Source organism: Notechis scutatus, chromosome 3 (genome assembly GCF_049901735.1).
Source record: "Notechis scutatus isolate UNSWTSFEM ecotype Mainland chromosome 3, rNotScu1.2, whole genome shotgun sequence".
Classification (NCBI taxonomy): domain Eukaryota; kingdom Metazoa; phylum Chordata; class Lepidosauria; order Squamata; family Elapidae; genus Notechis; species Notechis scutatus.
The window spans coordinates 108,700,911-108,845,089 of record NC_142011.1 but is presented as its reverse complement, the minus strand read 5'-3'; the positions used below and the strand labels follow the sequence as shown (position 1 = coordinate 108,845,089).

Sequence of the window (144,179 nt, the reverse complement as noted above, 5' to 3'; positions counted from 1 at the left end):
GTGGCTTTCTTCTCTACGATGCTTGCATTCAGGCATACCTCTGACTTTCAAAATATAAAAGGATCAACATATTTTTTTCTAATCAATGGTTTTTCTTAGATAATAACCATATTCTTCAGTACAATTGTCTCTCTTGGACAAACAACAGAAAAATGTAAATGTAATTCCAGCTCTGTTAAACTATTAGAATTAACAGATGGATATTTGGCAATGAAAAATCAGAGACATTGTCCTTCATTTTTATTATGGACTATTTTCCACTTTAAAAAAGACCCAACATATCCCTCATCATTATCTACTATGCCCTTGAATATCAGCTATAAGGTATAAAAGACATCTACAAATAGCTATTAATATTGCTAAAATAGTTCAGTAGTAAACTAAATTTAAAGCTCGTATATACAGGTGTCTCTCATTTAGCGACCACAGTTGGGACTGGCAACTCAATCGTTAAAGTGAATCAGCAACTATGTTTAATGATCCTACTTCACCTTTGTTTTACAAACTTGCAAAGGTCCTCAAAATGAGGATTGGTTGTAAAGTTACTTTTTAGCACTGTTGTAATAGTGAATGATCACTAAATGAGGAATGACTGTATACATATTTATATCTGTTCATTTTAGCAGCTACAATATTTCAGTTTCTTACATGCCCATTGAGGTGCTTGTGAGATTTATTATATGTTTAGATATAAGAGTATTCTAAATGTTGAAAATCTGTTACAACCCCAAATTATATCTCTAAAACTACTAGGGTTACCAATAGATATATTCCAGCATACAGGAAATAACTCACATTTTAAACCTGTTTTTTTTTAATATTGTTTAGAATGATTGATAAGAGTTCAGCTGAAAATGTGGCTTGTTTCCTCTAGGTCTGAAGAACTCTTGGATCAAGATCAAATAACAGTTCAAGCAGTGTACTCAGGAGAAGAGGGTCAGTTAGACCCCCATATAAAGACAGACTTCTTCAAAAAATCTGAGGATGTGAACATACAGACTTCAAGCAGGTCTTTAGAAAATGCACAGCCACATCAATCTGATACATGTCCATTGGCAGTAAATGTTGAAGTAACTGCGGGAAATATTTCAGAAAGCTCCAAAGAACAACAGGTGCCTATAGAAGAGAATAATTCTTCTCTGAAGAGAAGCATTTCTCATGGATCAACTCATTCTTTGAAATCAGAAGAACCAGTGGGCAACACACAGGCAAATGTTCCCAAAATAAACAACAGACACACTGAAACAAAAGAACCACTGCTGGAAAGAGTAGACAGCAAGCAAAAAAAGGAGGGGTTTACAAGTAGTAGGTTACTAGAGGGATCAAAACCTGAAAAGCCCTTTAAACCTAAATCTGAAACTAGGTGGGGTCCAAGGCCAGGATATGGTAGAAGAGAGGAAGGTAGTGACAGACCAATGAGAAGATCTGGTCCCATCAAAAAGCCTATTCTTCGTGATATGAAAGAAGAGCGTGAACAAAGAGAGGAACGTGAACAGAAGAAAGAACGGGAGGGAGAAAGACTGACAAACGAGAGAGTCAACAAAATTGAGAAAAGGGATCAGATGCTCATTTCCAGGTTAGAACCAGAGAAAGCCACTACAGATGATAAGAAAACATTGCAAAACATATCACAAACTGCAGAGTGTACAGACAACTCCACAGAACCTATAATTACATCTACTGTTCAGCCTGTCACTGTACAGCAGGCAGCAGCAGTACTTCCTGTATCTCAGCCGCCAGCTACAGTCCAAACACTTCCACCTTCAGTTCCACAGCCAAACACTCCACAAACTGCAGTTGAGGCTCCACCACTTAGTGTACAAGAGTTACCAGTTCAACAACCTGCAAATGTGACGGAAGAAAAGCAGCCAGAAAAAATAATTAGCAAAGAACAAACCATAGAAAGACCTGGTATTGAAACCAGACCAGTAAAACGGGAGCCTGGAGCACCTCCCAGAACATACTGGAAAGAAAATAGGGACTGGTTTCCAGACCAAGGATACAGAGGAAGAGGACGTGGGGAATATTACTCTAGGGGGCGCAGCTATAGAGGTTCTTATGGAGGCAGGGGTCGAGGTGGCAGAGGTCACAATAGAGATTATCCACATTACCGAGATAATAAACCCAGAGTAGAACATGTTGCCTCTGGTCCTCTTAGGCAGAGGGAGGAGAGTGAAACCCGTAGTGAGAGCTCTGATTTTGAAGTAGTTCCAAAACGGCGAAGACAAAGAGGCTCAGAAACTGACTCTGACAGTGAAGTACACGAAAGTGCAAGTGATACTCTTCTGTCAGACAAAGACAGCTTAAGCAAAGGCAAACACCCAAAGAGAGAAGAAAGGGCAGATGTTAAAAAACCTTCAAAAGCCCTCCTATCTTTCAAACCTGAAAATAACATTCGTGGGGACCATAGAGTTGTTGATAAAACATATGTAAGAGAAGATGAAAATAAGACCAAACCAGGTTTTCTTCCTAAAGGAGAACCTTCTAGACGTGGCAGAGGGGGGATGTTTAGACGTGGTGGAAGGGATCCAGTTGGTCGCCCACCTCGACCATCTATTCTTAGGAGACCAGGATACAGAGAGAATCAGTGGAATCCAAGACAAACAGAAATCTCCAAGGCTGAAGATGGAGAACCGCAACGAAGACATGAACATTATGGCCCTATACAGTTGGATAAAAGACCTCCTGCAAAGTTTGAGAGGAAATTTGATCCTATAAGGGAACGACCACGAAGGCAAAGGCCTGCACGACCTCCCAGGCAAGACAAGCCACCACGTTTTAGGCGATTAAAAGAAAGAGAGGCGGCATCAAAAATAATTGAAGTCACAACTAGTTCATCATCAAGTGTGGCAGTGAGTAATGCTGTTAATGAGCAGCCAAGCACTACCTTGGAGGTTTCAGAAAGTAAGACACCTGACTTGTCCAATCAGAACTCTTCAGACCAGGCAAATGAAGAATGGGAAACTGCTTCAGAAAGTAGTGATTTCAATGAGAGACGCGAGAGGGATGAAAAAAGATTAGCAGACATCACAGCACAGGGAGCTGTTAAGACAGGAGAAAATACACTAATTCCTAAAAGAGAAATAGCTAAGAGAAGTTTTTCCAGTCAGAGACCTGGGGTTGATCGGCAGAATCGCCGTGGCAATAATGGCCCATCCAAATCTGGACGAAACTTTTCAGGGCCAAGAAATGAAAGGAGAAGTGGCCCTCCAATAAGACCTGGAAAAAGGGGGTAAGTATGTTTCCTAGAAAAACCTAATGTAGAAGGCTTCAAAAAAAAAAAAGCCAATTCTGTTATTTTACTTTGCTGGAATTTTAAATTTAGAATTAGAATTTTCTGCTGGCCAAGTGTGATTAGACACACAAGGAATTTGTCTCCAGTGCATAAGCTCTCATATCACTATCTCAATAGTGATAGATCATTATCATAATCATTGTAAAATACATTCATCGTAAAACATTCGATACAACACTTAGTGATAGTCATGGATACTGTAAACAACAAATCATAAGTAAACAATATAAATTGTAATATACAAGCAACAAAGATAATCATAAGATAAAGGTGATAGGTAATAGGGAAGATGAGAATGATGGTAATTCTACCTTTCTAGATAGTTTGACAGCGTTGTTGGGATTAGTTGTTTAGGAGAGTGATGGCATGGAGGAAAAAAGTCCTTGTGTTTAGTTGTTCTGATGTGCAGTGCCCTATAGAGTCGTTTTGAGGATAGAAGCAGGGGTGGGTTTCTACCGGTTCTGTCCACCTATGTAGAACCGGCAGCTCTGAAGAGCAGCAGACATAGAACTGGTTCTATGTCTACTGATGTTTTTGCCCACCCGTCCACTTGGGTTCTTACCTTTATTTCCTGATTTTTCAACTTCAGCTGCTGAACGAGGCACAGCTAAGAAAAGAGGGCTGTTTCAAAGGCTGCTTCTTGGCAAGCGTGCTAATGATGATTAACAGGCGTGGCTCACAGCAGGCAGGGAAGCTCCCCGTAAATCCCGAACCAGTAGTTAACCCTGTCATATCCCACCCCTGGGTAGAAGTTGAAACAGTTTATGTCCAGGATATGAGGGTTCCAGATATTTTCACAGCCCTCCTTCTGGCTTGTGCAGGATATAGGTCAGTGGACGGCAGGTTGGTAGTAGTTGTTTTTCTGCCGTTCTAATTATCCATTGAAGTCTGTGTTTGTCTTGTTTGGTTGCAGAGCCAAACCAGACAGTTATAGAGGTGCAGATGATAGACTCAATAATTACTCTGTAGAACTGTATCAGCAGCTTCTTGGGCAGCCTGAGCTTTCTGAGTTGGCACAGGAAGAACGTTCTTTGTTGTGCTTTTTTGATAACATATTTGATGTTTAAGTCTTGAGATGTTATAGAACCTAGATTTAATTAAATGATTTTAATTTTAAATTATTTTTTAAAAATAGTAGGTTAATGCTTCAAATTTTGATTCATAGGTATTTCAGAACATGAAGGAGCATGAATACAGCACTTGACTAACTCACTTTGCAGCCACATCTGTTTCCCAGGTTATGCGGTTGCAATGGAATTCTCAACACAGCAGCTGTACAACCTTGAGGACAGATATTGTCGCATCTGTTTAATGAGTTGTAGACATTCTGTGTTCACGTTTCAAGGCTTCTAGCTCTTTAAAAGAAACATGAATCCAAACTTGCACAGCTCTGAAAGTTATTTCCATTTAAAAGATAGGAATAGGGAAATTGTTGTTATAGGGCTGTGATGGCAAACCTATGGCACGCATACCACAGGTGGCACGCAGAGCCATTTGTGCGAGCATGTGAGCCCCAATCAAACTTACCTCACTGGGCATGCACGTGCCTCCCAGCTTATTTTTGGCCCGTTTGAGGCCTTTTTCGGCCTCCCAGAGGCCCAAGGGAAGCCTCTGCAGCCTTTGGAGGTCGAAAAACAGGCCTGTTTCGTCAGTTTCTGTATTTCTGGAAATACCGGAAGTGATGAAACAGGCCCATTTTTCAGCCTCCAAAGGCCGCAGAGGCTTCCCTTGAGCCTCTGGAAGGCCTCAAACAGGCCGAATTAAGCTGGGAAGCGCGCGCATGCCCAGTGCAGGTAAGGGGGCTTGGGGGGGCACGCACATTGTCTTCTGAGCATGCATGCAATTTTCAGCACAGGAGCCCAAAAAGGTTAGCCACCACTGTTATAGGGCATATTTCTAAGAGGGAGGGGAAATTGATAAGAGATAAATTTACTGCAGTTAAAGCCAGCATCATAAGGGTCAGAATAATCCTTTCTCTCTCAGTTTCTTTTCTTATAGTTTCTTGGAAGTTGACAGCTGAAAATGCCTGATAATATTTGATCTCTTGCATAGTTAGTCCTTAACTGATGATCATAATGGAGCCTGCCTATTACAGTTGGAAGTCACAATGGCTATTAAGTGAAGCAACCATGTGATTATCTCACTTATGATCCTCCATTTTTCTGTTCCTGATGTGGTTGTTAAAGCACAGGATGCAGGGGGCCTGGGGGAAGCCCTGGGAGACCTAGCACAGACCCTGCCCTAGGCCTCCCCTGCTCCCTGAGGTATCCCCTGTTTCACTTTCTGCCCCGATAGGTACCCACAGTCCTGTTTCCCATCCCACTGGGCCCCACAACTTCCTCTTCACCCCATGTCACTCATCTCACACCCTTCAAAGAGCTCCAGGGCTCGCATTAAGGAAGCAGAACAGGCTGTGCAATTCCTGGGCCACATGGCATGATCTCAGAAGTGTCTGCCATTTTCAGAGGATTGCACCAGGCATTATTTTTATTCAGAAATGATGAGCCTGTTCTGTTTTGCTAATGTTGAAAGCTCTTGCTAACAGATTCCTCTTTGGAACAGGTAGATATATTTAAATTTCATGCTATCATCACTTGAATTGCAGCCATAGGAAAACATTGGCTCAGGATAAAAGAGGCAGCCTGATATTTTAAATCAGACTAATTAAGCTTTCTCAGAATCCGTGAACTTTCAGGCTGAGTACATTCTTTGCAAAAAAAAAAAAACCTCATTTTTTTTAGAAGATGTTTTTTTCTGTCTATGCACTTTTTGTGCACCTTCATTTTGGCACACTTAGAGGCAAAATAATGGAACCAAAGAATCCCTTTGGTTAACTTTACCATATTTTCCACTTTAATAAGGACACAAAGAAATTACTTTCCCAAAATTAATAATTTTGGACAAAACCAAGACAGACATTTTGATCTTAGAGACCCATTTCACCTGGAAGTATGTTGGAATAAATTAATAAGAATCTGCCTGGGGTTTTGTTTGTTTTTTTAAAAGCACTGCCATTTGTTAACTTCTGCCATATTAAGGAGGTTTTTTTCAATTTTGTGTAAAACTGGTTACATAAATCTTTTGTGCATTTTTATGAAAAGACAAAGCCTATAAAACTGCATTATTTTTTATATCAGGTAAATGTAAGAAAGCACTGTAAGAAAGCACTGGCTTGAAATATTTTTTTAAAGTGAAAGGTTGTGCTAACCAAATTCAGTATTTAATCATTGTCATTCTGTATGTTTTAAGCTACAATCCATATATTTTGTGATCCATAGAATGGTTAAGGCACTACAGCATATTTTAATGGTGATTATGTATTGTAAACATGTATGAAAGATTTGTGTTTATACTGTGGCTATAATTCTAAACAGAACTAATTCAATTCAAAAATTGTTAGACAGGAAAATAGATGTTTTCATTTGCATGCTTTCCCCCTTTTTATGTTGTTGCTACACCTGTTTGGATTAATTGCACACAAAACATTTCTGAATAAAAAAATGCACAAATCTTAATTTGAAAAGTAAAATTTGTTGTCAAATAAGGACAGATATTCCTCTATAGTTGGAAGTCAATTCCTTCCTCCTTATCTCTCCACTCCAAAATCTTGGGCATGTGTTGAAAGAAACTTTTTGCATTTGTCAAGAAAGGACAAAATAGACTTACTGTAGTACAGGTACCGTAGTCCACCACTTATAATGACAATTGGACTTGGAATCTTGGTCATCGAGCAAAGCAGTTATTAAGTGAGACTCCATGTGACCTCTTCATGCAATGACTGCAATCCCAGCTCTCCCAGTTGTGGTCATTAAGTATAATGTGGGTTGTTAAGCAGGGCATTGGGTAGAGGGCCCGGATCTCCTGGACTTTGTGAGGTGGGAGAGAAATCCCTCGGTGTGCTGAAGGAACAGACCTCAGAACTAGCGAAAATGTTAATAAATGCCATTGTTTTTGGAGGCTCAAAATCCTGGTGTTCGCTAGCATTTTCACTAGATTTGAGGTCTGTTCCTCCAGGCTCCAATAGGCTTTCCTGTTCCTGTATGGGGGCGGGGAGGGGAAATCCCTTGGCATGCTGTGAACATACCTCAAATCCAGCATCACCTGTGCTTGTAACCTTCCCTGCTGTCTTCCCCATTGACTTTCTGGAGAAGCTGCCAGAGAAGACTCTAAATGGCATTCACTTGATCACAGGGCACTTGGCAACGTGTCATAAATGTGAATAGGTTACCAAGTGCCCAAATTGTGGCCATGTAATGGAAGAGGTGCAACATTTTACAGTGTCCCAAGCACCCATTCTGAGGCTGTTGTGACTGCATTAAGCAACCATAAGTTGAGGTCTACCTGTACGTAAAATGAGGCATGAGGAATTAAAATATGGACAATGTTCCATAATGTGCTAGATGCCGTTATTTCTTCCAATCCTGTGCTTTAACTAATTATTTATTATTGCTAAATTAATCGGTCCTGTTTCTTGTACAGACCATTTGAAGAACCGATCCCTGTTGTGATTAGCACTGAATCAGTAAGCAGCAATTTGCATCAGGAGGAAAACGGTAACAGTGCTGCTGTGTCAAAAGGTTCCAAAGATAGCAACAAGAAGCGGGAAGAGACCAAGTCTGGCCCAAAGAAACCCAAAGAGAAAGTGGATGCAATCTCTCAGTTTGATCTTAATAACTATGCAAGTATGTACTTGGAAAATCTCTGTAAGACACTTAAGATTCATAAATGCTCCATTCCTGGAGATTTTCAGGAAAAGATTGGATAGCCATTTATCCACAATCGTGTGAGAATTCTAGCACTTGGCAACGGGTTGGGCTAGAAGACTTCCAAGATACTTCCAATTCTTTGATTGTATGTAATGCTTTCTTCATGAAACATCAAGTGGAGTAGTTGTATTGGGGGAGGGGGGTCCTTTCCCCTGAATAAATTAAACATATGATAATGACCATTGCTTTAAATTGGTGCCTAGGTATAGGTCTGATTAAAATTTGGACTTCCTTTATAGGTGTTGTCATTATTGATGACCATCCTGAAGTAACTGTAATCGAAGATTCCCAATCCAGCTTGAACAATGATGGTTTTACTGAAGTAGTGTCAAAAAAACAGCAAAAACGTTTGCAAGATGAAGAACGTAGAAAAAAGGAAGAACAAACAGTGCAGGTTTGAGATCATGCATAGCATTATTGTTTCTTATAGAAAGAAGTATTGATTTGAATTATATCTGGTTACTGAGATAATTTCAGTTACACTCTGCACATTCTTTAGTCACTGCAAAATAATTGTGATTTACTCCATTTTGTGATGTCCTGTTCTATTTAGAATCTTACAGGAGAAGTTGATCTCATACTCTAAATGATTTATATAATGAATACATTTGATCACTTACTATCCCTCACCACATATTGGGTATTCTGTGGCTCTTCAGTTGTTGCTGAACTACAACTACTTGCATATATCTTACTATGATTCATATTCCTTGGAGTTGAAATTGAGAGACATCTAGAGTAAATGGTGCTCAGGCATCTATTCTACTTGAAATTAATGCCAACATTTCCCGGAACATTTTTCCTTGCAGGCCATAAGAATTACCATACTGGATCCAGTTGTGGGGCTAACTAGTTCAATATTCTGTTAAATCATCAACATGGTGTTTTTTAAATTATTTATTTGTATGCAATGCCTGAGTCCAGGTTATTCATCATTATCTGATAGATAGTTGATAAAATGGCCATGGCAAAAATCTTACACTTGTAGGAAGGAATATCTCATCAGTCTGCTTGTGCTATATAAATTCATCTAATCATTTTTTTAACCATCAGTCCAACATATTCCCTGAATTAATTCGATCATTTGGAAAACATTGTTTTGTCATTTAAGCATTTCAATTTCATCTTTCCCTAGTGGATCATCTCTCAACAGTATTTTCTTTCTCAGGTCTGGACCAAAAAGAATTCAAATGAAAAAGGAAGATGCACAAGTTCTAAGCTACCGCCCAGGTTTGCCAAAAAACAACAACAGGCAACTGCAGCGGCGGCGGCTGCAGCTGCTGCTCAACAAGGTCAGGCTCAACCACAAGTCCCATTGCAAGGTGTATCTCAGATTCCAAGTCCACAAACTTCAGTTCAGGCACAAACACCAGCAACTTGTGCATTGAACATCTGTACAGACTATGCAGGAACAAGCAAAACTCTGCAGAATGCAGCTTCCCATAATGCTGTAGGAACTGAATTTTGGGATAATAAAGTACCCCCTACAAGTGTCCTCAATGACATCTCTAAAAAATGTAAGCAGAGACCTTTTTTCCATCTAGCTACATATACAAGAAAAGAAAAATGTGTACTTTAAGGTGTTGAATTAACTTATCTCCCTGGGCTTTTCAATTTCTCTCAATATGAAAAATTGAGCCCTTCATATGATATTGTTATGTGTAAAAATTAGATCTTAAAAGCTAATTAGATCTTAAAAGCTGCATAGTTCAGCCACACACTCTTAAAATCTGTATCGTCTATTCCTTTTTTTTCTGACTCTTCCAAAGGTTACCGTATCTACCACTATATGTGAATATTGCCCAAAATACAATAGGAGCTGCTTTACTACTTTAACATGCTGTGTTTCTCCACTTTTTTCTGGATCAATTCCAGAAATTTTTGTTCTTCAGCTATACATTGTAGTAAGAAATTTGTTTTCCAAATGTCCTGAGCTCAACTGTATGGGAGGTAGCTTTAAACCACTTTTCAGAACTTTTGCTAATATGTTTTCCTTTCAAAAATTCTGATTTACTTTATTCTTGGAACTTTTAGTGGGGCCTATTAGTCCTCCACAGCCACCTTCTGTCAGTGCATGGAATAAGCCTTTGACATCATTTGGATCAGCTACTTCACCAGAGGTATGGAAATATATAGCTTGAATTTTGATTTAAAACTTGCCGTTGTGTGTGTGTGTGTGTGTGTGTGTGTGTGTGTGTGTTGTGTGTGTGTGTGTGTGTGTGTGTATATATATATATATATATAAAATATATATATATATATATATATATATAAATATATAAATATATATATATAAACTTGTATCTAAATAATATATTAGAAGCTATATTTTGGACATGTTTCAGTTTAAAAAAATGTTGTGTTGCATCCACTCTGTAATGGAATGGTTTCTTACCAATTTGCTATAGATGTATATGTACATATACATATACATCTCCAGTTACAACAAATTGGACACCTATAGTTTTGCTTTTTCTCTCTCTTTGGATACAACAAATCATTTGAAGAGAGATAGGCCCAGACAAATCCAGGCAGATATATCCATATAGAAAGGGATGGATATATGAAGTAGAAAACAGAAGGCTGTGTTTACTGAACAAAGTTCTATTGACATGAATAGGGAAAAAAACTCCTTGCAGACATATAGCTAGAAATATGTGGAAAGCACTCCTAGAGGACTTTAAAACAATCCCAGCCATTTTTTCAGCAAAGGATCTTGCATTCAAATCAGAGGAACTAACATGCTGAAAGGGTAAAAGCTTTCTCCCTGACAAAGAATCTGTGATTTCTGCTGAGAATACGAAGCCATTTCCTTGCTTTTTTTTTCTAGGATGCTTTTGTTCCTCATAATTAATTGAATAATGATTAGAGTTAACTGTTTCATTCACTTGTATAAAAGAAAAGTGACACAAAAGGTACCTGAAAGTATCTTTTCTAACACAAAGGTGTATGTTAAGACCTGATGGATACAGATTCATCTTGTTTCATTTTTTAATAATAATTTTAAATACACAAAATTCAGTTAGCTAGTTCTGTTACAGCATAATAAATCCTTCATAATACGTTAGAAGTGTACTAATACAGGGAGTCCTCCTACTTCCAACCATTCGTTTAGTGATTGTTCAAAGTTACAGCAGCACTGAAAAAACTGAACTATGACCAGTTTTCAAACTTAAGATTGTTGCAACATCCTTATGGTCATGTGTTCAAAATTTGGATGCTTGGCAATTGGCATGTATTTATGACAGTTTGCAGTATCCCAAAGTCATGTGATCAACTTTGGCTACCTTCTGACAAGCAAAGTCAAGGCTTGTTGGAAGTCAGATTCATTTAACAATCATTAGTAACTTAACTGTTAACTTGTTGAAAGACAGGTTGTACTATGGGACAAAATTCAACAAAAGTCAAAGACTATCTGTAATGGATAGTGTCAACTAATACAGTGCTCAGGGTTTCTCTTTAACAGTCTATTTTCTAACCTATTTTTAAAGCATCTAGAATGCATCTAGAAGCAAAATCCGATTAAGTGCTGATAGTCCTCAACCTACAACCACAGTTGAGTCCAAATTTTTCTTTTTTTTTTAAAGTTTTAAAAACAATTTTATTTACAAATTTAAAAACGTACAATTTCAAAAATACAGGAACAATAATATGTGAATAACACATAATTCTTTACATTTGTTATCGAATTTGGTAAGTCCTAAAAATCATTATTGGCTAGTACTAGTCACATCTTTACTCATTATCCTAAGCGCTAAATAATTCACAAGATACTCTATTTTCATGTTGGTTTATAACTACTCTTCTATTACGAATACATTCATGTTTTTTAACTAGTAAACAAAAAAATATTATAAATGGCTAATAATAATAGTAGTAACAGAGAAAAGAAGGTTTAAAACCATTAATTGTTTTTATATATTTAATATAATATAAACCGCTGAATATAATTTGTATCTTAGGTTCATTTACATGTTTCCCCTTTTATTGTCTACCCACTTATATCATTTATCCCATATCCGGTAGTAATCTGTATCCTCCTTCCCATTAATTTTAAGTGTAAGCCTCTCCAATTGGGCACACTTATATGTTTTCTGAATAGCAACCTGTATTGGTGGTACATTTGGGTTTTTCCAATATTGTGCTAGTGAAATACGTGCCGCAGTTAATAAATGAATGGTCAGATATTTTACTTTAGCGGGGTAGTCCCCTTTGATCATTCCCAACAAAAATAATTCCGGTTTCCACTCCAGCCCACACTCTATAATTTCTTCTATCCACGTTTTTATTTTTAACCAATATTTCTTTATCTCAGGACAAAATTTCCCTTTACATTTCCAACAGCAAGGATTGGCTGTCAGAAATATTTTGGCCAGTCTAGAGGGTGCCAGATGCCATCTGTACATCATTTTGTATAGATTCTCCTTGTGTGCTACTGATTTGGTTAGTGTCAGGTTTTTCTGCCAGATTTCTTCCCAGACATCCAGATCAATACTATAACCAAATTTTTTTTCCCAAGCTAACATGGGACCTTTCACAATTTTCTCGGCCATTTCATATTCTAGTAAATAATTATATAATTTGGAAATCAAACTTTTCTCAGGGTTTAAAAGTATTTTATCTAAATATGTGTCTTTTACCTCAATTCCATATTCCTTTACGTCTTTGTTGTATCTCAGCTTTATTTGAAAATATGACCAATTATCAATAACTATCTCTTGTGATTCTAGTTCCTGTTTCGTTTTAATTCTTCCCTCACTATCTAATATTTGGTAATATTTAAGTTTTTTACTAATGTCCATAGTATTTAAGTGAAACGTTGCCTCCATCGTTGAAAACCACCTCGGGATTTTAGTATAATGATTCTTTATATCAGTCCAAATTTTAATTAAAGACTTTCGGAATACATGTCTAGTAAAATATAGATTATTTTTACTATTCGGGTTCCATAAAAATGCATGCCAACCTCGCTGTAAATCATGTCACTCCAATTGTAAAATCCTAGTATTCCTTAAATCAATCCAATCTTTTATCCACACTAATGCCACTGCTCTATAACATATCTCCCAGACAGGTAGTCCGAATCTACCCCTGCATTTATTATCTTGTAAATAAGCTTTTTTTATCCTTGTTTTTTTCTTTGCCCAGATAAATTTCATCACAATTTTATCTAAATCTTTTTTCGTCCAGTAATATTGGAATTGTTTGAAACAAATATAATATTTTAGGTAGAACATTCATTTTGATTGTTGCTATTCTACCTAATAATGAAATTTGCATCTTATTCCAATTTTCCAAGTCCTTTTCAGTCTGTTTCAGTAATTTAGTATAATTACCCTCTCGCAGATTTAATGTTCTAGCTCTTAACCAAATTCCTAAATATTTAATTTTAATTTACAATTTGTAATCTTGTCTTTTCTTCCAGTTTTTTTTTTTTTTTTTACTATTTGTTATGTTTTTAACTAGCATTTTGGTTTTTTCCTTATTGATTTTTAATCCTGCTAATTTACCGAATTTATTTCATTTAGTAGAGCTGGTCCTGAGTCTATTGGATCTTCTATGACAAAAACCATATCATCTGCGAAGGCTTATAATTTATATTCTTGATTTTTTTATTTTAATTCCTTTAATTTCTTTATTTAATCTAATTCTGTCCAGCAAAGTTTCCAAAATTGTTATAAAAAGCAGAGCTGAAAGCGGACATCCCTGTCTGACCCCCTTCCTTATCTTCAATGATTTGGTAATTTCTCCATTTAATAATACATTGGCCTTTTGTGTGGCATAGATTGCCTTCAACATTTTTACAAAATTAGCTCCCAAATCCATCAGATTAATCTGCTTTTTCATAAAGTCCCAGTTTAAGTTATCAAAGGCCTTTTGTGCATCCAGGAAGACCAAGGTCACTTGGCTTCCTGGATGCTTTTCATAATATTCCAATATGTCTATTATTGTTCTTGTGTTATATCTGATCTGCCTCGTGGGAAGAAATCCATTTTGATCCGGGTAAAATTTATTACTGAGTATTTTCTTTAATCTTTCCGCCATTACCGCCATAAAAATTTTGTAATCTGAATTTAAAAGGGATATTAGTCTGTAATTCTTTGTTTGATTGGCATCTGTACCCTCTTTCGGAATCAATGTTATGTATGCTTCCTTCCAAGATTCTGGTATTTTGGCTTCCAGTAATACCCCATTGCAAACCTCTAATAGCATTATCTCTAGTATATCACCTATCTCTTTATATAGCTCATTTGGTAGCCCATCTGGGCCTGGCATTTTGTTTCTTTTTTGTTTTTGAATTGCCGCCTTTAGCTCATCTAAAGTTATTTCTTTATTCAGCATCTCTTTTTTATCCTCTGATATTGGATAGAGAGTTCCTTCTTTCAAATATTCTTCTATTTTATTTAAATCAACTACTCTTGTTTGTAAAGGTCTTCGAAGTACTCTCTTACAATTTCCTTTTTTTTCTCCTGATCTGTCTCTATTATTCCATTTTTATCCTGTAATTGATATATCGTTCTTTTCTGATTTTCTTTTCTTAATTTATATGCCAGCCACCTTCCAGGTTTATTTGCATGTTCGAAATAATTTTGTTTCCTCTTGATCTAAAATATTCATCTCATGTTTAACTAATGCTAGTTCATTTCTAATATGCTCGTCTCCCGGGGTTTCCATTTGCTTATTTTCCAATTTCTCTATTCTTTTTGTTAGGGCTTTTTGCTTTTCCTCTCTTTCTTTGTTTCTATTTGCTATATAAGCTATTGATATTCCCCTTAAGTATGCCTTCATTGTATAGGTTCTGCAATGAGGTATCCTGCTTTTTATTAAATTTTAAAAAACTAATCAATTCTTCCCTAACTTTTTGAATATATTCTTCTTTCAGTTCTTGGGAATTAAGTGTCCATCTACCTTTTTTTATAATGACTGTTTTTCCAAACTATCTGTATCGGGTTGTGATCTGCCCATGTGTTAGCCAAAATTTTTATGTCCTGAATCTCTTTGTATAGCTCGCTATTTACCCAGGCCATACCTATCCTGGACCATGATTTGTGTGGGCTGGAGTAGAAAGTGAACTATGATATTCCTGGGTTCCTTTTTCTCCACGCATCCACTAATTCTAATTCTTCGACTATCTCTATAAATTTCTTAGGCAATGTATTCCGTTTCTTATATTGTCTTTGTTCACAAGCATTATCTTGTCTATTATCTGTTATTGCATTATAGTCTCCTATAATATAAATTCTTGGGTTTCCAAATTCTATTATTTTTTCATATAAGCTTTTGTAAAATTCACTCTGGTTTTTGTTAGGGGCATATATCCCCACTAATGTCTTTTTATTTTGCATTACCACCTCTACCATTACTATTCTTCCCAATTCATCTTTATAAATCAATTCTGAGGCTATATCTTCTTTTATATATAATACTACGCCTCTTTTTTTCTTTTTCGCCAGTGTTGCATACATTTTCCCCAACTTTTTATTTAATAAGTACCCTTTATCTCTCTTCTTTATATGAACTTCTTGAATACATATTATATCCGCTTTTTGTTTTTCTAACTTAAAAAATATTCTTTTTCTCTTAGCTGGGTCATTTAACCCATTAATATTTATAGATATCAAATTCACTCCTTTATCCATTCCTTTCTTACTTCTATCCCTCGATATTTTTACCCGTCGTTTGACTTCTCGTCCTCACTCCTATTTCTTCTCTTCCCAACGTCTCATCTCCTTCCCTCTCCTTCTCCCTCCCCCTGTTTCTAGATTGTAGTTCTTCTTGGCTCGGAATTTCATGATCATCCCTGCTGCTCAGTTCTTCCTCTATTCCTCCGATTTGGTCAAAGAATTCTTGAGCTTTGGTTCGGTTATCTATTCTCACCCTTTTTTCCTTCCATATTGCTAGTATACCCTCTGGGGTAATCCATCTAAAAGATACATTTTTTTGTTTAAGTAATTCGTGAGAAATCGATAGTCTGTTTGCGAATTCTCCTCGGCACCTGTTTTAGAACAATCACTTCTCTATCTTTGTATTTTATTCCTTCATCTCTCATAACTCTATAAATTATATCCTTCACTCGCCTCCTTGCGAATCTAATATACACTTCTCTGGGGAGTCTATGCCATCTCGCGTAACTCGTGTACACACTGTATATGTCGTTCAGCTCATTTACCATCTCACCCCTATCTCTGTTCAAAAGCTCCGCCAACATCTCCGCCATCACCAACGGTAAGTTCTCTCCCCTCTCTTCCTCCACGGTCTGGAATCTAAGATAATAGGAGGCCTTGTCCATCTCAAGATGAGTCATGGTCTCATTGGTCTCTTTATTCTGCTCCTTAATTTGTTCCATGCCTTCCAACTTCTTTTCCGTTTGATTAGCTTGTTTTTCAATCGCTTTAATCTTCTCTTCGTTTATTTTAATCAATTCTTAGATCTGGCCTATCTTTCCATCCAAAATTTTTGACTTCAAGTCTCATTTCCCCTGACTCATTTTTTAATTCTTCTTTCATTATTTCTCTTTCTACTTTGCTTTCCATATGGTTTTGGACATCGATTCCTGCAATGTCAACATCATATTTTGGATAGTTAAGAATGTGGTTTGAACCAATTGTGTGCTGGTTTGGGCTGTGGATTTTTCTGGTGCCAACATCCCTTCAATCGTTTTTTTGGTCGATGTTGCTGTGGAGGTAGATGGTGTTACTGCTGGTGTCGGTTTTCTTCCTACTTTAGTAATGGTGGAAGATGTGCTGGTTATATCTTTAATAATTCTTCGTTGTTTCTCCACTATCTTAGCTATATTCTCCCAAGTCGTATTGCCTACTACCATCAACTTTATCTGTGTTTTACAATTCGATTTTCTCAATTCTCTAAGCTTTTATATTACTGTTTATCTGCTTGGTCTAATTTCTTAACACCGTTAGGCGAGGAGATTCTTATCAGTTACTTAACTATAGTTTCAAACTTTCCAGCCCACTTTACTCATTATTACTCTAATTGTTCACCTCACGTTCTATTAGTATTGTATCTAGTCTTAATGAATTCAATAAATCATCAATTCTTAAATCATCCAACAGGTCAAAAAAAATCATCCAACTATGTTTAAGTATATAACAAATGTTATAACCCCAATTGCTTCTTTAAATTAATTGCTATATTTCAGTTAATATTACCTTAAATATATAATAAGAATTTAAATTTCTGATTAATATTTTTATATATATATATATTTCAATAGTTCACAGTATTTAATATAAAGAGGGTAGGAGAAAGAGAGGGAAAGAACAATTAATTATCTCATCTTTATATTAATCAATATATTAAGATCATTAATCTATAGTCAATCAGATATATGTAAAGAGTGAAAGAAAAGAAAGATATAAAATATACTCCAAAGGGGTTAAATATCACTTACTTAAATTAAAACCTATTTCAAAATAACCAATCAATCTTGTTTTCTTATTAATTAAATATATACAGTAAGTAAATAGAAAATGAGATTATACCGTTCCAATCAATTTTAAAGGAGAAAAAGAGAACAAAACGAACACTCAATGAGAAGAGGATTTACAATCTCCTTTTTCCCAAGTGTTTCCTTAGTTATCCAGTTATATCCAGTAAGAACTTCAAGTCTCAATTCTCAGTTCTCAGTTCAGTCTAGTACCTCTGCCACTTTACTCTGCTCTCCCTGTCACAATGTCTGCCTCCACGAATTGCACTGTCACTCCTCTAATCACTTCCAAAGATTTCAAAGTTTCACAGTTCTTCTCCACAATAGAATACTCTACACGATATGTTCATGTGGCTGGAAATACAAAACTTTCCTCATCAATAGTCACTTTCCTTTTTAAAAGCAATTTTCTGCTTTATCCAGAGCTATGGGTAAACAGCTCAGTCTTGCTGCCACTTTCCCCCTTCCGCTCTGGCGTTTCACACACGTACCAATTACCTTTCAAGTTTATCCATTAATTATAATCCAACATCAATTTCCTTTCGGCCTCGTTCCCGGACTCCAAATTGGATCTCGTCTCTCCGCTTCCTTCTCAAAGTTGTTCCGTCACATCTTCGGGCCAACCTAACTGGCTGACTTCTTTTGCCTTTGCTTCGGGCTCCCTTCTTTACCTCCAGGATTGCAATTCCCACTTCGGCTCCAAGAATTCTTCCTCACTTGAGTGATCCCACCAGGATCTAACTTCACCTCAAACAGCTACCCATGAGCAAAAATCCGATGTAGGAGAGCGGATCAAGGTTCTTCTACCTCGTCATACCGCGACGTCACTGGAAGCCCCAGTCCAAATTTTTCATTGCTAAGCAAGCTGTTGTTAAATGAGTTGAGCCTTCTTTTTTGCTATGGTTGTTAAGTGAATCATTACAGTTGTTAAGTGAATCATGTAGTCATTAAACAAATCTGGCTTCTCCCATTGATTGACTGCTTGTCAAAAGCTCCCTAAAATGGGATTGCAAATAACAGTCCCAGGACCCTGGGAAGTTGCAACCACTGGACATACATGCCAGTTGCCAAGCACGCGTAACTTGATGCCGTGAGTGTGGCGATGCTGCAACAGTCATAAGTGTAAGAACTGGTCATGTCACTTTTTTTAGTACTTCTTGTAACTTTGGTAATTAAATGAACAGTTGTAAGTCAAGGACTACCTATATCTCCCCTTTAAATACTTTTTTAAAAAGAAAATGTGCTTCAAACCTACTGTTTACAACTATTTTTGGACAGTTGACATTGCTATAAAAATATATCTGCATCCCAGAGAGTAAACACTGTCTTATATTGGTTTTACTTATTCTTTTCCACAAGGGGCCTGTACTGGAAAATTATAATGCTTTAACTTGAACTATTTTTTAAATCATTTGTTTCAAATTTAAGCCAATTTGAAAACTGTACAAGGTTACATTAATAAACATACTACTCAATAGTATTACATTGTAATAGCATCTGTAAATTTGGAATTCTTATTTCTCCCTTCTCTGGATTGCTATAAACAATTTAACTTGTATCATTTTACTCTCATGTATAAAGTTGTTCAGTAATTCTACATACAACTCCTGTATAATTAGAAAGATACGATGGGTTTGAAATACTAAAAAATATGATAAAATAGATATTTTGATTGTGGTTATTTTCCCCAACCAGGATATTTTTTGTTGATTTCCATGATTTAACTTGTTAAAATTTAATGAAGTTGTTTTAGGTTATAACTTCTCCAAAATATTTAAATGCTACAATACAACACCAAAGTCTGCTTGAGTTATAATTTTTTTTAAAAGAATGATGCCTTTACTAGGGAACCCCTGCCGGACAGGAAAGTGGAATTGATTTGGGAATAGAAACAATTCAGTTTGGAGCTCCAGCCTCTAGTGGGAGTGATAGTGAAGTTGGGCCAGTTTCAGATAAGACCTCAGAGAAGCTTCTTGAACCAAAAGAACAAAGGCAGAAACAACCACGCGCAGGACCTATAAAAACACAAAAGGTGGGTGAAATTTTCCAATTCTCATCAATTAGAGAGACATCCTGAAACCATTTAAGCCTGCAAGAATTTTTAATAAAATATATAATAAAAGGCTCCATTTCTCATTGGATCTTGGGAAAGAGAAGTTAATGATGAAGTCATTGTAGTGGGGCGAAGGATTGTTGAATTCATACAGTATACAGGATGCCTAAACAGCCAGGACCCATCTTCTGCTACCTTGTTTTAATTTAATACAGGCTTCTCATGTCTAAAAGAATTATCTTCTGTCTTTAACAGAATTTTTACCAGAATTGGGTTTTAGTTGCTTTTTACTGACGTAATAGCCTTCCAAATTACAGATAACTGTCACAGAGGAATTTTACTGAATAAACAAACAGTGTAAGAATTTGGAAGTAGTTGGAACCTAGAATTGTAGATTATAGAACTATATGTCATCAGATCTGTCTTCTCTTCTTCCCATTCTGTTTTTTTATTATTAAAAATTATGTAGCTTTTTACAGTGCTCAGGATTTCACATTTCTGAATGTTTCTAATTTGGTTTGGGTTACTGAAAAACCGAAAACTGAAGAAAACTGAAAACTGAAGTTTCCTTAGAATCAAACAAAATCTGAATCTAATTTGACTTGGCATTTAGAAATCTGTCTGGTGAATTTTTCTACATATGATCTCCCCTCTTCCTTGATAGAACATAGGTAAAAGATAAATTCTCCTTTGAATGATGTTCAATTCCTGATAACTACATAATTATATTCAGGATTTTTTCTGCACTTCTCAATATAGTATGGAGCCTTCAGGTTTTCTGATATGCCAAATATTGAATCCCATCCTGCTTAATGTTTTGGAATCAAGGTAGTTAGGTATTATACAGATACAAATTTTGATAAGCCACAAAAACAACTCAGTGGTTACTGGATTGATTACTTCCATACCTTCTTCTGGAATTCAGCATATACAAATATTTACATTAAATATTGTTAATTATTTTTAGCTTCCAGATATGAATCCAGTAGAAAGCAAAGAATACAAGCCTGGCCCAATTGGGAAAGAGCGATCACTAAAGAACAAAAAAGTAAAGGAGGCACAACAAGGCGATTCTGAGATGCAAGAAAAGTCCAGTGCTAATACAGTCAGAAGCTCAGATCCTATTACTTCTAAAGAAAACAAATCAACTAATGAACTTAGTACAGAAATAGGAACAATGATATCAGTGTCAGCTGCAGAATTTGGAACAACTCAAAAAGTAAGAAAATAGAAGTGCTTATTTCTTCCTGCCCAAATTTTATCAAATACATTCTTTTATGGTGCTTTCTGAAGTGAGAGCATAAGAGAAGTGTAAGACTGTTTTGCTGTGGAAACAATATTGATGTTAGTTGCTTCTCATTTAAAAAAAAAAATAGTAGTTCTCAAATGACAACCATAATTGAGCCTGGCAATTACAGTCCTAAGTCACAGTCATAAAGCAGGTCACATGTGACCAACCGACTTGTTTTCTGATGGTTGTTAAGTTGCTGCAGCGGTTGTTAAGCGAACTTTCGATTCGCTGTGGATTAGTTTTTTGCTAGAAATCAGAAGTAAACACCAGTTTCTGGCAAAATTGTTGTAAATCCTGGTCACATGATCACTGCTGGTTGCAGATGGCCAGAAATGCAAAATGGTTGCTAAGTGCCCAAACTATGATCATAAGACGGGTGTGCATGTGTGATGTCAGAACTTTGAAACCAGGTTGTAAGTAGCTTTTAGGGGTTCTGTAAAAACTTCAAACGTTTGGTAAACTGGGCATAAATTGAAGACCTGCTGTAGTAAGATTTATTACTGCTATTTTCTACTGTTCTACTATTCCTGTAGTAGAAATATCTGTGTAGAAGAATGGATATTGGAGAATGTGTTGCGAGGATTTTGATTCAGTGAAACTAGAATTGCTAGAGCCTAACTCTATAGATGCTTATCCTTTCAGTTATTGGGATGTCCAATTTTTCAAAAGTCTCTTAATCATTTTTTATATTAGTAGTTAAATAACATATGCAGATTACTATAAGAGTCATAATAAATTGGGGCTGGTTTCGTGAAAGACCATTTTTCCATGGACCGGAGGGTGGGGAGAGGAGTGAACAACCCAGATCCCTCTCATGCGCAGTTTACACTAAGGTTGGTGCTCCTATGAGAATACCGTGCCTGATGAGCTGAGATGGAGCTGAGATGGGATGCTTGTGCTGGGGAGCGGCTGCAAATACAGATGAAGCTTCGCTCACTTGCCTGCCGCTCACCTGCAACTGTGTGGCCCAGTTCCTAACAGGCCATGGAGCAGTACTGCTTCATGGCCTGGTGGTTTTAGACCACTGACATAGGGGTATTAGTGTTTTCTATATTTTAAATGAATGGGAATGTTACATTTCCTGCTTAGTGGTTATATGAAATTTAAAATCACGTTTTAGCTTTTTTAAAATTATTGACAGGCTATAGCTCTTTTTATTTACTCTGTAAATGGTAATCAACAAAGGTTTACTTTTTTAAAAATACTGAATATGTAAAGTTAATAGTTAACATATTAAGACTAAACAGTTTTAAGTTAATCTAATAGGGAAATTCAGTTTATGAATTTGAAATTGACAAATTATTCTTTTCTGCTCAAAGTTCAAATCATATTTTTGAGGGAAGTTGCGTATATGACTTAGATAAACTGGTTGAACTTTTTTTACAGGAGTCTGTAACAGACTATACAACACCGTCTTCTCATTCGAGTACAGTGGCAACACACAGTTCAAAGATGGAGGAGGCTTTAGTTACAAATGTAGGTGTATTGTCTCATAGTATAATTCCTCTATTTAATTTTATTTTAAAATTAAATTATTTTACATTTTGGTTATACCTGAAGAAAAATATCATTAAATAAGCTACACTTCTCTTATCTGAGAATAAAATCATGGATTTTAAATAATATTAACATATATACTCCCAATTAAAATATCCTGAAAAACTTGTAAAAAGTGATTAGATATTGAAACGATATCTACAAGATAGATTATGTGCTCTTTGCATATTAAAGTAACATATGTAATACCATGCGGTAAGGAAATCTACACTTATTGGGTTATTAAAGGAATAATTAAGAAATTATACTCATTTGGGGTAATTACATAGTACACTCTTAAATCTGGCACATCCAAAACCAGTGATTTGTGTAAATAACAGATGGATGGATGTTCGGTTGAACACATAGTTATGCATATCCTAGAGCATGTATATACGTAGCCATCCCTTTCTGATTGTGCTGTGTCTCAAATCTTTTTTTCCCCCATGATGTTGGTATCAGTTGCAATAAGACCAATGTCTAGTTTTACATCTTCACACATCCAGCCAAAACGTATTTTCCCCCACTGATCTGACATCCTTGGATTTCATTATTCCAACTTTGCACATTCGAATACAGATGTACATTAGTATTGTTGGGGCAGCAGATTAAGGACTGATACTTAGTTCTGGTATCTTTTCCCAACAATATAGTGCTGGCTCACTCCTGTTCATTTTCCTCCTCAGATTTGTTAACACCTATGTCAAATTACACTCACTAAATATAGGAGGAGGACATTCTCCTTGACTCAGTTTGATGCCTTTCCTACTAAAGTCTTAGAAGGAAGACACAAAGATACCCCATTTGGGCTTAAGGTTTTACTTTTGTAATAAAGAACAAAGGCAATGGGAACTGTTAAACACATGTTATTATATCACATATTTTATACTGTCATGTGGATAGGTTAATAATGTCATTCCATTTCACCAAAATCTAGTACTGTATCAAACTGTAAACTGTGGTTATAAGAAAACAATTACTTACTTTAAAGGATCAAGGTAGCTATATTCCTCTTTTAAAAATGTTACCTATATGAACCATTTTATGATAATGATTATTATATTTTTATCTTGCCTTTTTAAATTATATTTAAAAATATAATTGCCTTTTAAAAATATATGCCAAGGTGGCAAACAAAGCTAATGCTCCTGCCTCCTATATTTCCCATAACATCTCTATGAGGTTGGTTGGGCTGAGAGAGAGTGCCTATCCCAAAGTCACACCCCAGCTGGCTGTCATGCCTAAGGGAAGCCTAGAACTCACCGTCTCTTGGTTTCCAGGCCAAAACCTTTGTCCTTATTCCAAATTCACTAGTTTATAATACTAAGGTGTATGTATGAAATAATGTATTCTTCATTTCTCTTTATCCCACTGTAATATCAGAGCAGTCTACATCCCACCTTTACTGTGAGCTCACCGCACAGCACCCCAATATGATTTTATGCTGGACCTAGACAAAACCTGGAGAAGCAGAGAATATTTGATTTTGATATACAAATAAACATAACTAATATTTCATACCTCCACTACATTGAACATTTACCACCCCTAATATTTTTATTGTCCACCACATAGAAGGACTTTCACAGTCAATCGTCTTAACATTGATACTGTTGGAAAGGTTTAATGGCATTCTTGCCATCTTTATTAAACGCGCACACACATGCACATAGGTGGCCATCTCACACAAAATGACTATGAGTAGCCTACAACAATTGATAAATCTGTTCAAAATCTGAAGTTGATATAATATCATGCATACTTCTGAAATGCTCAATTTCCAATCTTGGAGGGTAGAGTTAATTTCTCATCATAACCTAGCAGATTAATTTCATGTGGCAATAGTTGGGTATCTTTTAAATTATCAGGATTGAGAAGTTTCCAGAATGGTTGCCAAATTTTAATCATATAGCAAATGACAAAGAGAGGTTATTGAACCTGACTAAATATGCTTACTCTCAGGTAGAGTAAGTTTTCACTGAGTATTTATATTTTGTCAATTATCTTTTCGTCTAGGATTGTATGTTGCTTTTTTACTAGTTTTAAACTTGAATGTTCTAATTTGGATGAATTGTTTAGTCAGAGATTAATTATGAAATTAATTTTCTAAAACTCTGGGCAAAAGATAAAAATAATGTTTATGAGAGAGATACATGAAACTGAAAATGTTTCTAATCAAACTGTAATTCTGCAATATCTGTTATTACTGCTGTATTAGCAGATGGAGCAGGGGTTTTATTTAGCTGTCTAAATGACTCCTTCCTACTCTTCAGCTTTTACTCTTGTAAGGAAAAAGTTTGTAAAGTATACATGTTCTTTCTTTGAGGACTTTTAAAATGGGAGCAGCACAAAAAATAATAATTTATGGAAACAGATGCAGTGGGCTCTAAATGATCAGGTTTTATGAATATGGATTACAACCATTCTGAAAGCAAATACGTTTTTTAGTTAAGTTTCATATACTGATTTTCTATTAACATTTCCTTGCCATGTGGTATCTAATTATTTACTCTAATATATAAACAATTAAATACACAGTGAATATATTTATGAAATAATTATGAATGCAAAATAATCTTACATTTGAGAGAAAAGTTGCTAATTAAATAGTGATTTTTATCATGCCTGTTGTACTTAATGTTGCAAAGTGTCAAATGTTATCTGGCAGTTGAAAGTACTTTTTACTTTGCAATTCCATCTCTTAAACTTTGTATTTTGATATGAGGGGAGGGAGAACAGCATTACAATATTTCTTCAAGAATTTATTACGGATAAATTGTTTCTTATTAAATGTACCTCATGATATTCAGTATACTGTGTTCTGGTTTGTGAGAGTGTTTGTTGCTTTCCTTCTTTTCATAAGAATGTAAAGCTTTTAGTTGAATGACATCCAATCGGAACACCTTATAATTCTTGGATGCAGGTGTATTTGGTGTATTGAATTTTGGGCTTGGATTTCCTGATAATTATATGACTTAAACATTCATATACTTCTGTTGGTTAAACTAGCTTTATTCCATTCTTTGGCAGCATCATGTAAGGTGATGATTTTAGTGCACTGGAAATGATGAGGAATAAGAAGTTATTTTGTCTTGCCTTGTTTGGGATATCTAAAGGTGTCTAGTCAAGTTCAAATACTTCCCCTTAAGTTTTGAATCTAATTGAAAAAGTTTCAAGTAAAATCATGCTATATTTGCAACAGTTCTATGCTTTTGTTGCATTATAGAAGGAAATGTATCTCAAAGATACATATATCACTTCCATGTGAACCTTTTGAGGCTCAATCTGAAGGAAATTTATTTTCCTGATTTTTTTTAATTTTTTAAAAAATGGATAATATTCCAAGATCATAAATAATCAAATATTTTTTTCTATGTGTCAGATTCCCCTCCCCGCTTCTGAATGCTTCCCTGTCAAGTACTTAAGTGGAAGACTACCTAATTCAATTGCACTGCTTGAGCTCTTGCTTTTAATGGGGCTTTTGTCATAGACCCAGCTAGAATGTGATCTTTGTTGCCTACCTTTCAGGTGCCCCTGCCCCACACCCTTCCCCTCCCTAGGAGGGAGACTCTACAACAGAGCTCCAGCCTAACTCCAGTTTCTCCCGCTACCGTCGACCTCACCCTCAAGGTATGTACCATCCCCCTCTCAGGGTAATTTTCTTGCATGCCGGGGAAAGATTGATACTTTTGGTGTAGATTAGGGAGACCGCACACTTTTTTTTTTTTTTTTTGCTAAGTAACTAAAAAAAGAGTATTCATTGTATTCTTTTAACCCTGTTTGGTAACTAACACCAAGAAACTGCTATCTGCCATATATAATTGGATATAGATTGGAATATATAGTGAGATTTATCTATGATTTCTCTTTCCACAGAGAACATATAGAAAAGGTGTGTATAGCTAGTATTGCAGAGTTTTTTCTTCAAAATTAAATTTTTCTGATTTGTATTAATATTGCTAAACATAGCAATTTGATTGATATTGGTTTGCTGATCTAGGATGCATTAAATTGAGAAATGGACTGATTAATATTTGTCGACTTCTTTATAGTTACTGTTTTGGTAATTGTATTCTTTTGGTGATGATATGAGAGGTAGGAGATAGGCAAAATTCATACTGACAAGATTTATTTTGGGTTGGATACCAGTTCAACTTGCTATGAAGTAAGTGACAAGAATTATTTGGAGATTGCCATCAATTCTCTTCAAACAATAAGTATGCTAAAGTTCTCTCTCTTCTTCTTCCTCTCCACCTTTCCAATTGGGTTCCAATTAGAATCCTGAAAGGATTCTAATTAATATGGCTTCGAATTTTAATTTCAGAGGAGCAAAATTGTATTAGCAGGAGCAAGTTTAATAAGCTAAATACAGTATTAAGGAGGAGTCAGGAAAAAAAATCTTAGCAATCTTGATGAACAATATAGTTTTATATCAAAGAACCACTTTTTACAAACATAGTTTTCATCTTAAGCATATCTGGAGAATTCTAGCATTAAAACCAGAATTTCTGATTATTTACTAAACACAGGAGCTTTTTAATATTAATAATTTGATAGATAAACTGATTGCTTTTAATATGAGATACTGTAATTTTAGCTTTTATACAAGTACATCTCTATTTCCTTCTATCTTTCCTTTTTATCTATTCATCTGTCCATTCATCAGTGCATACTTAAGTCCAGATATAGATACATACATACATCTGTGTTTTTGCATAACTCATGTCAGTGAATTTTTTCTAAATTTAATATTCCTCCTGGAATTTTATTATTTCTTGAACATATTTTCTGTTAGCATACATGAGTATAACTTACTTTATATGTATGCATAGAGAAGTCATAAACAGAATTAAAAATGAAACTTTGAGGCTGAATACTTTCCTAAAATAATTATAAAACATATATGTCAGACACTGCACTGGACATGAGCTATTTTTAGAATATATTGTATGTATATAGTTTTACAAAAATACATCTCTCTGTGCTTAATCTTCTCTGTCTACATTAAAAAAATATTTAAGCATCTCTTTTTAACCTTTTCAAATATGATCTGTTCAAAGCATTGTTTTGACAAAGTAGTGTGCCTTTTTTCTAATAAGCATGTAGTGATTTAATGAGACAGTTTTCAAATTGTATTCTGTGGAATTATTATCATCCATGAGAGTCTGGGGACAAAAAAAAATTCAGTCAAATACAGCCAATTTCTTTCCTGTAGGAAGAGGCTAAGTACATAGGCACATACCATTGGTCATCCTTTAAGAGCTATATTATTATCAATATTGAATTCCTGGTTAATATCTTTATTCCATGTATCTCAATTTAAAAAGTTTACATAGGAATCTACTCCACCAAGGTGGCCTTTCTGTGCCTGGATAGTTCATACAAGGTAGTCCTCCACTTATAACCATTCAATTTAGTGACGGCTCAGAGTTACAATGACACTGAAAAAGTGACTTGTGACCATTTTTCACAAGCTTTCAACGGTTGCAGCTTCCACATGGTGATGTGATCAAAATTTGGACGCTTGGCAACTGGAATGTATTTATCACAGCTGCAGTGTCCCAAGGTCATATGATCACCTTTTGCAAACTTCAGTCAAGCAAAGTTAATAGGGAAGCCAGATTCACTTAACAATTGTGTTACTAACTTTAACAAATGCAGTGGTTCATTAAACAACTCTGACAAAAAGGTCATAAAGTGGGGTAAACTCACATAGAAACTGCCTTGCTTAGCAATAGAAATTTTGGGCTCAATTGTGGCTGTAAGATGAAGGCTACCTGTATTCAAGAAAAAGTGTTTTAATGAAGTCGTCTTCATGAGGTTGTCAGTAAATGCCTACATAAAATTGATTGTATTTTGAGAAAAACTACAATTTTGCTTATATGTTATCTTACACAGTGCAGTTGGGAACAGTTTCATCAATATATTATTGATATTAGACTGATTGTCAGGTCTGCCATCTTCAGCTTGGTGCCTTGCTGGCATCCCATCATCAAAGGCCAAGGAGGAGGAGACACGGGAGAACAAATGGGCAATAAATGTATGGGGTTGGGATGGGGGGATGACAGTTTGACAAAGACCAGAGAAGCACAAACCACTTTGTGCCAGCATTAAAGGCCATGCACTCTGAGAAAAGAACATGGACTACCCCAAATATCTTAGCGTTTCTCAAAACACCGATGTGGTTCTTCATTGGCTGAAGACGAACTGATCATGGAGGGAGGGCTGGAACGCAGCCAGCAGCCTTTAGTTAATAAACAAACAAACCCCCGATCACTTCATCCAAATGGAGTCAAGGGTCTTTCTTTTCTAAGGGACATGATGGGCAGGTTTGTCACTGATATTGCTGAAATTTGAATATCTATAAATTCATTGTGGTATCATAGTGATTAGCATTTGATATAATTTAACTGAAAGCTATAGCATTATGTTTTGACAGTGAAAAGTGATGAGGATCTACTCTATTCTTAAATTATGAAAGTCAAACATAATTTGAGGCAGAGCTTAGAGCCACATCACCTTTTCATTGATTTAATTATTGCAGAATGTATGTCTCAGTTTCCAGAGAAGTAATACAAGAAAGGAATGAATGATGTTAATATTATTGAACTATCAGATCTATAGGAGGTGATGCATTTTAGAAACAAAGATAGTTGACATACTTTATTTGCAATGCAGTAAGGGAGTTTGCTCTTCCCTGAAGATATGCTTAGAATAGTAGGGAGTTATCTAGAATAAATTGAAACAAAAATATAGAAATAAAGTGGTACCGGTTTTAAAATAAAGCCATTATTTTTTCCCCCAAAATAGATGGAATCTGCTCGCAAAGCATGGGAGAATTCACCAAACGTGGGAGAAAAGAGTTCACCTGTTACATCATCAGCATCTCCTGTTACTGGTGGTAATAGTAGTAGCAGTGGAGGTGGGAATAGCAGCAGTAGCAGTGGACCAACCAGTGGTACATACAGCTCTTTTTCAAGTGCATCCATGCCTCCCATTCCTGTAGCTTCTGTTACACCTACAACTTCATTGTCAGGTATTAATCTTTAGGAAATATGACTGAGAAATGTGACTGAATAACTTGCTATCTTTTTTAATAAATCTCTCTTTGTTTCTTGTTGTTTTATGTGTATTTCGTTGTATGTGTATACTGTGTATATACGTACAATGACAGTAAAGTATTATTATTTGGTTCAGTTCTGTCTAAAAAATGATGTGTGATATTTTAATTTGATTCTCTTTATTTTGTATCCTTTTAATTTGTTTATCTAAATTGTTAGAACTAAAAACTTTGAAATTCTTCTTTAACAAGGCTCTTGTGCATTTTTTATATTGATAATCAGTGAAAAATCTATTAACTATCATTAATTTTCACAAGTTATATAAAAGTTTTATACAATCAACTGTTGGAAAGAAAATTCTACTTGAATCAGACAAGAATATGATAGCATTTAAAATCCAATATATTCTGAGCAGTAGCTTTGATCTTGAACTGTATAATTTTAATTAGGTGTTCATCCAAACAAAGTTGCTTTGCAAACATATTGTTACATATTATATATTTTGAGTCCTTTAAATTTTAAGATCCTTTCCACAATAACAGCATCTCCGAACAATTTTAATCTATATTTCTAAACACAGAATATAGACTAGTGACTTTTCAATTTATGGTTCAGTTCTGTTCATCAATAAACTGCCAAATAATTTTGAAATCATTCCTCTAAAACATGGGTGTCAAACTCGGTCGTGTCATGTGACATATTGCGACATATGGTGATTTTTTTTTCCTTTGCGGAGCTGGGATGGGTGTGGCCTGCGCGTGACGCATCTGGCCCGTGGGCTGCCAGTTTGACACCCCTCCTCTAAAATAATTATTACTTGGTGTTTCTGAAAGAAAAAAAACAGCTTGCACTCCAGTCAAACACCAGATGCTTACAGCCATTGCCAGTGGTTCTTTTAAAGCTCTATAAAGTTTCTGTCGGGATTGAGTAGATGATGCAGACTGTCAGGATAATTCTTAAATTATAACAGTATATCAGAGTTTTTTTAGTAGTAGAAATAGATGGATGTGATAAAACATAATACAAGAGTATTAGAACACTTATAATTAATTCTGTTAAAATATTAATCTTTTCTAAATGTTAACATTCTGATTATAATAATGAATAATAGTAATTGCTCTGCCATTATGCCCACATGGTGCCAGGTTTATATCTTTTGAATGTGTGGCCCTAATGAACATAAGCTTAGGAACAAACAGTAACTCTCTTAAATCCCCAAACTTTTGGGCACCAGGGACCAGCTCTGTGGAGAAGGTTTTTCTGCAGACCAGAGGGGGGCGTGATTTTGTGTACTGCCTGTTTCTTGTGGATGGGGCTTCGCTTGTTTGCATGGCCCAGTTGCTGGCATGCCATGGACTGGGATTTGGGGACCTCTGTTTTAGAATGTTTAGGTAAACAAATCATTTTTTTGATCCAATATAATAATAGACATATAATCTGAGTCTACAATGAAAACATTTCTACTAATACAAGCTATTGGCAGATTTTTATCTAAAACAAGTGACCTGGTGCCTTTCTGTAACTTTACCATTTGTCATAGGAATTCATCTTACTTGGAGTGCTTTCAGTAATTCTAATTCTTTCTTTGGCCCACGTTGGCTATTAGAATTTGAAAGAGTTATGGACCATTTTTTAGTCATTTCTGTAAAGAACATTCTGATTTGCTGCTTTTTTATGAAGGAACAGATAATTCAGGCATACAAAGTAATGCACAGGTTTATCTGGTTTTTGGATAATCTTAAAACTAATTCTTAAATTCATTTTATAGGTTATTATACTGTATATTGCTAGTATATTGCCTGTTTTTAGGAAAATAATGAAAAATATCTTAAAGAGCTGCGATAGGTTGCTGTCATTTGAAATAAAAAATCATTTAGCAAACAGTATACCAAGTAAAACATATTGTTCTTTAATATATTTTCAAGGAAATTGTCATTGTTGAAGAATAGCTGCTATGTACAGTATGTTTCTGTCAGTTAGCTTTTATGCATATCATTAAGGTTTCACCATCATGCCATTTTATGTAGACAGTATCCTTGTACAATAATGTTCTGAAATTGAAAGAATATTTAATAAAATATTGCTGTAATGCAATTTGCATTAAGATTCATCTAACTAGGTTCAACAAGCTAAGGTGGATTAAACTTTTGATTATTATGCTGAAATATTTTGTCAGTAACTCTTGAATCTTGTTTTGCTTATTTCTGATCTTAGGAGCTGGAACATACACTACTTCCTCTCTAAGTACAAAATCCACTACAACCTCCGATCCACCCAACATCTGTAAAGTGAAGCCACAGCAATTACAAACAAGCAATTTAGCATCTGCTGGTCATTTTTCCCAGTTAAGCTGTATGCCATCCCTGATTGCCCAACAACAGCAAAGTCCACAAGTCTATGTGTCTCAATCAGCTGCAGGTAATGTGATAAATGTGTTCATTAAATTTAAGTTCAGCTCTTCTGGTATGCATTCTTACAAACTACAGTATTGTTTTCTCCCAGTCGTATAAACTTAATTTAGTATACAAGAGAATATAGGAAGTCCTCTGAAAGTTGGATGTTATTTTTTCTTCTTCATATTTTAATTTTAATCTTTTCTTGTGGTCCTGTAGCTCAAATTCCTGCATTCTATATGGATACAACTCACTTATTCAATACCCAACATGCCCGTTTGGCTCCTCCTTCACTTGCCCAGCAGCAAGGATTTCAACCAGGACTCTCACAGGTACATTTGGTGAGATTGGGAAACAAACAGTTTACAGATATATACAGGTTAAATTAAATCAATGTACCTTGAAATTTATCCAGCCTTGCTTTTTGTTATCACTCTCACAATAAAAAGTTAAGCTAGCATTGATGCTAGTTTGTTTTAATTACCCTAGTAAAGAAATTATAACATTCTAGGTGAAAATGAATAAGTGATAGGTGGAACTAAAATAGTGTATGGGGTGATAATAATCACCAACAAAAATATTACCTCGATACTATTGGAAAAAGAGCAGGAATTATCTTAGAAGCAGCTTGAGAATTGTGTTTATCACCTGCATGCAGACTTGATGGAAAATTTTGCATCTGATTTAAGAATTATGTGGAGGACTGGTTATTGATATTTAAATTTTAAAAAAATCTGCCAGATAAAGTTAATACCTGCATGTAATGAAATCTTGATTTTTATCAACAAATGATACAAATACAATAGGAATTTTGGATGTTGCACATGCTAAATTAAGCCTTCGCGATACTGAAATATTTTACATTATATCCAAAGATAACAGGAATTCCAATATGCAAGATTATTTTTGTGAATTGAACACTGGGATGTCTGAGACAGTTCAGAATTCTTATAAACCAAATCTAAGTCCTGCAATGAAATAGCTGGACTATTATTAGTTGAGGTGCCATGGATTAGTGCTACTGGGGCATATTAAAATGTCCAGTTCACTATTCAGTGTCTCTCAAATATCATTTTATTGTAAAACATTCACATAGTTTTTAAAATGGGAAGTAATATACAAATGTTATAAATTATTAAATTTACAGTTAAAGGATGTGAAACCATAAGGCTAGAGTAGACTTCTTTGTTGAGACACTGGAGAAACACCACAAGAATGAGTGGATTACCTGGGTGGATTTAGCTCAGGAGAGTTTCCTACATAGATATTTAAATTATTTCTCTTCCTTCCAGCCTACTTCAGTTCAGCAGATACCAATTCCGATATATGCTCCTCTTCAAGGACAGCATCAAGCTCAACTGAGTTTAGGAGCAGCACCTGCTGTGTCCCAGGCCCAGGAGTTGTTTAATTCTTCTCTGCAGCCCTATAGGTAAGTCTCTGAAATATAATATAATTTCAAAGTAAATATAAATAAATATTTTAAAAAATAGAATCAGGAAACAGAAAATACTGGTTTCTGCCTTTTTCTCCTAAATAGCACTCTTATATAGCATTTAAGACTTACATAGCACTTAGACTTATATACCACTTTACAGTGCTTTACAGTCTCTCAAAGTGATTTACAGAGTCAGCATGTTGCTCCCGACAATCTGAGTCCTTATTTACTGACCTCAGAAAGATGGAAGGCTGAATCAACCTTGAGCCGTTGAGAATTGAACTTCTGACAGTCAGCAGAATTAGCTTACAATATTGGATTCTAACCGCTGCGGCACCATGACTCTAAATGTTTGCATTACTAGTTTATTCATACCATTAATACAAGATAATTTGCACTATATTTTTAAATTGCTTTTAAGTTAGCAACATTAAGTTTATTTAGCTGAGGTGGTTTATTTAGCTGAGGTTAATGTTGTTACAAATCAGTGTTCAGATTTCATTATAGTGAAAGATTTGGAATTTTTAAGAATATTAGTACATGCATTTTATGAAATATCTTTTTTGTTCTGAATGTTACTGGCTGTTTGTAATTGCACCACTTTTATAATGCTGAAAGAAGCATTGAAGCATTGTAAGTTGTGAGGACGGGGAAACTTATGAATGACATGCTACATATTTGTAGCATCTTCAAATAAGTGGTGAGGTTTGTCTTTAAGCAGTTCTTAATCAGGCATATCATATTACACTTAATCAGTTCTTAAACAAGTACAGTACAATTACTAATTAATTGTGTACAAATACATTTGAAGTTTTACAAATAGGATAAAAAAAATCTAAAAATAAAAAAAAATACTTGTGTACTTTTACCTGTGATCAACCCTGCCCCTTCAATAATATTGCAACCCTACAAATATTCTAATCAGAAAGTGAAAATATCCTTAATTCAGAAAAAAAAAGATTAGATTGACTAAAACTATTATTTATTTTAAAATTTTTGCGTTTAACAGTGGCTTGTTATTTTTAGAATATGGAATCACAGCTTTGAGCTCTGCTCACACGCTTACTGATTCATAGTAATGCAAGATAAATTGATGCTATAAGAAGGTACTGTCACTCAGCTATGAGTGATTTCTTGCTTTTTCTAAATTCTCCTCTGTGATGACAAACTTTGTATCATGCCCAATTCCTTATTTAGGATAGAGAAAAGCAATCTCACCACCACATACCAAGCCTTATATTTATTCCCACAAAGTACAACACACAACTCTTTTGCAGGAAAGTGAATAAATACAGTAGTTTAGAAAAATGCATACTGGCAAAGCATAATGTAAAGTTTTGCCTCTTACCTTATCTTATCTTGTTTTATATTCAAAATCACATTTGGAGAGTTTGGCAACAAGTTAGCTGCCCTTAATTTCTTCAAAACCTCCTGCACCAATTTAACATGTAGTCTTAGCTTCAGTATAAATCAATATATCATCAAGATAAACCAAAACTCCCTTATACAAGTACTCATGCAGCACCTCATTAATTAGCTGCATGAAAATGGTGAGAGCTTGAAGTCTATCTTGGTTAAATTACTATATGCAAACCATTGTATTTGCTTGAATACTTTGCTCAGTTTTTTCAGTGCAGCTTTAAACTTTTCTTGCTGTAACAGCTTTCTAATAAATAATGATATTTAAATAATTAATATAGGCCATTCTTTTAAACAGATCTCAGCAGGCATTTATGCAGAGTGGCTTGTCTCAGCCATCTCCAGTGGTTCTTTCGGGCACAGCTTTACACAACTTCCCAACAGTACAGCATCAAGAACTTGCCAAAGCACAGTCAAGTCTTGCATTTCAACAAACATCCAACACTCAGCCTATTCCTATCTTGTATGAGCACCAGTTAGGTCAAGCTTCAGGATTAGGAGGTTCCCAACTTATTGATACACACCTACTCCAGGTAAGAAAAACAATAGATATTAACATGGCTTCTGAGCTTTGGAATTATTGCCTTTTTTGATGTGACAAAAGGAAACTGGTGTATATAAACATAGTTATGTTGTGTTTTTTATCTATTTCTACAGTGTAATCAGATTACATTGTAAATCATAAGACTTCAGAATTATATATAATTCTAAAGGTTCATAAATTACTGTTAATATTGTATCCACTACTGTTCAACAATTACATGCACTAAAAGAGATTATTCGTTGATTTGAAGTGAGGAATCATCATGTGCTGATCACATCCAGTTACACATTTCCATCCTGGATCAGGCTGAAGATGCCATGAAAATTGTGGTCTGAAGGTCTAGATGTGACAAAATAGGCTGAAGTTAAGTCTGAATCAGTGTGGCAGGTGAAACTCTATCAACCATATAACACCCAAGTTGCAAACGCTGCATTGGCTATCAATAGATTTCTAAAATGCTGGTTGTAACAAAGCTAGGTATTTTCAGGGCTTTCTCTAGGTAAAAGTGTCCTATCCAATATAGTTGCCTATAAATGTTCTATATTCCCCAGATGTGGGAGGTGAAAGGATTGGGGTCCCAAAAACAGAAACAGATTTACACAGGAAACATAATTATTTCTGGCATTAGAGGGTTTTCACACCCATAACTCTTTCATCCCATGGTCAACTCCTAAACCTGTTCATCCCTCCCAGTACCAGACATAATCTAGGCAGCCTTGACCACATTTCCTACTTGGGTTGAGGTTCAGAAGCTCATTTGGGTATCGTCAGTGTACTTCCATGGTATCTTTGTGCAGATGTTTAAAAATGGCAAACAGAAAAAAATGCTTCTAAATTGGTGTTACCCTACAACAAAGATTGTAGTGTTTGAGGTCTTCCCTCAGCACTATCTGCAGTTTTTCAGTTAGGAAGGAGCAGAGCCACTGCAGATAGTGCCCTCTGACTTTCAACGCTCATAGACAGTCCAGAAGGTATGAAAGGTATGAAAATATTGTCAACTGCCCGGAGTCACATATGTGTGAGTGGGCAGCTATATAAATTTGTTTAATAAATAAATAAAAGTTACTGAGAAATCAAAGTTTATACTTTCCCTTTCTATAGTTCCACTTCTTTCTCATCATCTGTAAAAGCAATCAGCATGAACTCAGTTCCATACCTGGCTTAAGCCTAGACTGGAAAAGGTGCATATCATAACATTTCTTCCAGCTGTAGAATCAGTCTGATATTTTTGTGATTACCACATTGTAAACCACTGTGACTTGTTTAGATTCAACAGTTTATATACCTCCAGCAAATAAATCAAAAAGAAAGTCCTCCATTTTAGGCTGATGTGCCTATTCATAGACAACAATGACTTGCCCACTGATTGATGAACTGGTAACTTCATGATTAGATTATAGTCCTTGTGGACAGAAGCTTCTGCTTCTTCAAGCAGAAGCTGCTTGAAGAAGCTACAGCTAACGTGAAATGCAAAGGCTAGGCTACTGACTGGAATATGGCTCTATGTTCACTTTATACCTGTGCTGAAAGATCTGCATTGATTGCTGATCTATTACCAGCCAGGTTCAGGATGTTGTTTTTACGAAGTCCTATACAACCTGAGAACAGCTTGTCTAAAATAATGTCTTTGGTTACATCCACTTTCCATAAGCACGTAATATATTTAGCATGGATGTTGTTGCCTTTGCATTTGCTGCTTGGCAGACATAAAGAAATTGGCCCTCTTCAAAATAACAGTAATTCTTTGGAATAACCTTCTCTTTATAATGTGCCAGGTTCGATACTGATGTATTTTTCCACACTTTTTCTTTTTGCATATATGCTGTATCTCATATTAAGTTGATATGCCCTTTAAATATATATTATCTACTTTTACCTATGCTTTTTCCACCCATGCTCTTTTGTTTATGGTAGTCAGCAGCACCCTGTAACCAAAGTATTATAAATTTTAGCAAAACAGTGAAAAGATAAGGATCAGGCATCTGACATTCTCACATAACTTAAGGACTGCTCATTATTTTGATTACCCTGCCTGTGATCTCTTGGAGAGTCCCAAAGTGCTTTTTTCAAGAGGCAACTGGGCTTTCTGGTTTTTCTTTGAAGACATTTCACTTCTCATCCAAGAAGCTTCTTCAGCTTCTTGGATGAGAAGTGAAATGTCTTCAAAGAAAAACCAGAAAGCCCAGTTGCCTCTTGAAAAAAGCACCTTAGGGACAACCATGACCTGCATGACTGAGAATCTCCATAGGCATCTCTTGTCGAGGTCTGCAGTTTTTTTGGATTACGATTGTTGGATCATTGTAATTATACTGAGAATAAGCTGACAACCCACCACCACCACCACCCTCTCTGCCATAGCAACCCCACTGTTAAGGGAACTTTCAAGGCAATTCTTCACTGTTACCCTATCAATGTGGAAATAATCCTAGTAACTTGGTTGATATAGTTTTTAGATTTCAACCACATCTTTCAGTGCTTAACTTTACAATAATGAGCTAATAGAGCAAGATATCTTAGTTTTAGGCAAGTTTTAGAAGCAATATATGAAAGCCAAGGTATGTTTAATGCTTTTTTTCTGATTCAGCTGGCAGCTGATACATAAAAGGTATATTTGCTTTATAATAGCTACTTTTCCAAATAGTAAAATATTACAGTAAGCAGAATTATTACCAACAAAATAAAATACTCATATTTGTTCTGCTTTTTCAATTTAAAATAACTTTACTTAAGTCACCCAAAAAATGTTGACCTCTTTCTTTTCAGGCGAGAGCTACTCTTACCCAGGCCTCAAATTTGTATTCTGGACAGGTTCAGCAACCAGGGCAGACAAACTTCTATAATACTGCTCAGTCTCCCAGTACTCTCCAGCAGGTAAACTATGGCATGGTAAATTGCTTTCAATTTTTTTAACTATCCATATTTGTGTGCTATATGTAATACTATAGTTCAATGACAAGAGAATATTCTATTTTGTGCAAAGTAGATAGCACTCTATATAGCAGACATGATATTTTTCCGATTAAAATCGGAATTCCGATTTTTTGGGAATGCCCGGGCGGGGCGGGAGGGCGTGGCGGGCGGGCGGGTGAGTGGCGGGCGGGCGAGCGGCGGCGCGCACAGCGGGCGGGGCGGGCGGGGAGCGGCGGCCGCGCACAGCGGGCGGCGGGCGGGCGGGTGGGCGGGCGGGCGATTTCTTGCGCGCGGTGGGGGTCTCTTTTGGCCGGCCCCGATTTTTTTTTCAGAGGGGAATATCATGCCTGATATAGCAGAAATCTAAAACAATTATTTAACATGGAAGATCACTTTTTAATAATATCATTTTTAACAGATTGCTTTTGCACACAAACTTTTTTTGAGGGAGTGGTGTCCCTCTATTATTAAAATATTCTCTTGTCAGAAGTTTCTTTAATATGAAGCATGTTCACTTTGTTTACCCTTACAGTGATCATAGAGTGAAGATGTAGAGGGTCTTGTTCTTTTTAAAAAGTCTTCAACATCTTCCCCAATTTTGTCTTTTCTGGGATATCTTATATTTTAATTGTTGCTATACATCAACACATATCCTAATGTATTGAAAACTCAGTAGAGAGTGGATCATAATCTAAATCTTGTTTTCTCAGTGATGCATAAGGAACATATGACCAGGTTTTTAATACTGTTTTATGGTCAGATCATTTCCTAGTAACATTTTCAGTCTATTGAGATAATGGTGCTCAGAGTCTCAGATGAAAAGATTTATATTAGTCCTTGGAGTTTTATTATCATCACTGTAGCCTTTAGTTGTTTTCATGAAAGACGCACAAGACAACCACCGTATCTTCTGCTAAAAGCAGCTGTCATTAACTAGACAGAAAGTACCTACTGAGAATGTATTAGTAATGCTAGCATAATACAAGTGAGATGATGCAGAAGAAAAGCATTTTGCTGCTCTTGTGTTGCTATAGTGCTTTACAACTTCCAAACTTTTCAAATTTAAAATAATTTCGAGCCCATATTAAGTTTGATAGTATTGTAAGTATTTTTATATGTTTGAATGATTAAAATCCAAATAAGTGAATGAGAACTACTTTGATAAGTTTATAAGTTTATAAGTTTTTTTTATAAGTTTATAAGTTTGATACTTTGATAAGTCTCTGGCCTAGGAAAAGGGAAACCTAGTCCTCCCTTTGGCATCCTGAAAATCCTCCTGGTCATCTTCTACAATATCAACAGTCATAGTGTCCTGGAGCAAAAGTCAAAAATTAGTATTAGCTCTTTAATAATTCCAATCATACTAGAATGGATTAGATGGAAGTGCTATTGGGATACAGTAAGGCATGGGGTTCAGTTTTGTCTCCTATACTATTTAACACGAATTGAGAGTAACATGACATTTTTTCCCATTTTCATCTAATTCAAACAAAGTAATGAAAATCCTGAACCAATTTCTAATATAAGCCTTAGATAAGAAGCGGACTTCCCTCTCGAAAGGGTCTACCTCCCCATCAGAATTAAGTTTGCAGTATGAAATTAAGTCCAGTCTCGTTTGTAGCACATACAATTTCAATGACACATCATTAACTCAGGCTGGTATGCCACTAGGAAGCTGTCCTCAATGGAAAAAGCTTGGCCACAATCATGTATCCAACTCATGATGGAGTCAGTCACTTTAATGCAATAAACATTGCATTCTTTTTATATTAAATATGGACCAACCTTGTAAATTTCCTTTAATTCAAAATATTGCAACAAGATTATAACATGGAACTGATATAAATGATGTACTGACTTCTGAGCACCTTTCACAATGCTGGCTCAAACTGTTCATAGGGTTGAAGAATTCTCTCTCTTACCTGAACATGCAGGCACAATTCTTTTTTGGATGCCTTTTATTGGGTGTCTTTGACATGGAGTGATTGATGGACAATGATGTAGTATCCCCCAATAAGACTTCCATATTTGCTCTATTTAATGACTAGTTTGGGTAATGAAATGTCTGCAAGAAAACCACCAAGCTCAGAGAACACCAAGGAACTCCCATTTCAACCCTCAGCTCCAAATATTCTCCCTTATCAGTAGTAAATAAGATTGCCTGGTTTGCAAAGTTCAGAATTTCCAAAGCACATTTGCAACTAATATACTGACATTCTATTTCCAAAACCTGTATGTTTATAGGATTCACAAACACAATGGATTAAGTATAATGTGGGGAAATATGGAACAATTTCATTTGTAATGAACATGATCCACATTGTTGTCTGAAAAATTGTTACTGCCCATTTAATTTCAAAGTTTTCTCTGCAACTTTAAAAGGATAAAAATCGGAACACTTTTTTCTTCCCTGATTCATAAAAAAAATAGTGACAGGATATATTAACAGTACTATATATGTGTGTATATTTTTTTTCATGTTCAAACACGACAGTTTTATTTTAATGCAGATAATAAGGTTTGTCTAACACATTGCCATTTTATTCCAGATGACAGTACCTATACCAGGATCACAACTTTCTTTGCCCAACTTTGGATCAGCAGGCCAGCCTTTAATTGCTCTTCCACAATCCCTTCAACCTCCTTTACAGCACACTCCACCACAACCTCAGGCTCAAAGCCTGAGTCGGCCAACACAAGTGGGTCAGCCTTTCAGAGGACTAATTCCAGCTGGCACTCAGCACAGCATTATAACGGGAAAGGTAAAGATGTTTGTGTTAATCTTGCTGTACGATAGCACAGAGGTTCCCAAACTTTTATAGTTTCTCAGCACTCTAGCAGTTCTCAAACTCCACACTAGGGTGCTGCAACAAACTCACAATTCCATTATATAGTAAAATATCCCTGCAGCTTGCTGCAACATTCAGGGAACCATAGCACATGGTTTGGGAACTACAATGATGATAGATAGTGAACACTAACAATGATTAAATTAATTTGAATAAGTAGGTAATGTATTATACTTTAATTCCCAGTGACTGTTTCAATGGTGGTTATTCCCACCCCCTGTCCCTTCCTAAAAACTTAACTCTGCCTGTCTAAAATATAAAGACTCTATGTAAGTCAATCATTAACTACTTTGTTCAGTACTTTGTTACGTAAGGATGTACATCAATTTTTATTGCCATTTTAGTAAAGGACTTATAAACTTCCTCTAGTTGAATGAGTATGACCTGATAAACCTATCAGTATTTTATTTTGTACTGTAAATAACCTTGCTGTTTGTCTTCAGATGTCAGAAATGGATTTGAAGGCTTTTGGAAGTGGCATTGATAAGCCAGGCACACCTCCAGTTTCTGGACGAAGCACCACCCCAACTTCTAGCCCTTTCCGGTAAACAAGTATTTTCAAACAAGTCAACTTTACAGATTGTGATGGAGAGAAAAGAGGGGAAATTTAGTATTGAATTAAACTTTAATATAGCAGTGCCATTTTGAGAACAGAAATAGAATACAAGAATTCTGGGTGAATAAGGTTGATAATTCGAAGAAATATTTGACTTTATTTTTAACATAACTTTCCCCATGTCCTCCATGGATAAAAAGAACTACTACTTCCAAAAATCCTAACTAGCACAAGGCCAAAAAAGAATTTCAGAAACAGAAGACAAAAAGCTTTTAAGAAAAACCATAAGAATTTCTTTAAACCCAGAATTCTAAGCAGAGAACTGGGCAGGAAAGCAAGTGTACTGATAGAGGAATAAAAATAGCATATGGGGTGCAAAGAAACCACATTAGGCTTGGTTTTTTTAACCTACTGTCTTTACTGCTAAGATTAAAAGTGAGATATGTGACTCTGGATTGACTTTTTCAGAGAGGCAAACTGAGGTAATAAAGGTATTTTAGGGCATATTGAGATGCAACCACACATCATTGGGCCTGAGGGCATCAACCCAGGAATACTTAAAGGAACTCAAAGGAGAGAACATGAAACTTCTAGCAGAACTATGTAACTTGTCCTTCACACTGACCTTAGTACACAGAACTGGAAGATAGTCAATATGATATCATTTTTTAAAGAGTCATAGGAAATTATAGGGCAGTCATCCTAACATCTGTTGTGTGCAGATAGATATGAGTGGTAATGAAAAAGGGACATATTGCAGCAAAAATCACAATGTCAAATTTTTCCTCACCAACTTTCTAGGCATTTTAGGAATGTAAATAGGCACATTAATCAAAGTAATGCTGTCAAGTTTGTATATTCGATCATTTTTTTAAAAATCTGGCATTTTTCTTCAAAAGCTCCTGAATATACTTAGTGGGCATGAGATAAGATGGTCTATTATTTTGTGGATTGCAGACTTATTTTTTAAAAAGTAAATAGTTGGAATAAGTAAGCAGTGCTCTTAGTGGAAGGAAATGAGTGGTGTCTCTCAAGGATCTATGTTGGTACTTGTGCTTTTTAAATTGTTCAGAAATTTTCTTGACTTAATGTGGTAGAAAACAAAGTGAGAGTAAAGAGCTCTAAAAGGGTCTCTTTGGTTAGCCAAATGGCAAGTTCAGTTCCATTTGCACTGGTGGAATCTGACACTCATGGGAAAGCTCAGCGAAGATGTCAACTCAAGTATACAGTAGTTGCAGAAAAAGGGCCAGTGCTATGCTGGAGAGCATTAGGAGGAGTATTGAAAATAAAGCTGTCAACATTCTAGTGCCATTACAAACATCTATGGTAAGTTTCAGTTAAATACTGAATGAGTTTCTGATTGCCACATTTGAAGAAAAATAAAGTAGAACTGAAAAGTTGCTGAAGAGGGCAACCAAAATTATTGGAGATCTGTGTTAAGAGAAAGAACAGGATTTTTGAGGCTTAAAAAAATGGCATCTGGTGTAGAACATAAATATGATCAAGGTGCGTGGTATTAGGATCATAAGACATCAATAAAGTGGAAGGAGATTTAGAACAGACAGAATATATTTTTCATGGTGCTCATGTTTGGCCTGTGGAATTTATTGGTACGAGATTGATGGCCGTAATCTGAATGCCTTTATAACAAGCTCAGATAAAACAATAGGTTTTGGTCTCAGTCTTCAGTTCAGTCCTGCTTTTGTGTTCAAGCATAGCCTGCCACCAAATTTCAATGGCAGGGGAAAATGGCAGGACTGTGACTGTTACCTGCTTGTGTGCACTTCAGAAACATTGGGTTGGCAGCATGAAAAGCATACTCGGGTGGGTTGGGACCGATTCATCAAGATTGACCCTATCTTGTTTTCTTTTGCGCTTGAAAATAAGCACTCGGGCTTATTTTCGGGAAGGTCTTTTTTTTTTTTTTTTTTGCAGGAGGCAGCGAGCGCAGGGGCCGATGGGAGTGAGATCGCAGCTTCCGCTGGCCCCGCCCTTTTTGTCCACTGTCTGGTTGCCTGCAGCTGCAACAGGCCAAACTCTCGGCATGACGCGGCAGGCACCATGCTGTCCGCCAAGTGGTTGCCCATGTTGCTGCTGGCTTTGTGAAGGCTCTTAGCCCTCGTGGCCAGGGGGGTGGAAATCAGGGTGTGCCAAGTGCTTGGCCCCGATTGAGACCGCGGACAAGCGGACAGTGGGACGGAGTGGGTGGAGCCAGTGGTAGCTGCCCAATTTGCTCCATTCCCAAGCGCACCCCATAGGCCAACTTTTTGTCAGGGCAGAGAAATGACGGAAACTCAAAAGCTTCATCTGCTTGCAAAGGGAACAATTTGAAACAGAGCGAGGTCTTTGAACCTCTCGAAGGTTCGTCTCCCTCTAGGCAAAAAGTACACAGCAGATCCAAGCAGAGGCAGAGGTGATCCCAACACGTCACCCACTCCATCCCACCCTCTCTTGGCTTGCCTGCAGGTGTGCCACACAGGGCATCAGGATCGCCTGCCTGCCCCGTGCCTCTGCTTCCACCTGCTGCTGGTGACACCACACGAGCCTCCCGTGAGTTAGGCAGCCGCACAGCATATCTGGATCACTTGTATTCTTCCCCCCTGCCCCCGCCGCCTCTACTTCCATGGTCAGACTTACCAGTATTTGCGCTACACCAAGGGGCCAGTGGGCTGTGGCTGATGCCAGACACCGTCGGCCCCCCACATGCTTGCCGCTTCTTGTGCTTGTTATGCCCATCTCCCCACCCCCACCCCCGGGCTTGTTTTTTGGGGTAACACTAAAAAAAATCAGCCTGGGCTGATTTTCGGGGAAACACTGTATTTGTCAATTGAAAAGGGACATATGTTTGAAAGGACAATATTATTTTGCAGAAAATAAAACAGTGTTAGATTAATGTCCAATTTACTGTTATATTACCAGTTATATGAGCCACAGTGGTGCAGTGGTTAAAATACCACTGCGGACTACTTTTGCTGACTACAGCTGCCTATAATTTTGGCAGTTCAAATCTCATCAGGCTCAAGGTTGACTTAGCCTGTCACTTATATTTTATATAGCTAAGTCTCCCTTGATTAAAATTTGACTGATGATAATAGCATGGTAACCTTCTGGTTACTTTCTTGGCTATATGGCAGAATTGGCTTGTCATTTGCCTTCTGGAATGTATGTGTCATCCTAGTACTAACCATGGCTTTTCAGTTATAAAGGTGACTATGCTGTGTCTATATACAGGTAGACCTCGACTTACAACAATTCATTTAGTGACCATTCAAAGTTACAACAGCAATGAAAACAGTGATTTATGATGTGTTTTTCACTTATGTCTGTTGTAGCATCCCCCAGAGTCACGTAATCAAAATTTCAATGCTTGGCAACTGGCTCATATTTCCAAAGGTTGCAGGGTGCCAGGGTCATGCAATCATTTTTTGCAACCTTCTAACAAAGTCAGTGGGAAAGCCATATTCACTTAACAACCGTGTTACTAACTTAATAACTGCAGTGATTCATTCAACAATTGTGATAAGAAAGGTCGTAAAATGGGGCAACATTCACTTAACAGATGATTTGCTTAGTAACAAAATTCTGGGCTCAGTTGTCGTAAGATGGGGACTACCTATAATCATAATATTTTTGGTTGAATTCCAAATATTACATAGATGAAACAATTACTGAACATCTCTTATTTAGGAATTTTATTGACTAAGTTGATCTGGACAATTTTTTTAGCCCTTGTGTTATGCTACGCTCTAATTTTTACAGGAGTCTATAAACAAGTGAAAATAGAAAAGCCACTACTTTTGAAAACCAACAAGTATCTTGCCAACATTTGAAAAACAGAAAGCAGATAAAAGAAGTGCAAGAAGTGGGAAACTGACTTCCAAAGATGTCCTTATATCTCTATGAGAAGATTACCCTTGTAGAATAATTCTTTCATGCCATATTGCAAACTGCTTTTTGATACAAATTTTAATTTACAAAAACAGCTATCTAGTAGGGCATTTAGGAAAGTTTTCATTGCATTTACAATTCATTAGATTCTGGCCATTGTTACCTGAAGAATTGTATTTTAAAAGCATGCTGAGTTAAATAATGGAAGGGTTGGAGTAGGGTTAGGGTGATATATAGTGTAGAGATTAATATATTTTATATATTAGTTAGAATAAAACCTTATGTCGAATATATGTAGTGGTCGGATTAAGAGTTCTTAATATTTTAATATAACAAGCATCCTAAATATTTGTCATTAATGTTATAAGCAGTTGTGGTATCTTATGAAGTTATTCAAGCTACCCATCTCATACAGATTGCCAAGAAAAAATTAGAAGAGTATAGTAATATACTCTCAAGATCTTTTATTGTATTGGAGGACTTTTCAAAAATATGGGTTGGTTACAGAGTACATTACCTTAGCTTGTCTGGATTGACTTCCTTTATGGAAATCCAGAAACCAAGATTTTTTAGATCTAAAGTCAGTAACTTAATTGTTCAAAAACCCAGTTGTGTCACTCAGAAATACAATGAACATCAAGTACTCTGCTTCTAGTGAGCATCAATAGACTAACACAAAGAAACACAACTTTTAGTTTGAAAACATGCAATAGTTACACATTTATATTCAATGGAATCCAAAAGAATGTATTATTCTCATTATGTGGCTAAAAGTATTAAATGCAATTGTATATGAATCTCATGGTGATGTAGATTATACTGTTAATGCACATTTTGTTGCATAATCTGAAACTATCATTTACTTAATGCATATTTTTCCTCCGGATAAGGTAAAAATATAAAGATTACAAGAATTGATTTCATTTATGATGTATTAACTAACTTAGTGTATTTTGTCTTCAAGGGCCGTCTCTACAAGTCCAAACAGTCAGACCAATAAAATGAACACCATTATTTACCAGAAACAATTCCAGTCAGCAGCTGTGAGAATGACTCAACCATTTCCTCCTCAGTTTGCACCACAGGTGGGCAGCAGCTGGTTTTCTGCACTGGGATGGGATATTCATTAGCTTGATTAAACTAATGAATTTTAAATTAAGACTTCCTGGATCCTGAAATAACTCAGATACTTTATTCAGTATACTTTCCAAATTACAATTAATGTGAGTGTTTTAGTATCAGGAGGAAAGTATTTTGTTTTCAGTTAAATCTGTGCTTGTGAAATTGAGAAATTGGACCGCAAACGGATGACCACAGACTTCCCCACATGGCTCTCATTATAATCCAAGGTTAATCATTTGAAGGGAGAAGGATAAAATAGCCTGTCAGAGAAGGGCTTCATGCAACTGTTTACAACATAACGTACTTGGAATGTCTCCTGTGCAGAAAGAATAGGAATTATCAGAGGGCAAAGGTCTCTTTGCATAACCTCCAACATTTCACTCAGATTGTACAGAAACTCATAGTGATTGTTTAGCCCTTAGTCGGTTACATGAAATGCAGCTGTGAAGTAAATTTCTAAAATAGCTATAGTTGGCAGGAAAAAAAAACCCACACCAATCCCTCTTTAAAAGAATGCAAATGCTGTAAAGCTTCTGATAGGGAGAGATGAGGTGTATACTTTTGACTTGAGACTGCCTTGGATATTGCATATGAAATTTGCAGCTGCTGGATATTGCGTAGAGGCATTAATCTACATTCTAACAGTTCCTGCATCCTGATATATTTGAGGATGCCCTTCTGTTCTCCTCTCTTGGTCCCTGATGTGCTACTACAGTTTTTAAGCACATTATCCTTAAGATTTTCCCATGTTGAATTTCCCAAACACAGCCAACCTTAACAGAAAAAGTGAACCCACTACTTGGCACTGTTAAATAACAGGCATGCTTCCTGCAGAAAAGCCACCATATGATCAGGTTGGCAGTTTGCTAACAGCTAAATGTCTCTCTTTGTTGTTGTTGTTTTTTTCCCCCACTTAGATCCTCTCTCAGCCTAACCTGGTCCCTCCATTGGTAAGAGCCCCACATACTAACACCTTCCCAGCACCTGTTCAGAGGCCGCCAGTGGCACTGGCTAGTCAGATGCCACCTCAGATGACCACAGGTCTTTTGAGCCACCCTCGTTTGCCACATATGGCGAGGGGTCCTTGTGGATCATTCTCTGGAGTCAGAGGCAATCAGGCCCAGGCTGCGATGAAGGCTGAACAAGACATAAAGGTTAGTATTTTTGGATGGCCATGCTGTGTTAACCACAGTACAGTCTTAACAACTTGCAAGGCAAGATACTATTCTTTGTTTAAGATGCAGATTTCCCTCTGAAGTGGCCAAATAGAAATAGCAGAACCCTTCACTAAACTTCCAGCAATAGATTAAGTTCACCTACTTATTTGTAATGCAGTCTAAGATCTGGTCAATTGTATTCATTCTCTGTGTTTTTCTTTCTTCAAGTCTAAAACTCAAGCAAAACCACCCATAGCTGCATTTCACTCCATAAAATTGGTAGCACTTGGAGACTCTTTTCAATGAAACCTTTTTCCCTTAAAATTGAGCTGTTTTGCAAAGTCCATGTGGGGATGTCATAAAAGCAGAAAGAATCTAAAATCAGTGAACTTATGTGGTTGAAAGTGATGGCATCACTTGCTTAATCTTTTCCATTATTTTCATTCATGAAAGAAAGTGTTATGAGAAAAGTGAGACCACTTAATTTATCAACACAAAAAATCTTCATGTTACCCTGTTTTATCCAAGCCCCAGTTGGTGGGTTTTGAGTTTATAAATTAATCTTAAGTAACTTTTAATTGTATTATGTATGTGCTATTCTGTTTTCAAAACAGCATTGGTTCCTAGGGAAAAGCATAGAATTGTGTATTGTTAGTAAAAAGAACAAAGGGGTTTGGTGGCACAGTAGTTAGAATGCAGTACTGCAGGCTATTTCTGCTGCCTTCCGGCTGCCTGCAGTTCAGCAGTTCAATTCTCACCAGCTCAAGGATGAGTCAGCCTTGTTGTGGGCAATATGCTGACTCTGCAAACCGCTTAGAGAGGGCTGTAAAGCACAGTGAAGCAGTATATAAGTCCAATTGCTATTGCTAAATGAATGTTAGATTACTAAAACTGGAATAAATACAGTTACTTAGAACCAGTATCATAAATGTGCTAGTTGGCTACACAAGAAAAAGGATACACATTTTGTACCAGGCAAGTTTGCCAAGGGCCCTTTTTGGGAGGGGTTTTGGGTATAAAAAGTTAGAGGCATATTATGGCCCCGTTGTGTCCCTTAACACTACACACACAAGCTGTAAGCTACTTTCTTTGCCCCGTCTATTCTGAGACCACAAAAGAGCTGTTAAGTATATTTTCTGTGCCTTTTGTACCAAACAATTCCAGACAAATAAAACTTTAAATACTTATTTCAGAGCTTGGTTCATGAGTAGTAGTCTTACTGTCCTTATATTGATATTGAATTTATAGTATCCAAGGGGGAAAACATTTGAAGAAAGTATTAACTTACTGTCTGTGATAAATATCTAGTCACTTTGTGCAGTAAAATGGCTCTTTTCATATTGTATGAAAACCATTTAATATTATATATCTTATCTGGCAATTTAAATTACTATTTGTGATAACAGTACTCAAAATTATCACTGAACCTCCTAATTCTTGTATTACTATTAGTAGAATTTAGATATAAGGGAAACAGTGCTGGTGAGAAATATCAATAGGAGTTGAAGGCCATAGAATGAAAGGCAACTATCATAAGCACATAAAAGAAATTCCCAAAAGATGATACTAGATTCCAGTTTTGAAAAGTATTAGTGGGTTGTTGTTGTTGTTTTTAAAAAAAACAACCTCAATGAGCAGAATAAATATCTATGGTGGTTTTGAGCTGTTTTGTTTAATGTCACAATCCTTTTTCATTAAGGCAAAACAGAGAGCAGAAGTCATTCAGTCAACACAGAGATTTTTCTCTGAGCAGCAGCAGCAGCAGCAGAGCAAGCCACCTGGAGGCAAAATACAGAAAGTGGGTGACAGTGGGAATAAAGCTCCAGAGGCAGTGACAGACTCCACTTCTGGAATCTGTCAAGACAAAGTGGAAGAGAAACAGAATGCTACAACAGCACCCAAGCCTATTAGAACTGGTCCAATCAAACCTCAGGCCATCAAGACAGAAGAAACAAAATCATAAAATGGTGTGTCTGCATACAAATATGAAGAGTGAAATGACAGCCAAACAAACCTTTAGCCCAGAGAGGGCAAAGCATACCTGTTCAAAGCTATGAGTAGCAAAAACAGAAACAGATGCTATGAGTGCTAAAGATCTGGAATCGGGGGACTTTTCTATGGGACATTTTGTATGCCATTGCATGAATGAATATGATCAATCAGAATTGAAGCACCTGTCTGCTTTTTCAGTGGTGCAAAACTAAATAATGCTCCTGAGGCATTTTATTAGCCAAAGGTAAACATTCTACTTTTTGCTGCTGATTTATTTAGAGAAGAAGGGCAGATCGGAGAAGACCATGCTGGGATAGAACGCTGGGTTTGATTTTGGGCTGCTCATGTTGAAATACGATTTTCTTTCAGAATGGAGCAGGAGAATTTATGACCATGAATAAAGTCATAAAGAGCAATTTAATCACCCCCCCCCCCACTTTTCCCTACTTCCCATTACACATTATTTCATTTTGTAAATGTTTGATGTCAGATTTCCAAGAAAGGCAGGAGGTGGCTGCTACTACAGTTTGATTATGGTGCTGAATTTAACTGAAAAAAAAATATTAATTGCTTCTCGTGTTAATATAATATCAGAAGGGCAGTTTCGGGAGTCTCCCTTTTATATTGCCAGTTACATTGAGCTACAACGAGACAGTGCTTGAGAAGAAAGCCTTTGGCCTTGAAATGCTTCTCAATTTATGAGTATAAAGCAGCAAGCATTTGATTTTGGGCCACAAAAACAGATATTTATATCAGAGCTGCATCACACTTTCTTTCTGCTCATTGTGCTGGAAAATAGAATCAAGTCAAATAATGCCTTCTTAATTGTATCCTTTAATAGTATAGCTGTAGGAAAAGTACTGTATGATAACTTCTGTGAATGTAAAATATCTCATTCCTGCTTACAATATGTAGTTGTGACTGTGCTATAGCAGAGCTGTAAAATGAAGTTATTCAGACTTTTCAAGTCACTTGGAGGGCACCACATGGCACATCATACCAAACTATTTTCTCTGACAATTTTCCCAACCCCTTTCTGGAACAAAGAATGAATCAAAAACAATGTAATGTGTATAATTTTGTTCAGATGATGGCAAAATCTGGAAAAGTCTGTTGCTGCTATTGATGCCTAGTGAAATGCTGTTGGTTATCTTTTTTATATAAATATTATAATTTGCATTTTTTTGGAAATTTAGCTGTGATGTCAGCTTTGGGGAAAGATATCCACTTGTACTGTGATTTGGCATTGTACAGAAATTAACAGCCATATTGGTCTAGAAAAGTTTAAACTTTTTTTTTCATTTGTACAGGGGTAACGCACTGTATTAAATATGTAAGGTCTTATTTACATGGGTTTGATTACAGAAACTAATAAAATATTCTCTACATAAAATATTGGGTCATGTTTTGTACTTAAATTTTGTCCCAATAAGTCATGAACTTAAAACCCTTGTTTTGGGAAACCATCTCTTTTTCCAATTCTGTTCTTACAAGTCTAATTCCAAAGAGGAGAAACTCAGAAAACTCCCTCGTGTGATAAATCAGAAAATTATGCAGAATTCTAAAGGGATCTTAAAAATGGGCATATAAGCGTACTGAGATCACTTTGGTACAGAAAACATCCCACTTAATTATCCTTGCCTAAAAGGATTTCGGCATGGCATGCAGCACAACCAATTTTGTGTAAGATAGCTTCATAGAGACCCCATCTTTTTTTTTACTTCATTTGACATAGCTGAATTGAATTATGCAATTACCTTTTTAAAAATCTATATCCTAACGTTCAACTAATTCTCAGGACTGAATACCAGTAATAAAAAAATAGAATTGTGGGGAAAATTAAAACACGATAAATCAGAATAGTAAAAAAAATATCAAAGTACAAAAGCATTTAGTGAGACCATATAGGTCAAAAAGTGTTCCGTTTAGTGGTAAAATCTAACCCACTTAAGCAGCAGTTGCACAGTCAGGATTCCAGTCAGTGCTACCACCAAGGCCTTCCTCATAATGGCTGTATTTGTAAAGGGCACTTACTGAATACTTTTAAGTTCACTGGAAGCATGCATACACACAAATTTTTTAGGTATTCCGATTCTTAGGGCATATGAAGAAGTGTTATTTTGGAGCTCATGGCCAAACTTGTACTAATTCACAGAGAAAAAGTAAAAATAGCATCCAGATCCAACACACGAGTTCATGGTTGGAGGTTGACTTTGATGCATTTAGATAGGGGTAAGGTAGCACCTTCGAGCATGTATTGAAACTTCCTGGCACTAACAGACTTTTAATTGGTCTCTTCTTCCATTCCTTGTGTCTGATTTTCAGAGACCGCCTGGACAAACCCCTGCAGTATTCTTGGCAAGGTTTTTTAAAAGTGGTTGCTTCCTCCTTCCTAGAGCTGAGAGAAAGTGACTGGTCCAAGATCTAGTTGGCATTGTGCCTAAGGCAGGACTAGAATTCACGTACTCCTGGTTTCTAGCCTGATGCCATATCCACTACATCAAACTGGTTTAATTGATATTTGGCCACTGTCAGGTATTCCCTCCTATAGTCATGAGACTGTCACTCCAGTCTCTGGAAATCTAATTCCTTGGTTGTGGATAAGGTTGTTTGGAAAAGAAAGTGGAGCATTACATTCACAAGCTCTGTTGAATTAAACAATTGTACTTCTACAGCAGTAGATATTTCTCTGGAACTCTTGTGACATTAGGCATCGGATGTCTGCTAGTAAAAGGGATTGCAAAGCAAGCAAACAGCAGAATAAGTATTTGCCTAGGCACAAAGACCGCTTAGGAACATGATACATACAATGGGGTAACTAAGTCTGAAATTTAGGTGTGAGAGTCTACTATTAAAACTGCATCTGTATATAGGCAAATTAATGAATGGGCAACATGACATGTCTCAAATACACGCAATTCATTGCAACATAATTCCTAGCAAATATCTGCAATTTTAGAAAACCATAGCAAAAGAAAGGTGCTGTCTTGAAGGCCTAGAGGTAACTTATATGTGAGAACCAAGAACTTGTAGATGAGCCTGCCAGAAAAGTGGTCACTGCGGTTTCTTGTTTTCAGCTGAGGAATTGTGAGGCGCAGTATAGATATGTCATGAGAATTGTTTGAATTTCCATTTGTCAAGCAAAGAGTGCTATTAAATTGCATAGTATGACAAATGGCAGAAACCTTAAGGCCCTCCTGAATACTAACATTCTTTCCGTCAAAAGGCAAATTTTAATCAGAAAGCCTTTTGAAGTATTCATGCATATATGATTAAATGATGCTTATATGATAAAGTAAAAAAGAACAAAGCAAAATACTGCACCTCAGTTTGCTGAAAGTTAGATGAGGGTTCGTTAGTTGTAAAGACTTGAACAAATTTATTTGCAGTTATTCAAGAGTATAGATAGTCCTTATTTAGCAACTTCCCCCTTTAATGACCAAAGTTACAATGCAACTTTTCAAAGATGAAAAAGTACCTTTGTGACCAATCCTTGTATTCACAACCTTCAGAAGTCTGCAAAGCAAAACAGCAGATCATAAGCACAGTCATGGCTACTCTTAGTGACCATTTGTTTAATGACCAAGTTATGAACCCCAGTTGTGGTTGCCAAATTAGGATTACGTACCCAAGGCCTGTGATGGCACAGTGGTTAGAATGTAGTATTGCAGACTATGCTGACAGCTGACTGAACGGCAGTTCGGCAGTTCGAATCCCACCAGGCTCAAGGTTGACTCAGCCTTCCATCCTTCCGAGGTGGGTAAAATGAGGACCCAGATTGTTGGGGGCAATAAGCTGACTATGTAAACCACTTAAAGAGGGCTGTGAAGCTCTGAAACGGTATATAAGTCTAAGTGCTATTGCTATCTAGACTATAGAATTACTGGATCCAGGAATAAAGCTGATAAATACCATAAGGGACAACTTTTGCATTCACCCCACACACCAACCTTAATTCAAGAAGCAGCATTGTATGCCATAGCGCTTCTCTTTTGTTCAAATCCATCTCCACCATGACGCTTAAGCACAGATCAGCCAGTCCAAAGCAGCAGGATGAAGAAAGCCAAGCTTCCATAGCAAGGGGCGAAGAGTGAAATGAAACAAAGCAAGTGATTGGATGAATTTGCAGACTTTTTAGCTCAAGCAAAAGTTTTGATATTCTTGGCATATGGTCTATTAGTCAGAGAAGGCCAGATAACTCTCTGCCAGAGAAGGTATGGGAGTTCGATCAATTTGGGCTAGTTGTTCTACATAAGGTGGCAAACCCCGTTCCCTGGGATATAGAGCAACAAGCACGGGTGGTATGTTGTTAGAGAATCGGTGACCACTTTCATTTTGCAAGTAACTGGAGGAAATGGATGATGAATAGATAGCATAATGTTTTGGTACAGAAGGAACACAATGTCTGCACTGCCCTGCAGAGTCTAAATCCTTTGCGTTGAGGGAGTAAACAATGCAGTTCTCAGGCATCAGTTGGTGCTCAGATAGATCAATTGCCTCCTGCACAGGAGCTTTGGAAAGTACAGCCCAGCTACCTAGCAAAGGCTTGGTCCTACTTGCTTCTGTTTTAGCTGAGAGCCACAAAGGGTGAGAATGGACACATGATTCAAGACTGACAGTGTTTTGGTTTTCTTGGCAGCAGACTGGAGAGTTTTTGTTCATGAGATGTGGGCATAAGTTCTCATCACTGGTGGAAAAGTTCTGGTTCTCTAGGAGACACCGCATGTAACTCTGATTGCAAGGACAAGGCAGCCTTTGGTGAGATCTTACCGAGTGGACTATATAATTGCAAGGCAATCCTCTATTAAGGTCATGAGGAGATAAATTGTGGATCCCGTGGGAGAAATGGGAAGAGGTATCTGAAAAGGGCGGTGTTAAAGGTGGCGCACAGTAACAGCTCACGTTCATTTTTCTGGGCTTCTGAGTAGTAAATCATCTGGCATCGATGTTTGACCTGTGTGGCAGGGAGAGAAAATGGGAATCATTCAGAAAGACCTTGGGTTTTGCTACTTTACTAAAGCAAACAGTGTTTCTACAGAGCTGTGAAATTCTATCTAGGTTGACATACCCAAATTTATTAGTGTTTACTAGTAACACATGTTCTGCATTCTATACATTCGTTTTCAGTTTTACAGACTGAATGAAGGGAAAGATTTGGTCAAGTTAACTGCACTTTTGAACCAATGATGTCTAATAGAAGATCCCATCTGCTACTATAGCACACCGCTTCTTGTAAATATGCCAATGCATCAACTACACTAAATGTAAAATTGTACCGAAATTTGCCCTCCAGATAGATAGCAGATGTATATTTTATTTGTATTATGGATGTGTACCTGTACAATTTAGAAAATTACTGCTTAGTGCCTTAAAATATATATTTGAAAAAGGAACAGAGAAATAGCAACCGAGTATAACAATTAGAATAATAGGGAGCAAAACAGAGATGGTATTCAGCAGGGTCTGAACAATTCTGGAGAACCAGTAGCGGAAATTTTGAGTAGTTCGGAGAACCAGCAAATACCACCTCTGACTGGCCCGGCCCCCATCTATTCTCTGCCTCCCGAGCCCCAGATGAATGGCTGGTTCTTCTTTGGTTGCCCTGCACAGGAGAACGGAGCTGGAAAGCAGGTTAGTGGGGTGTGGAGGGAATGGAGATTTTGCAGTATCCTTCCCCTGGAGTGGGATGAGAATGGGCATTTTTCATGCCCATTCCCTGCCGTGCCCACCAAGCCACGCCCACTAAGCCACACCACGCCAACAGAACCAGTAGTACAAAAATTTGAATCCCACCACTGGAGCAAAAGCAGCTACTGTCAGGGCAACAGCTTGTTATAGCATACAGGAAAACAAGCAGACACAATTTGAGTTGCCTCAATGATAGTCCACATTGATTAAAGATACTCCTGTGTCAACTGAGCAAAGAGCAACCATTCAAAACCTAATCTTGGATAAACATGTAAATCTGATGTTATGGAGTGTATTAGAGAAGATGAGAAAAATATCTACTATCTTGACCAAGCCATGCTCTTTGTGCAGCGATGGCTGGGAGGGGTCCAATATGATTTAAGAACTCGAACTAGAGTTTCTATTTCACAGATTTCTAGTTTGAAATGTTTGCTTATGGAAACGAGTGTTTGTGACAGAGAAGAAATATGGAAATTTCTGGGATGTTGCAGGGAAATTCTCCTGATTTCTGATTTTGGAAGATGGATGATTACAACTTGCCTGGAGTTACTTAGCATTTCATTGCTCCCCAGCATGAAGAAATCTGTTCCAATGGATATTTGGCTCCACTAATTCTAGCAGATCATCCAACTGAATGGCATTAAATAACCTAGATGTGGAGGCCTTTTCTATATTTCTGGGATTAAGGTCATGCCAGTATCAGGTGAAATATAGTTTTATTGAAATTCAGCGCTCTGTGAGGACAAAGGACTGAATAAAATAATTACCCTGCTGATTCTTGGGAGTTTTAAGTCACCCTGGAGATAATTTTGTCAAAGCCATACTGACCTTTAGAAAAATGTCCCCAGTGGTTGAAACAACATTAGAGCCCCCTTGCCTTCTGATTAAAACCCTAAGAAGCTGTTGATTTTGACAATGGTAGTGATGAAATTACTATATTGATGGTTAGATCAAAGATGGCAGACAGCTTGGAGAAAGTCCAACAGGATACAAGGCCCAACTGAATACGAGCATATTTGAAGGCGTGGCAACAAATTATTTATTCTTCTAAGTTATTCTAGTAGATTTTTTTTTCTTACTGTTGTAAACCTAATGCATTTTGATCTGCAAGGAGAACAAAAAACAGAATTCTCATTAACCAATAATAATTTAATCATGTAAATGTACCTTGATTTGGATGTTGCGGTGGGAGCAGATTAAACTGGTATAGTAATGTTGGCTTTGTCCTATGATAAACCAGAGATGTTTTCATTTAATATAGGCTAATCCTGAATCAGGAAGGATTTCTTACCATGAAACCAGTTCTGGGAGAGTTTCACCATAATTTATTTTTAAAAAAACATTATGTAATACAGTATTTTATTTTGGTAGCAAATGCAGTAATATGGATGAAACTATGGCTCTTAATTGATATCATCTTTTTAGGGTTTTGAGATCGTGGGTCATATTAGCAAGTGAAGGTAAGAAATATAAGAGATTATGCATGAAAAAAAGATAAAAAGACTGAACCAGGTGAAAAAGTAAGAACACCTGCAGGAATGGTATCAACCCCTTGAGGTAAGGCTGGAAACAGAGTACACCAGCTTGACTGGAATTACACTTTACTGTGAGAGATTATCTCAATAAACATGCTGCTGTCTGAGAAGAGATATAAATTATAATAGAAGGCTGGGTCACATGATATGTTAAGCCATAATATGGTTTGTTTGATTCAGTCTTAGTATGCCATCTCAGTCCAGTCAACTGTGGTCTATTTGATAAATCAGATCTAAATTGTGGTTTAGTACAATATGTGAACCTACTCAAAGTAAAACAGTTCATTGACTTGAAGATCTAGTTTGGATATTGACGTGAATCAATACAGGTAGTCCTTGACCTATAACCATAATTGAGCCCAAAATCTCTGTTGCTAAGCGAGACAATGGTTAAGTGAGTATTGCCTCATTTTACAACTTCCTTGCCAAAGTTGTTAAGTGAATCACTGCAGTTGTTAAGTTAGTAATACAGTTAAGTGATTCTGGCTTCCCCATTGACTTTGCTTGTCAGAAGGTTGCAAAAGGAGACCCTGGGACACTGCAACAGTCATTAAATACGATCCAGTTGCGAGGCGTCTGAATTTTGATCACATGACCATGGAGATGCTGCAATAGTCCTAACTGTGAAAATTGATCTGAAGTCTCTTTTTTTCAGTGCTATTGTAACTTTGAACAGTCACTAAATGAACTGTTGTAAGCCAAGGACTACTTGCAATATTTTTCTTTAAAGCTAATTATATAGAGTCCTCAAATTCCCACCCCACCCCATCCCATTTTTCCCAAAAAGAATGCAAGTTAAGGAAACTAAATGAAGATTCTTTATTCTTATATCTAGTGTTGATGTATTTTTATGGGTGGCTGGGAATACCTGGATGATTAGATTGTTGAAAGGTCCGGACAAGGTCTAGAACACTCCAGTTATGCTTCTATATCTCTGAACCTGATATGCCTCTGGAGCTCAGCTTTATCTAAATAAGAAATATAGATTTTCACTGAAATATTTGTTACTTGACTGGATCATTAAGGCACTGCCCTTCCTTAGTTGGGAGATCAAATGCAGCTGGAGCAAGTTCTTAGACTGATTCACACATTTTCATCTGGAGGTATATTTTGTCAATTCCATAATTGTGTGTCCTGTTTCCAAAATTTCTGATTATAGGAAACAAGATACCGGACCAAATAGTTTTCTAGTGCTATCAGATTCTTAGGATACATCTTGTATACATATGAAAGGGAAAATACTGTATATACACAAGGAACTGAAAATGTAGATCAAAAAGCACATGTGGAACATAAATAAGACAACCTAAGCTAATATTAAGGAAAATCTCAGTTAGCCTTTAAGCAATTTTTTTTTTAAAAATCAATATTAGAATTTAGTTCTCAGTAAAATTCTTACTGTGGTCAATTCTTACTGTGGTTAACTGTCTCCAGGGATAATGAAGGAGCATATTAAAAGAAAGAAAGAAATTCACTGCATAGTATCAAACCTCTAAATAAGGTGGATGGCCTTTCTTTCTGATCACTTGCTTCCATTCCAGAGTGCTGCTTGGATTACTCTTCTTGATGGCTTTATTCTTAGGTATGGCATCAGAGATGCTTTTTCTGAGACAGGCAAGAATGGGAGATGATACCTTGATCTCTGTTGTTACATAGGCTAGTTGTTAAATCTTTACTCATACTGCAGAGAAGCAGCATCTAGCCTGCTGCCATATTAATGAAATGTGTGTTAAATTTGTCATCAGTGGTTTATTCTGATTGGCTTGTGAGGAGCCTTTGATGATGTCACACTCATGTACCAAATCCCCACAATTTTTATAGAGCAGTTGAACTGCTCTTTATAAAGCAAAACTAGTTTTGCTGGAAAGATCAACAATGAAAGAACATGGAAGAATACATCCTTCAAATTAAGTATGGAATATAATTATTTCTGGACTTTAGGGTTAGGGTTAGAATTTGACATCTGTGCCCTAGAAAAAAACTAAAGTTGATTTCATCTATATTTAACCTTAATTCCAACATTGACAGCAGACTAACAGTGGTTGAACAAGATAAAAGTGGGATGCTGAGGTGGGAGATGGACAGGTCAGAATTCTATCTCAGATTTCAAAATATAGAGGAAGAAAAAGGACAAAACCTAGCTGCAATAATGATAGAAATTCTGGCTGAAGCCTTGGAAATAACAGAGGAAAAGATGATGGATGGAGTAGATGAGGTGTATCGAGTCTTTACAAGATATGCGATGAGAAACAACCTACCAAGAGAAGTTCACATCAGATTTACAAAAAAAGCCATTAAAACACAAATATTACAAGTGGCAAGAGAGAAGACGTTGAAATATAAAGGCAAGGAGATTGTGGTTTTAAAACAAATACCTAGAAGAGTGAGAGAGATGAGAAGAGAATATCGATTCCTGACTAAAATGTTATTGAAAAGGGAGGTGAACTATAGATGGCTGATTCCAGAAGGACTAATGTTTACATGGCAAGAACGGAGACATAGAATTGATTCAATTGAGAAAGCAGAACTTTTCTACTCAGAATTCTTTGGAAGGAGGGAGGAAGAGGCAGAAAAAGAGGTTTCATTAATTGAATTCCAAGAGGACCAAATGGGGACTGAAAAAGAAGAAGGCACAGTAGGTGGACAGGTGGAGATCAAAGAACAACGGGAACCAAGATCTACGAGAGCGGCCAAACCCAATTATAAAATATAATCATGGAAGAGAAAAAATTGATTACAATGAACATAAATGGACAATTCAGCTGTTAAAAGGAGGAAAATTTTTCATAAATTAGAGAAATTAAAATTTGATATAATTTGTCTACAAGAAGTACACATTAAAAAACAATATGAACAATTGTTGGTACAGCCAAAATTAGGTAAAATATTCACTTCTTTGACTCAATGTAAGAAAAGAGGAGTGGTTTTTTACATGAAAGAGACTATTCCAGCTAAATTGATTTATACTGATGAGGGTGGAAGAGTATTAATGGTGGAAATAATGGATAATAATATGAAAACACTCCTGATTGCAATTTATGCTCCGAATGATAAACAAAAAGAATTTTACAAAAAATTACATTTGAAAATAATTGGATTGGACTATGTTAATATAGTTATGATGGGAGATTTTAATGGAATTGTAGACAAAAAATTGGACTATACAGCAACAATAATAAAGCAAAATAGAAAGACTCTCCCTAAATCCTTTTTTAAAATGACAGATGAATTAAATCTAAAAGATATATGGAGAGAAAGAAATGCTAAAACCAAACAATATACTTTCTATTCAAATAGACATTTATCATGGTCCAGATTAGATATGATTTGGATCTCAACAGAACTAATATCTAACATTCAAGAAACAAACATTGAAACAAGTACTTGGGCAGATCATAACCCAATGACAATTAAATGGAAAGGACAAAAAAAAAGATCGAGATGGACGTTAAATAATACTATCTTAAAGGAAAAAGACTTTGCACAATGGATGGAGAAAGAATTGGCCTTTTTTTTTTTTAGAGAAAATAAAAAAGAAGATACTTCAATACAGAATGTTTGGGACACAATGAAGGCATATGTTAGAGGCTTGATAATAGATTATATAAGAAAAAAGAATATCAAGAAAAGACAAGCTATTAAAATTTTAGAAGATGAGCATAAAAGACCTAAAAAAGAACTGCAGAAAATGCCACAGAAAAAAGATATTAAATTAAAATTGGACATAATTAAACATAAAATGGGTCTAATAGAGAAAGAAGAATTGGCACAGAATATTAGAAGTGCTAAACAGAATTATTTTGAAGATGCAAACAAACCAGGCAGATGGTTAGCATATAAACTGAGAAAGGAGAAAGAATCAAGGAAAATATTACAATTGATAAATGATCAAGGCCAAGTTTGCTATGGTAATAAAGAGAAAAAGGAAATCATTCGAGACTTCTACGGGTAACTGTATAAGCAAGAGAATATTGATGAGGAAAAAGTCAAACAGTATCTACAGAATGCTAATTTACCTAGGATACCTAAAGAGACTGAAAAAATGTTAGAAAGTAATATAACAATGATGGAATTAACTGAAGCACTTAAGAAGCAAAACAATGGGAAAGCACCAGGTCCAGATGGGCTTCCGGCAGAATTTTATAAAACACTACAAGAATCATTGAGTACTCCATTGCTAGAAGTAATGAATGAAGCTATGTTAAAGAAGAGGATACCTAAAACATGGTCAGAAGCTTATATTACACTTATTCCAAAAGAAGAGGCTGATCCATTGCAAATCAAGAATTATAGACCTATTTCTTTATTAAATGCAGACTATAAATTTTTTGCTTCAATTTTGGCAGAAAGACTTAAAAAATACTTAAATAACTTTATTCATCCTGATCAAAATGGATTTTTACCAAAGAGACAAATTAAGGACAATATGAGAGTAATCCTGGATACTTTGGAATATTATGAGGCACATCCCGAAAACCAAATGGCTTTAATATTTTAGATGCCCAAAAGGCATTTGATAATGTGAATTGGAGATTTATGTTATTACTATTGGAACAGATGGGTTTTGCCAGAAAATTTATTCAAGCAATAGAAGCCATATACCATAAGCAAACAGCAAAGGTAATGATAGAGGGAGAATTTACAGACTCTATTAATATAAGAAAAGGCACAAGACAAGGATGCCCCCTATCACCTTTGCTATTTGTATTGACTTTGGAAGTGTTGAATAGAAATATTAGAGATGATAAAAGTATAAAGGGAATGAAAATTAAAAAGGAAGAATTTAAATTGCAAGCCTTTGAGGATGATCTGGCTTTTATTTTGGAAGACCCTTTAGAAACAGCTCCAAAATTATTGGAAAAGATAGAGACATATGGTGAGGTGGCAGGTTTGAAAATAAATAAAGATAAAACAAAGATTTTGACGAAGAATATGTTATTAAAACAAAGAGAATAACTGGCAGACCTATTGAAAATTCAAGTTATGAATAAGGTCAAGTATTTGGGGATATATTTGACACCAAGATGTAATACATTAAAAGAGAACAATTATATTAAACTTAAGCAACAGATAGCCTTAGACTTGATGAAATGGGAAAATCTACAATTGTCATTAATAGGGAGAATCTCAACAATCAAGATGAATATCTTACCCAGAATCTTATACTTGTTTCAAACAATACCAATTAGGCTTGGAAAAGACTATTTAGAAGATTTAAATAAAATTGTATTGAAGTATATATGGCAAGGCAAAAAAGCGAGAATAAAGTTAAAACTTCTATAAGATGCCAGAGTTAGAGGAGGTTTCGGTTTGCCTAATTGGGAATTGTACTACCAAGCTGCAAACTTGATGTGGGCCAAGGAATGGATAACACTAAGAAAGACTAGATTGTTGACATTAGAAGGACATGATTTGTTGTTGGGTTGGCATGCTTTTCTATGGTATTAGGGAACTAAAACACAGGGTTATTTTAGGAGACATCATATAAGGGAGTCTTTGTGGTTGAATTGGGAGAAGATTAAAAGGCAATGTTATTTGAAAATTCCAGTTTGGTTATTGACCATTGAAGCATTTTCCTATCCTATAATATATAAGAAGGAACAAACAGTTAGATATGGGGAAATACTGGATGAAAAGGGTGAACTTAAATCAATGCAAAATTTAGAGGAACAAGGTATAAAGATGAACTGGTTTTCATATGCGCAAATACATTCAAGGTATGATGAAGATTTTAAGACAGAGGGATTCTATGATAAATTGACTGATTTAGATAAGATTTTTACAGGTACTGACGAAAAGGTGATTAAAAAACTATATGGTTATTTATTGGAAATTAAATTAGAGGAAGAACAAGTTAAAGAAACTATGATTGCTTGGGGAAAGAATTTTGGATATGGGATTGATCTAGAGAAATGGCAAAAATTGTGGTCTCAAAATTATAAAATGACAATGTCAACAGCATATAAAGAAAATTTGTATAAGATGTTTTACAGGTGGCACCTTCCCCCGACAAGAATAGCAAGAATGTTCAAGAATAAATCTGAAAAATGCTGGAAATGTCATCAGATACCTGGCTCATATTACCATATGTGGTGGACTTGTGAGGATGCTAGAAAATATTGGACTAAAACATGTGGTTGGGAAAAATGACAAAGAAACATATAGACTTGAAACCAGAGATTTTTTTATTGGGAATCTTACCTGATACATATAGTAAAGATTTGAAATACCTGATTGTAAATGTATTAACAGCGGCTAGGATTGTATTTGCTAAAAACTGGAAAAATGAGAAAATACCATTGCAGGAAGAAATTATTAAGAAAATATTGGAGTGTGCTGAGATGAGTAGATTGACATTTGAAATTAGAGAACAAGAGGATAAACAATTTTATGAAATTAGGGATCTTTTCTATAGATGGTTGGATGATAAAACATAATAAATAGAATATTTAGAATTTTAGATAATAATGAATATATAAAGAGACATTTTTTCTTTTCTATTTGATATTATAATGTTTTTAGGATAGATCTGGTATGATTATACGATTTGCTATTAAATAAACTAAGTAAATTATAGTTATCTCGTAAAGCATGAATGAATAAAATTAGAGTCAAATGATTGTTTAATAGTGATACTAGGGTATATAATTTTTGATTGATAATATGAGTCATTATGTAATGTAACTGTAATTGAGACTATGAAATGGATGCACAAAAAAATGGTAAACCAACCGACACACTGTTTGTATACTTATGGAAAGTTGGATGTTTTTATGTTTTGTTTGTTTTGTTTGTCTTTAAAAATTAATAAAACTTTTTAAAAAAATAAAATAAAAATCCACTAAGATTATGACTGCTTGTCTCAAGTCATACATTTAAGGATTTTCACAGTCTTACGTCTGTTACAGCTGCCAAATAAGCCCATGCAATCTAAGACTGCATTAACAAAATCACATGAAGAATTAGTACCGCTTTATAATGCCTTAATGAGACCACACTTGGAACATTGCATCCAGTTCTGCAGAGGTGGGCTGCACTTACGATAAAACTGGTTCGCCGATTGTGAGCGGCCGGCGGTGGGCACACTTGCTTCACTCACATGCGCCTCTTTGAGGCTGAAACGCAGCTTCAAACAGGCAGCTAATCAACTCGGGCAGCTCCTGTGAATACCAGCACAGAACTCAGCTGGGCAGCGTGGGGAACGAGACTGAAAGTTAGTTATATATGGAAAGGATAGCGCAGGGGCAGGTGGGCAGGCCCAGCCAGTGTCCACAACTACCAGTTCGCCTGAACCAGTCCGACCAGGCAGCAGCCCACCACAATATTAAAAAGATGTTGAGACTCTGAAAATAGTGCAGAGAACAACAAAGATGATTAGGGGGCTGGAGGCTAAATCATATAAAGAACAGTTGCAGGAATTGGGTATGTTTAGTCTAATGAAAAGAAGGGCTAGAAGAAACATAATAGCAGTGTTGCAATATTTGAGGGGTTGCCACAAGGAAAAGGGAGTCAAACTATTCTCCAAAGCACCCGAAGGCAGGACAAGAAGCAAAGGATGGAAACTAAGAGGTCTGTAAGGGGCATGCATAAGCGCACTAACGTACCTACCGTCCCTGTCCTATTGTTTCTTTTTATTTTTCTTATATGTATCCATTTCATGTATTCATAACTATGTTTATACTTATACCTGTTATCTTATAATCGCTTGACTAAATAAATAAGCAACCTAGAATTTAGGAGAAATTTCCTGACAGTGTGAACAATTAATACGAGGAACTGTTTGCCTCCCAGAGTTTTCAATGCTCCATCGCTGGAGGTTTCCAAGTAAAGATTGGACATTGTCAGCCTCAAGATATCTCCCACATCTTATACCTTCTGCATCCTAACTATTGCATCTTCTCTGCTGCTATGCTATACTATTTCTTTCGGCTGTCATTAGCAATGGGGGGAACTTGGAGGGGAAGAAAGCTGGAGGTGTTTTGCATTCCTTTGCTGTGGATAGCAAGGGGAGGGGTATATGAATTCTTGTCTTTAACTTTCCATTTCTTGGCTAGCTTCTATCCCTTTTTGCGCAGCTGCGAAGTTTTATCAAAATATGTCAAGGTCAACGGACAGAGGCCTCATCACCACCTGAAGATGGCTACATGATCATATTCAGAACTTTTAATTGGAAGAGTCATTTGGACTTTGGGGGGTGGGAACAATTCCATTCCTTTGTACATGTGATTTGCGCGCCAATTTCTCAGATTCGGAATTAAATCTGTAGCTTCCACTTTGATTTCCAGTAAAAGGATAACTTTACTCTAAACCATGGAGTCTGAGTATTTCTTTCTTGGATTTTGAATCTCCCCATCAGCCCACCCGGAGAAAATATCAACTTTTCTTCCGAGGGGGTTGCACATCATGTCATCTCCAGCCAGCGATGAGGATGACCAGGGAGCTGCGGGGGGGCAGCCGAAGCTGCTACCAGAGATGCCAGCTGCCGACCTGCTGGCCGACCTTACTCTGGAAGAAACCCCAGCTGAGATGCCCAGATGGTCGTTAGGGGTTGGATGGAGAGACCCTGAAGACCCCCCCTCCTGGGATCACTGTAAGTTGAAGAGGCGCGAGGGAACGGCTGTGGCAAGAGAGGGAGGAGATGGAATGCAGGCTGGATCAAGCCGGGAAATTCCTTATGGACGCTTCTGAGAAGCCCGGCATGGCTCCAAGGTATGAGGGGGAAGGGGGAGCGAGTTCAGCCTGGGGAAGTCGGGCTGCCCCCACCCCCCTAGCCCAGCCTACGCCAGCGCAGCAGCCAGCCGCTGCCCGGGGAGCCCCAGCAATAGGTGTGATTCCGGGGAGACGCCACCTGCCACCGTTAGATGTGAAGTTTGGAGGAAATCCCAAGGATTTGGGTTTTTTCCTGGTACAAGTCGGGAGCTATATGGCAGAATATGAAAGGGAGTTCACCTCTGAAGCAGCCAAAGTGAGATGTGTTACCAGAACCCTGGAGGGGATGGCAGCAGACTGGGTGGTGACTTTGTATAATGATAACTCCCCACAACTGCGGAGCCTCAATGTTTTCATGACTGCATTGAGGAGGAGGTTTGAGGACCCTCTGGTGGAGAGAAGGGCCAGGATCAGAATGAAAACCATAACTCAAGGGGGGAGATCGGTTGCTGACTACACCCAAGAGTTCAGACAGCTGGCATACCACATCCGAGGCTGGTCCCAGGGGGCCCTGATAGAAGCCTACAAAGATGGCTTAAATGAAGATATATTCCACATGTGCATCTCCAGAAGGGATCCATATGATTTGCAGTTGTGGTACTTGCTAGCGGAAGAAGTGGAAATAGATCTAGCCCGAAGCAGATGCAGAGGAGGCCCTGCATGGAGCAAACCGCTCCCCCCCACGTCTCCGAGAAGACCCCTAACCCTTGAAAAGGAGGGGTGATGGCAAGAGCCAAATCCACTGCCTGTTATCGTTGTGGGAAGGAGGGCCACCAGATTGTGGATTGCCGGGTCAAGCTGGATCCAAAGGGAGTGCGGGGCCCAGGGAGGAAGCCCGAAACCCCCCCAACCAAGCCTCGCGAAACCGGGCTAAAGATAGGGGAAGTTGTAGAGGTCGCCCCTCTGGCGGGAGAGGAGCTGGGACCTCCAACTCTCCTCGACGAGAGCGAGACCGACTCGGAAGTCCTAACCAAGGGCCCATGACCTTCCCAATAAAGTTAAGGGTGCCCACCTCAGGGACCAAGGGGGAGATGTTGGCCTTATTGGACTCGGGGTGCACGAGGTGCGTGATTAGCATGAAAGTAGTCAAGGGTATGGGCATTGGACTGAGAACTTTAAAAACACCCATATCCTTTTGCCAACTGGATGGATCTGAGGTGGGAGGTTGTCCTGCATGTTTCATAATGGAACCCCTACAGATGACCATGGGAACCCACCGCGAGACCCTGTGTTTTATTGTGGCCCCTGGGATGGAACAGCCTCTAATATTGGGATTGCCCTGGCTTCGGAAGTGGAATCCCCATGTGAACTGGAGAGAGGGGTGGATATGGGTCTGCACCAATCGGCAACCGGAAGAGGAGGAGCAATCCCACCCGGAAGGGGAGGAGAAATCCCATCCGAAGTTTCAAAGCCCGGCTGAGACAGCTTCCGCAGGTGCCGAGCGCGTGGAGGGGGAGGAGAAAATCCCGAAGGAGTACTGGGACTTAAGAGAGGTGTTTAGCGAAGAGGCCTCCGATGAGCTCCCTCCTCATCGGTCAACCGATTGTAGTATTGAATTTCTACCGGGGGTGACGCTCCCAAAACCGAAGCTGTATTCGATGACACCACGGGAGCTGGAGGAATTGAGATCGTTTATCGACAAGAACTTGAAACGTGGTTTCATCCAACCCGCTAGACCTCGAGTGGCGGCCCCTGTGTTGTTCCGCGAGAAGAAGGATGGCTCCAAATGCTTGGTATTTGACTACCGAAACCTAAACACAGTGTCCGTGGAGAACGTGTACCCCCTCCCTCTGATGAAGGACATGTTAGCCCACCTGGCCAAAGGGAAGATTTTCACGAAGTTGGACTTGAGAGAGGCATACTACCGAATCCGAATTAAAGAGGGAGATGAGTGAAAAACTGTGTTCAACTGCCCGATGGGTTGTTTCCAGTTCAATGTTCTCCCTTTCGGCCTACAGGGGCACCAGCCGTTTTCATGCAAATGATCAATCAAGTGCTCCACAAACATTTATACAAGGGGGTTCTGGTCTACCTTGATGATATCCTTATCTACACAGAGACTAGAGACGAACATGTGAAACTGGTACGCTCCATGCTGCACAAACTGCGGGCTGCCAAATTGTACGCCAAACTGTCCAAATGTGAGTTCCATCAAGAAAAAATCGACTACCTGGGATATCGTATCTCACCAGAGGGCATTGAGATGGACCCAGAGAAGGTGCAAGCCGTATTGGACTGGGCCCCACCTAGAACCCGAAAACAGCTTCAAAGTTTCCTTGGATTTGCTAACTTTTACCGGCAATTCATCCCATCTTTTGCTAAAATAGCCATGCCCATCACCAACCTCCTAAAGACAAAGGGGGAAACGAAACCAAAGCCCAGCCAACCGTTGAATTGGTCCATGGAGTGCCAAGCCGCTTTTGAAAGGCTAAAAAGACTATTTGCTGCAGAACCAGTGCTGAAACACCCAGACATGGACGCCCCTTTCGTGATCCAAGCTGATGCGAGCGATGTGGCTGTGGGGGCAGTCTTACTTCAATTAAATGAGAAGGGGACACTACAACCATGCGCCTACACCTCCCGTAAGTTGACTGACACTGAAAGGAGATGGGCTGTTTGGGAGAAGGAAGCTTTTGCAGTCCGGTGGGCCCTACTAACTTGGAGGCATTTTTTGGAAGGAGCGAAGCACCCATTTGAGGTATGGACTGACCATAAGAATCTGGAGGCCTTAAAAACACCCCGGAAGTTATCCCCTAAGCAAGTTAGGTGGGCCCAGTATTTCAAGCGATTCAATTTCTCCCTGAAGTACATCCCAGGGGGGAGAAATTTTATGGCAGATGCCTTATCTAGAATGCCTCAATACAACAGTGTTTGTAAAGAAGTGATAAGGCCGATCGTGTCAACCACACAGCTGGCTGCCCCAGTGGTTACCAGAGCGCAAAAGAGGAAGCAAGAGAGGGATCTGTCCAGTGACCTGATGGAACGATTTAAGGAGGCCTTGAAAACGGATGAGTGGTTCCTGGCAAATGCAAATAACTGCACCGTTCGCGATGGTTTAGCCTGGGTAGGTGCAAAATTGTACGTACCACAAACCCTGAGAAGCCAAGTGTTACAACAAACTCATGACTCCAAAGCGGCTGGTCATTTTGGGTTTGTGAAGACCCTACATCTGGTGAAACGGCAGTTCTGGTGGCCTTTGTTGAAAAAGGACATTGAAACTTATGTAGTGAGCTGTCCAGTTTGCGCCTCAGCAAAAAGACCTCCTGGTAAACCACCAGGTCTGTTGCAAGATGTGGCTAGGCCAACTGCTCCTTGGAGGGAAATTTCCATGGACTTTATAGTAGACTTACCCGAGAGCACCGGGCACACAGTCATCTGGGTGGTGACCGATCTGTTCTCCAAACAAGCACACTTCATACCTTGCTCCAAGATTCCCTCGGCGAAGTCACTGGCCAGATTGTTCATTATACATGTCTATAGGCTGCATGGTGTCCCTGAGCGTGTAGTTTCTGACCGAGGGGTCCAGTTTACCTCGAACTTCTGGAGGGAATATTTGAAGTTAATAGGCTCCACCCAGGGCTTAAGCTCCGCCCACCATCCCCAAACTAATGGGGCCTGCGAGAGGACTAACGGGGTGCTGGAGCAATATCTCAGGTGTTACATAAACTATCAGCAGGACAACTGGGCGGATCTACTGCCTTTTGTGGAGGTGGCATATAACAACTCTGTCCACAGCAGTACTGGGTTTACCCCCTTCAAAGTGGCAACGGGGCAAGATTTTGTACCCATACCTGAACTTCCTCGTGAAAGACCCAATGTCCAGTCGTTGGACGACTGGATATCTCAACTTCAACTCAATTGGCCGGTCGCTCGTAAAGCTTTGGACGAGGCACACCAGTCTCGTAAGAAATTTGCTGACAGGAAGAGAGCCCCGCAGAAGTCTTATCAAGTGGGCGACAAATCGAAGAAGTTGGGTCCTAAGTATGTGGGCCCTTTCCTTATTGAGCGGATTGTGAATCCTGTGACTGTTCAGTTGACTGTACCAAAAACTCTTCGTCGTATTCATCCAGTTTTCCATGTTAGCTTGTTAAAACCCGAACATACCTGTACATTGAGACCGACCCAGACTGATCCCCCCGTACCATTGTTGATTGAGGGTGAACAACATTTCGAGATTAAAGAGATCTTAGACTCTCGGAAATGGAGGGGTCGTCTCCAATATCTTGTAGCTTGGAAACATTTTCCTCCATCCTATGCTGAGTGGGTAAATGAGAAAGACATCAGGGCTCCTGAACTGCTCAAGAACTTTTATGCAAAATACCCCGATAAACCATAGAAGTGTATGCAATCGTTAACATATTTTTATGTTATTTTATCTTACAGGGACTAATGTCCTTTTTCTAGGGGGTCCGAATGTCAGCCTCAAGATATCTTCCACATCTTATACCTTCTGCATCCTAACTATTGCATCTTCTCTGCTGCTATGCTATACTATTTCTTTCGGCTGTCATTAGCAATGGGGGGGAGGGGGGAACTTGGAGGGGAAGAAAGCTGGAGGTGTTTTGCATTCCTTTGCTGTGGATAGCAAGGGGAGGGGGTATATGAATTCTTGTCTTTCCATTTCTTTAACTTTCCATTTCTTGGCTAGCTTCTATCCCTTTTTGCGCAGCTGCGAAGTTTTATCAAAATATGTCAAGGTCAACGGACAGAGGCCTCATCACCACCTGAAGATGGCCACATGATCATATTCAGAACTTTTAATTGGAAGAGTCATTTGGACTTTGGGGGGTGGGAACAATTCCATTCCTTTGTATATGTGATTTGCGCGCCAATTTCTCAGATTCGGAATTAAATCTGTAGCTTCCACTTTGATTTCCAGTAAAAGGATAACTTTGCTCTAAACCATGGAGTTTGAGTATTTCTTTCTTGGATTTTGAAAGGAGCACAACCTGACAGACATTAATTTGCCCAGGATGGTATAAAGGACTCCTGCCTTGGGCGGAGAGTTGGAATAGAAAACTTCCAAGGACCTTTCCAGCCCTATGATTCTATGTTTCTATGCTCCTCTGTAATTTGAATCATTGCATATACTGTAAATATAATGAAATGTAACAAAATTGATTCAGTCCTGCTTAGCAACCAAAATATTCCACTTATTGAGCAGAAATTAAAAAGAACTTGTAAAAAAAAAAAGAGACCCTGTATTGTTTTGATACATGTATGCCTTTGTGTTATAGTTGGCTGCAACATGCATAGGCTAATGTTTTAAAGAAGATACACAGTGCTCCATTAAAAAAACAACAGCGTGGGAAAGTACCCATGAAGTGTAAATCACAGACTATTTTATTGTATACACTCATTAAAAGGATTAAGAGTCGATCCCACATTGCATGGCTTATTTCTTTCTACTGGGGTAGCTCAGAAGAAATTCTGGGTGATTCATGTCGGTTGATAATTAGTGGAAGGAAAGTTTGCTAACAAGATTTCTACCTCTATTTCCATTATCTATTTTCCCATTATCAATCTCTTCAATGTAATCAAATCTTGGAAAGTCTGATGTTATAGGCCACCATGTTGAAGTTATCCCAAGCCATTATTTTCTTCTCTGTAGGGTTGTAGTCTACCATGCTGCTGTATCTATAACGGTTCTCAAAGCGGATCTTCAGCGGTGCACTGTTTCCTGTACTTGTGCGGTAGATGAAATTCACAGTGGCCTCAGGGGATGAGTAGCTACTAATGGTATACAAGGAGCCACAGATCATGAAGGAGTTAGCCACAGACTGCTTGTAAATATTGGTCCTCCATGTCTGTGAAATCTTCAAAGTTTCTGGGTCCAGTTTGGAAAGCACAATAGCTCCCTTGGCATTTTCAGTGCTATAAATCACCCACAGTCCAATCTCATCAACTGCTAGATCAATATCTGTATATCCACCCCAGGAGTAGGGAAATTGTCCATGATAGCCAGCATCAGGCAACTCCTTCTGAACTGCAATGACTTCATTCTTCAGGTCATATTTCACCAGTATTCTAGACTTGTGCCTCTGGAAATAGAGGAAACCTCGATAAACAACAGCCCCAGTGCTCTCCATGGATCTGGGCAACACATGAACTTTGGAAGGGTAGCCTTTCACAAACTCATCCAGATCATCATATTCAAAGACATGGCGGACATCCGCACTGACAGTGTCAACTCTCCAAATTGTCCCATTGGTATATGGAGACACAGGTTGTGGGTCCTTCATCCACACACCATACTTCCCTGTGATGGTGTCAGCCTTGTGAAAGGTCACTGGTGCACCAACCCAAACTAGGGTTCCGCAACCTAATTCAGGAAATAAGCAAGGAAGTTAATCTCTGAAACTAAGGAATATGTAGCTATACACTATTACTTTAAAAATTGATGCTCTCCAGACAGAATCCAAAAAAGGGATGCCAGAGCAGCCTGTATGAACATATGTAGCTTCAGCCAGTTTTCTGAAGCTTTTTTCTGGCTCTGCTATACAAGAAAATATAAGGAATAGAGAAAAAGCTTCTTCCATTTTATTAATTAATTAATTAATTAATATTCTACCTTTTGGTAACCAAGACAGCCAACAGTATTGTTTGTTTTTGAAGTTCCTTAAGTTATTTTTGAGTGTTTTTTAAATGAAAATTATCCCTCAAATAATGCCTTTACTTTTTAAAATTCTGAATATAATTTGCAACATTGGCAGTTTTGGGGGTATGTAACAGTATTTGTCTATTCCTACATTCAGAATGTACTTCCTACTTTATCCCAAGTGATCTCTCTCTCTCCCTCCCTCCCTCCCTCTCTCTCTCTCTGACACACAGAGACAGAGACACACACAGACACAGACAGACAGACAGACAGACACACACACACACACGTGTGTGTGTGTGTGTGTGTGATTAGCTATCTATAAAGAACAATGAGAAATGGATGTAGGGTTAATATTTTCCATATTTTTCCAACATTCAAACTCAATGCAGAAGAAACGAAATTCAGGAGAAATGTTCACTTAATTATGGAACTATTGTGTAGCACTTCAGATCAGGAACATATGAAATGTAGGCTTGGTTCCATGGGAAAGAAAGAGAATGAAAGAGGAAAGAAAGAACTTGCTTGAGTGCCAGGGAGCAACTGAGCCAAACATAATCTGCTTTTTATAAAAGACAACAAAAAACATATGGGGGGAGGAGTGCCTGATAGTTAGCCAAGAATGCAGTTTCTCAAAATAAGCAAAGTTCAACTGGCCTTATTTTCTAGTTCAAAGGATTACATTGTTAAAGCATTGGATAGAGCATTCATTTACTGTCCTCATTGCAAAATTATTGTATTTTATACAGCTAGTTTTATCAAATGATATTTCACATAATCCAGGGCAATATTCCTAAAATAATACTATCAATACCAGAGCTGCATTCCCATTCACCTTTCTAACCATGAATTTAGCATTCCTGCAAGCTACCTGGGTGAACATATGGAGTTTGAAACCAGTTTGTGGACCCCGACCTCATGAGTTCAAGCAAATGGCTGAAATGGACTTTAGCTTTCCCTTCATCGAGTCTCTGAGTCTCACTGTATCACAACTTTTCAAAGGTTTCCCACCCACCCACCCCAGAATTGGTCAGGATGCTATGAGATTGACTATCATGCAAAATACTAGGAACCTATTTTAATATCTTCCTTCACTTGGCAAATAGAGCAAGGGACAAAATTTTGATGGCACTTCTGAAAAAAAGAAATTGGCAGGCAAAAAAACCCTCCTGTTCTGTCTTCAGACTAAAATGAAAGTATTTCCAAATTCTAAGCTAGAACCTGGGCAAAATAAGTACCAAATAGGAAAAAAATAATTAATGAGCTTGGAGGAAGAGAATGGCAGCCTAAATAGAGCTGAAAAAAAAAATCCAGGAACATACACAAAATTTAATACCTGGTTCTTCAGCTTCAGTGCTAGGTGGTGAGGGTGAAATGCCTTCCTCGGTGAGATGAGATGAAGAAACCTCAGCAAAGCCTAATTTGAGCTCCTGATAGCCCAAATTTTCAGTATCCCACTTAGACACTTGAGAGAAAATGGAAGGAAGACAACAATGTTATAGTATGCCTACCTGTTGACAATTTATACACATGAAAGAGCAGTTTGTGACTTCATCTGAAAACTTTACTTGTAAGTAAAGATCACTTTAGTGTGTAGAAAGCACTTCAAACATTTTATTCATTGAATTCTTTTGTAAGGCAGATACATTGCAAATAAAGGAGGATCTCATAATAAGATAATATAATATAACTAAATAATATATATAAATAATAATAATAACTAAATAATAATAATAACTAAATAATAATATAACTAAAAAAGCCTTCAACTGATACTATAAAATCTGAACCTGGAACTTTATAATAATAGGTGATAAATTAGGTATCATATGCATAGAATTGCCTCATGAATCTGGTGTGACTTCTCATACTTCAGGAGAAATGAGAGACAAATGTTAATTTTGCCCTTCCACGTGTAGATAGAACCTATTGATGGCAAAAAAAAAATCTCTATGGTAAATACAGTTCGTGAATTGCAATCCAGAAGTAACAGATTTGCTCTTTAAGGCTTTTCATTGCTTTTGGTCCATCTATGAAGGCTCTGCATATGATTGAGGATCCCAGGAAGTAATACTTTGCTCATATGGACAGCTACCATAGCTGGATGAAGTTCCCTGCAGAAGACAAGCAGCCTTACACAGCAAACATTGCAATTGCAAAAGCTACAGGAGTAGTTGCTTGGTACAGTTTATGCTGATTTTAACTTTCCTGTTTAAACCAAAAGGAAAAGTCACTTTTAATTATCTTTTTCTGTGTGAATAATTTCATTAGTTTAGGGTAATCGTGGAGAGAGCTTGTCCATCACAGATACTGGTAGTAAACAACTAAACAGTATCACATAGTAAAAGGAGACTCCTACAGGGTATAGTGTTTGAGGTTTTTCAGTAGTACCAGAAAGACCAGATTCTTGTTTTCAGTAGTCACAGAAGGTGACTACTGCATGTGATCCTGGCCAGTCACTCCTTAGCTCAAATCAGCACCAGGCGCTGTAACAAGCTAGCTAACCAAAAAAAAAACAAAAAAAAACCCTCTATGCCATATCACAGATTGGCAGACTTTCCTGTAAGAACTAAGCAAGTAGACCTCACAACCATGCAGGACAGATGCTAAGAAAAAACAGTACCTGTTTGCTAAAGAATTCCCACATTTCTTTTTTTTCTTCTGACAAAATCATTTCCCAAAATCTATGGACCATTGTTTCAATATTTTTATCTCCTGTTCTCTTCTCAAAAGACACTATGCCAGATCCCACCACACCCAAATCAGCATCCTTTTCCAAATTGGCCCATGAGTAAGTAACATCTTATTTCTCTTCTTGCCTTAGTGTTAAAGTCCAACATTTGCAATCATAACGTTTGAAGCCATCCTTTTCCAACTGTCCTTCCTTTAGTAGTTCCCAATTCCACTTTTCTTTGTTTCTTCTCAAAAGTCAGACAACTCTTGGCTTAATATACTGTTTTCTATAGCTCACTGCTTTCCAGAAGGAATCAAATTTTTGCTGGAATGCTTCAGATTCACATTTGTGTCATCTAAATCTTGAGTAATCAGAAGGTGTGTACTTATACTTTATTTATTTGTCCAAGTATGGTTACACACACAAGGAATTGGTCTCCAGTACAGAAGCACTCAGTGTACTTGCAAAAACAACAGAATATAATACATAAAGTGCACAGACAAATATAAAAAGAATACATTTATTAAACTTGACATCTTTAAGATATACAAACTTTTTCTGTCTTTGTAGTATTGTTAATATCTAAACTTTTTTTAGAGGGGAGCCATCTTATCTTTTTGAGGAATATTTGTCATAGTCTGAATTTATGAAATTTTACAGGATCCAAGCAGTGGTCCCCTCTGCCTTCCTCTGATTTTTTCCAGGAGGGCAATTCTATTAGGGAGAGAAAGGTAGAATAGCTGCCAAATCAGAAGTACTGTTTGTATGAAGACTGGTAGCTATGCAGCTGTTTTAAAAGTGGGTAAGATGACTTCTGACTATCAGCTGGAGGCAAATGATAGAATGAGGGCTGTTCCACTAATGCCCTGATTGCAAACTTTCTAATTAGTCACTATTGGAAAAAGAAAAATGGATTGAATTAATCCAGGCTACTCAATTAAAATATCTTTTAATAGTTGCCTACAACGAAAACTATTAAATAGCCTCAGGCATTCAAAAGAAAAAATAAAAGTATCGGATGAGGTTTACTACTCTAAAATGTTTCACTAATAGACACCAGATCCCAGTTCCAATGTTTCATCACTTTTTTTCCCCCAACATCTGGCTTTTTAAAATCCAGTGCATCTGGACAAAGCAAATCCCCAAAAGGGGAAGCTGGAAATCTTTAGCCTTTTCCAAATTGCTTTATAAATTTAGCCAGAGATAACATACATGCCAAAGAAAATGGCTTATCATAAAGATCTTCACAGGCCTTTTGCTCTTGTTAGCATCATAAACAGTGTGACAAGCTACCACAGTACATACTTACCGGAGTTTACCACATCCTGATCTGTTGTTACTATCACTCTTTGAACTTTGTCCATAAATGCAAGTAAATCAAAGCCAGATCATTTGACTGGACATTTAGAATAAGAAAGCCATCAACAGATTCTTAAATCTTATTATCTTATTGTATATCAGTCAGAGTACAACAAAAGAGAACTTAGAGATCCAATATTTACTTATGTTTTTAGACATTTTTTCCATTCTCTTTCACTCCTTGTTTTTTTTAAAAAAATCTATCCTTAAATAACAAAGTGGTACAGACCCTGGCATTCAGACACCCCCAAATCCTCTTTATTTGTAAAAATAATGTATTTTGTTTTCATGGCTAAATTTCCATAACTTATTTTCATCACATTTTCTCCAGATGTTTGCTTTAAAAATGATTAATTAAAAATAAATAATCTATAATTGTACATTATATATATTTTTAAGAACACATTTCCTAGCTGGAGAACCTCCAGATTTACCTTCCCGAGAGCCTTGAAGGAGCTCACTGCTGGCTTCTCTGGTCTGAGGACAGTTGCTTACTCTCAGCTGAGCCACCTCCTCAATGCTTTTCTCTAACCTTTTCTCCAGCTCATTCTTTTCTTCTTCTAAAGCTGACTTGTCTTGAAGGAGATCATTTATGGTAGATTCCAGCCTGCTGATGTGGATGTCCCTCTCGGCTTGTTCCCTCTTCAGACTCTCTACCTCCCTTTGAAGCAAGCCAACTGTAGATAAAGAAGTCCTCCTAAGTTGACTTCCTTGTAGCCGATTCACCTGGTTCTCCAGAAGATCGAGCTGAGTTCTAGTTGACTCTAGTTCCAGCTGCTGAGCTTTGCTCTCCCTCTGGAGATCTTGAATGGTTATTAATACCTCACTGAAGCCTGTACAGCTGTCTTCATTTTTACTGGGTACAGTGAAGGAATAAATGCATCTCCCATCCTGGTTATTGTTTTTGTGAAAATGGACATTACTTCCCAACGTTCCCCATGCCATCCAGACTAAAATCAGCCATGTCACCGGCATCCCTGTGATTTCACACCAGCCTCTCTCTTTCAAAGTGAAGCAAGTTCTTTGTGAAAGAGAATGTGGATAAATTAATTCAATACTTGCAGACCACAGTTTTTTAATGTTGGGAGTTAAGGGAGGTGCAGTAGAGGTTGGCTAGAAGCAGCAGAACTTACAGAACATTTTACAAATTTTAAGTCTCTTAAAGAATTAGCATTTTTTCTTAGAAAATATTGCAAGACAAACTGCCAATTTTTGGCTGATGGAGGCAGATCTGAAAGCTTTATACATTTATAAAGTCAACAGCTTACATGTTTGTGGATGCATACATGAGAAAAGAAAATGAGATTAACTGAATAAAACAATTTAAGGTTGAGGGGAAGATGGCCAAATCTATAACATCCAAATGTTTTCTAGATTATTCTGGGAAGACCAATACAGTAGTGTTTTGATATTTTTCTCTTATTCTAGGATATTTTCTTTCAGTATCCCAAGTTCCTCTTTCATTTTTGTTAACTATAAAAAGGAATGTAACATGGGGTTTGAGGTTTTCTCTCCTTTTACATAGAAAGATCCCGCTTTATTTACCCTGATAAACCACTTTTAAATGATCTTCCCATTCGGTTGCTTATTGGGAAACTAAACCAAGGCAGGACCTAGGCTAGGGCCAGATTTGGCTATCAAAAGACAGCAAAGTTTTGCTAGTAATTTGGAAATGTGGAAAGAGGGAGAGTTGTAGTTGTTATTTATCTCAGCTTTCTCCCCTATACACTGGAGGAATTAATTGCCCGCTCTTTCCTCCTACCAACCCTTGAACCTGGATGCTTCTAAGGCAAGAAATGTAGAAATTTCCATAGCCTTATCCACAACTTTTAAAAGTCAGAATTTCCATGCAAGGGTGGAGCCGTTTCTCCAGGCTCCGTAAACGCACTCAATCAGGTCACCTCCTATAGGCCTCATAAATATTTTAGACTTAGTTCCTGTGCTACTGGGAAAGTGAAGGCAGTTCATTGATTAATTCAACTTTGTTGATAACTTTGACCGGAAGGTCTAGAAGAGCCTTTTCTCTTGCGGCCACCACCCTTTGGAACAGGAGTCTCCAACCTTGGGTACTTTAAGCCTGGAGGACTTCAACTTCCAGAATTTGCCAGACTTGCTGGCTGGGGAATTCTGGGAGTTGAGGCCCTCCAGGCTTAAAGTACCCAAGGTTGGAGACCCCTCCTTTGGAACACCCTGTCACTGGAGCGGAGATCCACCTCTATCCTTTTGGCCTTCCAAAGGGGTTTTAAAACCTGGCTCTGGCAGTTGACTTGCTGCCATTATGGGGGTGCTCCATGCTGGAGCTGACTGACAGGGTGACAAGCCCCCACCCCTAGCCTATCTGACCTCTTGGTTTTTAGTCCCTATTTCTTATTAATTTTAATTGTTTTTATACTTACCTTATAATGTGCTAAGCTATGCAGTCACTTCAATAGGGAGATGGGCAGCATATAAATTTAATAAATAGAACAAATTAAAAAATAAAGCCTTTGCTTTTTAAATTAAAAAAAAATCCCTTGTCATCTTTTTTGGAGGTATGTATCTTTCTTAATCTCTGGCCATCTATCAGATGCCTGGGAGCTTGAGGTTTCTGAGCAGTTCCCAATACTGCACTCTTATGGACAGAGAGCTCCAACGTTTTTCTTGGAATATATTGGAGCCGCTCTCCCAGCTTAGGAATCTCAGCCCCAAATACTCCTAACCATCACTGGATCATTTAGGCCATTACTTTCCACATCTTCTCTAGTTCGTTCTTTCTGATACTTCTCCAGCTTCTCATACTCCTGCCTGATGTTGTAGAAGGGTAACTGGTTCTCTTCTCTTCTTGTTTGTTCTGGAGCAGCTTCTGTTCCCAATTGTCAGCCCCTCTAGGAATACCAGAAAATAAATTCCACAGGAAGAGCAGAACGATACTTTATTGAAGACAGGCTATAATAACAGAATCTTGCAAGTCTGATTGTTCTTCTCCTCTCCTCCCTTTTATTCCCCAAATAATTTGCCTGATCTTCTTCAGAATATTATTTCTCAGAAGTTAAAAAGCTCTTTTTACTTAGATAATATATCTTGCATATTTCTGTCCCAGTTTATACTTTACACCCATGAACAGGTTGCCTTGCATATAGTGTAATTGCAAATAATTTAATTTTAGACATTCTTTTCCTTGTGGTAGATGAACAAGTGAATCAAAGCTCATGTTTTTTGTTTTCATCTCTCTCTTTTGGATCTTGATTACAGTGTTTTATAAGATAGTCATAACACATCAAACTTTTAGTAGGAAAGGCATAATGTATTAAATAACTGAATTTGGGAAATGGATTAAATAACTGAATTTATACAGTATAATCCCAAATTTTGCCAGTCACCTTAATTTTCTCCAAGTGTGATAATTTTCTCCACATGTTGAAAAAATTCTACTCTATGAATTGCTATTCATATAATGAAGCAACAAGATTGAAGGCATAGGAACAAAAAGATTTAGCAGTTATCAATGTAAAAATAGGAATGCAAAAGAAATAAGGGGGACACCCCCCCCCAAAAAAAAAATATGTTCAGAAAGAAGCCTAGAGGATAATAAAGTAAATTATAAGAATAAAAATTACCAAAAGTTCAGAAAAGACCAGGAAACATTAATAATATGGAAATCAATTTAAGAGACAGGACAGCAGCAATAGTATCTCAGACAAAGTAGTTATCTTAAAATAAGATTTTTCAATCAATGTCAAATGATTCCTCATTTGAAAGGAATGAGCGTAACCAAGGTCAACAAAGGATTTTTAAAAATGAATGGCAGCCCGAAAGGGAAAAAAACGAAGTTTCTTTTTAAATGCTTGAGGAAAGCTTTGGAATGAATAGAACCCAGAGCAGTTGGATAAAGATATGGAAATACAATGCAGCCATCAAGAAAACTAGCCAGTCTCTTCAGTAATACAAGATTACACAAAGCATCATTCCAAAAGAAGTATATTACTCATAATTCATTCTTTTTTTCTATGACTCAAACCATTATTTTGTGCTCCATCATTACCACAGTGATTTATAGATCATGTAATATAATTTGTCCAAGTGCTTTAGAAAAAGGTACATTATCACTTGAAGAGGATCAATATTTTCCAGTATTGTGCAAATACATTTTTATTTTGTTTCCTGATATTATTTTGCTGCCTTGCTTTGTGTGATTGACCTTATTTTTATTGTACTTTAATACAATAAAATGTTCCATGCTTTGGCAACCTTTTGTATGATGGAATCACATATGAACCACACAAAGCACATTTTTAATGCACATACATACATACACACACACTCCTTCACACCTCCATATGAATATGATACCTTGCCACAATAAACATTTAAAGTTATTTAGGTCTTGAAGCTGGAAAATTAAAATGCTTTCGTGGTACAGGTAGTCCTTTTAAGTGAATCTGGCTTCCACATTGACTTTGCAGGTCAGAAAGTTGCAAAAAGTAATCACATAATCTTGGGACACTGTAACTATCATAAATACATGCCAGTTGCCAAGCATCCACATTTTGATCATGCAACCATGGGATTTTGCAACAATTGTAAGTATGAAAAACGATCATAAATGTCTGTTTTCAGTGCCGTTGTAACTCTGCACGGTCACTAAACAAATGGCTATAGGTTGAGAACTGCCTGCAATCTCATTCTCATGCCAGTAGTTCTGCATTGATATTCATGCCTACTCAGAAATCATTCATTCCTCTCTCTGCACACAGTAAGGCATAAGAAAGTTTCCTAGACAATGGGATAATAAGCAGCTGAAATAATAAATGCGGAAGAGAGAGAGATGCCAGGGAGTCCCAAAACTATTGCTGCAGGCCTAGATAAGGGGTGTCAAACTCGATTTTATTGAGGGCTGCATCGGGGTTGTGTTGGAACACACCGGGGTGTGTGTGTGTGTGGGAGTGGCCATGGTGGGCATTTGATACATGCTCAAGATGCATTTTTCCCCCTTTGCATTCAAAACAGCTATTCCAGACAAAGGGAGATTTACTTTCTGGCACAAATAGTCTCAATTCCAAAATGCAGAGATTAAAGACATGTAGAGTCCCCAGCTGCTATGGGGCTTGACTCTTTTGTACAGGAGCAGAGCATAAATGAACTGACAATTTCTCCAGATGTCTCCAAAAACTGTCTGTCCAACAGTGTGTTTTGTTACTACCTCTGACACAGTCCTACAGGAGGACTTAATATTAGTAATAATTTACAAAATTGATATACCACACAATTCCTAATGACTCTGGATGTTTACAATTAAAAATGTACAATTAAATCAATCACAGGCAAAAGATAAAGATAAAAGACGACAAACTCAGTGATATTAGGGGGCTGAAGAGCCAGATGTTTTTGGCTCTTCTGAACAATAGCCATTCAGATCTTGGAGGGTACCTAGTTCTAAATTGGCAGAGGCTGCTAAAGACAAGGTGGTGCTGCCTCCTGCAGCAGTCTGCCAGCCAAAACAGGGTGCCAGAGGGGGCTGTGCACAGTCCCCCACACCCTGTTTTGGCTGGCAGAGTGCTGCAGGAAGCCATCCAGGCCAAAAATAGGGCACGGGGGGAGGGGGGGGCTGTGTGAGGCCCTCCCACAGAGTTTTGGTTGGCAGAGGCACCATGGGCTGGCCCCGTGGCACAGATCTAAACACCCTGGCCTAGATAAAGACTCAGGCCAACTCTAGGTTTCAAAGATAAAAAAGAAATGCTGCATTTTTGTCAGTTAAAAAAGTGGACAGGCTGAACATAACACAAAGGAACCTGTCTGCTGTTAATGTTGCAGCAGAAATCATATTGTTTTGCCTGCAGTTGCATTCTTTTTTGTGTTATAGTTTCAAAGTCTGCGAAATTTAAGTTGTCTTAGCTGAATCAGCAACTTCTTTATTTCAATAATTTACTAAGAGCTACATATTTGCAGTCAAAAATAGTTTTTTTTTACTGGAATGCTTTTATAGAACAATAATGAGCAATAATAGCAACACAGAATTTCAGAATCCCTTAAATACAGAATGGTAGCTTGCAATCCCATATTTTGGGACATTTCCCCTCACAGGAAAGTCATATTTGTAATTATTCAGTTGAAGAAAGAATGTTTTGTTAAACAGTGATAGACTATACACTTCCTTGTTCCCTCCATAATTCTTTCCTCCACTACTTTATCAATAGCTGTAGGAAACTATTTAAATTATAAATAACATTATCAATTCCCTATGTATATATATATATATACATACACACACACACATATACTCACTTATATATACATTATTTAAAAAAACAAATGAAATACTGACAAGTATCTGATTCCATATAGGTTCCTTTGTAAGAGCAACAATGAGGTTTGGGATCCAATATTGACAGTATAGTTAATTCATGACTGAAAGTTGTAGGTTTGCCAGGCCCTCTGAATGCTCTTGGTGGAACTGTGCGTGTGTCTCCCTGGAAGTTCAGGAATCACTTCAAAGGTATATACACAATACATTCCACTGAAATCATACAGCTGCTAGCTTTGCTGTTATCCTGAAGTGGTGTCCACAAGGATGTTCATCTTCAAATCAAGTGCGGTGTTTGAGGATGATGGGAACTGCATAAGACAGAAAAACATCATATTTAAACCGCTTACAAAAATAATAGTCAACTAGTTTCAACCCTAAAACACCCTCGTCTTCTAATCATTGGAAGTCATCTTTACAGTTACAATATTGAAGGTACTTACTGTGGTAAGTTATGGCTTGCTTAACTATAATTTTCTTAATGACTTATAAATAAATAGGTTAACATAAGATAAATAATAAATTAGGATTTATAAAACACTTGCTAAATTCACCTAATAAAGTAAATACCGGACAAGAAAACTACATAAACCTAGTTAGTTATTCCTAAAAAAGTGTTTAACACTGGTTAATTTATTCTTAATGCAGACACAATTCACATCTAAACATTACTGTATTCTAGCATTAAGAGTGTATTCCCATTAAAGCTTAAGATGTGGAGCAAACTCTACATTAATGGCCAAACAACAGAAAGAGCCAGACATCAAAGCAGAAAGACTGAAGGAACAGGTAAGTTTTCTTTTTACCAATCAAGAATGTCATCACATTATTTTAAAGTACTAGCACCAATGCAGAACATTTTATTTACTTATTGTATTTAGAAGAATATCAGAAAGGAATACGTACCAATAATGATTAGCAGGACAACAACAGCAACCAAAGCCACAATTGCCTTCACCTGCAAATTAACACACAGAAAAGTATGTAATTAATTCCCAATTGAAGACACAAGTGATCAGCTTAATCCAGGTTCAACAACATGCCAATAATAATGAGTGTGCTCAGAAGGCGGAGCTGGCATCGCGGCAGTTGGACGGGCGATCTTTTTTTTTTTTTTTTTTTAAGCAAGTTTTATTAATTTCAAAAACAAACAAATCATCATCAACCATTACATATTTGAACCTTTTCCATTATAGATTTAACAAGTCAGATAAAACCTTATCTTATACAATACATTTCTATATTATTTCATCTATTTCTTTCTGACTTGATTATCGTCACTGTTTTTTTTTTTTTTTTTTTTTTTTTTTTTTTTTTTTTTTTTTTTTTTTTTTTTTTCTTTTTTTTTTTTTTTGGGGTTTTTTTTTTTTTTTTTTTTTTTGGGGGGGGGGGTTTTTTTTTTTGTTTTGTTTTTTTTTGTTGTTTTTTTGGGGGGGTTTGTTTTTTTTTGTTTCTTTTTTTTTTTTTTTTTTTTTTTTTTTTTTTTTTTTTTTTGCCTTGTTTTGTTGGTGGTTTGGGGGTTTTTGGGGGGGGGGGGGGGGGGGGGGTGGGGGGGGGGGGCCCCCCCCCCCCCCCCCCCCCCTCCCCCCCCCCTCCCCCTCCCGGGGGGGGGGGGGATCTTGATCCTCCAAGATCACTGTTGATATCTCAGCTGCTGGTCGGTCCCCACAGACCTAAACCGTCCCATAGAGACGGTGATTGACAAGGGCACGTCCTGTTGATCCCAGGGGCATCACAAAGTCCCTGGTTGATCCAGGGAAAGCCCTTTTTGCCAGCGGCGGAGAGGCAGCCTTACAAGCTGCTGAAGCTGGGACAGCTCCGGAATGGAAGAGATTGAAAGAAAGTCTGTCAGTTTGGTGAGATGAACTTTTACTTATTATTTCTTGGAGAGAACACCCTGAAAAAAATAAAGTGGACTAAAAGTGAAGAGGAAAGAGTTTAAGCGGTGTGATTAATTGTCAAAGTGAAAGTTTTTTTTCTTTTTCCCTTTTTATTGGAATTTTGAACTTGGCAAAGCTGTTTAACTTTAAGCTGGACTGGTACTTTTTAATCTTTTTATTTCTGTTTGTATTTCTTTCTCTTTTTTTTAACAATCCCTTTGAAAATTCTTTTTTGATTAAGACTCTTCTGCTTGATTTAAGATTTATTTTTCTCCCTTTAAAAAAAAGGGGGGGAAAAGATTTTACTTTTTTTTATTTTAGTTCCTGGCTGTAGATTGAGGAGGGGGAAGTGAAAGTGAAGGAAAGTAGTAGCACTGCCGCCCAGAGGCTTGGATACATCGTTTCTTTTTTCTTTCACTAGTTTGTGTTACAATCAAGGACAATTACAGATGATTATGCAAGGAATCCAGAAGATTGAGCAAACAATAGAAAAGACAGATGAGAAAGTGGAAAATATTCAACAGATGATGATGAAATATGAAGAAAGATTTTAAAAAATTGAAGAAGATATACAAAGAGATAAGAAAATTGGAGACTTTGATATTCGATTGAGCGATGTCGAGAAGGGCAGATGTGAACCACTAGGATGGGAAATAGATAAATCAGAATTTTATCTAAGATTTCAAAATATAGAAGGAAAAGGTGAAAACCTTGCTGAAATAATGGCAGAAATATTGGCAGAAGCACTGGAAATAACCAAAGAAAACATTATGGATGGGATGGATGAAGTGTTTCGTGTCTATACAAGATATGCAACAAGGAATAGACTACCAAGAGAATCACATTAGATTTACTAAGAAGATTATTAAGACACAGATACTCCAGGTGGTGAGAGAGAAAACACTAAAATATAAAGACAAAGAAATTGTGGTGCTGAAACAGATACCAAGAAGAGTAAAAGAGATGAGAAGAGAATATTTATTCTTGACTAAAGAGTTACTTAAAAGAGGAGTAAACTACAAATGGTTGATGCCAAAAGGCCTCTTGTTCACTTGGCAGGAACAAAGACACACAATTGACACAGTTGAAAAAGCTGAGCTATTCTATTTAGAATACTTTAGAGGAAAGGAGGAAGAAGAAAAGAAGAGTCACTAATTGAATTTCAAGAGGAGTGTATAGCAGTAATTGAAAAAGAAAAAGAAGGTGCAGTAGGCGGTGAACCCAGAGAACAATGAGAATTGAGATTTACTAGAGCAATAAAACCTTATAAAGCTTAACATGGATGAAAGAAAATTGATTTTGATTAACATAAATGGACTTAATTTGGCTACTAAAAGAAGGAAAGTATTTCAAAATGAGAAAAATTAAAATTTGACATAATCTGCTTACAAGAGGTACATATTAAAAAACAACATGAATATACTAAAACAAGGAAAACTAGGGAAATTATTTACGTCACTGGCACAATCCAAAAAAAGAGGTGTGGTATTATATATTAAAGAAACAATTTTGGCAGAACTAATCTACACAGATGATGATGGAAGGATTCTGATGGTGGAAATAATGGATAATAACGTTAAAACACTTCTAATTGCAATTTATGTCCCAAATGATAAACAAGAAGAATTCTACAGAAAATTACATACGAAAATAATTGAATTGGACTATGTTAATATTTGTATGATGGGAGATTTTAATGGAATAATTAATGACCGGTTGGATTATAAAACACAGAAAACAACAAAAAAAGTTAGAAAGATACGACCAAAATCCTTCCTTCGAATAATAGAATAATTTAACTTAAAAGATGCATGGAGAGAAATGCAGAAAGTAAGCAATATACTTTTTATTCAAACAGGCATACATCCTGGTCTAGAATAGATATGATATGGATGTCAGCAGAATTATTGACTAATGTACGACAGATTAAAATAGAAACAAGCACTTGGGCAGATCATAATCCAAGGTAAGGCTGTCCATTGTTGCCTCTGCTGTTTGTGTTAACATTGGAAGTGTTGAACAGGAATATCAGAGAAAAAAGAGAAATAAAAGGAATAAAAATTAAAAAGGAGGAATATAAATTGCAAGCTTTTGCAGACGACCTGGTATTTATATTAGAAGACCCATTGGAAACAGCACCCAAATTGATAGAAAAAATAGAAGACTATGGAAAAATAGCAGGTTTGAGAATAAATAAAGACAAAACAAAGATATTAACAAAGAATATGTTAGCAAGACAAAAGAAAGAGTTGAAAGAAATTTTAAAAATACAGGTCACAAACAAGGTTAAATATTTAAGGATACATATTACACCAAGATGTAGTACACTGAAGGAAGATAACTATGTTAAACTCAAACAGCAGATTGCGACAGATTTGATAAAATGGGAAAAACTGCAACTATCATTGATTGGGAGAATATCTACAATTAAGATGAATATATTGCCTAGAGTTTTATATTTATTCCAGACAATTCCTATTCGACTAGGGAAAGAGTTTTTTGAAGATTTAAATAGAATAGTGTTGAAATATATTTGGCAGGGTAAAAAAGCAAGAATAAAATTAAAACTGTTACAAGATGCAAGAATAAGAGGAGAGTTTGCCTTGCCCAATTGGGAGCTATATTACCAGGCGTCAAGTTTGATGTGGGTAAAGGAATGGATAACACTAAGGAACAGTAGATTATTGACTTTAGAAGGCCATGACTTGCTGTTGGGATGGCATGCCTTTTTCTGGTATAAGGGAACTAAAACACAGGGGTATTTTAGAAGACATTATATTCGAGAGGCATTGTTTTTGAACTGGGAGAAGATAAAAAGATAATATTACTTAAAAATTCCAACATGGATATCAACTATTGAAGCTTTTTCTTATCCAATAATATATAAAAAGGAACAGTTACATATGGTGAGATATTGAATGAAAAGGGTGAATCTATGCAAGCGTTGGAAGAACGGGGTGTAAAAATGAATTGGTTTTCATATTTGCAAATACACCTAGGTTTGATAAAGACTCTAAAGCAGAAGGTATTTATGATAAATTGACTGATTTAGATAAAATTTTGATGGGTACTGATGAAAAGGTAATTAAAAAACTTTATGGACATCTATTAGAATTTAAATTGGAGGAGGAACAAGTTAAAGAAATGATGATTGCTTGGGGGAAAAATTTTGGATATGGGATTGATTTAGAAAAATGGCAAAAATGGTGGTCTCAAAATTATAAAATGACAATGTCAACTGCATATAAAGAAAATTTGTATAAGATGTTTTACAGGTGGCACCTACCCCTGACCAGACTTGCGAGAATGTTTAAGAATACATCGGATAAATGCTGGAAATGTCATCAGATACCTGGTTCATATTACCATATGTGGTGGACATGCTCGGACACAAAAAAATATTGGACTAAAATCCACACATGGTTGGAAAAAATGATAAAACAGCATGTAGACTTTAAACCAGAGATCTTTTTATTGGGAGTCATACCAGATATATACAATAAAGAATTGAAATATCTGATTGTAAATGTTTTAACAGTGGATAGAATTATATTTGTGAAGAACTGGAAAAATGACAAAATACCTATGAAGGAGGAAATTATTAAAAAAATTATGGACTGTGCTGAAATGAGTAAACTGACATCTGAAATTAGAGAACAAGAAGACAAGCAATTTTATATGATATGGGATTTGTTTTATCAATGGTTGGATAAAAAGACATGGTAAGGTAACAGAATAGACAATTTTGTTATAGAAGTTTAATAGACTGATACAAAATATAATGTAGACATATATAACCATTGGATGACAGCATAATATAATATTGATGGAATAAATAGCAGGAAATTTAATAATTGATAGATAAGCATATGTTAGTTTGACAACGTGAGATTGATATAAATTGTGAACAATGATTATGAAAGGATCGCACAAAAGATTCTAAACCAACTGACACACTGTATGTACAAAATGGAAGATGGTTTTATGTTTTTTTTGTGTATTGTCTATGTATGTTTGTCTTAAAATAAAAAAAAAATTAAAAAAAAAAGAATGTGTGTGCTCAAATAATTCAAAGTGGCTGCACAGTTTCAAAATAACCTAGTCTAACCTCAAGGGTCAAAATCATGTTAAATCAGTACGTGGGTACAGGTAGTTCCTGTTCAACAACTGTTCAAAGTTATAATGGTACTGAATGAGAGGGCCCAAAGCCATTCCTTGCAGTGGTGACTGTTGTAGCATCCCCATAATCATGTGATTGCAATCTGCGGTTACCCAATCATCTTTTGAGAAATTAACTATTGGCTTCCAACAAAGTCAATGAGAAAGCTAGGAGGAGGTTGCAAGCTGTGATCATATGACTACAGGACATTGTGACAATGTTGGATTCACCTAATGGTGGGAACTGGGACTGCTGCAATTGTCACTAAGTCACTATCACATGCCATATTTTTTTTTGTAAATTTTATTTGAGTTTTCACAAAGAGAAAAAAAATACAAATAAAACATCTTTTTTGAAAGCAGCATAATCCCGGGTTACCTTTCTTCGTACAGACACAAATTCAGGTTCATGCTCATTTTTATATTGTATTCCATATCTTATTACTATTTTACATTTTCTGCATAGCTTCTCCCCTCTTTTAATTTTCTCAATTTTATTTTAATTATCTCATCTCAATTCAAATCATTGTATTTATATTTTTTGTCTGTCCTGTTTCAATTATCTATTACCTTTTCTCATTAAACAAAATTTCTCCTGTAGTTACTGATTGGAGTATGACGCCTTTATATCTTTTCCCTAAAGTTGTAACGTTCAATATAATACATAACTTCCATTCGGATTCTGCTTGGTACATTCTTAAAATACACACTGTATTCTTAAAAAAAGAAAAAAATTATAAATGTATATAATTAAAACAACATTCCATTCCAATTCAATTCTGTCATTAATATTCATTAAAGTCTTAACATCTTTAACATTACTTTTCAATTAAATATCATACTTCTATGGGAACAATTATAAGCTTTCCATAGTTAATTCCCCTCCCCTCTTCACTTATATTTTATAAAACATTAACTAATTAAAATGTTCCCGTTCCTTCCTAATTCAATTTTCTCATTTATTTTATTTCACTTATTTTATTCACAAACACTTCACTAAATTACACTATTTTATCCGTCATTTTAATCATACGTTGTTTCCAATTTTCTAAAGTTATTTCTATTACTAATATAACAATACAATCTTATGTACCTTTACAGAATCCCTTTTTCAGTTAAATTTTCACCCATTATCTCTAAATAGGTCCTGTTTCTCTATATCTTCTTCCGGTCCTTTGTAACTTCTTTTCCTTTCCTTCTTCTCTCTCCCCTTTTTACCCCCTTGTCTCTCTACCTCTATTTCTCTCTTCTGTATTCCCCTTTTCTGTTGCTTTCCAGTATTATACTTATTTTTCAAATTATTTTTCTTTTCTTTGGTTGTTTTTTTAAGTCTTAAATTCTCTTTCTCCCCCTTTCCTTTTTCTTCCCCACATAGAATTACTTGTTCATTAAAGATGGCTTCTTCTTTGTCCCAGTCTTCTTGTTTTGCAGTCTTTTCTTTTTTTTTTAAGCAAGTTTTATTAATTTCAAAAAACAAACAAATCATCATCAACCATTACATATTTGAACCTTTTTCCATTATAGATTTAACAAGTCAGATAAAACCTTATCTTATACAATACATTTCTATATTATTTCATCTATTTCTTTCTGACTTGATTATCGTCACTCTCTTTCTATGTTTCTACAAGGTTTCACCAATACTCTCAAAGACATAAACAGACACAAACATACATATAAAAAATCTTTTAGTAAAGTAACTTGGCCCCAGGTACCTCTCTTTATATGGGCTTTAATTATATTCATGCTCATCTTACAGATCATTACTTATTTTATTTACCATTCTGTATCTTCTATATAAACTTCTCCACACATTTCACTCTTCATAATTCTATCTTATTCAATCCTTCTTAATTTAAATCATTATATTTGTATCTTTGCCCATCCTTTATTATCCCTCTATCTCATTCCTTATAATGAAAAAAAAAATTTCTCCTGAAATCACTAATCAGAGTATGATGCCTTTCTATCCTCTCCCTAAATTAATTAGATTAACATTTAAAATAACACCTAATACCCAATTTGATTCTGCTTGGTACATTCTATCTACTAATTTTTACTTTTAGTAACAATAAAAACAGAGTAAAAAATCAAAAATGTTTAAATACATAATATCCTCCTAAATACGTAGTTAAATAATAAATCTAAATAATAAATCTTATAGCATTCTCATTGCCTTTCCCTTCAATATTTTATTACATTTTAAAAATCAATCATTATTAAACATTTCAACATTTTAATTTCTTACTAACTCTTAAGCCATTCTAATTTTCTATTTCTAATACAAATGTTACAGTACCATCTTGTGTACCTTGCAGAATCTTTTTAAAAAATATATGCTTACCGCATTATCCCTAGAAAAGGGAGTCATGGTCCCAGCTAAGGTGAATTGGCTTTCCTCCTTTCTTCTCCCCCCAATGCTTCCTCCCCACCACCTTCTAACGTGTGGCTTAGCCCGCAACCCTTCTCGGTTGTATCGCCTTGCCTTGTTGCTAGACATGTAACCATGCACATTTCGCGTTCTAAATTTCTGTCTGTCGCCGAAGCCCTTCAAACCAGAAGTCCCCACATGCCATATTTTATCAACATGTTGTCTAGTGATGGAGTTGCCATTGTCAATTGTCATAGTTAATCAAGGCCTAGCTGTATTTATTAGGGCTATTAAACAATCTAGGTTTGAAGGGGGAAAATTTATTCAGAGCGTATCAAGATGTTTATTTCATACTAAGCAGCAATTCTTTCAAAAAAGTGGAATCTTTTTCTGTGCTCATTGACTTGCCTGCACTCTGAAGCATCCTACAAATTCAGATCATGGCATAGACATAATGCACTTTTAGACACTATAAAGTACGAATGAAGTAAATTAATAAAGCATGGTTGCTTTCAAGCAGTAAACCAGAGTTTGCAATTGTACTACTGATTACTACAACATAGTGTATGGACAGTTTTTGTTTGTGGTTTCTTGACATAAGTAGGTTTTGTTTTTGTTTTTTAATTTTGCTGAATCTTCACAGAATTGCAAGACATAGGGCTTCTAGGAAAGATGGCAGACTGAAGACAGCTCTAAGAAAAATGGAGCCAATGTTTGCACCATGAACAAGGAGCCAATGAGTAGATTGACTCTTTTGAACTTCTCTGGACAAAGAGAGGATATGGGATTGGCCAAGCTGTTTTCCTTACAAGGAGACTGCAAGTCAGCAGTCTTCTGAGGGTGGGAGAATTGGGAGGCAAGGGAATTTGCCCTAGTTGCTCTAGCTGCACACAAGCTTTTTAAAGGAATTTTGCACATCTCTTGCTAATCGCTTTTAAAGGTTGTCTATTAATTGCTTCAAAAAAGTCCAGACACTTTCAAAGTGACAAGATTGCAAATATCATGTGTGTGTCTTCAATACTTTATGTAAGAAAATGAAGATATATCTTTACAATCTTTAAGAATTTAAAATAAACAGCAAAAAGCAAGACAAGATTTTAGCTACAGAAAGTTGTACACATATTAAGGGGTCAGAAAATGTGGGAAAAGTGGATTTTGAATATTAAGACTCTAAAATTGCACCAAAACTTTGAATCAATTATATGCTATGTCATGTCTTCTTGGGAACAATTTCTAGCACTGATTCTGAATGTGAAAAATATCAATTTCAGGAGACACACAAAGCCAAGAATCATGTGAGGCTGATCAAAGAAAGGCGCTACCTGAATAGATGGAGCAGTCAGATGATGATGTAAGCCACCCAACCCTCATATCCAGAAAGTAGAATGGACAGCAAAGAAGAGACATTATATGAGACTCCTTGCCAAGCAAGGGAGCAAATCAGGGGTGGGATTCAACCGGCGTTACTACCGGTTCGGTGATTACGTTTTAAATAAATATGATTACAGGCTCTGATTGGATTTTTTGCTGATACATGGATTGGAGAAGATGTATTGGAATTATTTATATGTTATCTAGAATGTTAGGCTTTATTAGCATTTTATCATGGCACTCTAGACCTCTTTTCTAATTTCAGGAAATTTTCTTCTTAGCCAAGATAATTTCTTTTGGTATGCAAGAATTTGCCTTTTTGGAACTAAACGACAGAGTATATTCTGAAAGTCTTAGAATGAACTTACAAGTTTTAAGAAAGATACAAACCCATCTGGGAAAGGGTGTAACATAATGCATAAATTTGTCACTTGTGGAATGTTATCTAGAATCAATCTCTTCTATTGTTCAATTCTCACATGTAATCAGTTTCTTTTATTATTTGATCAGTTGTACTCTATAAAAAGACTTGACTCTCCCTGTTACTAAACAACTACTAAATATAAATATTTGCTTTGCCTGGATTACTTGATTTGTATTTTCATATGGGCGAAGAAGCTCCTTTGCAATGATAAGGCAACCATCAAACTAGGGATCAGATCCATGCTAAAATTGGGTTGCCTGATTTCTAGCCAACATAAGGTTAAGACTTGAGTTATGAGATGGAGTTTTATATTTATTAAGAAGAGGTGAAGAAATTATGAAACTTGTTGTGATGAGAGTAAGAAGTTACTTTCTTAGGGAGTTTTTACTTTTTTTCTCTTTTTTGCATCTTTTTCCTTTTTCTTCTTCAGTTGGTATTATCTTTTATTGTTCTAATTAAAACTTTTAATAGACATTTTAAAAGATAAAATTGAAAATGAAAGGTATAGAAAGGTAAAAGAAATAAACAAAACTGGTCAAATAAACCACAATTTCAATTTTTAAGAAACAAAATAAGCCTTACCTTGCAGCCTCGCCACCACATTTGTCTTCTGAGCTGTTTGGATCTGTTACTAAAAGCTGTTGCATTATCTGATAAGCTTTCTGCACCAGATAAAGAGACAGAGAAACAGAATTGAACATAGTGGTAAGATAAAGCTTTTGCCTATATCCTGATTTAAAAAAAAAAAAAAACCAGGGAAGGGTCATGAACAGAGACAGAGAATTCTGCACAATTTCTTTCTTCATAGGAAATCCAAGAAGAACAACCAAACTCTATCTAGGTAGTTCTTGCTTAACATCCATTTGTTTAGCAATCATTTACAGTTAGGACAGTGCTGAACTAGGATTTAAAAAAATGGGTCCTCACAGTTGCAACTGTCAGTTGTTCCCGCAGTCACATTCAGATGAACAGGGATTGGCTTGCAATTATGAGATCATACAAATCTGTGCTCACATGTTTGCCATTTGCAACCTTCAGTGCTGGCTTCTAACAAGCAAAGTCAATAGGGAAAGCAGCAGAAGATTGTGAATGGCAATCACATGACTTCAGGATGCTGCAACCATGAAAGGATTTGTCTACAACAGCAACTGGGATGGGCAGAACTGTTGACATAAGTCAGCTGGTCATGCAACATTGCATCTTTCTTACCATTGCATTGTTTAGTGATGGAGTTTTCAATCCCAATTACCATTGGCAAGCGAGGACTACATGTAGTTTATGTTACTAACAAGCTCTGCTCTAGATCATTAGTTCTATAATTACTATATATTTGGAAATGAAGACAAAGTTGTTTAGTATAACTTTTGAATTAAGAGACATTGCTACTTATTTACTGGTTGTCACATCTGAGAGTTATTATGGATGATTTTTTTCAATCTTTACTATTATCATACCATTAATATTTTAGTGTACTTGACACCACAAGCCACCAAGAGTCTTTTAATTGCTGTGGATGGGAATGTAACTAATAAAGAGATCATTTACAGAATTGCATCATAATAATAAAAGGCATAATCAAGATAATAAGTCTCATGATGCCCTCTAGCAGGTTGTAATCTGCAACTGAAAGAGAGAACTGACAAACAAGAGAAATGACTCATCTGTAGCACAAGAATGGGAGGTCTGTTTCCTATAAATAGCTGTTTTTTTTAATAATAAAGTTTTATTTGGGTTTTCACACATACAAAATACAAGTAAAACATCTTTTTTGAAAATATCATGGTCCCGGGTTGAACTTCTTTATACAGACACAAAACTCAATTTCATGCTCCTTTTTGTATTCTATTCCATATCTTATACTATTTTACATTTTCTATATAGTTTTTCCCCTCTTTTAATTTTCTCAATTTTATTTTGATTATCTCATCTCAATTCAAATCATTATATTTATACTTTTGTCTGTTCTGTTTCAATTTCATATTATCTTTTCTCATTAAACAAATTTTCTCCTGTAGTTACTAATTGGAGTATGACACCGTTATATCTTTTAATTACATCCATTCAACTCTTATTTAAACTTCAATATATACCTTAAGTTTATGACCTTCAATATAATACATAATACATAACTTCCAATCAAATTCTGCTTGTACATTCTTATAATACACACTATATTCTTTAAAAAAAAAAGATTGTAAATATATGTAATTATAAACCCTCATTCCATTCCAGTTCAGTTCTATCATTATCATTAAAATCTTAACATCTTTAACACTTTTCAATTAAATATCATACTTCCTTAAAAACACATATAATCTCCATAATTAATTTTTCCCTTATTTCTCTTCACGTTTTATAAATCATTAAATATACCTTTTGTTACATTTATTTGACAAGCATTCCGCTGAATTACGATAGCTATTTTATCAGACATTTTAATCATACATTGTTTCATATTAGCACAATTGAGAAAGTCCAGAAATATTTCACAAGAAGAGTTCTCCACTCCTCTACTCGTTGTAGAATACCTTATGCCACCAGACTTGAAATTCTAGAACTTGAAAACCTTGGAATACGCCGCCTTCGGTCTGACTTAAGCATGGTATATAAAATCATACATTGCAATGTCCTACCTGTCAATGAATACTTCAGCTTCAACCATAACAACACAAGAGCACACAATAGATACAAACTCAAAGTAAACCGCACCAAACTTGATTGCAGGAAATACGACTTCAGCAATAGAGTGGTAAATGTCTGGAATACTCTACCCGACTCTGTAGTTTCTTCCCAAACCCCAAAAACTTTAACCTTAGACTGTCTACTATTGACCTCACCCCTTTCCTAAGAGGTCTGTAGGGGCGTGATAAAGCGCACCAACGTGCCTACCGTCCCTGTCCTATTGTTTCTCTTATTCTTTTATTTTCTTATATGTACCCATTTCATGTATTCACAACTATGTATACATTTATACTTATTATCTTGTAAACAATTGGCAAATCAAATAAAAAATAAAAAAATAAATATTTTCTAAAATTATTTCTGCTTCTAATATAACCATACTATCGTATGTACCTTTGCAGAATCCCTTTTTCCATTAAGTTTTCACCCATTATCTCTAAATAGGCCCTGTTTCTCTATATTTTGCTTCTGTCCTTTATAACTTCTTTTCCTTTCTTTCTTCCCTCTCATCTTCTCCCTCCCCTTGTCTCTCTAGTTCTAATTCTCTCTTCTGCATTTCCCTCTTCTGTTGCTTTCTGATTTTATACTTATTTTTCACTCTATTTTTTTTTGGAGTTGTTTTTCCCAATCTTAAACTTTCCATTCTCTTTTCCCCCTTTCCTTTTTTCCCCCCATCTAGGATTACTTGTTCATTAAAGATGGCTTCTTCTTTCTCGCAATCTTCTTGTTCTGCAGGCATTTCTTGTTGTTTCTCATAATTCGAAATCTCCATTTCTAAAAACTGAAATACGAAACCAAAAGAACCTCTCCCTTCTTGTGCATCTTCTTTGTACTTTTTAAGTTCCATTTTCAGTTCTTCTAAAAGTGGAGCCATTTTAAACAGTTTTAAACAACCACCCGATTGATTTTAGTCATTCAAAACAATAACCAAGAATCCAGAAATCATCAAGTAATCCAGATAGTCCCGAGTTATATCTTCTTATTTCTTTTTCGACTCTCTCTTCCTGGGGTTTTTGTTGCAATATTTCAGTTAGAATGTATCTTTTGGAAGTCTTGTTGAGATTTTGCTGTAAGTTCTTTTTTAATTTCAGGCAGTCTCCTCCCTTCCAGATCCTGTCTTTTTATTCTTTTTCTCTCCTTTCCTGTTTTCAAAAGCTTTTAATTATCCAGAAATCTTTATTATCCCTTTGATTTTTTATTTTCAGCATTAAATGCCTATTGATGTCAAAGTGGATTTTTTTCCAATTTCTTGCTTAAGTCTCTTAGCGGTCAGTATAGGAAAAGGAGAAAACCAAATCTTTTCCCTTTTCTCTCTCCTTCGCAGCTTAAAAATCTTCTTAGGGAACAATGTTATTGTTTTTTAACAGTTTCATTTCCAGGGTACCTTATTTGTTGCTTTTGCTGTTTGACCCGGTCAACCAAAACTTTCTCTTCTTATCTTCCTCCTGCACATTCTTTTCCGGTCGAGTTCTTCTTTGTGGTGGCCATTTCTGACCACTGCTGCAACCGCCTTCGGGAAAGGGAGTAATGGCCAGCTGTGGAGGAGAGATGCGGCTCTCCTCAACCCTGCTGGTGGTCTCGCCCCTCTTCACCACCTCTACGGGGTGGCTTAGCCCTGAAACCAGCCGGCTCAGGGTGCTCCAGCGGTGAGCACAGATCGAAGCCTCGCAGAAACGAGGTTTCGGTCTGTCGCTGAAGAAGCTCAAACCAGAAGTCTATAAATAGCTGTTTTTGTCTTTCCACGTTACATTTAGCAACAAGGACTATCTTTTCAAAGGTCTATGAGATATTCAGAGCCATTTTTCTTAAAAAGCATGGTAAACTGAGCTTTAAAATTAAAAAATTCTCCCATGAACAAGCTAGCTCTAAATCAGACACAACAGTATCACTATTATATACCCAGGAACCCATGTATGCAACAGGGAACCTAAGAAATAAGAACAGATAATGAAATCCAAGTATGCTGAGATCAGGTAATATGAAAGACATGGTGTTCCTGGAACTCAGTTTCATCTTCTAAAAGGGACGAGGAAAAATACCAACCTGACTTATCTTGCAAATCATCCAGCCGCTCTCCTCTCTCTATCACCTTGGTGATATTTTCTTGCATGACATCAATAACTTCATCAACCTGGTTTTGAACTCTGGGTTAAAAATATACATAAGGATGCATCACATGACCAAGGAATTTGTCATCAATACCAGAAAATGCTACTGAACTGATATCCTGCAGTCTAGATGCTGAGTGGGAATGATAGGAGTTGTAGCCCAATTTATTCAACAGCTCTGAATCTGAATTGAGTGTGATATAGTTAATATCAAATATTTTTAGTGTGCAAAGTCTTTAAATTCTTTATATAATGGTTAAAGAATATACTGTAAATAGCAACATGTCAATTTGTTTTTCAAATAGGCATCTGAATTGATAATTATCTGCCCAAGTCCAATATGGAATCGCAAGGGTCCTCTTTGTAGACTTCAGTTCAGCATTCAATACCATCATTCCAGACATTCTTCTAACTAAACTAAACCAGCTAGCAGTATCTGAACACACTTGTAAATGGATCATAAGCTTCCTAACAGACAGGAAGCAGCAGGTGATGCTAGGCAGAATCACATCTGATAACTGTACAATTAGCACACACACACACACACCCCCGCCCAAGGCTGTGTGCTTTCTACACTTCTCCCTGTATACCAATGACTGCATCTCAAATGATCCATCTGTTAAAATACTGAAGTTTGCAGATGATACAACAGTGATTGGTCTCATTCAAGACAACGACAAATCCACATACAGATGGGAGGTTGTACAACTTGCCTCGTGGTATGAAATCTGGAACTGAACACACTCAAAACCATAGAAATGGTGGATCTGGAACTGAACACACTCAAAACCATAGAAATGGTGGTAGGTTTTAGGAGAAACCCTCCCATACTACCATCTCTTGCAATACTAGACAACACAGTATCAACAGTAGAGACCTTCAAATTTCTAGGTTCTATCATATCACAAGACCTAAAATGCACACCTAACATCAAAAACGTTATCAAAAAAGCACAACAGAGAATGTTCTTTCTGTGCCAATTCAGAAAGCTCAAACTGCCCAAGGAGCTGCTGATACAGTTCTACAGAGGAACTGAGTCTGTCATCTGCACCTCTATAACTGTCTGGTTTGGTTCTGCAACCCAACAAGTCCCAGACTCCAGAGAGTAATTAGGACTGCAGAAAAAACAATTACTACTCAGGACCTGTATACTGCACGAGTCAAAAAGAGGGCTGTGAAAGTATGTATAGACCCCTCACATCCCAGACATAAACTGTTTCAACTCCTACCCTCAAAGCGATGCTACAGAGCACTGCACACCAGAACAACTAGACACAAGGACAGTTTTCCCCCTGAACGCCATCACTCTGCTAAACAAATAATTCCCTCAACACTGTCCAACTATTTACAACGTCTGCATTACTATTATTATTAATCTTCTCATCACTCATTGCCCATCCCCTCCCACTTGTGATTGTATGACTGTAACTTTGTCACTTGTATCCTTATGCTTTATATTGACTGTTTCCTAATATGATTTGATTGCTTATTGTACCCTATGACTATTATTAAGTGTTGTACCTTGACTCTTGACGAATGTATCTTTTCTTTTATGTACACTGAAAGAATTTGCACCAAGACAAATTCCTTGTGTATCCAATCACACTTGGCCAATAAAGAATTCTATTATTAAGGCAGAACTTGAATTGAACTCAACTTATTGAATAAATTGAAAAAGTTGCAAGTAAGCATGTAAAGAATATATATCAAAGTATAATACTTGTTAGATCCCCACTAACCACACTGTTCATCCTTTCTTGAATTCTCAAGTGCACATTTATGCCCACAATAGTTTCACAAGCAATATTTTAGATATTCTGGCACCTTTGTAGGTAAGAATAAGAATCTTGAATTGTGACTAAAAAAAAAGCAATTAGAATGGCTGTTGCGAAGCTAATATAAAAATAGACTTATTCACTTCAATGATGTCATCTTGCTGCTACACCCTTGAATCCCTTTTAGTCTTCACAAACCCAAATCTGTGTCTCCTTCAGTTATAAAATGTTTGCCCATATCTGATATATGTAAAAACAAATATATAGCTTTCATATATATGGAAGCAGTTAAAAAAGAAGCAAAGAAAGGCAGTTAGTGATTGTTTTGTTTAGCAAATGTTCAGTTATGCCAGTGACATAACTCTGCAACTATTCCTTGCATTTACGACCATTGTAGGTTTGTAAAACAAAGAAATATCAAAACAGTCACAGATCAGTTAGCAGCCACTCCGCTTAATAACTGAGTTGTCACAACTAAACAAGGACTACTGTACCTGTATTTCTAGAAGGCCGTGGATTCTGTTCTGCGTTATAGTAGATACAGTATATAAGATGCTGGCTCAAGGGAAATAAATTGAAAAATGTGCAATGAAGGAGGATAGTTTTGCTAATCCCCAACAAAAGGAACTATTAATTAGGACTTCACCAAAGCATATAGCATAAATTCCTATTGTTACTCCTGCATAACTGGTAAAGTTGATTATTTTCCTACTTTTAATTAATTTTCCCTACCACTTTGAGTCTATTTATTTATATTCTCCTGTGAAATTGTATACTGAGAAGAATGTGTAGAAAACAGGATCCCAACCTATGCCGGTACTGGCATCAGCGCCTGTATGAAAAGGGGCCTCGGGACCTCACCGAAGACTTTTACAAAAAGGGGGGGGGGGGGGGGGGGAAGGCGGTGGGGCTTCTGGGGGGGAGGGGAGGGGAGGGTGAGCCAAAAAGCTCATGCGGAGCTTGCCGGTGAGCCACCCTGAAAAGCCGCGGGGGGATTTTTCACAAAGATGGGGGGCGCCGGTGAGGGGGTAGGACTGTTCCGGACGGTCCGGGCGGGAGTGCCCTGTGTATAAAGATAGAAGAGGGACGTTGTCTAAATGATAAATTTTAAAATATTAAAGTACTGAAAGAAATGGGATTTTTCCAAAATACAAGGTTCATTATTTTATGAACAGGTAGTCTAGGAAACAGTAATTCAGTTCACCTGATAAAGTATGATTGCAGAACAGTTAAATTAGTGGGACATGAAAATTAAGCAAAAATAGATTTCACTTGCCACAAAGTACTTACTGTCTGATCTTGTCATTCTTGGGTCCAAACCTTGGACCTGATGGTCCTCTCCTACAAAATGATTAAAGTTAAATTGTTACCTTTATTTCCCAGAATGAGTGACAAATAATATGGCTGATTAATGGACGGCTGTTTGAAATTTGAAAGCATTCAGAAGAAACAGCCCAATCCTGGAAGCTCTGTAAAGACATCTGGCAGAATTTTCAGCCTTACACTGAAGAGTTCATAGTAGCTATTACTGACAATCACAATAAGTTGTGCAATACTTTGCCTGGCATTTATAAGGAACCCTTGAGATCAAAGCACATAGAACAGGCAAAAACAATGGTGCATGAGACCTAGGATTTGATGGTTATCTCTAGTCTGGTTTGGAAACACTTACAAGAAAAAGTCCTCTTCTTCATCTGAATCTTCCTCTAGGAGGTTTCTCTGCAAACACAGAAGATTGATACATGGATGAAAAAGAATATTTCTACTAATGGGTATTTTTATTCAAAAAGGAATTTCAAAAGAATATTTCTAGACTGAAAAATTAATTAATACAACTTTTGTCAGAATGTAATGCTGACACAATGTATGGCAGTCATCTCCAACCTCCTTGGCACCTGGGACCAGTTTTGTGCAAGACCATTTTTCCATGGGCTGGGGCTGGGTGGGGAAGAGTGCACAACCTAGATAACTCTCATGCTCGGTTTATGGTAAGGTTTGTGCTCCTGTGAGAATCCAATGCCTGATGATCTGAGGTGGAAGTGGGGCAGTGATGTGTGCCCTAGGGAGTGGCTGCAAATACAGATGAAACTTTGCTTGCTCACCTCAAACTATCCGCCCCAGTTCCTAACAGGCCATGGACCGGTAACTGGTCCATGGCCTGGGGGTTGGGGACCACTGATATGTGGTATTTGATATCCACAAAAAGACAATACAAGACAGAATCATTAGGTCTTCCTTTTGAATTATAAATCACGTATACTTGTGAATAAGCCCATCCATACATAAGCCTACTTTCAATTTTTTAATCAAAATGCCATGAAAAATGTGTCACCATAGATAAAATAACCTACATTTTTCAATGGTATTTTGGTTAAAAATCTTGAGGACTTGTTTATTTGAGGATACGCTTGTAAGTACAGATAGGAAATATGGGTACTTTTAAAAACTATTTCTGTATATACACCTGCGAATAAGGGCAATTTTGGGACGTATGTTGGCACCTAAAATTCTTGGTTATCTGCAAGTGTATATGGTGCTCTGAAAAATGGCTTTGAAAGGTAAAAATAAGAGTGCCAATCTTGGTTTTGTCACATACCTTATATAGTTTTGTTTTCAAGATTTGTAATATATAATCTGTTTCATTGCTTTTGCTTAATATTCCTAGTTTGTTTTGCCAGAATTTCAATCTTTTCCCCTAGGATCTTTAAAAAAAAGAGACATTCCTTGGGTGAGGGGGAACTATCAACAGTTATCTCAATCTAACTGTACAAAATGTATACAACTCCCCTAATACCGTCTCATATTAAAGTGAAGACTGGTTTCATCATTCAACCAATGGTGGATTGAATGGACCCTGCAGGTCATGTCCCAACAAGGTCATGAATACAGAAAGGGGTTGATCTGAGTTCCAACAATTTGAGAAACAACAGCTGCAGGGAGTAGAACTTGCTTTTTTCCTTCACTCTCCTTCTCCGTTGCTGGATGGTGAATGTTGAGGAGCTATAGTGGACTATACTTGGAAAATCACCACTTTAGACCTTTAATAGATCCTGCTATTCTTTGAAAAGTTCAGACCAATTTAGGTAGCAATACTATCCTATGTATTAAAAACTAGAGCTGGGGCTCTGTGGACTCTTCAATTTTTCTTGTAAGGAATGAGGTATTCCTCTATGCCTCATTACTGATAGTTCATCAACATCTTGAAAATCACAGGTTCATTAGTTCTGAATTTGCCCTAATGCCTGCCCACCTAGAAGTTTGAAAGCAGGGAAATGCAAGTAGATAAACAGTGGGAAGGTAATAGGGACATGAAAGGAGCCCCCTCGGGAATCACCTGGGCAACAGTGATGTCAATGGCTAATCCTTACAATTCAGAAGCACCTTGGTAGATGCTTATGACACGGATGAGAGCTGCTTTTTTAAAATATTATACAACTCCTAGCAATTATTTCCAAGAATCTTCTAAAAGCATTATTAAAGCCATTTCACCAGCAGGCCACACATTTAAATCATACCACAATAACTACCCAAATGCACTCACCCTCTCACTTTTGATTGACCCAGTAACATCATCATCATTGAGGTGACGCTTGAATTTTGGAGGCATGTTTTCATAACAGTGCTATCTTTTTGTCCTAGTAGAAAAAAAAGATGACATTCTAGTCAGTCTATCAGGTTTTAGTTCTCAAATTATAAGACTTTAATGATTGGCTACAATGATTCCTGTATTTGTTCTATCCCACTAATAAGATAAATCATTACATGAAAGCAATATGAGGTCTGGGAATTTCCAGTATAGTTTGAAGAAACTTTTTATAATTCATGAATAATTTTATTTTTAAACCACTGCAGAAATATTGTTCAAATCAAGAATTAAGTTCAGGAACGTCCGGTTTGAAGGGCTTCGGCGGCGGTAGGAATCCGCAATCGTGCGCGATTCCTGCTGCGCTCGCCGCTGGCGTGCCCCCGATCCAGCTGGATTTGGGGGTTAATAGTCACCCCGTAGAGGTGACTGAAGATAAAGGGGGCCCAGCAGGGGTCCGGGGGGATCGCAACCCCCCTCCTCACCTGGCTCAACTCCTTTCTCCAAAAGCGGTGGAGCGGCGGTCAGCAATGGCCGCCACAAAGAAACTTTCATCCGGATAAAGACTGTGCAGGAGGAAGCTGAGAAAGTGAAAGTTTTTGGCTGAACTGGGATAACAAGTAACATCTAAATACCCTGGAAATTCAACGTTTTTTTTAAAGATACATTGTTCCCTAAGATGATCGTAAAAAAGCCACGGAAGAAAGTTTAAAATGGAAAGTTTTTTCTTTTCTCACTCTCCTTCCCTACGGAAATAGCAGAAGGAAATCGGAAAAACCCGTCTTGGCAACAGAAGGTAATTAAATTTGAAAAATAAAACCAAGGGGGCATTAAAGATTTCTGAACACTGGAATCAAAATTTAAAAATTCTTTTTTTTGCTATAAGTGGGAAGGGAGAGATAAAGAACTTATATTAAGATTTTGCTGGAGGAGATTGCTTGGAGCTTATAAGACCAGAGACAAACTGCAATAGTACTTCAAAAAATACATTTTGGAACTTTGCAATTGATTCTACCCCAAGAAGAGAAAGTATAAAAAGGAGAAAGTGCTAAATGAAACAGTTTGTGTTGATTAGGGTTGCTTGGTGACTTTGGGACTTTTGGAAACTATTTTTTGAAAGACTAATAACTTTTGGGTTGTTTAAACATTTTTACAATGGCATCTGTTGAAGAATTGAAAATGGAATTTCAAAAGTTAAGAGAGGAGGAACAAGAAGGGAAGGGCTCTTCTGGATCTGTTTTTCACTTTCTGGAAATGACGATTTCTACCTACCAGGAATTACAACAACAAGAAAGTTGGGATGAAGAAGAAGAAGCCATCTTTGACAAACAAGTGACTTTGGTTGAGGAAGAAAGGGGAAAGAGAATGGAGAATTCAAGACTTAAAAAAACAACCAAAAAAAGGGAAAATAAGGTGAAAAATCGATACAATGTCAGAAAGCAACAGAAAAGAGGAATACAACAGAGAGGGGAGATTAAGAGGGTGGAGACTAAGAGATGGGGGAGTAAAAAGGCTAGATTGGACAAGAAAAGAAGGGGAAAAGGGAAGAGAAGTCACAAAGGCTTGAAACAAGATGTAAAAAAACAGATCTTTTTCAGAGACAAAGGGTAAAATACAATTAAAAAGAAATTCTACAAAAGCACACAAGATTGTATTGTAGTATTGTTGAAATAGAGTTAGAAAATTGGAATATTATATGATTTAATAAAATATTAAAGGAAATATGTAAAATGTTTAAGATTTAATGATAGAGTTTAATTTGCTTTGGATTATTGTTTCAACCATATTATAAACGTATTATTTTATTGTTTTTTTTTTATCTGAAACAATGTTAGAAAATTGGATCTTTATAGGATTTAACAAAATACCAAAATGCATAAAGTTTAATATACTATGGATTATTGTTTCAATTATATTATAAATTTATTACTTTCCTATCTTAAAATGTAGTAGGTAGTTTTAGAATGTGCTAAGCAGAATCAGAATGAGAATTATATATTATTCTAAGTGTTAAATTTAGGGGAAAGATATAAAGGCATCATACTTCAATTAGTGATTACAGGAGAAATATTGTGTTAATAAGAAAAGAAAAATGGATGATTACAGAAGGGACAAAAGATATCAGTATAATGATCTAAATTGAGATGAAATAAAATAGAATTAAGAGAGTGAAAAGAGGGGAGAAGCCATATAGAAAATATAGAATGGTAAATAAGATATGAAATGGTATATAAAGTGAGCATGAATTTGATGTATGTCTGTACCAAAAGATGTAACCTGGGACTAGGCCGCTTTCCAAAAAGAAGTTTTATGTTTTCATGTTTTGTGTTTTGTTTATGTTTGTTTATTGAAAATTAATAAAATTCATTAAAAAAAAAGAATTAAGTTCAGATTGTAAAATATATCCCTCTTCTAGCTATATACTAATTAAATCCCCATTAGTTCCTAAAGCCTTTTATGCATGCACAATAAATTTGGTAAAAAGATTCTAAAATATCAGTTATTGGTTTTGGTCCTATGAATGGAAAAGATGTAAAGGTTATTTTAAAATAATTTCTTCTATCCCACTAATAAGATAATATGCAACAATTCTTTAATCAGCAATACTGTCAAAGGGCTGGCTAGGAAAATAGTTTTCTATATACTGTTATATACTGTTTAAAACTGAAAGGGAAAGCCTTTTCAATCTACCATTAGTTCCAATTATGCTTTTGTACACCTAGAGACATCCTTAAACACTTGAGCAAGGACTATTTTTTAATCAGATCATTATTTGATAAATTTCATTTCCAAAAATGGTCAGATGCTTTAAGGAAATTTACAAAGCCTGAAAGTAACGCCTTTCCTACCAATATCCCTCCAGACCTTGTATGCAGAATATGACATTGATTTATTTCAAGTGTCCCCCAAAACACTGATGATGATGCATCAAAATACCATTTGCAAAATATAAACTATCACGAACCATTACATTATTACTATCTCCAGTGCCTTGAATACTTTCAGTGAAAAGACAGCACCTCAATTTGCTCAATTACAGGTATCTCAGCATGGAAAGAAACATACTGTATGCTTTTGTGACCTACAATGGCCAGAGGCAGGGTGACTTAAGGACAACCCCATTTTTTCAATCTGAAGCTTAAGTAGCTTCAGGAATTCCATCTTCCTTAATTTGCACTGCCAACATGGAATGCAGCTTTACTGCTTCTGCCCAGTCTTCATTACACCTACTCCTACCATTCTTCTGTACACAAGTGTACACAAGCTGGCCGTTCCTATGTCTTTTACATATTTTTCTATGCAAGCCTGCCTCTTTTAACATGTTTTAATGTAGCTTCCCTCTCCACACACACCCCCCTCCAAGCTCAGTGTCCCACCTCGAGGGCTTTTTAAAAAAAACTGCTCCTCTATGACTCCTTTCCTCTTCATCTCTCACTCGTCTCCAGCCGTCCATCCCGCTCTTCCCAAAAGCCCACCCGCGAGGCACTCGTCCTCTCCGGGCTTCGCAGCCTTGCTAGTTTCTTTCCCTATTGGCCATTTCGCCATTCCTGCCTCGCCCCCGGGATACTTGCTTTCTCTCCTCCCAAAGGGATCTTCGGCTTCCTCCCGCATCCGAAGTTTCCCACGAGCCAGCGCCCGCCAAACTCGAGAGCCTCCTCTTATCATCCGCCCCCCCCCTCTCCCCGCGCGCCTTTATTTATTTCCTCGCTCACCTGTTTCCCTTTCAGGCCGGTGCGGAAATGGCCGGTCCGAGGAAGAGGAGGAGTTGTCGTCGTCAGCTCCATCGATCGCTCGGCGCGCCTACCTCCTCAAGGGGTGGAGCCGAGCGCCCAGGATATCGATAAAGACGCCGGTGACGTGAGCCCTCTCGGCTACCGTAATAGCGATTTTCGCCCGCTGGGTGGCGATCTGAGCTGAAGCGGAAGGAAGACAGCGAGGTCGGCAGAACTGGGGGGTCTTTCATTTACAGCCTCCTTCTGACCAATGGAAAAGACCGCGCCTGTGTTAATTAAGGGCAAATGGGCCTACTACTCCCTTAAGCCTGGTTTGCTGAACTCGCCACGATCGGCTTGCGGTATACGAATCGGGTGTGCGGTTTCACTTGTATACCGACTAATAGTTACTGGTTTGAGCCCATGAAGGCAGAACACGCGGAAACAAATATAATGGCTCCGTTATCCATGTCTCCTTTTTACTTTAGCTCAGTTTTTAATAGTTTTGGATTTTTTAAATTGTTAATCATGATTTTTTTTAAAAGGAATTCATTTTAACTTGTCAGCCGCCCGGAATCATTTGTTCTGTGAGATGGACAGCTATTCAAGTTTGTAGCATTATGATAGATGATGATGATTATTATTATTTTTTGGAGGGGGGGGAGAGATGGGATATTATACAAGTGTTTAAAAAGTCATCTGGAATTCATCTTTTATCCTGAGTGAACATTTTAATATTTCACCACAAATTTCAGGAACAGTAAGACAAGACACACATCTTTAAAAAAAAAAACTAGGTTTACTGAACATGATTTGTACAGGCAGGAAACATGCTTATGCTTTGATTTCAATTTTATATTTAAAAAAAAAACATTTCACAGATCCACGCAGGTTAACCAGATAGGCTCTCTGCTGGGTTGTGGTGTTGAACAAAATAGGCAGACAGCTCTTTCAAGGCTTTGTAACGATGAGAAATAGAGTTCTTCACAGTCTTGGGCAATTCAGCATATCTGCAAAAAACAACTTAGAACTTCACCATGAGAAACTGCAAAACCTTCTCATCTAGAACAGATAGTAGTATAAATGGATTAATTAAATTTACTCTATTTCTTGGCTTAAATATTTAAGTCCTAAGTTAAGGAATGATTTGATCAAATACTCTTCTTGGGACATATGAGAATTGCCAATGGAACATCTGTATTAAATCCATTATTTTAAATAGAATAAAACAATAGAATAATCCAAATGCCTGCTGACAATACATTCATAAATATTTAAGGCAAAATTGGTGTTTTGTAAAACAGAGTTCGCACATTTATTAATACTTGAACGTACAGCAGTGACTGGGTAATTTTACTGACCAATTATAACTAATGAGAAAATATTCCCTTACGTCTCTGTGCAGCCTTCTGGCTGGAAGCAAGGATCCCATCCAAAATCTCGAGGTCCTCTTGGTTCAACTATATGCCCCTATAGAAAAAACAGATATTTAATGTTGAATTTTCAGAGTTGGACCTTACATAAAACATACAGTTCTGAAGGAGCTGGCAGATGTGATCTCACAACTACTAAATCATATATTTCAAAGATTCTAGACCACCATGGTACACAAGAGGACTGGGAAAAAGCTGATATGGTTCCCATCTTCAAAAAACTAAAAAGAAATGGATCCAGAAAACTATAGATCTATCAGCTGACAATATGGGAAAATTCTGGATTATATAGGCAATGGTAATCAAGCAATGAATTTGTGAACACCCAGAGAAAAGCAAAGTTATAACCAGACATAGGTTTGTCAAAAACAAATCAGAAATCTTATTTTATAACAAAGTGACTATATTAGTGGACTAGCAAAATGCTGTGGACATCATTTACTTGGATTTCAGTGAGGCATTTGATAAAGTAGACCACAACTACTACTAGATTAAGATAGAAAAATGTGAATTAGACAGCATCATCACCAGATGGATAGGTAACTGGTTGACCAGCTGCACTCAATATGTAGTCCTTAATGGAACTGCATCTACAGGGAGGGAAACATGCAGTGGGGTATCTCAAGGTTCTGTCTTAGGCCCACCACTCTTCAATATCTTCATAAACAATTTAGATGAGGGGATAGAAGGATAACTTATCACCCAGCAACTGAGCAAAGAACCAGTTGCTAAATTTTTTGAAGCCCACCTCTGGATAATACCATTACCCTTCACTTCCAACTCAATTCAGAAATGTTGAATAAGTACAGCTACTTTTATCAAGCAGTGATAATTCTCTTCACCCATTCTTGTAGAAGTACACTCACAACTAAGCAGGCAGCTGCATGGAGTGACAATAATTAAATAGCTGAATTGGAAACCAGGAAGCTCCATTGCAGGCATTGTTGAGATAGGAATTAGAAACAAGAAGCTGTGTAGCAGACACTGCTGTAAATGTACATAGAAATATATCCCACTACCTGTACTATCAGTCACATTACTCCTGCACAGCAAACCAACCAACTTATCTTCTTTCATTCCTTCTCACCTACCTATACTGCTTTTTTATTTGTCATAAAATAATTCTAGTTACTTCTCTCCATAATAGGACCAGCCTACTGTTGGGCACTACTCAAAAATGACAGCACTTGGACTATGTTTAAGATGTTATGTATGAATGCTGAAAGTGGCTGTTATGCTAACAAAAGGAAATTCTTCAGGTCATTTACTAACAGGTAATTCCACATTGTCATACGTACTTGAGTTTGGCCTTTGAATAACTTTACAGGATCATCTGGATTTCCAGTGCTGAAAGCAAAGGTGCAGAGAGCGTAAGCAGATTTATCTTCAAATCCCGCTAAGAGTTTGTAGAGACCTAAGCAATAAGAAAAAAAAAGTCATGATTTCTTCTTTAGTAAATTTTGCTTGACGGAAGAGGGAGATGTGTAGGACACAAAATGGCAGTTCACATATTTTGGTTTTAATCCATATGTCTGACATGTTTGATACATATCAAACAAAATCAATAGGACTACTACGATAGCTTTTCTATTCTAGGTCTAGGACATAATGCAGTTAAAAATTCAATGAATTTTCTGTTCCTGTATATGTGCTTGTGGCAGAAGAAATGTTTTAAACATATATTTAAATAGATGATGTCAATATAATTCAGGTTTATGAAGGCTAAATCAGATCTAAGATATGGAACATTAGGATCAATTCTGCCAAATAGCTACTTTAATATGAAATCAGACAAAAACTTTTTAGTACTTTACAAGTTATCCTAGCTTTCTACTGGAAAATATCATTGAAAGAAGAATGGAACAGAACAGAAAGGATCTGCAAACACAAACCAAGAAGAAGAGAAGGGTAGCATATAGAACACTGAAAAGTAAAATCATCAGGAATAAAAGGATCCTATTTTAAAATGGAAACAAAAAAATGTACTGAGTGCATAATCAATATGGATTATGGCCAGTGCTGTCAAAACACCATCATTCCACATTTGAGTAACACAGGTTAATTAATGAAGGAAGCAGCACAATCTCAGAAGGAAGTTTATATGAAAGAAGGCTGAATTACCTTCTGGCTTTAGCTTTTCTAGGAACCATTTTCTGAAACACAAATAAAGGCACAAATCATATTTTTCACTATCACAAGAATAATAAAAACACCTGAACATCATTCAACAAGCAAGGCAAGACCAAAATTATCTGTTAAATAAGTTACCAAATATTTAATCCAAACAACTCCATCTTTTTTACAAGAGTTCCAAGAAAATGCGCACTTTAAAGTAGAACTATTAAAATCTCGTAAAAACTAATAAACAAAAATAAAAGAATACGTAAAATATAGCAAAGATATAAACATTAACAGTGAAAACATCAGTTCTGAAATGGCAAATCTTGTTCAGCAGAACTGATACCATAATGGCGTGCTTGCACTTTATTCAGGCATGATATTCCCCTCTGAAAAAAAAATCGGGGCCGGCCAAAAGAGACCCCCCACCGCCCGCCGCTCGCGCCACCCGCCGCCCGCCCCAAAAAATCGGAATTCCGATTTTAATCGGAATAATATCATGTCTGTTTATTATTTGCTTGCACTTTATTATTTTATTATTTGCCTTATCAGAAATACAAGAAATCAAAACATAAAGAGTTCCTTAACAGGAGTGTATAGTAGATCCCTCTTCTCTTCTTGCATCACTCTATAGCCATCACTCTTCATACTGCTCTGACTCATCTAGAACAGCGGGATGGCTACGTGAGGATGCTTTTTGTGGATTTTAGTTCTGCGTTTAACACAATTCTTCCACATAAGACTAGTGTCTAAACTTCTGGACCTTGGGCTTTCTAATTCAATCTGCCTTTGGATTATGGATTTCCTGTCTGGCTGCTCACACAGGGTCAGATTAGGTAATCATACCTCTTCAGCCCTTATTCTTAACACTGGTACACCACAGGGTTGTGTGTTGAGTCCCTTACTCTATACTCTTTATGTGCATGACTGCATTTCCCACTCACGTTAATAATACTATTGCTAAATTTGCAGATGATACAACAGTGGTGGGACTTATAAGTGGTGGGGGGATAAGTCTGCCTACCGAGATGAGGTGGACCGGTTGCTTTTGTGGTGTGGAGACAACTTGGTCCTCAACACCAATAAGACCAAGGAGTTTATAGTGGATTATAGAAGGAACAGATCAGACATCCAGCCCTTGCTTATCAATGGAGACCAAGTGGAGCAAGTGACTAGTTTTAAGTTTCTGGGTGTTACCCTAAAAGAGGATCTGACCTGGGGTGCCCACATTGCAGCCCTGGTCAAAAGGGCCCAGCAGAGATTATACTACCTGAGGCTTCTCAGAAAACAACTGAATGAGAAACTGCTGGTGACCTTCTACCGCTGCACCATAGAGAGCATTTTAACATACTGCACCTCTGTATGGTTTGCCAATTGCACAGTGGCAGATAGGAAAGCACTCCAGAGGGTTAATGTCATTGCCCAGAAGATCATTGGTTGCCCTCTCCCCTCTTTGGAAGAGCTTTATAGCTCCCGCTGTCTTAAGAAAGTTCAAAACATTCTCAAAGATCCATCTCATCCTGGGAACCCTTTTTTTGAACTATTACCATCTGGCAGATGGTACAGAATAAAAACAAGGACAAATAGACTGAAAAACAGCTTCTATCCCAGGGCAGTAGCTCTTTTGAATTCTGTATAGTGCAGTGTTGGTGTGGTGTTGGGCTTTTCTGGTTCAATGTGTGAAGGGTGAAGGATGTGTGTTTGGGTTTATTTTCATGGTCATGATGTGCACTGAAGATGGTTTTTGATTTTGTTGTACGAAGTGCAATGACAATAAAGTAAACTAATCACAATGGGAACTAAAACAAAATGCCAGCACATTAATACAGCATTTCTTATTTAATAGCCCAGCTGGATTAGGCCAAAGATCATCCAGTTCAAGATTCTGTGCCATACTTTGGCCAATGAGATCCAGTTTCGATACTCACACCTGGGTGGTGGATGACAGTCACTTCTCAGTAACCAATATTTAATCCATGTTGCCCATGATTCAGTGGGTGTAAATGGTCATCAGTATCAGGAAGGATCAATATACTTCTCTTCTATGAAACTGCCTACTCCCTTTTAAAACTGTCCAATGGCTGCCATTAATACAATAGTTGGCAACAACCTTTGCAATTTATGTGTTGTGTACAAAGGCATTTTTCTTCTCTCAGTATTGAATCTTCCTACATTTAGTTTCATCGGATGACCTCAGGTTTTAAAAGGGTGAGGAGAAAAACATTAGTCTATCCCTACCATCTATACTATGCATTGTTTATATACTCCATGTTTCTTTTTATTCTCCTTTAGTTCAAATGACAGAGCCACAATCAGAATAGTCTTTCCTCACAGAAAAATAATTGTGATTTCCTTGTTTTCATACCTTTTCTAATTTTGTCATTCACTCATTTTTGTGCAATTATGTCAGTCCTGTTTTTTGGCAATTGCCTGAACAAGTCCTGGTGATTTCTTGGCAAGGTTTTTTTTTTTAGAAAATATTTACCATGGTGGTCATCCTAGAGTTTAGAAAGAAACTAAAGTCACCTAATTAGCTTTGTGCCTAAGGCAGAACTAAAATTCATGGTTTTCCAGTTTCTAGCCTAGTGCCTTTAGTCCTATACCAAACTGGGTCTCTAATGTTGTAATATCCCTTTTTCATTTCCTTTCCTTTTTCTTTTTCTCAGAAATGTTCACAACACTGAACTATACAAAGGAGGGAGGAGGTTTTCTAATAGTTCTAAACATCAAAGCACTCAGGAAATAATCAACATATATCTAGACCTCTGCTTTTCTTTTGTATGTATGTAATAGGGATGCAAAAAAGACAATAAAACTTTCAGTCTAGATCAGGGGTATCAAACTCAATTTCATTGAGGGCTGCATCAGGGTTGTGTTTGACCTCAGAGGGCTGAGGGGTGGGGGTGGTTCTGGTGGACGTTACACAGGACCGTACCTCCACACACATGGTTTTATATACTTATAAAAATAGAAAGACGTACACTTCTGTGATTTTGTTTTTCTAATACTTGATCACCTTATGAGAGAGATATTAAATCAAGAAACATTCCATAGGAAGACTAGAATGGGCGTTGGTTCTTACCTGATCGCCCCTTCTCGGCGAGCCGCGAGGAGCATCCAGAGACTGGGATGTGCTTCCGAGTCCTCTTCTTGCAGGCTGAGCTTTAGATGAGGAAACGCTCCGCCCCTCACGTGACATCGCGGAGCGCCTCCCCAGTTTTTGCGATAACGAGAAGAGAGGTTATTAATTCTTTCTAATCTACTATTGGCTCCTTGGCTGAAGAAAGAGTCCCCACCAGACGGAGAAATTAGGGTGGGGCTGGATGCTCCTCGCGGCTCGCCGAGAAGGGCGTATCAGGTAAGAACCAACGCCCATTCTCCTTCGAGCCGCTCGGAGCATCCAGAGACTGGGACATACCAAAGCTGGGCTGTCCTACGGGTGGGACTCCGTCTGGTCCGAAGGCCCCTCCGGATCACTGATGACCCTCTGTAAGACCCGTCGGCCAAAAGAGGCCTCCACTGAGGCGTGCAGTCTATTCTGTAATGTCTGATAAACGGGACGGGGAGGTCAGGTGGCCCGCCCGACAAATGTCAGCGATGGGGGCTTGCGTGGCCCAGGCCGCCGAGGTGGCTGCACTTCTGGTGGAATGGGCGGTTATCCCACCCGGAGCGGGCAGAGAATGGGAAAGGTAGCACCTCGCAATAGTAGCCCTGATCCAGCGACTGATGGTGGAAGGAGAAACCTTAAGCCCCATTGACCTGGGTTGAAAGGATAGGAAGAGGGATTCCGACCTTCGCCTGGATTGAGTGCGCTTAATATAAATACGCAAGGCCCTTCTAACATCTAGGGTGTGCCAGAGGACCTCCCTGCCCCTGGAGGGCCTGGGGCAGAAATTTGGTAAAATCAGTTCCTGTGACCTATGGAAGGGAGAGTTAACTTTGGGTAGAAAGGTAGGGTCGGGACGAAGGACCACCCGGTCTGCGTGGAACACGCATAGATCGCTCCTGACTGACAGAGCTGCTAATTCCGAAACTCGACGAGCAGAAGTAATAGCTACTAGAAAAACTACCTTGAAAGTGAGAAACTGCAGGGATGACTCCCTCAAAGGCTCGAACGGGGACGTGTAAGAGAAAGCGAGGACCTTGTTGAGGTCCCATGTGGGGAACCTGTGAGCGGTAGGAGGGCACAGGTTGGTGGCGCCCTAAGGAAAGATCTAACCCTGGGGTGGTGAGAAAGGGAACCGTAGTTATCACAGGAGACCACGGTTGAGAGAGCAGAAACTTGCCGTCTCAGGGTGTTAGGTGCGAGCCCCTTGCGAAGACCCTCCTGAAGAAATTCAGGATCTGTGCCACCGAGGGAGAGAGGGATTAACCTGAGACCCGCTACACCACTTGCAGAACCCTTTCCAAGTGGCATCATAAATTCGTGTGGTGGAAGGACGCCTGGCGGCCAAAATAGTGTCGATGACTTGAGTTGAAAGTTTCTCAGAAGTCAGACGGATCCGCTCAACCTCCAGGCGGCTAACTGGAGCCATTGAGGCTCCGGATGCAGAAAGGGCCCCTGAGAGAGGGAGACCTTGTCCGGGGGATCCTCCATGGGGCGCTACTGATAAGATGCGGAGATCCGCAAACCACGGTCGCCTGGGCCAATAGGGAGCCACCAGGAGAAGTTCTGCCCTCTCCTGAATGAGTTTTTGAACTACTCTGGGAACTAACGGGAGCGGAGGGAAGGCATATAGGAGCCCTGGGGCCATGGGCAACGCAGAGCGTTGTGATTCTCCGACCTGTGAGACGGATACCGGGAGAAGAACCGTGGAAGCTGAGTGTTGGTCGGGGAAGCGAAGAGGTCCACCACCGGAAGGCCGAATATTCTGGACGCTTCCTCGAAAAGGGATGGATGGGCGCCATTCCACCTGGTCCACCGTGGCCCTGCTCAGCCAGTCCGCCTGAGTATTGTCTACTCCGGAGATGTGTTCGGCTTTTAAGGATAGGAGGTTGGATTCTGCCCAGCGGCAAAGGCGCTCGGCTTCCTCATTAGTTGGATGGACTGGGTGCCCCCTTGCCTGTTGATATGGGCCTTGGCCGTGACGTTGTCCGTGAGCACGAACGTGATGTTTGCAGATCTGAGGAAAGCTGCGCAGGGCCAGAAGGACGGCGTGAAGCTCTAGCCAATTGATGCTGCACCTCTGCTCGGTCAGCGACCATTTGCCCTGTGCAGAGATCGAGTCGAGATGAGCGCCCCAACCGGATAGGCTTTGCGTCCGTAGTGACGGTGAGTCGTTGAGGTTCCGCGAAGAGGTGGCCTCTGTTGATGGCGGGATTGGTCCACCAGAGAAGAGACGTGAGGACCCTTGGAGGGACCCTGACTTTGACCCTCGAGTTGCTTCTTCCGGATTGTTGGAGCAGGGAGCAGGAACCATTGGAGGGATCTGCTGTGTGAAGCGGGCCCAGGGAATAATGGAGATGCATGATACCATTTTGCCCAACAATTTAGAGAGGTCCAACAAGGCCACCCTCCTTGAGCGCCTGATCTGATTGACCAGGGCTTGAATGCTAAGGAACCTCTCCGGAGAGAGGAAAACTCTCTGTGACACCGAATCAATTATGGCCCCCAAGTGGTTAATTCGAGTAGAAGGGGTAAGTTGGCTCTTTTGCCAATTGACTAGAAAACCGTGTGCCCGTGGGCGGAGAGGGTGACCCTGGTATCCCTGACTGCCTGGGATTTGGACGAGGAGAGAATAAGAATATCGTCCAAGTAGCAGTGGAGGCGGACGGGAACGGTCCTGAGATGGGCCGCCAGGGCCGCCAGGACCTTGGTGAAGGTCCGGGGGCGAAGCCAGACCGAAGGGTAGGGCCACGTATTGATAATGAAGGTTATTATGGCAGAACCTGAGGAATTTGTAATGGGAGGGCCTGATTGGAATGTGGAGGTATGCCTCCGAAAGATCTATGGAAGATAACCAGTCTCCCGCCTGGTGCCTAAGAGAATTGATTGCAAGGTGTGCATCTTGAATCTACGCTGGATGAGGTGACGGTTGAGCCGTTTCAAGTCTAGGATGGCTCTCCAACCCCCAGAGTGTTTGGGTACCACAAAGAGATGGGAGTAAAAACCCTTTCCCCTCTGGGCCGGAGGGACAGGTTGAATAGCCTGGATGTCAAGAAGATGATGGATGGCTGCATCCATTAGAGCCCGTTGGAGGGATCCCTTGAGGAGGGGGATGGGATGAAACAATCAGGGGCGGACCTGAACTCCAGGCGAGACCAAACCTGATTGTGTCCCTAACCCATGCATCGGAGGTGGATATGTCCCATTGGGCGGCGAAGTGGCTGAGGCGGCGCCAATGGGGAGGAGGAAGAGGATCTACCTTCTACGGTAGGGCCTTCCTCCCGATCCCAGAATGGTCTCTTGTAGCCGCCACCGCGTCTGGTTCTGTCACCCGGGTCCGAGCGGTCCTGGGACCAGAAGGAAGGAGGTCTAGGGTATCTGGGCGGAAGGGGGTTGGTAGAAGGGGCGGGGAAGCTCCTCCGAAAGGGCTGGGGGCCCCTGGTCTCCGATCTTCGAAAAAGGGAGGGCAAATACTTTCTCTTACTGCGGCCCTCGACCAGCAGTGGTTCCAAAGCTGGGCCAAACAGTTTGTCTCCCGTAATGGGAGCAGTGGCCAGCTTGACCTTATTCTTTACGTCCGCCTGCCAATGTTTGAGCCATAGCATGCGGCGAGCCGTAACGTGCGACGTGATGGCCCTGGAAGAAAATTTTACCGACTGGTAAGTGGCGTCAGCCGAGAACTCGGCTGCAGCCACTAACCGCTATATCCTGGTGAGCTCTCAGATTGGAAGCAGGGATGTGGTCCTTGAGCTGGCGTAGCCAGCGGATGGAAGACCTGGTGAAAAATGAGGCGGCCGTAGCCGATTAATGGCCCAGGCGTCAGATAGGTGGGCCCTACGCAGCGCCAGCTCCGCCCGCCTGTCCTCAGGCTTTAAGGCCTCTAGGGCCTCACTAGGGGTAGAGGAAGAAGCTAGACCCACAATGGGGTCATCAACCTCCGGGATATTCAGAAGGTTAGACAGAGCCGCATCGAGATTGAAGAATCTCTTGTCTTGGCTAGATGGAGCAGGAGGTGTCCCTGAGGAGGTAAGTTGCTTTGCAACCAGATCTCTGAAGATGGGAGGGGATGGGATGACCTCGGCTTCCACCACTGGTTGGGTGAAAATGGAGTCTTCTGGGCCCTCTTGGACTGGGGCGGGTTCAGCAGGGGACTGGGGAAGAAGGCCAGATACATTCTTGGCCTTAAGGAGGAGGGACTTGAACATATGTGGTTTGAACAGCCCCCCAAAGGTGGGTTGGTCGGGGGAAGGACCCTCGTCCTCCGACATCTCCCCCTCCATGATGTCAGCCTCTAAGAGGGGTTCACTATAGCGGGAGGATCCCATCCGGGGAATCCTCTTCCTCCTCCCTGAAATCCCCAAAGTCCCCTTCCTCCTCCATCTGGGCCCCAACCGGTGGAGGGCTATCCCTCTGAGAGAGTACCTGATCAGTTGGGGGACCGGTTGTGGAAGGGATCTGAGTGATAACGAATCGTGTTCAGAGGCTCGCGGAGAGAAGCCTGATCTGGACACGTGTTGTAGTGCCTCTGCTATGCCCTGGCGGATGGCTGATTCCATCCAAGCCTTGATGTGAGGTGGAACCTCGGAGGTAGAGGGTTCATCCTGGCGCAGACCAGCGGCTGTGGGTGTAAAGGTGGCTTCGGGGTCCGTCTAGTCGGAGGTCCGGGGGTCGGAAGACCCTGAAGCGAACTGCGCCTAGGTAGGGAAGAAGGGTCTGAGGGGAGAGGTAGAGCAGAGGTAGAAGGGGTTGGAGGAGGAGAGGTATAGGCGGCTCCGGCGGGACTCCCTTGAACGCCCGGTCGAACTCTTTTCTAACGCTTTGTGGCGCCTCAAGGCGTCACGTTGAAGCGACCTTGGAAGGTTCCTTGTCCTGTCTGGAGCCCTTAGGTTCCTTGTCCTGCCTGCGCAAGTAGTGGGACTTTGCTTTAGCCTTCAAAGAAGGACGTTTAGAGGATTGTCGTCTGCCATGTTAGGTAACAATACTAGCAAAGGCGGTTGGCTCGCCCAGAATAGGCCTGGATGAGGCCGGGTGAAGGTGAAGCTGGCCCTCTCCCCTTTTGGAATTTGTAGTGTACAGAGATAACAGTAAGGTATCTAAATAATATAGTATGTACAGGAAAAATAGATACTCTATTTGTAATTCCTTTGATTTCTTTTTGTTTGTTCTTTTTATCTTTTTCTCTTTTTTTTTTTTGTACCCAATATATATACAGGTTATCCGTAAATATCTATATATCTATGAAAAAAATTATTACTGTACAAAAAAACAGAAATTATTATTATAATTATTATTATTTTGCAAATATATTCCTTTTATTCTCGAACAGTAGCAGTAACTGGGTATCTCAGTACAGGCCGGATCAGTCAAATAAACGCCTGAGGCCTATGGTAGAAAGAGGGCCTCTGGCAGCAGGCCTCCAGACAAGAGAAAACAAAACCGGAGGGGCTGCAACTTCGCCCGAAACGGACTGCGGGAGGCCAACTAAGATAAAAGAGCGAGCCAGGTAGAAAGAAATGGGCAGCAAAGCTTTGACCCAAGGCCTGGGGCTCTAATTCACCGCAGCTAGAACCAGAAAAAAGGCGCCCGACCATGAGGCGGAGCCAAAATGGCGACCGTGAGCTGAACCGTCGGGGCGCCGGGACGGAAAAGGAGGGCTTTGCGGTCAGCTCGGCACGCCTAGGGCCTTAGGGGCAATAACCCTCCCGGTCGGCGTTTGGGGTGGGGGGAATCCAGCAGTAAAATGAAAGGAAAACAACGCGTGCCGCGAGGCAACGCGGAGGCAGCGATGCGATCTGATAAGGATGGGGGGGTAGCGCTAAACGCGCTGCGAGCCGCAGCTTCGTCTCAGGGACGAGGGAAAATTTTCCCTTAAGTCCAGACCCTTTGCGCAGGAGGAGAAAGAAGGCAAACCTTATCAGAATGTGAAATAGGAAGGAAATCTGCGATCAGCCAAGGAGCTCTCTAACACACAGCCTGACTCTTCGAGGCTGAGCAAAAGACTGGGGGGCGCTCCGCGATGTCACGTGAGGGGCGGAGCGTTTCCTCATCTAAAGCTCAGCCTGCAAGAAGAGAAGGACTCGGAAGCACATCCCAGTCTCTGGATGCTCCGAGCGGCTCGAAGGAGAACTATAATTTATTTACACAGACGATAGTAGCAGAAGCCTGAAAGGTAAAATATTTTACCTTTCCTCCCTTTTATAATCTTCTGAGCCAAGGACGGCCTCCTGCAGCATTCCGGAGGCCCCGTTTTGGGCCTGGAAGGCCTCCTGTAGCACTCTGGCGGCCAAAACTGGTGGGGGGGGGCACGTGCGTTCCCCCCGCACTCCATTTTTGCTAGCAGAGGCACCATGGGCTGGTCCTTTGCTATTTCTAGGCTGCTCATGGGCCAGATCTAAGCACCACACAGGCCGGATCTGGTCCGTGAGCCTAGAGTTTGACACCCCTGGTCTAGATAATTAAGATAAACAGAAATTCCTTTCTGCCTAATGTTCCTTCTCTCCTCACCTGTTTACCTCTTAACCTGCCATTATCAGCTATCATCTCAGCAAACTACTGGAGTCCAACTTACATATATGGCCCTGGGAGACCTCCAAGAGCAGTGAAACACAAACAGGTATCTTCTACTATAACTGGTCCCTGAATCTGTTAAAGGAAAATAATAATAAAACAACAAAAGAACAATGAAAGCCTAAATTAATTTTTGGATGTAGTTCCACATATTGTAAATAAAGCTTCCCAAAAGTCGTAGGCAATCATAGGCAGTTAATATCTGCGGCTCTGACAGCAATAATATAAAGATTCATTGCAGAAACCGTTGTGAGGAATGTATATAATATAGATGCCAAATGGAAATAAACAGAATGGCCTCATAGTTGGAGCTCTGCATTTTAAAAATGTAATCAGAGCTAACATAATGTTCCAATAGTTGAAGGGCTGCCACAAAGATGAGCGGGTCAACTTATTTTCCAAAACAACAGAAGGCAAGAAAAGGAAACAATGGATGGAAACTAATCAAGGAGAGAAGTAACCTAGAACTAAGGATACATTTCCTGACAGTGAGAACAATTAACCAGTGGAACAGCTTGCCTTCAGAAGTTGTGGCTGCTCCATCACTGGAGGCTTATCTGAAGTGGTATAGGGCAGCGGTCACCAACTGGCGGGAGAAAATTTTGGTGGGCCGCAGAGAAATGTCACTCCCAGAGCACACACACACCCCCAGCAATTAACCCAGGCTGTGCAGGAACACAAGGCTGCGCCGCCCATATGGCCTCCCCGCCCACTCACTCCTTACCCAGCAAACTTGCCTGCTAAATTGCTATTTTTCCTTTTTTTTTTTGACCATTGGCTGTTCTGCTGTGCGGGATTTAGATTAGCTAGGAAGCAGGAAATGGTTGGGTTTGTTGCTTTCTAGCTAGTCTTTAGATCTTCGGCTCTGCTTTTAAGCACAGCTGAACCTCCCTTAGGACTGTAGCTTCTATTATTCAGTGCAGACTCACGGCAAGCAAATTTTATGTGACAGACTCAGGTAGCCGATGGCAAATAGATCACTGAATGATTCTGTGAGCAACTCAACCTGCCTGCCTGCTTTGCTCATTTGGGGTAAAAGTTGCATTTGGGTAAAAGTTGCTCTTTTTTAATAAAAAAAATATCAATATTTATATCAATATTTATAATATTTACATACAAGCCATACCCAGCCAGTCACATGACCACCAAGCCACGCCCACAAATTAGGCCACGCCCACAGAACAAGTTAATGGTCCCTGGGATTTAAAATTATGAGTTTATTGATCCCTGAGGTCTAAAAGGTTGGCGACCCCTGATATAGAGTTCATGTGTACTTTTTTGACCCTATAGCCAAACATTAAACATTCTTTCTAGAGTCAGAACCGCTTGTACCTCTATGGAATATACAGCAAAATTTATCTGAGCATAAATTATAAAATCTCCCCAGCTTTCTGAGTTTCTTATTGCCTTAGGTTATGAGCTAAAGGAATATTTCAACCTGCTTAGCTGCTTCCAGGCACTTCTGTATAGAAATATCATCAGGCTCCCCTTGGTACTCAGGTACTACAAAAGTTTAAAGAAAAGTACAGTTAGTGGTGAACAGTAGTTTGCTAAGATACCAGACAAATGGAAACATGAACTCACAGTCTATTTTCTTTGCAACCAATTTGTATGGGAAGGAGTCACCTAGAATCTGAATCACCTACAAGATAAAGAGAAGTAGTTAGTTTTGAATACTGATAAGCTTTCACAAGTTACATCTCTTAACTGTATCTTGCACAATGTAGCAGTCCCTTTACTATGGACTATGTTTCTCTAAGAAACCCAAATGCCACATTTGCATTTCATATTTCAGAAAATTATTAAAAACTTCCTACTTCATCAAGGATTCATCTACACTGATTGTTGGCACTCTTTTATGCATGTAGTAGGTTTTTTTTACGCTTTGCTTTTATTTTCTTCTACACTGCCAAGGGTTTTTGTCAGAGGTGGTATTCAGCAGGTTCTGGAGAAGCGGTAGCGGAAATTTTGAGTAGTTTGGAGAACTGGCAAATACCATCTCTCACAGGAGATTTTACAGTATCCTTCCCCAGCCATGCCCACCAAGCCACGCCCACAGAACCTGTAGTAAAAAAAATTGAATCCCACCACTGGTTATTGTTACAAGTATAGGATAAAGCCATTTTTCTCTGGGGGTGGTATTTCTGGACTGACAGTTCCTAGAGACATCAATCAAAAACAAATTTCCCACTAGATTATTTTCTGGATTTAAACATATAAAAGTGGGGAACACAACAGTGCTACAAATTGAAGGTACTTTGGCTAAAGCCATATAATGGATGGCTTAGAGTTAAAACATCTTTACTTTCCGCCAGTGTTTGCTAGGATTGCAAATATTAAAACAACACCAAGCCAATAAAAAAGAGGTACATAAGTCTTGGTTGTCCAGACTTTTGCAACTCAGAATAGCTACTCCAAGCATTTCAGAATTATTTTTTGCGCTGAAGCAATCAATAACCACAATTTTAGTAACCAATAAATTCATGTTCTGCCTATTTGTGAGTCTTTGTGGAAGACAGGTTAGAAATCCCAACTCTTACAAAGGTTGGCCCGTTTATTCTTTAGTGAAAAACAGTGTTTCTCAATCTTGACAAACTACTCCTAAAACTAAAATCGTATGGTATCTCTGGACACCTGTATAACTGGATAGAAGCATTCCTGTCAAACAGACAACAAATGCTCAAAATTGGAAGCATCCTATCAAATTCTGTACCTGTCAACAGTGGTGTCCCCCAAGGCAGTGTTCTAGGACCAACTCTCTTCATACTCTACATAAATGACCTCTGTGATCATATCAAGAGCAATTGCGTCCTCTTCGCTGATGATGTAAAGCTGTTCAACACCACAGACAATACTGCTACCCTCCAAAAAGACCTTGACTATGTATCAGAATGATCAAACAAATGGCAACTTCAAATCTCAACAAATAAATGCTCTGTCTTACATATTGGCAACAAAAATCAGAAAATAAAATACAAGCTAAATAGTCAAGACCTTGTTGATGATCCAAACTCTGTCAAGGATCTTGGAATACTCATCTCTAATGATCTAAGTGCTAGAGCCCACTGTAACGACATAGCCAAAAAGGCATTAAGAGTTGTTAACCTAATCCTACAGTAGCTTTTTCTCTGGTAATATCACACTACTAACTAGAGCATACAGAACATTTGCTAGACCTATACTTGAATACAGCTTATCAGTCTGGAACCTGCATTATGTATCTGATATTAACACAGTTGAGAAAGTCCAGAAATATTTCACAAGAAGAGTTCTCCACTCCTCTACTCGTTGTAGAATACCTTATGCCACCAGACTTGTAATTCTAGACCTAGAAAGCATAGAACTATGCCGTCTTCAGTCCGATCTTAGTATATAAAATCATACATTGCAATGTCCTACCTGTCAATGAATACTTCAGCTTCAACCATAACAACACAAGAGCAAACAATAGATACAAACTCAAGGTTAACTGCGCCAAACTTGATTGCAGGAAATACGACTTCAGCAACAGAGTGGTCAATGCCTGGAATACTCTACCTGACTCTCTGGTTTCTTCCCCAAACCCCAAAAACTTTAACCTTAGACTGTCTACTATTGACCTCACCCCTTTCCTAAGAGTTCTGTAGGGGGCGTGCATAAGCGCACCAACGTGCCTACCGTCCCTGTCCTATTGTTTCTTTTATTTTTCTTATATGTATCCAGTTCATGTATTCATAACTATGTTTATGAGATGTTATTTTATAATCGCTTGACAAAATAAAATCAATAAAAATAAAAAAATAAAGTTCATTATTCATAGATGAACAGCTAAACGCTAGCCGGCGCCATCACCCATCCGCTTTGTAAACGACGGCAGAAAGCCACGGAAGCCGCTGCCCACCTCCTCCAGTTTCTTCACGTTTCCGGTGACAAACACCACGCTTCGGCCGGCTGCCGGTATCATCGCCATCTTGCGCTGACGCCTGCGCAGTTAACCGATCATGACCTCCTCAGGGTTCCCCTGGGCAGCCTCGCACTCCGAAGACAAGCTTTGAAGGTATACGGGGAATCACGCTGAAGAAGGGCGGAACCTATCGCAAACTCTGAAATCCACTGGACCTAAAAATCCAAGATGGAAGCTTTGGCCAGCCAATGAGCTTTGAACGTAGAGGAAGGACTCAGAGAGGTAAAAAAATGGGAGGGTAAAGACCCGGACGGCACTTCCGGCGTGTGTTTTGGCTCCCGGGAACGCCTTCCGGCGGCTTCAGCGATGGAGGCGTTGCGGTTGCTGCCGCGGGACGCTCGAGACTTCGCTTCGTCGGAGTATTGGGACCGATTCTTTCGGAAGCGAGGCGAGCGCGCCTTTGAGTGGTACGGCGAGTGGTCGGGACTCGGACCGACTTTGGGGCGGTATCTGCGCCTGCGGGACTCGGTGAGACGTGATAAACCGGAGGAGAAAAACAAAAGTTAGGAGAAAGGAGAGCACGTGGGCAGGGCATGAACTTTATTCGGTGGAGGCTCCGGAGGAGTTTTCATTACCTGAGATCAGTCAAACCAACTTTCGGAGCTACGTTCCAGTGACTAAAATATAGATTAGCCCCCCTGGCTGGATGTACATCACAACGCACTAAGCCACTAACTAATCGCCCCCTTTTCAGTTGCCTCGTAATGTCAAGAGGGCCTCTGCAATTCAGATTGGCCGCCTGATGTCTAGTCTAGTTTTTAAAATCCCCGATGAGCTTGGATGAAGGCAATTCAGACCGCCCGATCTCTTACCAGAGGCCACCATGATTCTGATAACTCCTGATTTTATTCTACTTAGGCACAGGATGGAGAAAAACGTGAACGTTAATGTGCTTGATTTGGTAGCTGACAACTAGCAAGACAGGCACTGCCCTCAGTTTTACAATATTAAAAAATGCAGAATGTAAGAAATCCCAAGCTCATGTATGTGCTACAAATTTCTTACAAATACTGGCATCAGCCATGCAGGTGAAAGCAGTTTTAAAAATTGGTGAGCTCTGTTTTACGTCTCTGGCTGCTATAATCTCTTAGATAACTGCAGTCTTCACAGAAAACATATTATTTCTTCTCCATCCACCCAATCATTACACCTATGTAGACTACAGTGATAAAGAGTGAATGTATAAGAAGTACCTGTATTCCAAAAATAATATTTTGCCTTATGTCTTTTAAGTTATAAACCAAGGGGCAGGCTGAGGTTTTTTTTATTCATCATGTAGGAAGCCTTTTTAGTTGAAATATAAAATTGCTTCAAATACTTGATCTACAGCAGGGCTCTGCAACCTGAAACACTCAGCTATCTGGACCAGTTTCCCTCAGAAGAGAAAACATCAGGAGCCACAAAACCTGAGATGGCATGGCCAACTTGATGTCACTCACTCCCACCCAGTCACATGACCCCCCAGATACACCTACCTAGATTTTGTGGCTCCTGGTATTTTCTCTGGGAAACCTCTCTTTCTCTCTCTCTTTCTCTTTCTCTTTCTCTCTCTCTCTCTCTCTCTCTGTCTCTCTTCTCTCCTCCCCCATTTCTCCCTCACTTTCTCTGATCTCTTTCTCCTCTCTCTCCCCTACTCTCTCATCTCTCTTTCTCCCTCTCATCTTTCCCTTTCTCCCTCTCTAATCTCTCTATTTCTCAAGAGCAGCAAGCAGGCCATGGAGGCGGTAAGAACAGCAGCATTAGCCACAGCCGGGCAGGACCAGTGTCTTTTGGCAGAGAGAAAGTCACGTGTCTCCCCATATTCCTTTCGCCGCCTCCATGGCCTGCTTGCTGCCCTTGCAGCACCTTGTGCAGCACACTTAAATTTAGCATGCTTCACAATAGAGGAGATGGCGTCCCCTCCTTCTCCTGGAGCCCATTATGATGCAGAGAATTGGCTGTGGCCAGGCCAGTGTCTCCGGGCGGAGAGAAAGTCATGCATCTCTGAGTGGCTGAAGTACATGCAGTACCAACAAGGGTCAGAAGAGGGGCTCTCCACTCATGCTCTGGAATATGGAGTGAGTCTTCTCAGGCCAGGCAAGGATGACTGCGAGGGGAGGGGTCCGCCAGTGGTGGGATCATCAAACAGGGAGCCGCAGGAGGGGGCCCAAAGAGCCACATGTGGCTCTGGAGCCGCAGGTTGCCGACCCCTGATCTCAATATGTGATCTAGTGTAATATGGGAAATTTCCCTTTATTCCTGTTCTACTTTCTACATATGTGGATAAGAAATTATGGGTGCTAACTTCTTTCTCAACCCTACTTTAAGCTGAAATCTAAAAGTGTGGATTTTGCATGGACTCTAAAGAGAGCTTTCATGAGTCATTTTGATATGTCAGGGTCTAAACTTCCAACTTTTTCCTAAGATTATATTTCTCTTCATTAGTTTCATGACTTTTATTTTAAAATATCCAGTGAAGTGTATACAAATTATCCAGGATCTACTTTCATTTTAGTTTCATGTTTTAATTACTTTGAGGGCCTGATGCTAGAACTCTTTGTATAAACCACCTGAAAAATCCCTATGCTAAGGAATAATTTTAATAAAAGGAACGTGACATTTCTTCCATTCTTTTCTGTTAGATTCTTGTTGTTGGCTGTGGCAATTCAGAACTAAGTGAGCAGCTGTATGATGAAGGCTATCATGATATCATCAGTGTGGACATTAATGAGCGGGTTGTTAAGCAGATGCAGGAACGCAGCACGCAACTGAGACCCAAAATGACTTACATGGTAATGGATGTACTGCAAATGGATTTCCCCGATGATCATTTCCAGGTGGTGTTTGATAAAGGCACACTTGATGCCCTGCTGACTGATGGAGAAGAAACCACTCTGAAAAGAGCTGAAAGAATGTTTGCTGAAATTAGCCGTGTCTTGCAATTCGGGGGGCGTTACCTATGTGTCTCCTTGGCTCAGACACACGTATTGAAGGCAGCTGTGGAATATTTTTCTCAGAAAGGTTGGATGGTTCGTGTACATCAAGTCCCTGGCCAGAAAACAGGCACTTCAGAACAGGAATTTGCTTTGCCTGTCTTTGTTTATGTTATGACAAAGATAAAACCAGTCCCTGGCTCTGTTTTATGCATTTTGGAGCTCTGTACTGAAGCACAAGAGAAACCTGCCCGGTTCAAGAACAGTGAGCATCTAATTGATGCAGTGAAAGAGAGACAACACTATTCTCTGCTGTGGAATCAACTCAATAAGAACTCCAATGTAGGGACCATCTCTCTGGATCTCTGCAACAAAGACACTGGTCAAGTCCGGTATACTTTACATGTAGTGCATAGCCCAAAGGCGAAAATGTCACAGGACAAGCAATTTGCCATCTTTATCAGTGAGTTAATGTGTTCCTTATTTAGCCCACTATATTGGAGATCAAATACAATTCAAACAACCCAAGATTCTATCTTTAGATTCTCTTCCTGAAACGTTGCTAATATTGTTGAGCAAAATTTGCAGTTTTTTCAGGTATGCTGAAAAACAGTATTTGCAAAGGTAGCAAAATCTATTCCAATATTTATGAGATTTTGAGTTTGTCAATGCTAATTAGCAAGTCGCCTTTAGGATTTTTTTTCTCTATGAATTTCATCCCCAAAGAATGAACTAGCAACTTTTAAATAGGTTGGTATCAGACAAAAGAGTTGAAAATGATTAAACATTCTGTATCATAATATTGTTTTCGAGTATCAATTCATTTTCTGATATTTGATATTCTAACTCACAAAATAGAAGTTATCAAAATAATTGCTGCAGCGTCTAACAAATGATATTTTTACATATTTTTGCTTGGTATTGTTTTGGTGGATATAATATTGTAATATTCCCAGCATTTGCTTCTAAAACATCTTGAGTTGTGACCATACATTTCCAATATATGATTAATTGTAAATAATTGAATATAATTTATACTATTTTAAGAAAGTAGTGATCAAAGCTTTATGTAAGGATAAATGTTAAGAATCGTGGTTAGCAAAGTATGAATTACCAAGGAAAGCAATAAGCTGCAACATGAGAACAGAAAAATTGTTCTGCTTTAAATATCCCATGAAATTGAAATATAGAATCTGTGCACTGAAAGCTCCACATTTTTGATGAGACACAAATCCCTTCTGTTGCCTGATGCAGTACCACAGGGCAGAGAAACTGAGTGGCTCTTTGGGACGGAGGAGGGACGGAAGCAGTTGGTCCTGAGTGCGGGATTTTGGCGTCTGGTAACTGTGGCCTTACATAGAAATCAACACTATGACAACATGGGAGCCATCCAGGCAGAACTGTCAGAAAAAGTGATGGAACTAGCCCCCCCTGGGCTTCCAGCCCAGCAGCAGGTATGTCTTTTGTCTGGCTAATGACCAGTAAAAGGTCCGTTTAGCCCTCTGATCTTCTCTAGCAGTGGCCCACTAAATACTTAAGGGAAGCCAACAAGCAGGATGCAATTATAGTAGCACTTTCTTGCTGATACTTTGAGAAGCTATGTGATTAAAAAGGTATTTTTTCCCCTCCTTGAATTTTTCAGTGATGATGTGATGGTTTCTTTGAGCAATGCTGCATGAATTTGACAAACTCTTTGTACAGCAGAAGCAAAATTAATTTGTTCCATGGTCTTCTGCAGAAACAAAGGCTGCTCAGGACCTCCTGGCTACTGCTGCTGCTAGAGCAGGGAGGAACAGCAATCAGCTGTCTTGGCCTAGTACTTAAACTTCAGTTTGTATGTGATAAAAATATGGGTCTATTCAAGCCAGATACCTTAAACGTTTTGGGAAAGCTAGGTGATCAAAAGAACTTGATACTTAAAATAAAACTGGCATTGCCTCTTGCATATAAGAATCCAAAAAACACAGTGTCAAAATCTTTTTTCTGCCATCTCAATATTGGTTTTAGCAAAGACTACCACAAATCTAAGATCCTAGAAAGTGGTGGTCATAGTTCAGAGTAGATGGCATTTATAATATGTATTATATTCTGTCCCCCTGATCTTTGAAGAAACTCTGGGATGGTAGCATCATTAGATTGCCTTCTCTTGCAGGTGCCATTTCTGTCTGTGGATGGAGACATTGGGATCCGTACCATCCAGCATAGTGATACTAGTCCTTTTAGTGGGGAGTACGTTATTGAAGATGTCAAAGGAGGTGGTGCTTGCTATTTCCGTCGACTCATCTTCCTCAGCAACAGGAATATAGTGCAGTCAGAAGCAAGGCTTTCATCCAGGGTATCCCACAAAGGTGAAATTAAAGCTGTGGCTACTAACTATGGGCGACTGTCATTTAGAATGGGGTTGTGAGGAGGCCTAGTACAGGTATATAAGTGGGAGACGTGTACTGCACAGCCCCACTTTTCTCTCCAGCTTCCTGCGGATCAACTTAAGGAAATGGTAGAAAGAAGCAGGCTAGTAAGGTAAGGCAATGTTTTTGAATTCCTAAGTACAATATGCACTGCTGTCTTTCCTGTTTAGCACCACATATTTTAAGATGTGCAAATCCGTATCAGTCTTCTCTACCACGTAAATTTATGGCCCTTTGAATATTGTTCAATTCTCAGCATCCCTGACTACTACTTGTCCGTCCAAGAGTTATAACTCAGGAACAGCTGGGTGTACATTATCTTTGCACAGCCATCTAATGAACTAAAATGAATTCCGGCCTGCTTTAAAATTAATAAGTTGTTTAAAACAAATGAACAGAATGGCTATTTTGGGAGAAAGATAGAATTCCAATCGTGACCCATTATTGGGGAGGGATGGAGTATTTTGAATAGTTGTCTCCTATCCCAGATAAGTTAAATAATCAAACCACCCTTCCCCCTTTTTATCGTTACGGTAGTCCATATGTCCATCTCAATTTGCTTTGTTTTCTTTGGCCAGGTAACATGCAGAAGCAGCAAAAGAAGAAGAAAGTGGACCTAAGGGACCGTTCCAAATCTGATGCTGAAGCTGCTCGTCTGGCCATTGACAAAAGTTACTTGTGTTGTGCTCACCACAGAGCTATGGTCTCAGGACTGTGCTTGCTGAAAAACCCTGAAGGTCTTCCAAGTGAGTAGGAAGCCACAGGATCATTTTTAAGGTGTGGCTCATGAATATTAAGTGAATTTGTTAGGTCCCTGTCAGTCGTAGCTAATTAGTGGGATTTTATTTATTAGATTTTTGTCCCAACTTCTTTTGTCTTTTACAAATAAGTCTAGGTGGCAAACATACCAATACTACTTCTTCTTACACCTCTTTTTCTCCATAATAACAACCCTTTAAGGTGGGGTGGGTTGAGTGAGAGGGACTGACCTAAGTTACCCGGACAGCTTTCATGCCTAAGGCATGGCTAGAACTCACAGTCCCCTGTTTCTCTACGAGGCATTTGTAAATAAGCTTATGCTTCTAGTCTCTTCCATCCATCCATCCATCCATCCATTAGCAATAAAAACAGAGTTTGGAGTAGAATCATAAAGGTGCTAACGTATATAATGCATATCCATTGTCTAGAATTCATTTGGCTAGATTAAATTGGATTGAGTGTCTGAGCAAATAGTAAAAAGAAAGAGGGGGAGGAAGCATGCAGACGCAAAGTTAAAGCTGCAATAATGTGTTTAGCCCCCAGCCCCAAGGTGATTCTGCCAAAATGTGCAGCAAATTATTTTATTTTTTTCTTATCCATCTGTATTGAGGGCTACTCTACATATAACCCAAACTTTGGGTTATATTAGATCTGAACTCTGAAAATCCACATGGTCATTAGGTGGCAGCAAAACTTAAGAGTATTCTGTATATCTTTCCTGCCATGTCATTTGTTATCTGTTATCTTGATTTTTCATCCCAGCTCTGGTAACCTTACAGCTCGGCTGAAGCTTTTCTTATACAGAACTGATCAGGTTGCATTTTGGTATGGGTGTTGACATATACTCTTCCAAGGAGGGATTCTTGAAAAACAGGTCTCTTTGTCAACAGCTATATCCAGCACTACTAGGTTATTTGGTGCCCCAGGGAATGGCCTGAAGTGCAACCTCAGAAAATTGGAACATGGGACAATAGACTTCATTTCTTTTCTACTCTTACATAAATTGCCCTCTGAGTTAGCAGAGCGGCTATAACAGAGCTATAAAACGTTTGGACATTGCAACCCTTACACTGAGAATTATGATACAGAATGCCACACTCCTTCTTCAGAGCAGGACACTGTTAGTTGTGCTTCCAATTCGTAACTGTTCTGTGTGTTGTTTTCAGAAGCCCAGATCCATATGCTTGTGATTGGCCTGGGTGGTGGCAGCCTCCCTCTCTTCCTTCATGACTACTTCGTGCAGTGCTCTGTTGATGTAGTGGAGATTGATTCTGCCATGCTGGAAGTGGCTACACGCTGGTTTGGTTTTTCACCAGGAGATAGACTCAAAATTCACATTGCAGATGGCTTAGTTTATGTTGCCAATCTTACAGCAAAAGGTAATAACTTCTTAGATCAATTCACACCCAAAGCCATGATTTATGAATGGTGCATCTCTTAGCGTTGTTTATCTTCTTTGACTTTCTGACAGCAAGTATTTCAGAAGTCTTGAAAGCATCTGTACTGCTCTTACCCTTTTGTGTAATTAAAATGAGTTATTTTGAGCATTTAATGGTTCAAGAAGAAAAAAAGTTTAAAAAACCATCCTTCTATTCTGGAAGTTTTAGTTATACTTCTGTATATCAGAATTCTTGTAATACACGTTATCTATAATTGTGCCCTATGATGCTATAAATCAGGTACTAAGACAAAAACACTTTTATTTTTCCACAAGGAACACAGAAGCATTTAACCCTTGTAGTGTCAAAAATCTTTATTTAAATGTTGAACCTTGAGAACCACAATGCTAGGTAGGTTATTTAACTCTGGAGCTTGCATTTGCAATTGGGCTGTGCCCCCAACTAATACATTTGCATATGTATGTGCTATAGAATCCATGTCTTGTTATGGAACAATGTGTCTAGGCTTTTAGGGACACAGTAGAATGCCATTATTTACTTTCTTGTTTAAGAATTGAATGCTGATAAAATAGATCTGTACTCTGGTCCAGCAAGACAATTCTGGTGTTTGATCATAAGGGAAAATTACGGATATTGTTACAGATAATTTTAAAACAAATTTGATGTCATAAAGAATGAGATTGGAAGGAAATTAGAGAAGCAGCAGTGAGAGTTAAACTTATTTTGATAATGACTTTTTCCCCCGTTTCAAAAGGAATGAAAGTTATAAATTGCGACAGTATCTGTATGTATAATAACTAGGATGGTAACAGTGTAGATCAGAACATACGGTACTTCAGCGGGGAATGGGACAACTTTCGTGGCCAACTCGCAACAACCAATCACAATCAATCACAGCCAACTCATTGCAGGAACACTTGACATGGCCAACTCACCACGGGACTATTTACCAATTCTATTTAATTATTTAAAATAAATAAAACATATTTTAATTGTTGAGATTTATTGTCAAGATTCCAGTAATTGCTCTAATTAAATCATGATTCTCAAGCCAAACTTCAAAAAGCTTCAAAGGAATTATTAGAGGCGACATACTGGCTCTGCCCTGTATGAAACCAACTCTGACATAGGTAATTTACAGTCACCTGTGACCCTGTTTCCCCCCTCCCCCCTGGGTGTCTTATAAACCAGACTCTTCCATTTGAGCACATTCACAGACTGGGTGTCATCATTCACATTCTCCAATGAAATATATTCAAGGGCAAATGCTCTAGTATTTTAGTTACAATCTTTTAAAGGTAAGAGTTGGAATGTACTTTCGCTTTCAAACTGCTTCACTGCTCTTCCAGATTTCCTTCCTCCCCCACCCCCTTTTTTTATTAATGGCAACTACAGGCATAGGAATGTTTTATGAGTTGACATATTTCATTCAGCCCCTCCTTTTGCATCCTTTCTTTCATGATTTTATTCCACCAATTCTTTCCTATTAGTGTAACTCTTGTGCTACAGTGAGTTATCCTGTGGTGAGTTAGCCATATTTATTTTTGTCAGGTCATATTGCACTGAAGTGGGTCTCTGACATTTCACCACGGCCAACTCACAAATGTTTTATGGGAAATTCTGGTCAGTAGATAGTAGCAATAGCACTTAGACTTATATACTGCTTCATAGTGCTTCACAGCCCTCTCTAAGCGGTTTACAGAGTCAGCACAATCTGGGTCCTCATTTTACTGACCTCGGAAGAATGGAAGGCTGAGTCAACCTTGAGCCTGGTGAGACCCAAACTGCCAAACTGCCGGCAGCCGGTGATCAGCAGAAGTGGCCTGCAGTACTGCACTCTGACCACTGCGCCTCCGCGGCTCTATAAATAAACATAGAAATCTACAAAAAAAGAAGGATGTGCGATTAAATGCAGTTAGGTAAAATGTATCTCAATTTCCTTTGACTTTGGTTCTACTTAGCAAAGTTTACAGCAGTACCTAACGTGATAGATAATATCTAAAGAGGGAGATCTCGATCTGTTTCAATATCTGATATAATTGAAAGAATATTGTGAAGTACAGACGTTCCTCGTGAAAAAAATTCTGGGTAGGGTCAGTCTTACTCAGTAAAATGTTTTTTTAGATGCTCTTGTGATTGCCATGGATTGGGATTTATTTAGGCATAAAGTCTTTTTTTCATGTGTGTATATTAGACTACAAAACAGATAGATTTGAAAACCAAAGTATATTGTTTTCACAAATGTTATTGGCCACACATTAAGCTCTAATGATCCTCACTGATATTTTGTGAAAAATATGCTCCACTTTTTTCCCTTTCCTTCCCAGCTCCATCATCTTATGATGTAATAATGTTTGATGTGGACAGCAAGGACTCAACTTTGGGAATAAGCTGTCCACCACCAGCCTTTGTGGAGAAAGCTTTTCTTCAGAAAGTGAGAACACTTTTGAAAACAGAAGGTGAGAACCACTCAGTACTAAGTGCCTGAGCAAAGTAAACTGATGAGCTGCCTCTCTAGGAGCTATCCTGTCTTTTTATTTGGATCTAATTTATTATGAATTGTTCTAGAATCAGTGAACTTTTAAAAATTCTTTGAAATCTCGCAGTACAACAACGACTTGATTAGAATGACACTTGTTAATAAAGAGATTTTTGTAAAACAACACAGAAAATTTTGTACTGCGTCATGTTTTTACTGAATACACTGAGACAGCATTTATTGTCTTTATTGGATAAGTAAAGCTTAGGATAATTATTAAACTCTTTTCAGGAGATGAATTAGAAATTCTAGTCAAGAAGATGACTAGAGTCTTGTCCAAAGGGTGTCGATTTGAGGGGTTCCTTACATAAAACTATATTGGTTGCTACGATCAGGTCTGCTGTTCATTACACCAGTTTGCAAAAGTGAATCATGTCTATATCAGAAGAGATTTCTGCAGACCTCAGAAAAACCTTGCTCATAAAGTTGGTAAGCTTTGCAAAACTATTGCTAGATATTGCAAAACTATTGCTTTGTCTGTCAGTGGTCAGGCAGGTAATAAAAATGTGGCAGAGAACAAAAGTAACGAAATAAATAATAGAGTTTTTTATATCAGCAAAAAACAGAATGGGGAAAAAGAATGAAGAAGGCAAGAAGAGATTCCACCAGAAGGAAATACTCTGTTATGTAGCCTCACTGATTGTAATAATAAGCCAAAATATTCTATTTTTTCTATCTGCAGGCGTTTTTATTCTCAATCTGGTATGTCGAGATATCTTGCTTCAAAAGTCTGTTTTGGCTGCCCTCAAAGAGACTTTTCCTGTGCTTTATACTCAGAAGATTGAAGGGGAAGTAAATGAGATCATCTTTTGCCAACAGCAGGATAAAGTCAAATTGTCTCCCAGAGACCTTCAAGAGAAAGCTCAGATTTTGGAGAAGGCACTTCAGCGACCTGGGCAAGAATGGGATAGCACTTATATCCTGGCAGATATGTTGGAAACAATAAAACTGGTTTGAACAACCACATATTCCATGTTGCAGCTACAGTTGGAGAGAAGAAATACAGCCCCCTACATTCTGAGGGTATTGTGTTACATCAGTTACAGATCCGTATTTGCATACCAGACAAGGATGGGCCATCAATTTGAAAAGTTGAAGGAAAAGGAAATGCCCATTCCTTTGTGGCAGAATTGGAAACCATTTCACTGAGAGATTTTGATTTTGAGATGAAGGAAGTGCCCTAAAATGTTCCTCTGGAGCAACCTCCTGCTTTAGATTTGTTTCTTTTGTGTTGTCATTGACTGTTTAACATCAGCTGCCCCTTTCTTTAGAATCAAATAGCTTTTGTTTTATATTTTGTTACAAATATAAGATAAAGTGAAAAAGAAGTCAGAAAGTGAAATTCCTGGATATAAGAATTTATAGTATTTATAAAAGGAAAGAACTTAATGAGATGGATTATTTCAGTTTTATAGGAAAACGTAATATTTGAGAGAATCTCTTTGAAAGCCTTATCATTTGTACAAAGATGTTTGAGTTTGTTCCAGTGACACGGTCACTTGCACCATACTTGTGACTCCCTTTTTGACACTTATGGGACAAGGATGAGGCCTTTTCAAAGTAGAATCCTCCAGTTCTATTTTGCATCTTCTGAGACACCACTGTCTAGACAGAAACTTCCCTGCATTTCTTTCTTTGTGATAGGCTCTATTGTGTAATTCCTAAAGCAAAAATGGATGAGTTGGGAAATACCCAGGAGGGCCCAAAACTCTGAAAGCTGCCAAAATTGTAACAAAGGGAAGTAAAGTATAGTCAGGTTTTACTGAGTTCATGCTTTTATTTAAGGTAGAATGAAAGAACATCGTTGCAAAGAAAAATTGTTTCTGGCTTGCTAGAGCAACTGTTCTTGACTAATGAAATGGTGTTAGATCTTACCCAACTTGTCAGAAAAATGCCTGTTTTTTTTTAATCTTCATACTTTCCTTAATTTCATGATATTCACAATTAGAGAGTTCCTTCTGATAAAAATAGGAGTTTCCGTAAATCATGTACATCCCCACTACATGTTTTGCCAGTTTCCTACATATTTCTTCTTTCTGGGATGTTTTTCAACTTATGACTAAAGTAGCCTGCCTACCACTTTCATAGGTTTTGATGGTTATAAAATGATCTCTTTTGCAACAGTCGTAAGTGAATGCGATGGTTGTTAAGCACCCACTAGAGTTGTTAAGTGAGCCAGTGCTTTGGTGTGGCTTTTCCAAAAACCAGGAGTAAATTCCAGTTTTTATTGTAAAATAAGATCACGTGACCATGGGATGCTGCAAGCAGCTGTAAAGTTGGCCCAGTTACTGAGTACCCAGCATTTGGTCATGTAATCGTGGAGGCTGACCGTCAGAATTTTGAATCCAGGTCATAAGCAGCCTCCCTAGTAGGGCCATTGCATTTTCGAACAGTTGTTAAGCAACTGGTCGTAAGTTGAGAACTACCTGTAGCAGAACTTTTATAAAATCTAAAAGTAGGAGAAGAATCTTTTAGTCTAAAGCTTAAAAGCCATCAGCAGAATGACTTTTTTTTCTAAGAGAGAAAGTCTTGGAACTAAAGGCCCCTACAAGTGAGAAAGATTTTTCCTTCTTTGCAGAAACACCCTATCTTAAAACCATTCAAGCCTTTAAAGATCAGCAGAAACACTTTGCATTGGGCCCCAAAGCATGCTGACCATCAGTCAAGGGATAAAGCGTTGGCCACACACAAACATAGCAGCCAGTCTCAGCTGAGCAGGTGAGAAATTTTCATGTAGCAATTTTCTTTTCTAAAATTTCATATTACATTCTTAGCTCCCTCTCCTCCCCTGGACATACATTATACAATATTCTGGGTTGATTTACGTTGCCTGGGAGAAGGTCGGGAAAATAAGGCAAGTTTGTTCAACTTGTTCAAAACATTCTTGTCTCCAAGATGATCTCAGTGAAGTCTTGTTCCCATGAAAACTTTCACTTCCAGAGACTTCATGTTTGATAAAAACAGTAGTAAATGATGGGAAGAGAACATTGGGTCCCAGATGGGTATCAGACTTCATGAATCACTTCACAGGGAATTTTCATGGCCAAATCATCTGAATTCAGGAGATCCATGATTGTACCGTCTTGGTAATGTAAACATTCTCTTGGGGAATTGATGGATTTCACATGGGGAAATGGTGATTTGGCTTGCCCATCTGCTTTTATTAAAGAATCATAAATTTTCCATGTCACATATAGGATATTGAAAAGTAGCTTACGATTCCTGGGATCCTACCAGTTGGATAACAAATACTAAATATTTATTAATTAAAATAAAAAAGAAGTGAAAACTCATGAACAAAAGTGGGTAACCTGGTGCTGTCCAGAAATGTTGGACTATATATTTTGGTTATTAAGTCAGGTATATAGAGGTATACTTTTGGAGTGAATTTCCTAACAAAGCAGTTGCCATTAGGGTCCTGAAGCATTTAAACCAAATGCCAAACAATGGCTTGAAATATCTGTAAATAATATTGAACAAGAATATCATGAAGGCACCCAGGAACGTCCATATTGACTTGAACTGGAAGTTGTCTTGTTCTTCATCTAATACCTTGACTGCTCCATCACAGTTGATCTGAACTCTCGTTAAACTATAGTGGTTTATTTAAAATTTTACTCGTAGCACCATTCTAACATTTCTTAAACTTAGCTTGGGATCTCCAAGGAAAACCAATTTCTTCTGAAGCTGCCTAGATCTTAACTGCCTTTTTCAGACCTAATGGGGAGGATAAAATGTGGGCTTTGAAGTCCAAAGATGGATGGAAAAAATGATGGCAGTTCATTCTCTGGTCTTCTCTCCCTTCACTGAAGAATGTTGTCCTAATGTCCAGCTGAAAACCTTCAATCTTCTGAAGCACCAGAGAAAAAGTCAACTCTCTCAGGTTCTTCTGGAGATAGTTATTCCCTTTTACCTTAAAATTATCTATGAGACTAATCAGTCACTCTCTCAACATGTCCACATGCGAACGTTAAAAGGCATCCCCACAGAGAAGGGAGGAAGGCAGAAGGACAGTAATGGTGATGGTGCTAGTGATGTTGGGTAATGAAATGTCTGCAAGCAAAGAACCAAGCTCAGAGGGCACCAAAGACTCACATTTCAAGCAGGAGCTACAAAGATTATCTTCAATTGGATCTCATCCTGCAAATAAAAAAAATGGCGGGGGGGGGGAGTATTTTACATAGTGTTTCCTATGTGGCAAGTTGATGTTCTTTCACTTTTTCAACAACTGTCATAATACAATATTGAATTAAATTGAATTCTTTGGGTAAAGGGGATACAGAGGTGGATACAATTTTCCCAGCATTCTGATTGGTTTAATGTCTGAAGATTTAATTAAAATCTATTAAGTTGGACTGTTACCATTGTCAGAATGAAGTTTGTGTCACTACTAGCATAATATCCTGGTAGTGAATGGCCAATAGACTCCAAGGCATAATATCAAATAAAAATTCAGTAGTTAAATAAGTGGGGTTCTGAAGCATTGTGATATTCTATACCAGGGGTCTTCAAACTTGACAGCTTTAAGACTTGTGGACTTCAACTCCCAGAATTCCTGCTCCAGGCATTTTAGCTCAGGAATTCTGGGAGTTGAAGTTTACAAGTCTTAAACTTGCCAAATTTGAAGACCCTTGTTCTATGCATTTATTTTTAATGTACACAAGCCACTGAAAAATACACATTAAATAATTTTCTGACCTCCAACAACAAAAGCTTCAGGAGTAGAAATTTTTTAGTAAGTTTCTACAATCTTTTGATCACATGTTTTGTACAGTTTGTCACACAATTTAGCATAAAGGAAGTGACTCATAAAATTCTTGATAAATCTCATGGGTTAGGGTGGAGACAGTTTAACTATATTTTGTGTATTTCATTTAAAATCTAGCAACAGAGATGTTGCACTTGTAACAGTATTTTTATTCCTAATACCAAGACAACCAATAGCCATGAACTCTATATACAACTTTCAGAAGCTCATTCTTACTTCTCAAGTATACATAACAGGAAACCTCTAATATTAGATACTTTCCAGGTAAATAATCCATCTTTAAATCCATGGTTAATATGACTCATAAGAATTGATTATTCCATTGATGTGAGCCTTTAATCTTGTTCTCAGGGCCAAATATTAAATAAAATTTAAGATTTAAGCTTTTTTTTTTTCACTTTGATTTGTGGGAATTTTGCCAGTTCCTAAAAGATTGGGAAATGGGCAAAAAGTGATTTGGCTGACTTAAATCTTAATTTTCTTGCTGAATCAGTATGGTAATATATTTTCTTGTGATGAAGATTGTTTGAAAAGGTGATTAAATATATCCCCACTTCGATTTATCAGTATTTTATTGGAGAAAACCAGAATTTAAGAGAATATTTAGAACAAGTATATATAATTCCTCAAAAAAAAAAAAACATTACTCCTTTTTTTACGTATTGTTGTGTTTTATAGTTAGCCAATCATAATGGAATAGTAGTATATCTAGATCAGGGGTGTCAAACTGAATTTCTTCAAAGGCCGGATCAGCATTGTAGTTCTCCTCCGTGGGCTGGCCGGGGTGGGGGGGAGAGACAGGATGGATGCCTTCTCAGCACCCTGCTGGCCAAAATGGGGCATGATGAGGGGCCCTTTTGGCCAGAGGCACCACGGGACAGTCCTTTGCTATTTCCCCAGGAGCCAGATTTAAGCGCCCCTGATCTAGATAAACAGTGGAAATATAAATATTAATGCACAAAAATCTTGTTTTGCTTATTTTTTGACTACTTTATTATGGATAAAATTCTACAAAATGTAGAACTATTTTACTAAACCTTTTTTTTTTATATCTTAACTGTTATAAAGAACATGTTCACACTAAAATAGTATTCTGCAAATGTTGGTCTTTGATCCTGACAAAAGGTCATCATGAAGCTTCTTCTAAATTCCTGAAATAGAAGTTAAAACATGGCCATTGCCTCAGCACTGTCATGTAGGATGTTGTATTGATGTGAGGGAAGCCCCATCCCCCGAAGAATGAAATATTTTGGAAAATATTAAAAAGGCAGAATATTATATTTCCCCAAAGGGAGAAATGGAGAAACATGCTCTTAAAGACAGAAAGCAGACTCAGTTAATACCCCATCCTCAGTGGATATTTTGTGCCCATTAAGAAAGACTGGGCCAGCCTATGTACAAAAGAAAAGACCTTCAGCTCCAGGATGATGGGATGAAGAAGGACAGGACATGATCCTTCAGGACATAATAGGATTAACCCACTACCATTTAGCAGAAGACACAATCTTCTCAGGGCATTTCAGACATTGCACAACCCACCTAGCAGCATTTCTGACACTTACAAAAATCCATGTACTCATCAAACAAATTGGTCAGCTGCAACCAGAACCACAAACTCTGGTGGTTCTGTTCAGAGGTGGTATTCAGCAGGTTCTGACCAGTTCTAGAGGACGATATTGGAAATTTTGAGTAGTTCGGAGAACTGGCAAATACCACCTCTGACTGGCCCCGACCCTGTCTATTCTCTGCTTTCCGAGCTCCAGCTGATCGGCTGGGTTTTCTTTTGTTGCCCTGCACAGGAGATAGGAGCTGGAAAGCAGGTTAGTATGGTGGGGAGGGAATGGGGATTTTGCAGTAACCTTCCCCCAGGAGTAGGGAGGGAATGGGGATTTTATATTAACCTTCCCCTGCCACGGCCACCAAGCCTCACCCATCAAGCCAAGCCAAGCCCACCAAGCCACGCCCGCAGAACCAGTAGTAAAAAAAATTGAATCACACAACTTCTGTTGATCAATAAATGGTCCTTTCTTTCCAACCAGCCTCCATTTTATTTCTAGCATCTTTCTCCCAGCTTGGAACTGAACCAGATGGATTTTTCTTCCAACAGACATCTGGAGGTTTATTATCTTAAATAGTAAAACACTCTGCTTGTTTATTTATAAAAAATAGCCCAGGGGGGAAAATTATATGCTAAAGGGGGTGGGGAATCCCCATAATTAGAAAACCACATTTCTGCCAAAGTTCAAAGCAGCAGCCTTCAATATCCTAAGCAAAATTCTTAACCGCTTTGCTATTTCAGCAGTGTTAGTAAGTAGAAGCACAGAACCTATTACTATAGTTTACTGTAAAGTATATTGAGGAACGGGAGTTGTTTTTTTTAAAAAATCGCTTGCTCTGCTTGCATGCACCAACATTTGTTGCTTTAATTGTATATAGATGAATTCAACTTAATTTTGTGTAAAAGAGGAAAGAGATTTGAAAACACAGGTGAGAAGGCGCAGCAGCAGGGGCATTGTCCATAGGGCAGAAGTGGTGGCGGTCTGCAGTCTGAATTTAACATGTTACAAATTGTTGCCAAAGCATATAATTTGGAACCAAATTTTTACAGCCAGCTTAAAATCAAACTGGCAGGAGCACAGGATAGGGGTAACCCATTTTAAACTCTATGAGATCACCAAAAGAGCCCAGGTGGTCAATACTATTTCATTTTAAATGTACTGATTTCACTGTCCCAATTTTGTATTCTTTTTTTAGTAATATACAACCTTGTAAGCAAAAAGACAAGATATAAATTTAATTATAAATGAATGTCATTCAAGTTCTTAGTTTAGTGGGCTTGATATAAATTCTATATTTGTGTTGAGCTTATTTTTGAAAGCTCATCCTGAAATCTGAGGTACGGCAATTACATTTTCACCCAGAAAGTTTGATTGTAGAAAGCTTAGAGACACCTAGCGTTGATTTAAAAAAAAAACAACAAGAATTGAAGTCAATAATTGTTCCCTCAAATTACTTGCCCATTGTACTGCCATACGTTAAATATGAAGTTTTGGAAGTCCTTCTGATATGTGTTAATGCTGAAAACATCATCTAGATCAGGGGTCCCCAACCACCGGGCCCCGGACCGGTAACGGTCCGTGGAGCATTTTCTACCGGGCGCCGGTTTGCTGGGCACCGCCATCTTGTTTTGATGAGAAAGTGCTTCCAGTGAGCTTTTCCGGTTGGAAAGTGGCGTTTGGGTCCTGAAGGAATCCTCGCGCCTTAGTTTCATCGAAGGGGGCGGCTTGAACAAAACTAAGGCGCTAGGATTCTTTCAGCATCAAGGCAAGGCGAGCGACGGCGACGTCCGCCGTCCTGAAGCCCATCAACAAAGGTACAAAGGAGGAGTTGAAGGTGGCGGGAGAAGCGGGGACGGCTGGCTGGCGGTCGCTTGGCTCGCCTTGCCATGCGTGTTGATGCGGTGCCGGGCCGCGGATCATTTTGTGATGCTGGTACCGGGCCGTGGTACAAAAAGGTTGGGGGCCACTGATCTAGATCACAGAATGTCAGACAAGTTTCAAGAATAATGGGGAAAATGGGTTGTGGTTCCTAAATCAATAACAGGGCTATTATGGATAAGATAAAAAAAGGTAAAGATAACACTTTAGAAACATTGCAGTTCAAAAGTTTGGTTTATGATGAATAATCCTGGGGGACAAATGTGAATAATTGGAGAATATATAGTTCTGGGGATTTTTGTTAGAAAAAAATAGTCTAACAACTAGAAATCTGATAAATTGGGCATCACAAAATAGTGGCCATGAAAACATGTCTGGTCATAAAGGATTTATGACAACACATCTTCTCATGTTTGATATCATGTTTGATCATGCCAGTTTGGTGGTTAAGGCACCAGACTAGAAAGCAAGCGAGAGGATGAGTTCAAGTCCTACATTAGCCATGAAAGCCAATTGCATGACCTTGGGCTGACACTCTTTCTCAGTCGAACCCACCTCAAAGGTGGTTGTGGTAGGAAAAATAGGAAGAAGGCACATTGGATGTATTCACTTAAGTTGTTTGTAAAAATAATAAAGGTAGTATATAACTTAATCTATCTACGGTAACTAGCAGCAGCAGCCAGAAGGTGGTGGCTAAGCCGCAAAAAGCAACATAATATCAAATTTGTGGAAGATTAATAAGATATCTACTCTATAAAAATAATCAAAATAATTTAATATACATGCAAGCAAAATTACTCCAACATAAGAAAAAAATACTTCCCCAAAAAAGAGGTAGAAAGGAAAAACTATTCTATTAGCTATAAAGACAAAGCTGCTTTTTCACTGATGTCTAGATAAAAAAAAAAACTCTGTCTCTGAACATCCAGTATAAACAACATCAGGGTGGAGTTGTGCTTTGTGGTGTTTCTGCTTAGTCATGCCCGTTGGGGGCAGATCGGGAATATTGAATTTATTAATACATTGAATAAAAATGTGTTATGATTATGTTGAGAGTCTCAGCATTATTAAGGTTTTTAATCAACTTTTTTCTTCTTTTATAGTCTGAATTTTGATTTATTCTGAATGGATGGCAAATGTTATTTGATATACTATATGAGTTTAAATAGTTCTTGTGTAAGCAGTTCTAAGCATACTGCAATCTGGGAAAATGCGATGTAAAAAAGGACCTAAAAACCTGATAGAAAATCACAATTGCAATAGCAGAATTCTTCAATGTTTCCAGGATCTTCTTTCTTTCTATACAGTATTGTTCAGCATCTTTCAGGTAGAATTGCTGTCAAAGAAATAAAATTCTCTAGCTGTCCTACCTGAATTCTTTTCTCTTAGGGCCAAGAAGGACTCTCAGGACCTCAGGTGAAGCCCACAGGAAACCTGGATAGACTTGAGGATAGGCAATAGCTGGAATGGCTGCAGACCAGTTATATAATTTCTTTAAACAGTCTAAAATATTTGTTGAAAAATTTAAAAGCAGGAAGCTTGATGTAAAAGTAAGGGTAATCTGGGCTTACTCCCAAACTCTACTTAATATTACTTTCTCCAAAGTGCTTATAGCAGTTACCAAGGAGATAAAAAGTACCCACATATGATGAGTAAGCATCAATAGCATTTCACTTATTTAATAATAATAATAATAATAATAATAATAATAATAATAATAATAATAATAATAATACTTTATTTGGGGCCACAGACCAAAACACAAGTACATCAAAAGAAGAACATGGGAAAATTAATCATGAACAATTGGTCACCAAAAACTTGACTAAGGGGAATTACAGCGTTCTCCTCTGATGGTTACAGCTCTTAAAAAAAATTTGGAAACCTGAGAAGTGATGTATGAGGAGCCATCCCCTAGACCAGGGGTGTCCAACCTTGGCAACTTTAAGACTTGTGGACTTCAACTCCCAGAATTCCTCAGCCAGCAAAGCTGGCTGAGGAATTCTGGGAGTTGAAGTCCACAAGTCTTAAAGTTGCCAAGGTTGGACACCCCTGCCCTAGACAATATAAGAACAAATTACTAACATTGGGTCTAGAAGGGTCTGTTTCAAGGAGAGACAGTAACTTAGATCTGCCTGCGTTATACATAGGGCAATATAAAAGGACATG

General features: G+C 38.2%; 5 protein-coding genes across 10 annotated transcripts in view; 2 read left to right on the top strand and 3 right to left on the bottom strand.

Moving 5' to 3' along the window:
• The window catches only part of PRRC2C (proline rich coiled-coil 2C), a 78,299-nt gene extending 27,194 nt beyond the window's left edge, over positions 1-51,105 (top strand). For 2 of the 5 annotated variants that reach the window (XM_087960937.1, XM_087960936.1), the window contains exons 16-35: positions 875-3,232; positions 7,775-7,977; positions 8,301-8,455; positions 9,230-9,578; positions 10,096-10,181; positions 19,353-19,538; positions 20,527-20,778; positions 22,237-22,326; positions 25,915-26,016; positions 29,197-29,422; positions 31,662-31,865; positions 32,060-32,172; positions 33,133-33,269; positions 34,993-35,227; positions 38,002-38,124; positions 40,698-40,910; positions 41,441-41,541; positions 46,406-46,526; positions 47,481-47,717; positions 49,420-51,105. In XM_087960937.1, coding sequence (XP_087817063.1) covers positions 875-3,232; positions 7,775-7,977; positions 8,301-8,455; positions 9,230-9,578; positions 10,096-10,181; positions 19,353-19,538; positions 20,527-20,778; positions 22,237-22,326; positions 25,915-26,016; positions 29,197-29,422; positions 31,662-31,865; positions 32,060-32,172; positions 33,133-33,269; positions 34,993-35,227; positions 38,002-38,124; positions 40,698-40,910; positions 41,441-41,541; positions 46,406-46,526; positions 47,481-47,717; positions 49,420-49,683 — 5,755 coding nt within the window. In that variant the 3' untranslated portion in view covers positions 49,684-51,105. The remainder of the gene's footprint in view (positions 1-874; positions 3,233-7,774; positions 7,978-8,300; positions 8,456-9,229; positions 9,579-10,095; positions 10,182-19,352; positions 19,539-20,526; positions 20,779-22,236; positions 22,327-25,914; positions 26,017-29,196; positions 29,423-31,661; positions 31,866-32,059; positions 32,173-33,132; positions 33,270-34,992; positions 35,228-38,001; positions 38,125-40,697; positions 40,911-41,440; positions 41,542-46,405; positions 46,527-47,480; positions 47,718-49,419) is intronic. The other 3 variants (XM_087960938.1, XM_087960940.1, XM_087960939.1) reach the window with 3 other exon arrangements.
• A 19,864-nt stretch (positions 51,106-70,969) lies between these two features.
• MYOC (myocilin) lies at positions 70,970-77,351 on the bottom strand. The gene is made up of 3 exons (XM_026686934.2): positions 76,710-77,351; positions 73,579-73,707; positions 70,970-71,966 (listed from the first exon to the last, which is right to left on the bottom strand). The coding sequence occupies exons 1-3, from the start codon at positions 77,248-77,250 to the stop codon at positions 71,182-71,184; spliced, it is 1,455 nt and encodes a 484-aa protein (XP_026542719.2). The 5' UTR covers positions 77,251-77,351; the 3' UTR covers positions 70,970-71,181.
• A 4,786-nt stretch (positions 77,352-82,137) lies between these two features.
• Positions 82,138-106,739, bottom strand: VAMP4 (vesicle associated membrane protein 4). Its single transcript, XM_087960935.1, has 8 exons — positions 106,621-106,739; positions 102,866-102,959; positions 100,997-101,043; positions 100,615-100,665; positions 97,485-97,585; positions 93,342-93,421; positions 83,462-83,513; positions 82,138-82,866 (listed from the first exon to the last, which is right to left on the bottom strand). The coding sequence occupies exons 2-8, from the start codon at positions 102,929-102,931 to the stop codon at positions 82,838-82,840; spliced, it is 426 nt and encodes a 141-aa protein (XP_087817061.1). The 5' UTR covers positions 102,932-102,959; positions 106,621-106,739; the 3' UTR covers positions 82,138-82,837.
• Positions 106,740-107,399: 660 nt separating this feature from the next.
• On the bottom strand, positions 107,400-123,929 carry ITPA (inosine triphosphatase). The gene is made up of 8 exons (XM_026686925.2): positions 123,725-123,929; positions 121,429-121,486; positions 121,283-121,347; positions 119,846-119,919; positions 110,175-110,206; positions 109,352-109,467; positions 108,014-108,090; positions 107,400-107,630 (listed from the first exon to the last, which is right to left on the bottom strand). The coding sequence occupies exons 1-8, from the start codon at positions 123,791-123,793 to the stop codon at positions 107,513-107,515; spliced, it is 609 nt and encodes a 202-aa protein (XP_026542710.1). The 5' UTR covers positions 123,794-123,929; the 3' UTR covers positions 107,400-107,512.
• Positions 123,930-124,069: 140 nt separating this feature from the next.
• On the top strand, positions 124,070-135,679 carry METTL13 (methyltransferase 13, eEF1A N-terminus and K55). 2 transcript variants are annotated; one of them, XM_026686921.2, is made up of 8 exons: positions 124,070-124,255; positions 126,409-127,162; positions 127,954-128,153; positions 128,852-129,047; positions 129,686-129,853; positions 131,033-131,245; positions 133,594-133,725; positions 134,488-135,679. In XM_026686921.2, the coding sequence occupies exons 1-8, from the start codon at positions 124,094-124,096 to the stop codon at positions 134,760-134,762; spliced, it is 2,100 nt and encodes a 699-aa protein (XP_026542706.2). In that variant the 5' UTR covers positions 124,070-124,093; the 3' UTR covers positions 134,763-135,679. The 2 variants fall into 2 exon arrangements, with proteins under 2 accessions (XP_026542706.2, XP_087817060.1); XM_087960934.1 differs by having other exon boundaries at positions 124,070-124,837.
• Positions 135,680-144,179: the final 8,500 nt, after the last annotated feature.

Bases quoted from the DNA above. Each gene is read 5' to 3' on its own strand.
- MYOC (XM_026686934.2), bottom strand. From the start codon at position 77,250: ATGCCGGTGACATGGCTGATTTTAGTCTGGATGGCATGGGGAACGTTG. The intron at 73,708-76,709 runs GTAAATCTGGAG...TTTTCTCTCAAG, and splicing joins CCTTCAAGGCTCTCGGGAAG to TGTCTAAGTGGGATACTGAA. The intron at 71,967-73,578 runs GTATTAAATTTT...TTCCTGAATTAG, and splicing joins CACTGAAGCTGAAGAACCAG to GTTGCGGAACCCTAGTTTGG.
- VAMP4 (XM_087960935.1), bottom strand. From the start codon at position 102,931: ATGCCTCCAAAATTCAAGCGTCACCTCAATGATGATGATGTTACTGGG. The intron at 101,044-102,865 runs GTGAGTGCATTT...CTGTGTTTGCAG, and splicing joins GGTCAATCAAAAGTGAGAGG to AGAAACCTCCTAGAGGAAGA. The intron at 83,514-93,341 runs GTAAGGCTTATT...GTTAATTTGCAG, and splicing joins TGTGGTGGCGAGGCTGCAAG to GTGAAGGCAATTGTGGCTTT.
- ITPA (XM_026686925.2), bottom strand. From the start codon at position 123,793: ATGGCGATGATACCGGCAGCCGGCCGAAGCGTGGTGTTTGTCACCGGA. The intron at 119,920-121,282 runs GTTGAAATATTC...TTCCTTTAACAG, and splicing joins GCCTGGAAGCAGCTAAGCAG to ATTCAGGGACCAGTTATAGT. The intron at 109,468-110,174 runs GTAATTCAGCCT...CTTATTGCTTAG, and splicing joins AGAAAAGCTAAAGCCAGAAG to GTCTCTACAAACTCTTAGCG.
- METTL13 (XM_026686921.2), top strand. From the start codon at position 124,094: ATGGAGGCGTTGCGGTTGCTGCCGCGGGACGCTCGAGACTTCGCTTCG. The intron at 128,154-128,851 runs GTATGTCTTTTG...CTTCTCTTGCAG, and splicing joins GGCTTCCAGCCCAGCAGCAG to GTGCCATTTCTGTCTGTGGA. The intron at 133,726-134,487 runs GTGAGAACCACT...TTCTATCTGCAG, and splicing joins AACACTTTTGAAAACAGAAG to GCGTTTTTATTCTCAATCTG.